Here is a 133,355-nt window from a genome sequence, read left to right on the forward strand (position 1 = left end):
ACATGCCAACAGCCGTGGTGGCAGCAGCACAGGGTGCACGTTCATCGGTTGTGGCAGGGTGCTAGCAAGTGCTGGGGTGCCTGCCTCTGTGCAGGTGTTCACCACAGTGGCAGAAGAAAGCACCTGTGGGGCAGGGCCCCCTGCTGGCAACAGCCATGCTGGTGGTGGTGTTGGGATGGAGGTGGAGCACCGGCAGGCCCAGGCCTGTGGCATTCTTTGTGCCCCACAGGCAGGGTGGTCCCTGTTCTGTGCCTAGTTTCACTCCCGCAACAGTGTTGGTGCAAGAGTGGGGTGCAAGGGAGGTGGGGCTGGCTGGCTCTGCATCTGCCAAGGCTCCAACTGCAATGGCAGTCAGCAGGGGGCGTGGGGCAAATGGTACTCCTGCCACAGCAATGGCAGGGCAGGGTGCAAACACACAGGTACACTGGCGGGCAAGGAAAGCAAAACCCACCTGCACAGACATGCACTGGCAAAAGCAAGATGGGGGGTGACAGTGGGCCCTGGAGAAGCTGCAGTGTGGGAGGCAGTGGGCAGGCTGGCACAGGGATGTGGGGGCTGCCCTGCTGGAGCTCTCCACCAATCAGGCATGGTCCACCAGTGCAGAAGCTATGCTGCAGGCCCCCAGGGCACCCAGAGCTGCCCTGCAAGCAGGCGTGGCCAGGCCGGGGCCCTGAGAGAGGCCAGCAGACCAAGGCATGCTCGGGTCAGACTGGCCCCATCTGATGGGCAAGACCGCCCTGCAAAGATCGCATACAACAGCTCCCCTAGGGCTAAAATCTCCTATGGGAGGAATTTGAGCCTGGGGGATGGCCCTCCACTACAGACGCTCCTGCACCAAACCCTCCGGGCTCTGCCTCAGCTGGCTGCTGCCCACACACCTTCTCTAGGCAGCTCTCTCTGCCACCTCGAGTGTCCATGGTGGTTAATCTCCTCCTGCCAGGATTCCAGAGGCCCGTAGTGACAGTGGGCTCCTCCTTGCCAGTTCAATTCACCCATTCTCCCTGAGTCTTGGGGACCAGTAACGAGTCCTAGTGCACAGTGGCCCCGTGCAGGGTTCCCAGCTTCCTCCCGCTTCAGCCTAGCTTCTGTGTCCTCCTGCAGTCCACTCCTGGTGCCTTCCCTCTGAAGATCTGTTGGAAACATGCCAGTTGTCTCTGCCCCTCAGTGGCAGCTGTTTCACCTGGCTACGTTGTCGGCTGTCTTCCAACTTTTAGCCTATTTTTCTTTAATTCAGTTAATTAGAGCTCTTTTTTTTTTTTTTTTTTTTTTTTTTTTTTTTTGAGATGGAGTTTCACTCTTGTTGCCCAGGCTGGAGTGCAATGGCACGATCTTGGCTCACCGCAACCTCAGCCTACCGGGGTTCAAGCGATTCCCCTGCCTCAGTCTCCTGAGTAGCTAGGATTACAGGCATGCACCACCACGCCCGGCTAATTTTGTATTTTTAGTAGAGACAGGGTTTCTCCATGTTGGTCAGGCTGGCCTTGAACTCCCGACCTCAGGTGATCCACCCACCTCAGCCTCCCAAAGTGCTGGGATTACAGGCATGAGCCACCGCACCCGGCAATTAGAGCTGTTTTATAGAAAGACCACAAGCGACACATTAAATACACAGACAGACAGAAATGAAGAATCAAGACAGAATTCCGTTGACTAAGAAGTGTTTAGAGGGAGAGCAGGGGCTTTAAAACAATATCTGCACAAATATAGCCCAAATGTCGGCTTTAATGAAGTCGATTTCTAACTATAGAGCTCTCAAAAGAAAAATCCTTTTAAAATCTGGCTGGGCATGGAGGCTCACGCCTGTAATCCTAGCACTTTGGGAGGCCGAGGTGGGTGGATCACCTGAGGTCAGGAGTTCGAGACCAACCTAGCCAACATGGTGAAACCCCATCTCTACTAAAAATATAAAATTAGCCAGGCATAGTGGCGGGCACCTGTAATCCCAGCTACTCGGGAGGCTGAGGCAGGAGAATTGCTTGAACCCAGGAGGCGGAGGTTGCAGTGAGGCAAGATCACACCATTGCACTCCAGCCTGGGCAACAGGAGTGAAACTCCATCTCAAAAATAAAAATAATAATAATAATAAATCTTTTATTACCAGATTTCAGCCAGGACAACGGGCCAATATTTCTGGCTTTTGAATTGTTTTACTAAAGGTAAATCAGTGAGCCTTAACGAAGAGGATGACTTAACCACAGATATTCAAAGTGTCTCCAAAGAGATAATAAGTGATTTTTACAATGTCTAAAATCTCCCCAAAGGTAGTTCAAGACAGAAAATCAGAAGCTGTCCACAGAGGGGAAAATAATCAATAAGTGGCAAAAGTCCAGCAAGTATTAGACCACGAAGGACTCACTCCCAAAGCCAGGAACTGAACCCAGGCCACTATTGCAAAGAACCACCAGAGCCTTAGCTAGCTGATCTCTAGCACAAGGTGGCTGCTGGTGTCTTTCCCAGGAGTCAGTTCCAACAGCAACTCAATCTAAAAAGCCCGCTAAAGTCCAGATGGCAATTTTCCAGGTTTTTACCATATTAGCAAAAGGTATTTCCAGAAAGGGAGTAAAGCAGGCATCTCCGTGATCCCCAAGAATTTACTCTCAGAAATGGGCTTAAGAAAGTGATAGGAGGCCAGGCGCGGTGGCTCACACCTGTAATCCCAGCACTTTGGGAGGCCGAGGCGGGCAGATCACGAGGTCAGGAGATCGAGACCATCCTGGCTAACACGGTGAAACCCTGTCTCTACTAAAAATACAAAAACAAAATCAGCTGGATGTGGTGGTGGGCACCTGTAGTCCCAGCTACTCGGGAGGCTGAGGCAGGAGAATGGCATGAACCCAGGAGGCAGAGCTTGCAGTGAGCCGAGATTGCGCCACTGCACTCCAGCCTGGGCGACAGAGTGAGACTCTGTCTCAAAAAAAGAAAAAGAAGAAGAAGAAGAAAGCGATAGACAGTAAAAGCCCTGTAGGGACGAGACCTTTTAAGACAAAACTCTTGAGAGGGCTCAACACACTCAGGGGAAGAGCAAGGCAACTCATTTCTGACTCCTGGTCCTCTTGGACCAGCCGCCTGACGTGAACTTGAAAATTCCTGCCCTCCGGATGGTGGAGACCAGGAGAGAATTCCTGCACATGGTCACAAAGTCACGCTTTCAAGGACATAAACCAAGACAAGAGGGAAACTTCCTCCAGTTTTTGCTCCAGGAACCCGCAGCAAAGTTTGTCACTGACCAGCCTGTCGGACCAGGTTGAGCCGTGGGCTTCCAGGGGTCCTGAGCTCATGTTTATCCTGTGGTGCCCCCTCTTTATGACAGAACAACAGAGAAAAACGAATTCATAGCACAAGGTACTCCAGATTTGCTACAGCCTCAGACTAGCCTCACAAATCCTTTTTCTCATTAATAAACAATGGTTTTTACCATTCACTCAAGCAGTATGCACAGAGAGAGAGGGCCCAGAAGCCTGGCTGGTAAGGCATTATTATTATTTTATTTATTTTTTTTTTTGAGGTGGAGTTTCACTCTTATTGCCCAGGCTGGAATGCAATGGTGCGATCTCAGCTCACTGCAACCTCCGTCTCCCGGGTTCCAGTGATTCTCCTGCCTCAATCTCCCACGTAGCTGGGATTACAGCCGCCCACCACCACACCTGGCTAATTTTTTTTTTTTTTTGTATTTTTAGTAGAGACGGGGTTTCACCATGTTGGCCAGGCTGGCCTCGAACTCCTGACCTCAGGTGATCCGCCCACTTTGGCTTCCCAAAGTGCTGGGATTACAGGCATGAGCCACTGCGCCCAGCCCGGTAAGACATTCTTACCCTGTTGCTGGCATGCCAGGTTTTTTGGGTCCCCTTTCCCTGGGCTGCCCTGGTGACCCTGCTCACAGCACCAACCACAGCTATGGGGGCGAAGCCACATCACAAAGGAAAATCACCTTTTTCCACTTCATGGAATCACAGGGGGAAAAAACCTCTCGATTTTGCAAGATGCTGCCCAGTAAAATTAACATTTTCCATCCCAGCTGTTGCAAAATACAAGGAAACAGACACAGGTCACCTCGCTCAGCAGCCAACATTGACCTCACAAGGCTCAGACTTGCCCCCTGTGGTCCCTGGTGTCTTTGATGCACTCAAGGTGGGGAGGGATGACCTCTGACCGGGAATTCAGTGGGTGGTCTTTGGGCCAGATGGGCGAGCAGACGGACACCCCCAATCAGGCCTGTTGAGCTTCCACTAACAACTCCTTCAGGGCTCACCAAATGGGACCACACAAATAAGGAGGCTTCTCTGAGTGAGGCTTGCTGGACTTCCGCCAGTGACTCCTTCGGAGATCCCCTCCACGTGTTCAAACACACATACGACACCACCACAAGTGTTTCCACTCAGAGGCACTCACCACGCAGAAGCCGGGTCCAGCTGTCATGGAGTCCAAAACCAAGCGGGGGTGACAGAAAGGAAAATAAGATCTTGGGTCCCCAGACTCACTATGCCAAAGGAAAAAGTTAAGCTTGGAAACTGAGTCATGCAAAAAACAAAAAAAAACCCTGCCTTTCCTTTTGTTCTTAAACGGACAGCTACAAGATAGAAGGCCACGTGTCTCCCCAGGTGGCCTCCCTCACCTGAAAATGTAAATGAACAACAAATCAGCCAGGCGCGGTGGCTCGTGGCTCACGCCTGTAATCCCAGCACTTTGGGAGGCCAAGGCCGGTGGATCACCTGAGGTCAGGAATTCGAGACCAGCCTGGCCAACATGGCAAAACTCCCATCTCTACAAAAATACAGAAATTAGCCAGGCGTGGTGGTAGTGCATGCCTGTAATCCCAGCTACTCAGGAGGCTGAGGCAGGAGAATCGCTTGAACCCGGGAGGCAGAGGTTGCAGTGAGTTGAGATCGCGCCACTGCACTCCAGCCTAGATAACAGAGTGGGGCTCCATCTCAAAACACACACACACACACACACACACACACACACAAATCAACTGTTCCTCTGGCCCCCGCTTTCACCTGCAACCTGGAGAGCAGTGGACACTGATCACAGCCTCACAAGAATATGACCCTCCCTTTTTTCCTTTCCTCCTTCCCCTGCGGCCACTTCTTTCTTTAAATATTGAAGCCCCAAAACCCTCTTTGGAAAAGGAGTGGGCTGCACACCCTACTGTGGCTTCTGCCTCTTTTTCCCGGGCATGGCTTCAACCTTGGCAAAGTAAACCTCTGAACTGGTTGAGACCGTCTCAGTCACTCTGTGGGAGGGGCCTCCCCTGAGGTTGGGGAAGATGTCCCAAGAGGAGAGGACAAGCAGCAACTCAGGGAGGCCTGGAGCCAACTTCGGTTTCAGGGTTGAGCCAGGGTCAAGGGCAGTGGAAGTTAGAGGAAGAGCCTAAGGCCCCAGTGGTGGGAGCAGATGCTGAAATCCCCGGGAGCACTTTGGACTGTGCCCTGGGAGAGGCGGGAACCAAGCCTGAGAGCAGAGTACTGGCAGCTGCACATTGGAATGTGAAGCCTGGACACAGGGAGGTCAGGCAGCGAGCTCACGGCAGCCCAGCCAGAGAGTCAGCCTGCTCTCCCCGCACTGAGCCAAGGCTGGGAGACAGCCTACCTCCCGCCAGAGCCAGCAGGCAGGTCCCAGCCCAGCCTGCCCCGTCCCGCCCCAGCCTGCCCTGTCCTGCCATCTGCACTCCCCGTCAGGCCTCCTGGCCAGCCCCACAGTCCCTGCCTTCCAAGAGACACAGGCAGCGGCAGCAGGGGCTGGATGGGGGAGGCCAAGAATCAGGGGCGCTCCCCCACAGGACCCCTGAATCGTGGCCAGAGAAAGGTCAGGGCAGGATGAGGCCCGTGGCCACGGGCAGATCTCAGGTGGCTGACCCGTCCTAGGAGCACACAGGGCAGGTGTGGCTCCTTCCCTCTTGAACCCAGAAAACAGGGCAGAGCTCATCGGTGGCCTCATCTGCCAGCCCCAGTAGTGAGGCCGCCAGCTCATTCTTCATGGGGCAGCAGCATCTGGCTTTCTGGCTCCAGACACCGCCTGCTGGGCCAGGCCTTCAACCAGGTCCCTCCTGACAGCAGGCACGCCTGAGTCCAGACCCGAGACAGAGCTGGGAGGCAGCCTGCAGCAAACGTGCCCCAAACTCCACATGCGCCTAACCCAGTCCTGCCAGGGGAAAGTGCTCCAGGCTCCGCCCTCTCGCTGGAGGCCCACTGCTCACTCTCACCCATGGGACTTCTCCCCACAGGCCCCAGCAGCCTCCTCCCGTCATCGGAGACACTACCAGGACAAAAGTCTTCCACAACTAGGGCCAAAGGCCTCTTAGGCATGGAAGTCTCTCTGAACCTATTCTGGTTCGGAGGTTGCTTGATTTAAAATTTTAAAAATTAAGAAAACAAAAGCCTCCGCATGAGAGCAGGCCCGTCCCAGTCTTATGATCTCTCTGCTCTGGTGTGTGAGGGGGAGGGAGTCCCGTGTGAGGAGGAGGGAGTGCCGAGTGAGGAGGAGGGAGTGCTGAGTGAGGAGGAGGAGGGAGTGCCGAGTGAGGAGGAGGGAGTGCCGTGTGAGGAAGAGGGAGTGCCGAGTGAGGAGGAGGAAGGAGTCCCGTGTGAGGAGGAGGGAGTCCCGTGTGAGGAGGAGGGAGTGCCGAGTGAGGAGGAGGGAGTGCCGAGTGAGGAGGAGGAGGGAGTGCCGAGTGAGGAGGAGGAGGGAGTGCCGAGTGAGGAGGAGGAGGGAGTGCCGAGTGAGGAGGAGGAGGGAGTGCCGAGTGAGGAGGAGGAGGGAGTGCCGAGTGAGGAGGAGGGAGTGCCGTGTGAGGGGGAGGGAGTCCTGTGTGAGGGGGAGGGAGTGCTGTGTGAGGGGGAGGGAGTCCTGTGTGAGGGGGAGGGAGTCCTGTGTGAGGGGGAGGGAGTGCTGTGTGAGGGAGGAGGGAGTGCTGTGTGAGGGGAGGAGGGAGTGCTGTGTGAGGAGGAGGAGGGAGTGCTGTGTGAGGAGGAGGGAGTGCTGTGTGAGGAGGAGGGAGTGCTGTGTGAGGGAGGAGGGAGTGCTGTGTGAGGAGGAGGAGGGAGTGCTGTGTGAGCGGAGGAGGGAGTGCTGTGTGAGGGGGAGGGAGTCCTGTGTGAGGGGGAGGGAGTCCTGTGTGAGGAGGAGGGAGTCCTGTATGAGGGGGGAGGGAGTCCTGTGTGAGGGGGGAGGGAGTGCTGTGTGAGGAGGAGGGAGTGCTGTGTGAGGAGGAGGGAGTGCTGTGTGAGGAGGAGGGAGTGCTGTGTGAGGAGGAGGGAGTGCTGTGTGAGGAGGAGGGAGTGCTGTGTGAGGGAGGAGGGAGTGCTGTGTGAGGGAGGAGGGAGTGCTGTGTGAGGGAGGAGGGAGTGCTGTGTGAGGAGGAGGAGGGAGTGCTGTGTGAGGGGAGGAGGGAGTGCTGTGTGAGGAGGAGGAGGGAGTGCTGTGTGAGGAGGAGGGAGTCCTGTGTGAGGAGGAGGGAGTCCTGTGTGAGGGGGGAGGGAGTCCTGTGTGAGGAGGAGGGAGTCCTGTATGAGGGGGGAGGGAGTCCTGTGTGAGGGGGGAGGGAGTGCTGTGTGAGGAGGAGGGAGTGCTGTGTGAGGGAGGAGGGAGTGCTGTGTGAGGAGGAGGAGGGAGTGCTGTGTGAGCGGAGGAGGGAGTGCTGTGTGAGGGGGAGGGAGTCCTGTGTGAGGGGGAGGGAGTCCTGTGTGAGGAGGAGGGAGTCCTGTGTGAGGGGGGAGGGAGTGCTGTGTGAGGAGGAGGGAGTGCTGTGTGAGGAGGAGGGAGTGCTGTGTGAGGAGGAGGGAGTGCTGTGTGAGGGAGGAGGGAGTGCTGTGTGAGGGAGGAGGGAGTGCTGTGTGAGGAGGAGGAGGGAGTGCTGTGTGAGGGGAGGAGGGAGTGCTGTGTGAGGGGGAGGGAGTCCTGTGTGAGGGGGAGGGAGTCCTGTGTGAGGAGGAGGGAGTCCTGTGTGAGGAGGAGGGAGTCCTGTGTGAGGGGGGAGGGAGTGCTGTGTGAGGAGGAGGGAGTCCTGTGTGAGGAGGAGGGAGTGCTGTGTGAGGGGGGAGGGAGTGCTGTGTGAGGAGGAGGGAGTCCTGTGTGAGGGGGGAGGGAGTGCTGTGTGAGGGGGGAGGGAGTGCTGTGTGAGGAGGAGGGAGTGCTGTGTGAGGAGGAGGGAGTGCTGTGTGAGGGAGGAGGGAGTGCTGTGTGAGGAGGAGGAGGGAGTGCTGTGTGAGGGGAGGAGGGAGTGCTGTGTGAGGGGGAGGGAGTCCTGTGTGAGAAGGAGGGAGTCCTGTGTGAGGAGGAGGGAGTCCTGTGTGAGGGGGGAGGGAGTGCTGTGTGAGGAGGAGGGAGTGCTGTGTGAGGAGGAGGGAGTCCTGTGTGAGGAGGAGGGAGTCCTGTGTGAGGGGGGAGGGAGTGCTGTGTGAGGAGGAGGGAGTGCTGTGTGAGGAGGAGGGAGTGCTGTGTGAGGAGGAGGGAGTGCTGTGTGAGGGAGGAGGGAGTGCTGTGTGAGGGAGGAGGGAGTGCTGTGTGAGGAGGAGGAGGGAGTGCTGTGTGAGGGGAGGAGGGAGTGCTGTGTGAGGGGGAGGGAGTCCTGTGTGAGGGGGAGGGAGTCCTGTGTGAGGAGGAGGGAGTCCTGTGTGAGGAGGAGGGAGTCCTGTGTGAGGGGGGAGGGAGTGCTGTGTGAGGAGGAGGGAGTCCTGTGTGAGGAGGAGGGAGTGCTGTGTGAGGGGGGAGGGAGTGCTGTGTGAGGAGGAGGGAGTCCTGTGTGAGGGGGGAGGGAGTGCTGTGTGAGGGGGGAGGGAGTGCTGTGTGAGGAGGAGGGAGTGCTGTGTGAGGAGGAGGGAGTGCTGTGTGAGGGAGGAGGGAGTGCTGTGTGAGGAGGAGGAGGGAGTGCTGTGTGAGGGGAGGAGGGAGTGCTGTGTGAGGAGGAGGAGGGAGTGCTGTGTGAGGAGGAGGGAGTCCTGTGTGAGGAGGAGGGAGTCCTGTGTGAGGGGGGAGGGAGTGCTGTGTGAGGAGGAGGGAGTGCTGTGTGAGGGAGGAGGGAGTGCTGTGTGAGGAGGAGGAGGGAGTGCTGTGTGAGCGGAGGAGGGAGTGCTGTGTGAGGGGGAGGGAGTCCTGTGTGAGAAGGAGGGAGTCCTGTGTGAGGAGGAGGGAGTCCTGTGTGAGGGGGGAGGGAGTGCTGTGTGAGGAGGAGGGAGTGCTGTGTGAGGAGGAGGGAGTCCTGTGTGAGGAGGAGGGAGTGCTGTGTGAGGGGGGAGGGAATGCTGTGTGAGGGGGGAGGGAGTGCTGTGTGAGAAGGAGTGCTGCTGTGTAAGAAGGAGGTAGATGTGTGGGGGGAGAGTTGGCATTCGGCCGGGTCAGGACTCCATGGCCCTTGTCACAGTTGTGGGTAGAAATGGAATCTCTGTGACATCTCCTACTCCCCTTTCACCTGCCCCAAGGCAGGTCTCCAGTTCTCCCCCTCCTTTCTCATCAGGGGCCCAAAGAGGCTCATTCAGAGAGGATCAGTCCCATGCCCTGGGGGCAGGAATGCTGAGCACATAGAGGTTTCCTGGAGGGGCCACGTGGGCAGCATGGACGCTCCCCACCCCTTCCCGGAGAACGGAGACGGCGCCCTGTGCCTCTCATGTGTATCCGTTTATAATTAACTGCAAATGTGTTTCCCTGAGTTCCCTGAGCCACTCTTGCAAATCAATTGAACGCAAAACGGGGAGGGGCTGCAGTATTGCTGGGAAAGGAGGTCCTGATGCAGACCCCAAGAGCGGGTTCTTGGATGTTGTGCAGGAAGTAATTTGGGGTGAGCCACAGAGCACAGTGAGAGAAGCAGGTTTATTTGAAATGGCTCCGTTCCAGAGTGGGGCGTGCTCAGAAAGCAGGAGGAGGAGGGCCTGTCCTCTGTTAGTGCCTCTGCTTACAAGAAACTGTAAGGAGCTACAGTTACACCTGGAATGGGCAGATGCACTCACTAAGGATAGGGGCTGTGGGGGCCATCAGTGACCGTTCATCCTCCAACCTCAGGCTGCTCATTGAAATTATCTGTGAGTAAAGTGGCCTGCACTCTTGGGTTATCTGGACAGTCTGCGGGCTTGCTGGGAGATGCCCCATAGGGCCACAAATATTCTGCAATTATAATTGGTGTCCAGCTTGAGACGTGGCTGTTTTTAGACCATAAGCATTAACCTTATGGGTGCCTTGTGAGTGCCTCCTACTCACTTCAAGATGGAGTCACTCTGGTCACGTTTCATTAAACCAGAGGCCTGGTGAGCAAGCGTTCCTCTAACAGTGGGAACCTCAACATCGGGCCAGTCGGTAAGAAGTTCCAGAGGCTGGCCCTCGCAGCTCATGTGTGTGCGTGCGTGTGTGTGTGTGCGTGTGTGTGTGTGTGTGTGTGTAGGTGTCTTGGGGCTAAGCGCTCACCCTGTGGGATCTGACGCTATCTGCAGGTACCGGAATGGTGTCGGAGGACACTCGGCTGGTGTCCGCTGCAGAACTGATGGCTTGCTCGGTGGCGGGGAGACGTCCACCTGCCACATTTGGCCCCAGCAGTCTTGGGAGTCTCCTGTGTTGATGTCTTCTGTGTTGAGTGAGAGACAGGATAAATGGTTTGAGAGTTTTTTCCAAACAGCCCTCCTCCTAATGCAGCTTGTTTTCTGAATCAGAGGGTCCTGTCTTGAAGCGGGCAAACCCACCCATGCTTTCGTCCCACAGTTCTTACTGAGCCCCTGTCATGGCAGGGATGGCCCCAGGTGCTGGCTGCAGAGACAGAACCCCCTGCCCTCACCGCCAACATTCTAGAGGGGAAGACGCCCTGCCTGTGCCCCATGTAAGACCCAGATGCAGGGACTCCCCCGGGCCACAGCCTGATGGAGCCTCCTGTCCCCAGAGACAGCTGGGCCATCGCCCCCAAAGCTGTGGAAGCCCCACCCACGATGCCATCATACCACGGCCAGGACATCTCGTGACACACAGAGCCCCAGCCTCAGCCTCCATACACACACACATGCACCACACACACTCATGCAAAACACACACACAGCCACATTGACTGCACCCCTAGATTTGAGACAGGGGTGTTACAGGTGTCTCTCAGCCCCAGCCCCCTCCTGACCACACGGCCACCTGCCCAGCCTCGCATTTCCCCACACCCTCCCCCTACTCCTGTGTGGGGTTCAGAAGACCCCTCCCTGGTGCTCGCCCTGTCACCCAGAAAGGAAACGCACTGTCAACTGGAGAACAGGCCGGTGGCAGAGCCCTAGCGCCCACAGCCCCTCGGAGCGGGCCTGGCGGGAGGAGAGGCACCCACCGATGGCAGAGCCTCAGTGCCCCAGCAGAAGCCAGCACCCACAACCTCCCACCTCCCAACCCTTGCCGGTCTCCCCACCCCCGCCTGAGGGATGGCCAAGGAACAGCCCAGCCTGGAGCGGGAAGCAGGGACAAGATGACCTCAGGAATCCCAGGCTGCGGGGGTGCCTGCGTCCTCCCCTCCCGAGCTCCACTCCGCAGGCGAGACCCCCAACACTGCTCCCCGACACTCTCCGAGGCACCCCTCCTCCGTGCTCACACCCAAACACGTCTGCTCACCCGTGGGCCTCCCACCCCGAACACAACGAGGACTGTCCAGGTGTCAGTGACGGTCACGCCGACCTGGTCCCCTGTCCGGCCTCGCCAGGTCAGCACCTGCCGCGCGCACAGCAGGGCCGGGTGGAAGGAGACCGGGCCTGGCCGTGGCTCAGGCGCCACCTCGCTGGGGAAACTGGGAGGTGGTCTCAGCCCCCTTCTGGGCCTCAGCCTCCCCATCTGTCCGAAGGAGCCGGGGTAGGCCTGGGCGGCGCGGGGACCCCCACCGCGGGCTCGCCGACTCCGCCCGCCGGAGGCCCCTCCCGCGTCCCGCCCCTGCCCCCGCCCCGGGGCCGCGCGGCTGCCTGGGAGGCTCCGGGCCAGCCGCGGTCCAGAGCGCGCGAGGTTCGGGGAGCTCGGCCAGGCTGCTGGTACCTGCGTCCGCCCGGCGGTGAGTCCGCGGGCCCCCGGCCGGGACGCCCCCGCCACCTGCGCGCACGCGCTCAGACCCGGCGGCCTCGGCTGCGGTGCACGCGGCCCCGGCTCAGCCACGCGCGGCGGAAGGCGCCCTGCGGGGGCCGGGGCGGGAGAGGGTGGGAGAGAGCAAGAGGGGCGCACGGGGAGGCGCAGGAGAGGGGCTGGGGTTGCCGGTGGGTTGGTCCCCAGAGAGCTGAGCTTCTCCTCCCATCCCCCGCAGGCCTCCCCGAATGTTTCCAAAGATCTGGGGCGGGAGCGGGCGGAGACTGCCGCCAGGAGCCTCCCGGCCGCCCCAGGGCTGCGCAGCCACTGGAGCCCATCACCCAACTCCGGACGCTCCTGGCTCCTCTACGTGGGCCGGGAGGGACAGCCTTGAGGACTAGGGGAGGGGGCACGGGACCTTGCAGAGCTCCTGGCCGGAAAGGGAGGATTGACCGCCCCCGGCATATCACCCCGGAGCACTGGAACCCGCCCCCGCTTCTTGTTTTGGCACTGGTGGTGCTTGCGGTGAGGTCCAAGGAGCCCAGCCTCCCTGAGTGGACCGCCGGGCCCCTCCCCATTCCGGGACACAGGAGAGGCTCCCGCCTCTTGCTGGCTGGGCAGCCCCTAGATACCTGGCTCCCAGGGGCCAGCTTCCCTGAGCCTGGGGATGAGCCATGAGCCTGCAGCCTGGGCCCCAGGGGCGCCCCCCACGGCCTGCCGGCTGGCTCCCTCTGGGCTCCATGGCCCACCCGGCCTTCCTAATTGCCTTCGGCTCCCACCGGTGCCTTAGCTCAGCCTGGTGGCCCAGCGGGTTGGGTGCCACCCAGTGAGCAGGTGGCGGCACCAGCTGGACCTGTTTGTGGCCCTGTATGCTAGGACTTCCTCAGAGACAGCTCAGGGACCCCCCACACCAGAACCTCACTTTAGGGGGGTGGGGGGAAAAGGAATTGGAGATCCTTCCTCCTCGGGCTACTCCCTGGAGGCGGGGACAGGCCCCAGCCGGACTTGGCACTGTTTTTGGCCATCTGGGGCTCCCACTCCCAACCCCAGGATGTCAGCCCAGGTCTCACGGTCCTGGCCTGCTGCTCTCCCCTTAGGGCCTCTGCGGGCCCCTCTCCAGATCTGTTCTCTGAGGCATCCTCCTTACCCCCAGTGCCCAGCACTAGCTCCCCAGGCCCGGGATGCACCTCCCACTCCTCTGCCCACGGCTGTCCCTGGCAGAAGGCAGCAGCCTCCCCCTCCAACACCATGCACTCACAAAACAGAGAATCACGACCCCAGCTGGGTGTGTTCCAGATTCTTTCTCCAGCAGTGCAGAGGGTCCTGTGCAGAGGCCGAGGAGCAGCACACCGACCCATCTGGCCCCTTCCTGCTGGTGGGACCAGTGGCACACAGCCTTGTCTCTCGGAGCCCATTTCCCAGCCACAGAATGGGGAGTAGCAGATACTGAGTGGGGTGCTTTCCTCGGAACTGAGTAACATCAGGAATGGGGAGTGCTTTCCCCCTCAGCCATGCCCCACCTGGCCCCAGGTCTCCATGTCAGGGGAGCTGCCTGGGCTCAAGACACTGAGCCATCCCAGGGAAAATTCTAGATACAGATTAGCTAATATACACTGACAGATACGCATATAGATGTGTATATAGATTTCTCTTTTTTTCGAGACAGGGTCTCACTCTGTTGCCCAGGCTGCAGTGCAGTGGCATGATCATAGTTCACTGCAGTCTTGAACTCCCTGGCTCAAGAGATCCTCCCACCTCAGCCTCCCAAGTAGCTGACCACAGGCACGTACCACGCCCAGCTAATTTTTGTATTTTTTGTAGAAACAGGAGGTCTCACTGTATTGCCCAGGGTGGTCTCAAACCCCTGGCCTCATGTGATCCTCCTGCCTTGGCCTCACATAGCATGGAGATTACAGGTGTGAGCCGCTGTACCCAGCCCCAGACTAGCTAATATTATGACTGATCACCATTCCCCATTCCGCCAACACAGGACCACTGGCAGAGGCCACTCACTCTGCCTTCTTTTCTGTGGTTCTGAGAAGGCTGCTGAGTTTCCTCGTCTTGCCAGTGCAGCCCCTTCCTGCCAGGTTTCAGGAGGCGGATAGCCTAGAGCATGTCTGCACTGAGTGAGGAGTGGGTCAGGAGAGAAGCAGGGAAGTCATTGTGTGCTGGCAGGTCCCTGCCCCTCTGCTGTGTCCTCATCTGCAAAGTGGGGGTGCATGGTCTTGGGGAGGAGTGAGGCACCACCCGGCCCCCTAACCAGTGTGTCTCTCCAGAGCAGGACGGGCTGCTTTGGTTTGTGACCTCCAGGCAGGACGGCCATCCTCTCCAGAATGAAGATCTTCTTGCCAGTGCTGCTGGCTGCCCTTCTGGGTGTGGAGCGAGGTGAGGTGCCCTCGGGGACCCCAGACCTTTGTCCAGCTGTGCCCTGCTCCACTCCCTCTCCACCCCTCTCCCCTGAGCAGACGCCCCAGCAGAGGGCTCACCCGGCCTGGCCACACTGTCTCACTGTGTGTTTGAGTGTTGCTTGAGCTGCTCGACGGCCAGGGTGGGGTGTCACTGTCTTTGCTCTGCCTTCAGCCCAGGGCCTGGTATACAGTAATTTCTCAGTAAATGTCCACTGGGGTCAGGCCTGGGAGGGACACTGGAGGCTTCCCTGAGACAGATGTGTCCTCCTTCCGCAGCCAGCTCGCTGATGTGCTTCTCCTGCTTGAACCAGAAGAGCAATCTGTACTGCCTGAAGCCGACCATCTGCTCCGACCAGGACAACTACTGCGTGACCGTGTCTGCTAGTGCCGGCATTGGTGAGTGCCAGGCCTCAGACCGTGCCTTCCTCCCCTGGCCATCTCCCTAGCCCGGGCCGGGGCTCAGCAGAGGCCATTGCTGTCTGTCTGCAGCTGTCTGTCTCTCCCCTGACAGCCTCATTTCCCATGCAGGGAATCTCGTGACATTTGGCCACAGCCTGAGCAAGACCTGTTCCCCGGCCTGCCCTATCCCAGAAGGCGTCAATGTTGGTGTGGCTTCCATGGGCATCAGCTGCTGCCAGAGCTTTCTGTGCAATTTCAGCGCGGCCGATGGTGGGCTGCGGGCAAGCGCCACCCTGCTGGGTGCTGGGCTGCTGCTGGGCCTGCTGCCGGCCCTGCTACGGTTTGGCCCCTGACCGCCCAGACTCTGTCCCCCAATCCCCCAGCTCGGGAAGGAAAGCCCAGCCCTTTCTGGATCCCACAGTGTATGGGAGCCCCTGACTCCTCACGCGCCTGATCTGTGCCCTTGGTCCCAGGTCAGGCCCACCCCCTGCACCTCCACCTGCCCCAGCCCCTGCCTCTGCCCCAAGTGGGGCCAGCTGCCCTCACTTCTGGGGTGGATGATGTGACCTTCCTTGGGGGACTGCGGAAGGGACGAGAGTTCCCTGGAGTCTTACGGTCCAACGTCAGGACCAAGTCCCATGGACATGCTGACAGGGTCCCCAGGGAGACTGTGTCAGTAGGGATGTGTGCCTGGCTGTGTACGTGGGTGTGCAGTGCACGTGAGAGCACGTGGCGGCTTCTGGGGGCCATGTTTGGGGAGGGAGGTGTGCCAGCAGCCTGGAGAGCCTCAGTCCCTGTAGCCCCCTGCCCTGGCACAGCTGCATGCACTTCAAGGGCAGCCTTTGGGGGTTGGGGTTTCTGCCACTTCCAGGTCTAGGCCCTGCCCCAAATCCAGCCAGTCCTGCCCCAGCCCACCCCCACATTGGAGCCCTCCTGCTGCTTTGGTGCCTCAAATAAATACAGATGTCCCCCAGCTTCCTGCTCTGAGTGTGGCTGCCCCTTTGGGGGAGAGGCAGAGCACCCCAGGTTTGGAGGGTCCTGGGGTCTTCTGTGGTATGGCCCAGGGGGGTGGTGGGGGAGGAGGAGTAGTCCCCTGAGCCACAGCCAGCTGCTTGCCTGACCTCAGAGGGAGCCCCTCCCCAGTGCTCTGCCCTTTCTTCTGCCCCAGGTTCAGCAGGTGAAGTGAGTTCCTCCTCCCACAGCGGAAGGAGGTGTTGGGGGGCATGGAGGAAAGAAAGCGGGTGCAGGAAGGAGCACGCTCAGGCTGGGGCAGCACCCAGGGCCGTAGGACTTGGGAATGGAGGGTGTCTGTCTGGACCCGCTGGTGCAGAGGGCACAAAAGCTGGGCTGGGGCAGGACAGATGGGCCGGAGTGTAGTGAGTGGCCTGTGGGAGGGGCAGGGGGCTCCCACGCAGAAGCTCTGGGCAGCAGCCCTGACCCATCCGTGCCTGGACTGCAGCGCTGCCTGCTTCCCCCTGGCAAACAGGTGGCGGCCTCCTGACAGAAGAAGCCGGCCCAGGCCGCCGTGTCTGCAGTTGGGTGCTGTGCGCTGCCCAGAGGGCTCTTTGGGCTGGAGAGAGAAAACAAGAACAGACACCCAGTGGAGGTGTGTTTGTTCATTTCTCCAGGACAGTAGGAGGGAGCCGGCCAGGGTCTCAGCCACTTAGCGCCTGACCCTGAATTTCCCCAGCTGGCCAGAAACTGTGGTGTGTGTGTGTCAGGATCCCAGGGGCACTGTCCAGCAGGAGGGGCCGGTGGTCAACGTGGAGGCCCGAGATTCCTACCCCCGGCAGCTGATGTGAATAGCTGGGTCCTCCCAGGTCCCTGAGGTCAAGGCAGGTCAAAGACCTGTGTCCTCCTCCTGGGTCCCTGAGGTAGTGATTCCTGTCTGAAACACATGAATCATTACTGCCACCCATGAGGGGCCTATCGTAACCGAGCGAGAGGGCCTGGAAGAGGTCAGCGGGAGGAGGGGCCTGCCACCGATCAGCTCTCCCTGTGCAAGGACCCGGAGCCCATCAGAGCAGCCTGCAGAGACTGAGCTTGAGATTCCGTGGGGAGTTTGGATTCGCTGAGTGGGTCGCTCTAGCATTGAGAAATGCAAGCAGAGAACAGAGGGTGGAAACCAGATGGTCCAGGAGCCTGGGCACTGTAGCCAGGAGGACAGAGATCCCGGTGTTCGGACCCCAGTGTGCAGTGCGTTCACTGCATTGTTCACTCGGAATCGCAGGTGGCTTTGCTGGAGGGACAGACAGTTGATCATAGTGGTGCTGGTGAGAGGAAGCTGCACCCAAAAGCCATGGCCGGGAACCTGGATCTGACTGCAGGGACACAGAAGCGTGGTGGGCGCTGGGCGATGATGGAATTTCTAACAAATGCTTTGTTTCTGCTAAAGCTAACTTGCGCTTCCATCTCTGGCATCTCCTCCACTTCCCAGCTGAGCTGACTGGTTACTGAGCCTCGCAACCACACTGAGACGGGGGCGCAGTCATCCCCTCGTTTCCCCAGGGGAGACATGCTCAGAATGGAAGCCGCTTGTCCTCCTAGGATCTGGGACTTGGGGCCCAGCTCTCCCTCTGCTCTGGGTTTAGGGCTGAGGTCAGAGGCAGCCCTAACCTCCTGCTGGTGGTGGGTAGGGTAGTCCCGCCGGGTTCCTGCTGCCCCGCCCTCGGGAGGCTGGAGGCCCCCCAAGGACAGGTGGTTTCCAGGAGCAGAGGGAGGGAGCACGGGAGCAGAGGGAGGGAGCCCGGGTTGTGTCCTGGGCCTGGAGCAGAGAGGGGAGGAGCCCAGCGCCTGAGTTTCAATTTCCTGAAGCCTGGGGGAGGGAGAAGAAGAGAGCCTCGTTTCAGGGCTCTGGACCTGAGCCTCCCGCCCAGGGCCCACCACACCCTGCTAGGACCTGGGATTTCCCAGTCTCCACACCGGCCCGGAACTGGGCCCCCTCCTCTCCGCAGCCCATCCAGCCCTGCTTCCCCGCTTCCCAGCATCTGCCCGCGGATGAGCCTCTGGAGGATGGGCGGCCCGTCCCGGCTGCCCCTCACCCGCCCCCCACCGCTCAACCCCTGTGGGGACTTCCTGCAGTGAGGCCCAGGCAGGACGCTGCGCTGCCTCCCCCATCCACAGCCTCTGCCCCCTTGACACCCCCGCCCTCTGCGGTGCCTTGCAGGAGTCGCCAGCCTGTGGGCCCGGGACCGTTTCACACGCTGTCCACGGTCGTGGAAACCCGGCAGCCACAGCAGGCCTGGGCCCACGGTGCCTCCACCCCTCCGTCAGGCCCCAGCAAGTCATCCTGGGGGGCCCCAGCCCTGAGTGCGAGACCCTCCAGGCTGCTTCTGGACCTTGGGGCTGGGGCTGAGCCCGATCCTGGCTGGAAATGAGTGCAGGGCCGGGCCGCCTGGGGGAAGGCCCTCCAGTCTCTGAGCCCCACCCTGGGGAATTTGCTGGGACCCCTTGAAGGCCGCAGGCCAGACCCCAGGGGTTAATAAGGGAACAAAGTCCTTGGGCGAACACGTGCATTTACTATCATCTGAGCCAGCAGGCAGCTAGGATGCTGGGTGAGGGGGTCTCTGGGCTGCTGGGCGGCCAGGCGGGGGCATCGGGGCAGGAGCTGAGGGCTGCACTGGGCAACCACCCTGAGCTCCTGTTTACCCACCAGGGGCAGTGCCAGGGCGGGCTGGGCTCACAGCAGAGCCCCAGAGGAAGGGACCCAGGCTGAGCAGGAGCTCCCCGACAGCCTGGCACCAGAGGCCACACCGCACTGTGGCCGCCTTGTTACGGAGGCTGTTTTCACAGCAGGTCATGTCCAGCTTCTCAGTCTTCAAGTCAATCAGTCTATCCTCAGTTTCTGTGGGGTAAGACCCTCCAGGGACCACAGGATGGGTGAGGTTCATAATCTGGGCACAGAGTGGGGCCACAGCCCTTGCTAGTGTAGCTGAACTTCTGCCCTGTGGGTGAGAGAGGAGGGTGTCTGGCACAGGAGGCCTCACCCGACCCCCTCAGACCCGTCCCAGGACCGCCCCCTTCAGGGAACCTTGAAGCCAGTGGGGACACGCAGACAAGCAGAAGAGAACGGGCGGCGGCCCCAGGCCCCACACCAAGTCTGCGGTCCATTAGATGGAGGTCCCTGAGCTCTGTCCCCAGATCTAAGCTTCCACCAGGCCAGGGGGCTCAAGGCAGAGCCCTGGGATGCTGCCAGAGAGTGCCCTGCCCACCCCTTACCTGCCTACAGACGCTGGGTCCCACTCAGGACTCACCATCGATAGTGCCAGTGACCACAGAGGAGGGGCAGCTTTGAGCCTGCATGGGATAGGAGACAGGGTGGCACAGGCTGGGGTCCAGGACACCGTAGCACTGGAAGCACTCAAGGCCCTGGCCTGGGATGGGGCAGGGAGGGTGCAGGTCAGGGTCGCAGGCTGAAGGGTGGGTTCCAGTCCCTCTCACCAGCACCGGCAGCAGGCCTGGGCAGCACACAGGTAGGCTCAGGTGCCCTTGGCTACTCAGAATTGTGGGCAGGGTCCTGCTGGCATCTGGAGCCCCCAGCATCAAGAGGGTCTTACTCCCACCTTCAGGCCTCCTTCCCATCCCCCACCCTCAGCCAGCAGCAGCATGGGGCCAGTGACCTTCGTGGTCTTGGGTATGGGTGCATTGAGGGCACGTGTGGCACAGAGGCTCTGAGCCTGGAAAGAGCTAGGGGAGGCCTTGCACCCCCGAGCCTGGGAACCTCTGCCCCACTTCTGGTTTGTGATGAGGAACCCGGATTGTTTGTGTAAAGTGCACACAGGTGATGGCCTCATCCCATCATCTCACAGAATGGGAACTGAGGGGTAGAAACCCTTCCTGACCTGGCTGCTCTGGAAGGCAGACATGACCTTGAGCAAGACCCCTCTCACCCCACCCCTTCTCTGCCTGGGGCCTCCCAGAGCTCAGGGTGTGAGCAGAACAAACCCGGAAGGAGGAGGGGCTGCAGTGAGGAGAGGAGGGAGGCAGAGGTTGTCCCCTGGGGTGGGAGGACGCCTTAGGAGAAGTTCTGACTCAATAGAGATCCTGGACTAGGGCCTTGAGTTTCAGTTTCAGTTTCCTGGTACATCACGGTGTTGGTGTCTGAAGCGGGAGAGAAAAGCAGCCGTGAGACCTCAGGCCACGCCCAGGACCAGGCCCTTCCCGCTCAGGATGAGGGTCTCTGGCTGAGCCCACCACTGGCAGGCCCCCGTGCAGACAGAGCCTGGGAGGGGCCAGCAGGGCAACAAGCTCTGACACTGAGACCCCAGGCCAGGCACCCCTTGTTTTTTGTGCAGGGAGCAGAGGCCCCTGTAACGGGGTGGGACGACATGGGGGCTCCCTCGGGGCGAGGGAGCGGGGGGTCCAGAACTCTGTCCTGGCCACAACCGGAACCACCCCTGTCCCTCCCCGTCAGTGCCTCCTGCCCACCCCCATCACACCCACACCCGAATTTGTTCTTCACGGAGAATCAGAAGACACAGGAAATGGGCCAGGGGTGACTGCAGACTCCGCCCCCCCCTCCCCAACTGGGTGCTGGGCAGAAGGAAGAGAGGGCTGCCTGGGCTGTGGGGACAGAGCCCTTGATGAAGACAGATAAAGGCAGCAGACCTGCATAAGGATGGGTCGCCTCTCCGGTGGGTGGTCCCTTCCGAAAAGCAGAATCCACTCTGTGCCCTCAGGGGTCTCTGCTTGGAGAGTCCATGGCATCTGAGAGGATGGGCCAGGTGAGGTGGGGGTGGCTCCTGAGAGCAGGGAGGACAAGGGCAGAGCTGGAGGCGTCAGGCCCAGAAGACCCCCCAGTGCCTCGGGGCAGCTGTGGGCAAGGCTTGGGCCCAAGAGGCCTGACCACCCCACCTGGCAGCACACCAGAGCACAGGTCAGACCTGAAGGGGCAGCGCCAGCAGGGCCCATGGTTCGCGGGTCACTCTGCTGGCCCTGCAGCCACACTGCTCAGGTCCCAGGGCCTGATGATGGCTGAGCCAGACATCATAACACCAAGCAATGGAGAAGTTAGAATATTGCTAGGGATACTGACTTGTATTTTTGAATCTTAAAATATATGTTTTAATCTGACATCTATAAGCAGTGTATGTTACATGCCAGTCAGAGCACGAGCATCCCCGAGAGGTGTGCACTCTGTGTATCTATGGATAATGAAAGCACGGCTTTCACACAGCAAGCTATCCTCACTTCATGTGATCAACTCTGATATCTTCTACTTTATTTGAAAGAGTATTGATTGTGTCGCACTCGACTGATTTTACACCCTCTATGTACATGGTCCCCAGTTTATTGGCAGGGGGGTTATTTTGTGTTTTATTTTGTTTTTGAGACGGAGTCTTGCTCTGTCGCCCAGTCTGGAGTGCAGTGGCGCGATCTCGGCTCACTGCAACCTCCGCCTCCCGGGTTCCAGTGATTCTCCTGCCTCAGCCTCCTGAGTAGCTGGGATTACAGGCACCCGCCACCATGCCCGGCTAATTTTTTTATTTTTAGTAGAGATGGGGTTTCACCATGTTAGGCTGGTCTCGAACTCCTGACTTCAAGTGATTTGCCTGCCTCAGCTTCCCAAAGTGCTGGGATTACAGGCATGAGCCACCACACCTGGCGTGTTTTGTGTTTTGAGATAGGGTCTCCTTCTGTCACCCAGGCTAGAGTGCAGTGGTACAATCACAGCACATTGCAGCCTCAACCTCCCTCCCAACCTCAACCTGCAGGGGAGGGGAGGGAGAGGAAGGGAGGCTCATCTCAGGGCTCTGAACCTGAGCCTCCCGCCAGGGATTTCCCAGTCTCCACACTGGCCCGGAACTGGGCGCCCTCCTCTCTGCAGCCCCATCCAGCCCCCACTTCCCAGCATCTGCCCACGGATGAGCCTCCAGTGTATGGGCAGCAGGTCCTGGCACTGCCCCTCACCCGCCCCCCACCACTCAGCCCCTGTGGGGACCTCAGGAGGTAAGGCCCAGGCAGGACCCTGTGCCGCCTCCCCCATCCACAGCCTCTGCCCCCTTGACGCCCTTGTTACAGAGGCTCTTTTCACAGCAGGTCATGTCCAGCTACTCAGTCTTCAAGTCTATCAGTCCAGCCTCAGTTTCTATGGGGTAAGACCCTCCAGGGACCACAGGATGGGTGAGGTTCATAATTTGGACACACAGGGAGGGCCACAGCCCTTGCTAGTGTAGCTGAACTTCTGCCCTGTGGGCGAAAGAGGAGGGTGTCAGGCACAGGAAGCCCCACCGGACCCCCTCGGACCCACCCCAGGACCGCCCCCTTCAGGGAACCTTGAAGCCAGTGGGGACACAGAGACAACCAGGAGACAAGCAGAAGAGAATGGGCCGCGCCGAGTCTGCAGTCCTTCCAGGCTCAAGCAATCCTCCTGCCTCATCTTCCAAGTAGCTGGGACCACAGGCACCCGCCACTACCCCCAGCTATTTTTTTAAAAAAATGTTATAGAGATGGGATCTCACTATGTTGCCCAGGCTGATCTTGAACTCTTGGGCTCAAGTGATCCCCTTGCCTCAGCCTCCCAAAATGCTGGAATTGTAAGCGTGGGCCTCTGCACCCGGCCTGGTCCGCAATTTAAAAACACACAGCCACCATTCCCTCTCCAGAAAGCACCCAGATCCCTTTGGGAGAACCAGCCTCCTCCATGGAGGAAAGCTTGGGATCTGCCCTCCCACCTGGGGAGGAGAGGGATCTGTGGAAAATCCTTCTGACGGACTTCCCCTCAGTGCCTGATCCATACTCAATAGCAGAAAAAGTAAGAAATATACAAAGATAGCAGGTACACGGAGACAGTTCCCCAAATAGCTGAGCGAATAGCACAGAAGCAATATTGAAGACCTAATAGCTGAGACATTTCCAGAACTGATAAAGTGCATCCAGCCACAGATCAAGCAGCCCAGAAAATTCCAGGCAGCATCAACAAATAAATAGCCCCGCATGCACCCGTGAAAATGCAGAAGACCAAAGAAAAAAGTCCTGTCAACAGCCAGAGAAAAAGATCAGCCACCAGGGGTCGGTAGTGAGAAGGACAACTGTGGAAGCCAGGAGAGATGACAGCCCTGAGTTCCACAGGCAATGGAAGAAAGACTGTCAGACAGAAGGGATGTCCCCAATATACTTGCACTAAAAGAAAATCTTTTATTTATTTATTTATTTATTTATTTTAGACAGGATCTCACTTTGGAGTGCAGTGGCGGGAACACAGCTTATTGTAGCCTTGACCCAGGCTCAAGCGATCCTCCCACCTCTGTCCCCGAAGTAGCTGGGATGACAGGTGTGCACCACCACGCCCAGCTAATTTTTGTATTTTCATAGAGGCGGGCTTTCGCCGTGTTGCCCCAGCTGGTCTTGAACTGCCTTGATCAAGGAATGCTGGGACTACAGGTGTGAGCCACAGCACCGGCCAAGAAGGTCTTTTAAAAAGTGATCTTTTCGGGCACGGTGGCTCATGCCTGTAATTCCAGCACTTTGGGAGGCCAAGGCGGGTGGATCACAAGGTCAGGAGTTCAAGACCAGCTTTGCCAAGACGGTGAAACCCCGTCTCTACTAAAATTAGCTGAGTGTGGTGGTGGGTACCTGTAATCCCAGCTACTCGGGAGGCTGAGGTAGGGAATTGCTTGAACCCGGAGGCAGAAGTTGCAGTGAGCCAAGATCACACCACTGCACTCCAGCCTGGTGACAGAGACAGACTCTGTCTCAAAAAAAAAAAAAAAAAAAAGAAAAGAAAAGAAAAGTGATCTTTAGGCTGGACATGGTGGCTCTCACCTGTAATCCCAGCACTTTGGGAGGCCTAGGCAGAAGGATCGCTTGAGCCCAGGAGTTCCAGACCAGCCTGACCAACATGGAGAAACCTGTCTCTACTAAAAATACAAAAAAATTAGCCGGGCCTGGTGGCGCATGCCGGTAGCCCCAGCTACTCAGGACGCTGAGGCAGGAGAATCGCTTGAACCCGGGAGGCAGAGGTTGTGGTGAGCTGAGATTGTGCCATTACACTCCAGCCTGGGCAACAAGAGCAAAACTCCATCTCAAAAAAAAAAAAAAAGTGATCTTTAGGCCGGGCACAGTGGCTTGTGCCTGTAATCCCAGCACTTTGGGAGGCTGAGGTGGGTGAATCACTTGAGGTCAGGAGTTGAAGACCAGCCTGGCCAACATGGTGAAACCCCATCTTTACCAAAAATACAAAAATTAGCCGGGCATGGTGGCGCACACCTGTGATCCCAGCTACTCGGGAGGCTGAGGCAGGAGAATCACTTGAACCCAGGAGGCAGAGGTTGCAGCGAGCCAAGATCTCGCCACTGCACGCCAGCCTGGGCAACAGAGCGAGACTCCATCTCAGAAAAAAAACAGTGATCTTTAGCCAGAAGGAAAATGGTCCCATTCAGAATCAGCGATACCTCAAGTAATGAAGCACAAATTCGTAAAAATGTGTGAATCTAAATGAACATAAATTCTATTAAAAAAGATAAAATAGTGGCCGGCGCGGTGGCTCACGCCTGTAATCCCAGCACTTTGGGAGGCCGAGGCGGGCGGATCACCTGAGGTCAGGAGTTCAAGACCAGCCTGACCAACATGGTGAAACTCCATCTCTACTAAAAATACAAAAAAATTAGCAAGGTGTGGTGGCACATGCCTGTAATCCCAGCTACTAGGGAGGCTGAGATGGGAGAATCACTTGAACCCAGAAGGCCTCTCACGGCATTGCATTCCAGCCTGGGCGACAGAGCAAGACTCCGTCTCAAAAAAAAAAAAAAAAAAAAAAGTTCTGTCTTGTGGGAGATTTCAGTTTTTGTGGTGAAATTAAAATTCATACCATAAATACAAACCTGGAAAGGAGTGAATACGATGAGGCGAACCCACTGGGCGGTTACACAGTGGCCCACGGCTGTAGTCCCCGCTACTCAGAAGGCTGAGGCAGGAGGATGGCTGGAGCCCAGGAGTTCAAGACCCACATGGGCAACATAGTGAGATGGAGCAGGGACCCCCTCCTAGGTGCCTGCCAGGCTCTCCCAAGCTTGGAAATCAAGGAACACTCTTCAATCCCTTCAAGGGAAATTCCAGTCACCTTGCCAGCCTTGAAAGGTAAGTGAGCAGCCTGCCAGGAAGGCGACGGGAGCACGGGTCTCCCAAGCAGGCCACAGCCACAGGTGGTTTGCTTCCCTATAGAAACTAAAGCATAGCATACATTCTCAAGTCTTTCAGAAACCCCCACCCGGTGGAAAATGCCGACTGCTATCACAGAGACCCAGATAAGGGGGAACTGAGGACTGAACTCTGGCCGTGTTCTCTGTCCTGAATTTCTTCTTGAGGGGCCTGGAGGGAGTCACACCTGTGAGCCACTAACGTGTGCCCCCATGCACACAGCACCCTTGGCATAACTAACTCCATCTTAGAAAGAGACTCCATTGTATATCTTACAGGGCACTTGGCCAACAAAGTTAAGATGTTTTGCTTAATAAACAAGTTAAAAATAAAGCCTGCATCCAAACAGATGAGGACGCAAGCAAGCGCACTCTTCCGATGTCACTTCTCACGGGAGGCCTCTGTGATTGCAGAAGGAAAGGCCCCGGCAGAACTCACCATCTGCTGCCTGAGGCTCCACCACCTCGAAGACATCCTTGCAAGATCCACAGACTGGCCCAGACCAGGAGGTTTCTGTCGTCTTCTTGTGTCTTCTTCACTCCCCTGGACTGGTTCGTGAACCCCTTCTCCTATCTCTGTTTCCTCTGGATGTTAAATGCTACTTTCTTTGTTGTAGGACGTTAACCTGTAACATGTATATACTGATTAAGTACACTCTTACGTTGTCGTGTGCAATATTGGCTGACGTGTGCAGTGGCTTGAGCCCATGTGACTGCGGCTCTCACTACCGAGGGAAAGGAGCACTAAGCAGCATGCCTCCTTGGCTCGTGGCTTTAGGGACTGAAATAGCCTCAATAAGATTCTGACATTGTGAAAGACACAGGCATGCTTGGATGTGATTCTGACATTGTGAAAGACACAGGCATGCTTGGATGTGATTACCTCTAACTCTGCACTGCTCATGACACCTCATGTATTGGTTAATGATTTTGCCTGCAACTTCTGCTTTCCGGAAATGTACCCATACCCCTAAAAACCCCAGCTTGTAAGCCACTGGGGAGTTTGGGTCTTAAGCGTGAGCTGTCCGTTCTCCTTGCTTGGTACCATGCAATTAATATCATTTTTCACCTGCTGCAAATTGCAACATCAGTGTTTGACTTTACTGCCCTGGGTGAGAAGAGCCCAGCTCGGTTCAGTAACTGTAGAAGACTGTAAGAGGAGTCCAAACTGGAGTGACCCCATCGTGAATAAAAGCTGAAAAGCTGAACAAAGCCACACCTGCTGGGTGACATTCCCAGGGGTTGGGCATTGTGGGCCACAAGATGCCTATGGTTGAGGGAGCGAGTTAATAATGCTAACTAATTAATCAGACGCAGAACTTAAGGAAACGTCCCAACATTTTAAGAACAAAAAGCATTCTAAGTTGGAGAATAAGATTTGCTTTAAAAATAATGGTATAGGAGTCAGGTATGGTGGCTCACACCTGTAATCCCAGCACTTTGGGAGGCCGAGGTGGACAGATAACTTGAGGTCAGGAGTTCGAGACCAGCCTGGCCAACATGGTCAAGATACCTCCAAATCTTTATTTATGTATTTATTTATTTTGGAGACAGGGTTTCATTCTCACTCTGTTGCCCAGGCTTTTTTTTTTTTTTTTTTGAGACGTAGTCTCACTCTGTCGCCCAGGCTGGAGTGCAGTGGCACAATCTCGGCTCACTGCAACCTCCGCCGCCCGGGTTCAAGCGATTCTCCTGCCTCAGCCTCCCGAGTAGCTGGGATTACAGGCACCTGCCACCGCACCTGGCTAATTTTTGTATTTTTAGTAGAGACGGCGTTTCACCATCTTGGCCAGGCTGGTCTTGAACTCTTGACCTCGGGTGATCCTCCTGCCTCGGCCTCCCAAAGTGCTGGGATTACATGTATGAGCCACCGTGCCTGGCCTTAACTCTTCTATAAATAGATTACCAACAGACAAAAGAAAATTTAAGGCATAAAGCATTAATAGCAGTTAAAAGGCTTAATTCAAAATGACAAAAAATACTGTTAACCCAAAGATGATAATTCTAAATTTTTTAACATCCATTAAATGGTCAGAAAATAAATAAAACTAAAGTGAGAGAACTAAAAAGAGAAAGAATCATACTCTGAGGCCCTGTAACACCCCTTGTAATAGCAGATGAAAAATCAACAAAGATAGAGAGTTAAAACAGGATAAATAGGCCAGTCACGGTGGCTCACGCCTGTAATCCCAGCACTTTGGGAGGCCGAGGCGGGCGGATCATGAGATCAGGAGTTTGAGACCAGTGTGGCCAACACAGTGAAAACCCGTCTCTACTAAAAATACAAAAAAGATTTAGCCAGGCATGGTGGTGTGCGCCTGTAGTCCCAGTTACTCAGGAGACTGAGGCAGGAGAATCGCTTGAACCCGGGAGGCAGAGGTTGTGGTGAGCCAAGGTCGCGCCACTGCACTCCAGCCTGGGCACCAGAGCAAGATACATCTCAAAAAAAAAAAAAAAACCAGGATGAACGAAAGAAATTCATGGAGGCTGATCACGTCAGCTCACACCTGCAATCCCAGCACTTTGGGAGGCAGAGGTAGGAGGGCTGCTTGAGCACAGGACAACATAGGAGGACCCTGTCTTTTTTTTTTTTTTTTCTTTTTTTTTGAGACAGAGTCTTGTTCTGTCACCAGGCTGGAGTGCAGTAGCACGATCTCGGCTCACCGCAATCTCCGCCTTGCAGGTTTAAGTGATTCTCCTACCTCAGCCTCCCGAGTAGCTGGGATTATAGGCACGTGCCACCATGCCAAGCTAATTTTTGCATTTTTAGTAGAGATGGGGGTTTCACCATATTGGCCAGGCTGGTCTCAATCTCTTGACCTCGTGATCCACCCACCTCGGCCTCCCAAAGTGCTGGGATTAAAGGCGTGAGCCACTGCGCCCAGCGACCCTGTCTCTTTAGAGCAAACTTTAAAGCCAGGCGCAGTGGCTCACGCCTGTAATCCCAGCACTTTGGGAGGCCAAGGTGGATGGATCACCTGAGATCAGGAGTTTGAGACCAGCCTGGCCAATATGGTGAAACCCCATCTCTACTAAAAATACAAAAATTAGCCAGGTGTGGTGGCACACCTCTGTAATCCCAGCTACTCAGGAGGCTGAGGTGGGAGAATTGCTTGAACCCGGGAGGCAGAGGCTGCAGTGAGCCGAGATCGCGCCACTGCACTCCAGCCTAGGCAACAGAGCAAGACCCCGTCTCAAAACCAAAAAAAAAAAAAAAATTTCAATTTAAAAATTTAAAAAAATAAAACAAATTTTAAAATTAAAAGAAGAAAGGTAACCGACATAGAAAACTGATCACAGCAATTCCAGAACACACATCCTTTTCAAGTACACACAAACATTTACAACTATGGATCACATAATGAGCCATGAAAAAGTTTCCACAAATTAATTGAAATCACACAGAGTGGCTTCTCTAATTACAGTTAAATTAGACTAGAAATTATTACCCAAAACAAGAAAATGCTCCTCTGTTTGGAAATGAACAAGTATAGTTATAAATAACGTATATGTCACAGAAGAAATCAAAATGAAAATAGGATTTCGCTCTGTTGCCGAATGCAACAGGAATGCAGTGGGTACAATCAAAGCTCACTGCAGCCCTGACCTCCTGGGCTCAAGTGATCCTCCCGCCTCAACCTCCTAAGTAGCTGAGACCACAGGCATGCACCACCACATCTTGCTAGTTTTTAATTTTTTTTTTTTTTTTGAGATGGAGTTTTGCTCTTGTTGTCCAGGCTAGAGTACAGTGGCACCATCTCGGCTCTGCAACCTCTACCTCCAGGTTCCAGCGATTCTCCTGTCTCAGCCTCCCAAGTAGCTGGGACAACAGGCATGCACTACCACACCTGGCTAATTTTTGTATATTTAGTAGAGACGGGGTTTCACCATGTTGGCCATGGTTGGTCTCAAACTCCTGACCTCAGGTGATCCGCCCTCCTCAGCCTCCCAAAGTGCTGGGATTGCAGGCATGAGCCACCACGCCCAGCCATAACTGCATGCTTTGAGAGAACTGTATCCACTGTTAGGTCTCAGAAACCAATACCCCAAAATATGGCACTTTGACATGCTGAAGAAACTTCAAGAACTTTCTGTCCTCCCCTACAACCCACAGACTCTCCCAAAGTTAGGATGGAGTTGTCTGAAGTTCCTTTGTCTGCCTAAAGTCTGGACTCACCAAGAACAATTGTGTTTTCTTCCCCCTACCCCCAGACAAAGAACGTCACCATACCTGAACAAACCCTTTCACAAGATAGTAATGTCTGTCCCTCAGGCCCATTCACATTCCAAAGAGAACTATCTACAAGTTAATCTCCACTCCCTGCTCCACTGCCCTCAGAATCCTCTTCTCCGCCCATGGCCTGTGTGGCCAGGATGGTCCCTAAGCGTCTGAACCCCGCTGCAGGGTGCGGGATATCGCTCTGTTTTCCCCTGTGGACACATTAATACACCTCTGCGCCTTTTCTCCAGTTACTCTGCCTTTTCTGAGTCGCGTTTTCATGGAAATGTCAGGGGTTAAAAGAGAAGATTTCCCACTGGCCCTTACCTTCATACATTAAAAACACATTCAGGCTAGGCACGGTGGCTCATGCCTGTAATGCCAGCACTTTGGGAGGCCAAGGCCAGAGGTCAGGAGTTGGAGACCAGCCTGGCCAACAGGGTGAAACCCTGTCTCTACTAAAAATACAAAAATTAGCTGGGCATAGTGGCACACACCTGTGATCCCGGCTACTTGGGAGGCTGAGACAGGAGAATCGCTGGAACCCGGGAGGGCAGCTGGAACCCAGGAGGTTGCAGTGAGCCGAGATCGCGCCATTGCACTCCAGCCTGGGTGACAAGAGTGAGACTCCATCTCAAAAAAAAAAAAAGATTCAACATTAATGAATGAAGCATTCATCACAAGAAATTACAGAAAGAACAGCAAATGGAATCCAAAAAAACGGAAGAAAGAAACGAATAAAAGTGACATCAGAAATTAATAATATAGAAATTATGTACATATTAGATAGGATACACAAGTTAGTTATTTCTTTGGATAAACTAAAAACTTTGATAACTCTTGCTTTTTTTTTTTTTTTTTTTTTTTTTTTTGAGACAGGGTCTCACTCTGTTGCCAGGGCTGGAGTGCAGTGGTGCAATCTCAGCTGACTGCAACCTCCGCCTCCCAGGTTCAAGCAATTCTTGTGTTTCAGCCTCCCAAGTAGCTGGGATTACAGGCTTGTGCACCATGCCCAGCTAATATTTGTTATTTTTTGTAGAGATGAGGTTTCACCATGTTGGCCAGGCTGGTCTCAAACTCCTGACCTAAAATTATCCACCTGCCTCAACCTCCCAAAGTGCTGGAATTACAGGTGTGAGCCACCGCACCCAGCCTTAAAAATGTGGATAATTCTTGTGGGAGACCAGTCAAGAAAAGAAGAGGAGAAAAACAGCCATAATAGCAATGGGGAAAAAATCAGGATCAACAGAGGCTTCAGCCAGGCGCAGTGGCTCACACCTGTAATCCCAACACTTTGGGAAGCCGAGGCAGGTGGATCCCTTGAGCCCAAGGGAGAAATAGCGAAGGGGGACGCGTCACACTTTCAAACCATCAGATCTCCTGAGAACTCACTCACTATCACCAGAACAGCAAGGGGGAGGTCTGACCCCATGATCCAATCACCTCCCACGCGGCCCCTCCGCCAATTCCACATGAGATCTGGGCGGGGACACAAACCCAAACCATCTCATCCTGTAACTTCTTTCTCCCTAAAGGGTATAAAATCGAGCTGTACCCCGGCCACCTTGGGCACATGTTCCCCGGACCTCCTGAGTCTCTGTCATGTGAGGTCATGGTCCTCACATTTGGCTCAGAATAAACCTCTTCAAATATTTTAGAGTTTGGCTTTCTTTCATCAACACATCCCATCCTGTAAAACACGGAGTAAGCCGGAGAGAATGGCTCACACCTGTAATCTCAACACTTTGGGAGACCAAGATGGGAGGATCATTTGAGGCCAGGAGTTCAAGAGACCAGCTTGGCCAAGAAAGCAAGACCTCATCTCTAAAAAAAAAAATAAGTAAATAAAAATAAATGCAAGTGACTTCACTCTTCTCTCCCAGAGCCTCCAGTTGTCACTTTTGTGAGTTTCTTCAGGGTCTCTTGAACTGTACTCAGGGTGTCAAGAGGTACAGTCGGGAAGGATGGGGGCCTCTAATGAGAGGGTTAAGAGCATCATTCTGGGGGAGACACGAGGGAGGCAGCAGAGGAGGGGCTGTGGTGTGGCCTTCGCACACTGCAACTCCTGGAGGTCGGGCAGGGGCAGGATGTCCAGACAGTGGACGCATGAGTGGAGAAGCCTTCAGCCACCCTGACTCCACCTAGGAGGTGCCCCAAGGCAGAACTAGCAGCTGAGCCTGGCCAGCCCCGGCAGCGATGAGAGACAGTAGGTTTTGGGGTGACCAACAGGGAGCTCCAGCAGGAGCCCAGCAGGAGAGAGAAGCTGGGTATTGATCCTGCTGGCCCCTCCTGCAGTCCGCAGGACTGTCCACAGCCCTCCCTCCTCTTAAGCAGCTCACCTGCCTTGGTGGCCCCTCCCCTCCTGGCCCCTCCTTTTGGGCCTGGGTTGGGGGTGGCAGGGGTCCTGTCCCTGCACCCGGAGTGGAGCGGGATATGGCACTGGAATGTTTCTAGGCAGCCCACCCCTGTAAGAGGGCCTGGGGCTGGGCGCAGTAGTTCACACCTGTAATCGCAGCACTTTGGGAGGCTGAGGCAGGAGGATCGCTTAAGCCCCGGAGTTCGAGAGCAGCCTGGGCAACATAGAGACCCCACTTCTACTTGAGAGACACAGAGAGAGAGAGAGAGGGAGGGAGGGAGGGAGGGAAAGAGAGAGGCTTTTGGTAAACGCTCCTGTTTTGTAAACTCTCTTCGTATTTTGTGATTAGGATGCTCCATCAGTTTCTGCCACCAGCTTGCTGGAGACGCTGCATGTCCCTGACTCCTCTCAAAGGGTGAAAAGCTCAGTCGCACCCCAGACCCACTCCTCAGGCAGAGGATGAACTGAGTCCCCGCCCCACCGCCCGTCTGGCCTCTGTGAAAGTGGAGTGCAGGCTGACCCTGGAAGCAGAGGGACATTCCAACGGGCCAGCGGCCTTCTCCCCGCTAGGCTGGGCTCCGGGGTGGGCGGAGAGTGGCCGCCACAGGCCATCAGCGTCTGGGGTTCTGGAAGCAGGGAGGGCAGAGGCTGGCCCAGCCTATGGGAGACCCTGCAGTGGCGTGGCCTCCAGGCTAATCCTACCCCAGCTGCCCCAGGGCGGGATTTCTTTTCTTTTTTCCTTTAATCTCCTTATCTACAGGCGCCGAGGCTTAATGAGCTCCAGATGTCTCAACATACCAGGAGGGGTTTAGGATTCCCTGCCAAATACCAGGGAGATAAGAACGCACCAGACTTGCACAAACCTGAGCTGGTGACCCCCAGTTCCCTTTAAATCAGCGACATGTCATTACAAGGCAGAAGTCCCGCCCGAGAGGACAGTCCCCAGGGCTTGCTAAGCATGCGTGGTATCAAGAGGCGCATTGAGGCGCTCCTGCAGCCTCCTCCCGGCACGGGACTCCTCACAACCCCCAGCCTCAGCTTCCCCGACAGGGCAGGGGCTCAGTCTTCCCCACTCCGGGCCAGGAACGCAGCCTGCTTGCCTTTTGTCCAATTGGGTGCTCTTTCTTTGCGACTGATACAAAGTGGGAACAAACTCCGCTTCCGGTGATGCCCGGGCCCCAGGAGGCTGGGGGAGAAGTGCACGCTGCCCAGCCTTCAACCTGAACTGCCCCAGCACTTCCCAGCCCCGACCCCTGCAGCTGTGAGGTGAGGTGGGGAGGGGGCTGCCTGCGGGGAGGGGGCGGCCTGCGGGGAGGGGGCTGCCTGCAGGGCGGGCCGCGTGGGTCCCCCGAGCGTGGGGGACCAGTGACGTCAGGCAACATTTCTCCAAAGGCTCCCTCACCTCGTCCTTTGGCATCTGGGGTGCTCAGAGGAAGGGGGAAGCCGGGAGGGTGTGGAGAGGGTCACTGGAGAGGGGCAAGGCCAGAGTGATCCCCTCGGGGACGAGGCAGAGGAGAAGCTGTGGAGACCTAAAGAGAAGAGGTGGGGTGCACCTGGGCCTCTCAAGTTTGTTTCCCAGAACCAGGGAAGGTTACAGTAGAAGGGAGGACCCTGTGGGGAAGAAGCTTCCAGAGACCTTCTGGAGAGGTGAGCCAAAGGCGAGCCATGGCCAGAAACCCCAGGCCTGCTGCAGCGGAGAGTCAGTGCTGCAGGAGGCTTCGGAATCAGGGCTGCCCTCCTTGGGCTGAACCCTCTGTCTAGGGGACGATGGCCCTGGGCAAAAGCACTGCTTTCTGGCCCCCCTGGAGGGTAGGGCATGACACTGTGGTGCTAGAGGCAGGGGGGACATGAGGAGGTAGACGAACGTCCTGAGTCACCAGGTACAACCACTGCACCCCATTGTGACTGCCCCTGTGTCCGACACAGATTTGGGGTGGTCTGGAATGTCCCTTGAGCTCCTTAGGCACTCAGGAGTTTCTAGTTGAGGAAATAAAATGTCCAAGATGCCCAGTTTGATCTGAATCTCAGATAAACAACAAATAGTCATTTTTACCAATGTTTGGGACATACTTATGCTAAAAATTGTTTATCTGAAATTCATATTTAATTGGGCATCTTACCCCATTGACCCTAATTAGCAAATCACATCCAGGAGTACAGGGCATGGCTGGGTGGTGGCTGTCACACTGTGCAGTCAGAGGGACCAGGACGTCTTGGATGCAGGCGTCTGGCCAGCGTGGAAGGCCAGGACCTGGTCACGAGATGTGGCTCCCGGCATGGCAGGGCAAAGACTACTGGTCGTCTGAGCCCAGCCCTGACTCCAGGCTGAGATGGCCATTCACCCAGACCTTGAGCCCTGCCCTGACCCCAGGCTGAGACGGCCGCCCACCCAGGCTGTTCTGAATCTAGCCCTGACTCCAGGCTGAGACGGCTGTCCACCCAGACCATTCTGAGCCCTGCCCTGACCCCAGGCTGAGATGGTCATCTATCGGGGGAAATTCACCCCCAATATTTCATGTAGGTTCTTTTCTATTTTCCCTAAGTGTCGGCCAGTCTGAGAAATAAAGGGACAGAGTACAAAAGAGAGAAATTTCAAAGCTGGGTGTCCGGGGGAGACATCACATGTCGGCAGGTTCCGTGATGCCCCCTGAGCCTTAAAACCAGCAAATTTTTATTAGTGATTTTCAAAAGGGGAGGGAGTGTACAAATAGGATGTGGGTCACAGAGATCACATGCTTCACAAGGTAATAAGATATCACAAGGCAAATGGAGGCAGGGCGAGATCACAGGACTGGGGTGAAATTAAAATTGCTAATGAAGTTTTGGGCACACATTGTCATTGATAACATCTTATCGGGAGACAGGGTTTGAGAGCAGACAACCGGTCTGACCAAAATTTATTAGGCAGGAATTTCCTCATCCTAATAAGCCTGGGAGCACTACGGGAGACTGGGGCTTATTTCATCCCTTATCTACAACTGTAAAAGGCAGCCGTCCCCAAAGCAGACATTTCAGAGGCCTCCCCTTAGGGATACATTCTCTTTCTCAGGGATGTTCCTTGCTGAGAAAAAGAATTCAGCGATATTTCTCCTATTTGCTTTTGAAAGAAGAGAAATATGGCTCTGTTTCACCTGGCTCACAGGCAACCAGAGTTTAAGGTTATCTCTCTTGTTCCCTGAACATCGCTGTTATCCTGTTCTTTTTTCAAGGTGCCCAGATTTCATATTGTTCAAACACACATGCTTGACAAACAATTTGTGCAGTTAACGCAATCATCACAGGGTCCTGAGGTGACATACATCCTCAGCGTACGAAGATGATGGGATTAAAAGATTAAAGACAGGCATTGGAAATCACAAGGGTATTGATTGGGGAAGTGATAAGTGTCCATGAAATCTTCACAATTTATGTTCAGAGATTGCAGTAAAGACAGACGTAAGAAATTATAAAAGTATTAATTTGGGGAACTAATAAATGTCCATGAAATCTTCACAATTTATGTTCTTCTTCCATGGCTTCAGCCGGTCCCTCTGTTTGGGGTCCCTGACAATAGCTGTCCACCCAGGGCGTTCTGAGCCCAGCCCTGACTCCAGGCTGAGAAGGCCGTCCACCCAGGGCATTCTGAGCCCAGCCCTGACTCCAGGCTGAGACGACCGTCCACCCAGGGCGTTCTGAGCCCAGCCCTGACTCCAGGCTGAGACGACCGTCCACCCAGGGCGTTCTGAGCCCAGCCCTGACTCCAGGCTGAGATGGCCGTCCACCCAGGGCGTTCTGAGCCCAGCCCTGACTCCAGGCTGAGATGGCCGTCCACCCAGACCGTTCTGAGCCCAGCCCTGACTCCAGGCTGGGACAGCCATCCACCCAGGGCTTTCTGAGGCCAGCAGAGCAGGGTGCCCCCACCACTGAGGTGGGTCTCTCCTGGGTTGACCCTCCCTGCCTCCAGCTGCACCTGGCCCACCTCCCCAGCACATGGGAGGGTACTCTCTGTCCAGAGTGCAGTCCTGAAGGAGCCCCTCTCTCCCACCACCAGGGGAGACCAGTCTAACCCCTGACATGGGGCACCATGGGAGGCCTAGCCAGGGCACAGAAATGACAGGCCTGGCCCACACCACAGGCTGGATGGTGGCTGCAGGAGCTCTGCCTCTTGGTGACCATCCAGAGGCTCTCTGACAACCCTACTCAGATGTCCCCTGGAGCCACATGGCAAGAGTTCCGCCAGAAGAGCCACGAGCCTGGCACTGTGTGGGCTCTGGTCCCTGGGGTGGCACCCGTGCCCCAGGAGCACCTCCCCAAGGCCATGGTGCCAGCAGGATGTTGCAGAGGCCTGAGGTCAGAGTGGCAGGTGGGTGGCCTCAGGAACGGTGAGGAAGAAGCCGAGTGCTGACGCTGAGTGGTCAGCAAAGGGCTGTTTATTGACCTTGAGAGGGATGCCCTCACCCTGTGTGGGAGGCCAGCAGGGCCCCCTGGGACCACGTTCCCTCCTTGCTTGGATTCAGGTAGCCCAGAGAGCTGAGGGGTTGGCCCTGGCTCCTTGGCAAGTTAGTGGCAAGCTGGATGGAGCCAGGGACTCCCGCCCTGGGCCACGGTTTCTCTATGACCCTGTGTCCCAAGCAGCCAGTGGTGGGGCCCAGTCTCTGAGGCCCAGCTCTGAAAAAAGTGGTGTTGTTGGGGGGCATGGGCTGGAGGGCCTGGGCCCAGAGGACAAGGAGTTTAAGCAGGGATATGTCCCCTGACAGGGAAGCCCCCGCCTCTGCCCTGGCCACATCCTTCCCCTGATCTCATGGCTGAAAAGCCACACCAGAATTCCTGCAATTCAGTGAAGCAGCTCTTCAAAACCAAGCAGCTGGTGACGCACAGGGACAGAGGGTAGGGCTGCGGGGGAGAGGGCGGGAAAGGCCCTCACAGCAGGGCCCAGAGGAAGACTGACCCCGGCTGAGCAGGAGCTGTACGCACAGGGCCCAGGGGCTGCCGGCTGCCAGGACCGCCACATTGCAGAGGTCTCCCTTGCAGCAGGAGATCTGGGAGTCCACGACGGCACTTGTAAGTTTCAGCAGGGGGAATCCGACGTCCTTCTGGCAGAAGAGGAGGGAGAGCTTGTTCTCACCTCTCACTTTACCTGCGAGAGAGCGGGGTGGGGGATGAGCAGGGCCCTGCCCCGGGGCCTCAGGGGCTTTCTGCAGGGAGGCTCCGCACCCCAACATATGCTGGCTGGGAGCCTGAACATCAAAGCCATCAGGACCAAGGCCATCGGAGCCCTTTCACTTAGGGAACGCTGAGGCCACCCAGGGAACCAGGGTTGCGGCAGAAAGGGCAGTAGGGTTTGAGTTCTTTCCCCAGGCAGCCCTCACCCTGCCCTGGCCTTGGGCCCCCCGAAGCGGGAGCTGGGTGGGCTGTGGAGGGGAGCTGGGTGCTGCTTTTGGGAAACAGCTGCGGGCTCCAGGCTGGCTTTTTTTTTTTTTTAAATATCTTTTTGAGATAGAGTTTTGCTCTTGTGGCCCAGGCTGGAGTGCAATGGGGCAATCTCTGCTCACCACAACCTCCACCTCCCGGGTTCAAGAGATTCTCCTGCCTCAGCCTCCCCAGTAGCTGGGATTACAGGCATGCCCCACCACGCCCGGCTAATTTTGTATTTTTAGTAGAGACAGGGTTTCTCCATGTTGGTCAGGCTGGTCTCCAACTCCCGACCTCAGGTGATCCCCCCGCCTTGGCCTCCCAAAGTGCTGGGACTACAGTCGTGAGCCACCACGGCCGGCCAGGGCAGGCCTTTTCCTGCCTCACTTCACTGAAGGGTGTGGCCTGGGGACAGATGCAGCTCCGAGAGCTGAGGGTGCTGAGGGTGCTGAGGGTGCTGACGGCCTGGGCAGGCTGCAGCCCCTCCCCAGTCCTCCCATGGCCTGGCTGATATCCCACCGTTCCAGAGTCATTCCTTTAGTTTGAAGCTAACTGTCTCCAGGTTCTTCCAGGCAGGTAACTCACTGAATGCTCACAGCCTGCCCCTCTCCTGCATGGAGCTGGTGAGACCCATGGCATGAAGTGGGGACAAGGGGCAGAGGTCACTGGGGTCCCCAGAGTAGCTACAGCAGCTGGCGATGGGAGGCTACTGGGAAGTTGGTGTGGGCCCTGCTGCTGGGCACTGGGAGGGGCTGGGATGGTTTCCACAGTAATGAGGGCCCTGTGGGCGCCCCCTGCTCTAGAACCCGGAACATCCCCTGTCCCTGCAGACCCACAACCCTTAGGCTCAGTTTGGTGGCCCAGGCTCCTCAGCCCTGCCGCTCTTCCACCCTTCCCTGCACAGGCCCTGCCCCCCATGCCCACCTCACCCCACCCCCCACCTCAGGAGCCACAGACCAGCCCCCAAAGTGCTGAGGGCTTGTAGGGGGACCTTGGTCCATCATGCAGCTATCTAAGAAGTGCCCCTCCCTCCCCAGAACCTGCCCTCTGCCCTGGCACCCCAGGGACTCACTGCCAAAGACGCTCACTTTCTGGGAGACACAGACCCCATCCAGGAAGGGGCACGAGACCACGCTGCAGGAGGCCCCTTCCAAGACCGCCAAGCATCTGTAGCAGCACAGACCCTGAGCTGGGAGAGAGGGCAAGGTAGGTGACCGCAGCACATGCCAGGACATACACCAATGCCCTGGTGAGAGTCCCATGCCCACAAGGGCACCCACTCTCACCACCACCCTTGTCCCAACCTGCCACCTGGACCCATGGCCTTTGCAATAGCCCCACACACCTGCCTGCAACGGGCAGCCTGCAACTGGCGGCCTGCAACCCTCCAACACGACCTGTTTGTCCAGAGGCACCAGCAGCCACTGCCCGATGCCAAAGGCATACACGTGCCCAGGACTCAGTGAGTCCTCAGAAGTGAGCACAGCCAGCATGTGCGGTAACAAGCACAGAGCAGGCACCAAACACACCAGTCACCTCTGCCACCGGAACACCGAAGCCCGCCACCCCCAGCAGGCACGCCTTCCGAGCACACCCACCCGCAACTAGTTCCAGCACACATGGGGCAGCAGGAGCACGCTGGAACAAAGTCCTCTAAAGGCCCCTCTGCTTCTCACCTCTCTCCATGCTCAGCAGGGCCACCAGCAGGACCAGGGACAAGGTCTTCATGGCCTGGAGACTGCTCATTCCAGGGTGCTAGTGCACAGATAAACTTCTGCGAATCGGAGCAGCCCTCGGCCACCTCACCCTCCTGGGGCTCGAATGAGTCCTGCACAGCAGCAAAGCCAGAACATCCAGCTCTCCATCTCCCACCCTGTCCTCAGCACAGTCACCCAAAGGAGAACTGTCTGCCTCACGCCCCCACCCCAGTCCCCATTCCTCCCTCCCATCCTTTCCTGCAATTCTCACCCAGAGCCCCATGGCTGTACTGCACCTCCTCTCCTTGGCGCCCCCACCCAGGACCCTCCCAGGCCTGGTCCACCCCTCCTCACTTTCTTCGCTCTGGCTGATTCTCAGCCACTTGCCCTGCAGGCTTGCCAGAGAGAGGAAGGTGGGGCAGGGAGAGGCCCTGCCCTCAGCGGCTCCTCCCCTCAGGCTCTTCCTGATTGGCCCAGAACAAGGGTGGGTTCCTGAATTTCCATTTCACAGGAACTTGCTACTGGAGCAATAGGTGACTCCAGGCCAATTTACTCTTTTTTTTTTTTTCTTTTGAGCTGGAGTCTCACTCTGTCACCCAAGCTGGAGTACAGTGGCACAGTCTTGGCTCACTGCAACCTCTGCTTCCCAGGTTCAAGCAATTCTCCTGCCTCAGCCTCCCGAGTAGCTGGGACTACAGGTGCCCACCACCTCGCCCAGCTAATTTTTGTATATTAGTAGAGATGGGGTTTCACCATGTTGGCCAGGCTGGTCTCAAACTCCTGACATAAAGTGATCCGCTCACCTTGGCCTCCCAAAGTGCTAGGATTACATGTGTGAGCCACCACGCCCAGCCCAATTTACTCTTTATACTAGAATTGGCAGTAGATGGGGCTGGTGGCTCACATCTGTAATCTCATCACTTTGGGAGGCCAAGGCAGGAGAATGGCGTGAACCCGGGAGGCAGAGCTTGCAGTGAGATGAGATTGCGCCACTACACTCCAGCTTGGGTGACAGAGTGAGACTCCAGCTCAAAAAAAAAAAAAAAAAAAATGAGAGGAATCTAACATAACTGACTCCATCTTGCTTTCTAATCTCACAAGCTAACCTGCCTTTGCTCAGGTGGCATAGGCCAAGCTAACTATGGGAGGAATTTAGTTCATAGTTTAGAGTAAGGATGGGCCAGGCATGGTGGCTCACACCTCTAATACCTTTGGGAGACCGAGGCTGGTGAATCACCTGAGGTCAGGAGTTCGAGATCAGCCTGGCCAACATGACGAAACCCTGTCTCTACTGAAAAAAAATAAAAATTAGCTGGCGTGGTGGTGGGCACCTGTCATCCCAGCTACTCAGGAGGCTGAGGCAGGAGAATCACTTGAACCCTAGTTGCGGAGGTTGCCGTGAGCCATTATTTTGCCATTGTACTCCAGCCTGGGTGACAAGAGCGAAACTCCATCTCAAAACAAAAATAAATGAATACAAATAAAAAATAAAGGAAGGATGATAATAGTCTCTTCCCAAAACTACTCCACTCCTTGAGACCAAAGCCGCCTTTGTAAAACTAATGAAAGACCACAAGGTTAGCATTATGGTAGGGGCTTGATATATTTTTTTTTTAAGATGGAGTCTTGCTGTTACCCAGGCTGGAGTGCAATGGTGCCATCTCAGCTCACTGCAACCAACCTCTGCCTCCCGGGTTCAAGTGATTCTCCTGCCTCAGCCTCCAGAGTGGCTGGGATTACAGGCGCCTGCCACCACGCCCGGCTTTTTGTTTTCTTTTGTATTTTTAGTAGAGACGGGGTTTTACCATGTTGGCCAGTCTCAAACTCCTGAGCTCAGGTGATCTGCCTGCCTCGGCCTCCCAAAGTGCTGGGATTACAGGCATGAGAGGCACGGCGCCTGGCACAGGGGCTTGACTTCTGCTCATGAGCCAGGATAGTCAAGGAAGTGACCATATCCTTGGGATGCAGCCATCGTGGCCACTGTACAGTCAACACAGTAAGCCTTTGCATTTGCGCTGTGGTCCAGCTCATCCAAGCAAAGCTAGCTCCAGGAGAGAAATCCCCCCTCCCAACTACAGAGCAGGCATATTTGATTTTCCCTGTCCTCAGACTGACCCTTTGCTCATTATAATAGAAAACACACCCCTGATGGAGATTTAAGATGCTAATGACACATGCGACGTATGAGCAAGCAGGTGCAGCTACTGCACGTGTGCACCCAGAGGACCCCCCAGAACATTCTTTCTAGCAACACCTCTGCCCACCCGCTGTGAGTAATCATGGAAGACTCCCATAGAGGAGCCTCCCTGGTGCCAGTCTCTGCTGTCTCACCCTTACAAGCAGCCGGCCCTGAATCCTCTCTCTCAGGGCGTCCTATCTCTTCTGCATCAAACTTTCAAAATATTCTTTCTCCTTTGCAATACATTGCTCTGTGCTGCATCTCCTTGGCTGTGTGTCTCTTGTTTAAATTCTTTTAAACTAAGAAGACAAGAATGGAGGCCTCACAGCAGCCGCCAACGTTTCTGGTGCCGTGACTCGGATGGAGGTTCGTCTGCGTCATTCACTCCAGTTTCCCTTCCCCGCAGCGGGTACCGTGGCAGTGCCAGGCTGCCTGGTTGGCTGCCGCTGGTTTGCCCAGGGCTGTTTCAGTCAAGCTCCGGGGAAGATTTCTAAGTTGCCTGGACCGTTTCTGTGGATATATGTGCTGCTCTTCTCTGGCTGCTGCCTCTGCACCACTCATCATTATCCAACCACATCGGTTGCTCTCAACATTCAGTATTTGGGCTGTTTCGCTGCTTAGTTTCATGCCTTTCTGGCCTCGTTTCAGACGCAGCTCGTTTGCTGTCCCTCTGGTAGCACTCGGCCGCCACCTCGTGGCCATTGTGATTTATTGTCTGATCGGGTTTTCTGTTTTACAAATTTTTTTTTTTTTTTTTTTTTTTTTTGAGACGGAGTCTCTTTTGCCCAGGCTGGAGTGCCATGACACCATCTCAGCTCACTGCAACCTCCGACTCCTGGTTCAAGCGATTCTCCCGCCTCAGCCTCCTGGGTTGCTGGGACTACAGGGGTCTGCCACCACGCCCGGCTAATTTTTTGTACTTTAGTAGAGATGGGGGTTTCACCATGTTGGCCAGGCTGGTCTCGAACTGCTGACCTCAAGTGATCCATCCACCTTGGCCTCCCAAAGTGTTGGGATTGCAGGTGTGAGCCACCGTGCCTGGCCGAAATCTGTTTGGAGGGACACATTAAGAGTGCGCTGTCCCTCCAGACCTTATGCATTTTCCAACTCCTTCAGATGGTCCTTCAACTGGCGTTCTTTGCTGAACAAAAGATGCTCAGTCATGTAGCTGCCAGGCTGTGGGGACTGCATCGGGCATTCCAGGCACTGTAATCGGGCATCACCAATGGCCAACCAGTGGGGCAGGGAAAGGCTCGCTGGCGAGACATTGGGCCCCCCAGCCAGCAGGGGGGGCCACCTCAGTCGGGCCTGGAGACTTCCAGCGCCCATGAGACCCAGGACGGTGCATGCCAAATGCCCGTGACCTCCTAGCGCCCTGGTTTCATGGGGGTTCAAGGGGATGTCCCAGACCCTGTCATGGTCCAGCTTGGCTCGGGGACACCTGTGACCTCCTGGACTTTGGTATCTGTTTTTGTCATTGCAGGATTCCCTCGGCACCACGGGAACCACCTTCCCTACTCTCACTGCACACCCCTGGGATGTATCTGTAAAAATTGGAACACCTTTCGGCCAGGTGAGCTAAAAAGGAAAAGACATCTTTTGTTACACTGTTTGGCCTGGGTACAAGTTAGCTGACAATGAAAAGTGGTCAGAGAGTGGAACTGTGAGCTTCATCGCCATCCTGCGGCTCCGTCTTTCCAGAGGAATCAGGGACAATGGTCAGAAGTACCCATGAGTAGGCATTTATGGCCTTACAACAGAACCCGGCTTTATGCAGCACCTGCAGGCTAAAATCCAGTAAGCCAGAAAGCCCCCCAGACCCATGCGAAGACCCTCTTTTATTAAAGGGAAGGGACTCCAGGCCCCATGGCCCAACTCCAAGTCCAGATAGGGGTTCTCAGGGCTCCACACCTCCTTCCGACTCCCCAGCATCCCCCGCACTATCAGTCTCCTGTGGAATCTAATCCCGTTTCACCCCCTCCTTATGCTCCTCCTCCTTTGCAGGTACAATAGGGACTCGCCCAGCTGGAGCTGCTTGCACTGGGACTTCACACCATCCAGGGCCAGAGAAACTGCTCCCCTTATGGGAGGTCCCAAATGGAGAGGGGACCATTATGGCACATGTCCCATAAATGATCTAATTTATAGACTCACATCAGTAAATGATCTAATCCAATGGAAGCAAAAAAAAAACAAAAACTCACCTTCTGTAGCAAAGAAATGGAGAGTAGCCCTAGGAGTCCTCCCGAAACTGGCAGAAACACCCTGTCTGGTTGTGGGAGAAACACCTCGTACAGTTGTGGGAGAAACGCCTGGTCCGGTTGTGGGAGAAACATCTCGTCTGGTTGGCTCCTTTCCAAAGCAGCTGGACTCTGCGCCCTGCAGGTGGCCTGGCTGCCTTAGGGCAGTCGCAGCCATCACCATTCTAGTAGAAGAAGCCCAAAACCTGACTTTTTTTTTTTTTTTTTTTTTTTTGAGACGGAGTCTTGCTCTGTCGCCAGGCTGGAGTGCAGTGGTGTGATCTCGACTCACTGCAACCTTTGCCTCCCGGGTTAAAGCGATTCTCCTGCCTCAGCCTCCCAAGTAGCTGGAATTACAGGCATGCACCATCACGTCTGGCTAATTTTTGTATTTTTGGTAGACGCGGGGTTTCACCATGCTGGCCAAGGTGGTCACAAACTCCTGACCTAAAGTGACCCACCCGTCTCAGCCTCCTAAAGTGCTGGGATTACAGGAGTGAGCCAGCTTGCCCGGCCCCAAAACCCGACTTTCAGACACACCTTCGAGGTCCTCACTCCCCACCAGGTGCAGGGAGTTTTAGAAATAAAAGGCCATGTTGGCTCTTGGGAGGAAGACTTGCCATGATCAGGCACCCTCCTGGACTCCCTCAAGGTTACTATAAAAACCTGTGGTACCCTTAATCCAGCTTCTCTCATGCCAGTCTGTTCCTGGGAGAACCTAACTCGTTCCAGGGTTGAAACATGGGCCAGGCCTTCCACAGTAGAATAGACCTCAGGGGTGCACCCTCTAGAATCCTGGTGCTGAATGGCTCATGGATGGAAGTAGTTGCATGGAAAATAAAAAAAGAGGGGCAGGACATGCTGTGGTTAGTCTACACCAAACAACAGATGCCCACACTGCCACCTAATACCTCAGCGCAAAAAGCAGAGTGAGTCCCCTGACCAGGGCCCGGCTCAGGGTCGGGGAAAGGCGCTTCACAGGGGTGCTGACTCCAAGGGCGCCTTCCTTGTCCCTCGTGCACACACAACTATTTGGAAAGAACAGGTCTTCTAAATGCAAGGAGATCCCCCATTACATATGCAAAAGAAATACTGCGGCTTTTAGAGGCTGTGCAGGAGCCTGAGCAAGTGGCAGCCCTTCACTGCCTGGGACATCAAAGAGGAAACTCCTCAGTGACATTGGGAAATGCAAGGGCTGACAGGAAAGCTAAGAGGGAACTCCGGGAGCAGTGGCCCAGCTGGCCTTGTTCCCCCGTGCCCATTCTCTTGATGTAAATCCATCATAACTACAAAAGAACTAGCAGCTGAGCGTGGTGGCTGTAATCCCAGCACTTTAGGAGGCCAAGGCGAGCGGATCACCTGAGGTCAGGAGTTTGAGACCAGCCTAGCCAACATGGTGAAACCCCGTCTCTACTAAAAATACAAAAATTAGCCGGCCGTGATAGCACGCACCTGTAATCCCAGCTATTCAAGAGGCTGAGGCAGGAGAGTCACTTGAACTGGGGAGGCAGAGGTTGCAGCGACCCAAGATCGCACCACTGCACTCCAGCCTGGGTGACGGAGCGAGACTCTGACTCAAAACTAATAATAATTAAAACATCAAAACAAGCATAAGCTAAAGAAAGTCAGGGGACTCTAACACCTGAAGGTTAGTGGCTCATAGGTCAAAAGCTCTTGCTTCCTCAGCCACACCAGTAGAAAATGGTTAAAAGTTTACATGATTCCCAGCTGGGCACAGTGGCTCACACCTGTAATCCCAGCACTTTGGGAGGCCGAAGCACGTGGATCACTTGAGGTCAGGAGTTCTAGACCACCCTGGCCTACATGGAGAAACCCCGTCTCTACTAAAAATACAAAAATTAGCCGGGCATGGTGGCACCCACCTATAATTCCAGCTACTCGGGAGGCTGAAGCAGGAGAATCACTTGAACCCGGGAGGCAGAGGTTGCAGTGAGCCGAGATCGTGCCACTGCACTCCAGCCTGGGTGACAGAGTGAGACTCTGTCTCAAAAAAAAAAAAAAAAAAAGAAAAGAAAAAAGCTGGGCGTGGTAGCTCAAGCCTGTAATCCCAGCACTTTGGGAGGCTGAGGCGGGCAGATCACGAGGTCAGGAGATGGAGACCATCCTGGCTAACACGGTGAAACCCCGTCTCTACTAAAAATACAAAAAATTAGCCAGGCGTGGTGGCGGGCATCTGTAGTCCCAGCTACTTGGGAGGCTGAGGCAGGAGAATGGCGTGAACCCGGGAGGCAGAGATTGCGGTGAGCCGAGATCGTGCCACTGCACTCCAGCCTGGGGGACACAGCGAGACTCCGTCTCAAAAAAAAAAAAAAAAAAAAAAAATTTACATAATTATCTCCATATGGGGCAGGACACCATGACCACCTGGGTGGACCATCTGTTTATGGGCAAGGGCCTGGCAACCACAATAGAGTCACTCGGGCCTGTGAACTTTGCTCCCAAAATAACTGTGGGGGCAAACAAAGACAAAGGCCTCTCACTAACCCCAGTCCAGCAGCGAGGAACCCAGGAACCCCTCCTGCTGAGGACTGGCAGGTTGACCGCACCCACACGCCCTCCTTTCGAGGCTTTAAATACCTTTAGGTTTTGTAGACACCTTTACCGTTTGGGTGGAAGCTCTCCCCCGAGAACAGAGAAAGCTACAGAAGTGGTCAAGGCATGTTTTGGCCTCCCCCGCTTCTTGCAGCTAGAACCCAGCAAGGAGCTCGAGCTTTGGGAATTAAGTATCGTCTCCACTCCTCATGGAGGTCGCAATCCTCCAGCAAGGTTGAAAGGACCAGTCACACTTTAAAGCAAACCCTGGCAAAATTATGCCAGGAAACTTCTGGGTCTTGGTATACTCTGTCATCTATCGCGTTCATGAGAATACAAACGGTCCCCGAAGGGAAAAGGAAACTTAGTCTTTTTGAAATGACTTATGGGAGACCCTCCCTCACCTTAGACCTGTTAATCAAACCTGAAACTCACTGTATTGTAAAATATATTCAAAATCTAGGCCAGGTACGGCTGGCTGTCCAGGAATATGGCAACACAGGGCTGCCCTCGCCTGGGCAAGTGAAACACAACCGCAAAATTCTGCCTGGAGACTGGGTCCTATTAAACACCCAGAAGGAAGGTTCCCCAGCACATCAACTTCTTCCTAAATGGAAGGGACCTTACCAAGTGCTACCAACCACCCCCGATGGCTGTAAAGCTGCAGGGAGTCACCAGCTGGGCCCACATGACCAGAATTAAACTTTGCAATTAACCTTTACAGAAACCAGAGGAAGCCGCTCATGACACCCGAGAGCTCACAGAGGCTCTGAAGTTTCTATTCAAGAAAACAACTCCAGATGGGGCTGATCTGGAAGACAGGTAACATCTTCCTTTTCTTGGTGCTCGCCTGCCGTGCTCTAGGCGCTTTTAGAGATGCTGGTCTGTGTGCTAGGGAAGCGATGAACCATACTGTTAGTCTATTAAGCATAACTCAACCTGGCTGGCTTTCCATGACTACCAAACGCTGGGAATATGCCAGACCTGTGCCTGTGGAAGAACCTGGCCTCCCAGCACACCTCCAGGATGCGGATAGCAGCCCCAACAGTCAATACAAAGGGATTTTACTGGGTGGGCTCATGGGTTCTTTAAGCTCCCCCTCTTAACGATCAACGGTAATTCAAATGTCCCAAAAGGAGAAATGCTTTCTTAGCATATCTTTTATCTGGAGTATTTCCCCTTCTGCCTTTACAGCAATCATGCCAGTTCTACCACTTTTGCAGGAAAGCTCCAAGAGAGTCAGTGTAGCTGAACCTTTGTCACTGGGTCACCTATCTAGCCCATATGTCTGCAGGAATTATACTGATAAATGGACAACTCGCCCATGCAATCAATCTCCCGCTCTATCCTGTTCCCTGACCGGCATGGTCTCTACTTCCTGTCAGCACAACTAGGATGTCTGGTTTCTGCTGGGCTGCCCTCTCATGGGAAGCCTTTAATCACTCCATCTCAATATATCCTCTGGGGACCATCAACGTTTCCTATTAAAGATAACTACACCTGGCCGGGCGCGGTGGCTCACGCCTGTAATCCCAGAACTTTGGGAAGCCAAGGCGGGTGGATCACGAAGTCGGGAGATCGAGACCATCCTGGCTAACACAGTGAAAGCCCGCCTCTACTAAAAATACAAAAAATTAGCCAGGCGTGGTGGTGGGTGCCTGTAATCCCAGCTACTTGGGAGGCTGAGGCAGGAGAATGGCGAACCTGGGAGGCGGAGTTTGCAGTGAGCTGAGATGGTGCCACTGCACTCCAGCCTGGGGGACAGAGCTAGACTCCGTCTCAAAAAAAAAAAAAAAAAAAAAAAAAGAACTACACTTGTGGTGGGACCCTAAGAGGGGAACCCTATTTAAAGAACTTGTTAACACTACCATCCAATGCTACCATCCCCTGATGGGCCCAGTGAGCACTGCCAACATAGCTGCACAAAACCTTTCACTTACAGGCCAGAAAATAGAAAACCGCCTTTTATAGAACCTCCACTGCTTTTACCACTATAATGAAAAATACTTTTGTAGCACAAATTTCACCACCACACGGAGTTGTGGGGGGTTGTGGATCTCCAGTGTATCTATGACTCCCTCCACTCTGGAAGGGACAGCGCTCCATCGCTTACAGCTCTCCCTATCTACCTCCACACGGGCTGCTACGTCTCCCCCTTTTCCCATGTACCAACATCGCACGAGCCGCCTCTGAGCAGGACCCCTTCTTCCCTTGGGTTTAGTATCCTCTCTATTGGGATTAGCAGGGACAGCTACGGGAGACAGAGCCTTGGGAATCCAGCATAAACTGTCTTGGGAGACTGAATGGCCCTCCAGCAAACGGCAGAGGGCCTCACGAGTCTTCAGCAGCAGCTGGACTCCCTGGCTGCCGTAGTCCTGCAAAACCGAGGGGCCTTAAATCTTCTCATGCTGGACAAGGAGGAACGTATCTATATCTAAAAGGGGAATGCCGTGTCTACGTCAATCAGCCCAGTTTGGTCGTAGAACGTATTAAAAACATTGTTACCCAGGCAGACAAAATGGAATCTTTAGGAACTTCCATAGGAACTTGGAAGCAATGGCTGTTGTCTGCCCTACTCCCTTTAATAGTGCTGATTATTACCACACTTTTAGCCTTAACTTTTAGTCCAACTTTGTTTTTTGTTGTTGTTGTTGTTGTTGCTTTTCTGTTTTAAGATAATTTATTAGAACACAGTCATTCAGAAGCCGTTGAGACATCAGGCAGCAGGAAGGAAGGTGGGGCGGAGCAGGCCCTGGGAAGGACCAAGGACAAAGTAATAGCCACAGTAATGACATTTCATTTTATTCTGATAAAGACTAATGTATGCCTGATACCCTAGTGAGAATCCATAAGTTTGGTAGTTCACAACATTTTTAGAAAGCACATACGATTAACATTCAAATAAGGCACTATAGAAAGTTTTGTAAAGAATGAAGTGTTTACTGTCATTCTTTTAAAAAACCTTGGCTTATCTTGAAAGATCAATGAATTTTTAAAATATCACAAGAAAAGAAAAATAAAAATTTCCCCCCAAAATACGTAAGAACCACTTACTGGCACTGGTATTTTAGGTACCTGGAGAAAAAAGGAGCAGATTTTTAAAGGCAAATTAATAACAGCCTGTACGCACGCTTGTTTCATTTGACTTGGCATCGAGTAAAGGAAGAGTAAATACGCCGTGGAAGACGCCATCAGGCTTTTCCTCCACTTCTCCCAGACCACACAGCACATCAGCAGCCACCCTTGCTGCCCACTCAGGAATCACTGTAGATTCCAATTTTTAAATGGCTGCTCAGATGAGGCCAATAGAGTTCTTTCTCCTTACAGTGAGGCGGCAGTGAATGCTAACAGGTATCGAGTTCTCTGATCAGGACCAAAGAACTCCTTCAGGAAACTCACTCACTTTCCTGGTCCTTGTTAACCTGTCACGTAAATTCTTTTTATTGGCACACCTGTTTACTAATTATGATTGATTGCTATTTATGCCAAGGGAGCGTTTCGCAGGCGTGCCTCATCTGTTTACTCACGACACAGTGAGCTTACTTTATTTACACAGTGCCGCGGGTTTCCTCTTTTTTCTTTTCTGTTTTTGGCGGCGGGGGTGGCACTATAACTTGTTATTTATCAGGGCGGATCATACATTTGGATCGAGAAGAGAAACCGGCAAGTAGATCCTAAAACACATTTCTCAACCTGAGTCACGTCGGAAAACATATAGACTTTAATTCCATTTTGTTGAAAATTCATTCAACTTTGGTGCTTGTCCAAGGACTTATGATGTCAATTTCTGACATAAATCATAACCCTGAGTATATATGTATTTTCAAAGGAAACAAGTCATCTTAAAGTAATATTTTTCTATATGCTAATTGATACATTTTTATAGCAAATTGAAAATTCTGAGCAAACTGAAAGTATGCTTAACAACAAAATAAATACAGCATATATGGTTAGCACATACATTTCTTACTGTAAAGGCAGAAGTGAATTTGTGTCTTACAATAAATCTGTAAATCCAGTTGTTTTCTTTCTGGAATTTATATAATGTCTCACCATGTTCCACAAAAAGGCTAGAAATGCCTTTTTTTGGAATCAATCTATGCAAAAATTTCTGATTACATATTTTCCCCAAATGACATGTAACTTTTTTTAACTTTTCCAGAAAAATATGGAAACTTTATCAACCACTTATTAACTGAACAAAAAGTGAGATTACTACCAAATGCTCGTTTAATTTTGCTCTAACAGATGTTTTAAAAGTTCAGGCATCGCTGATATTTTTGAGGATAACTGCATAAAACACACTAGATGATTTCAAAGGATGAATCTTAGTATCTGACTCATCTGGCACATCCTTAGTATCCAGAATAAAATCAGTAGAAATAAAAGTAATATAGTTTTCAAAGAATTCATACATACTGGAATCCTTAGGAAAAGCACTTCTAAATGCAGGGACTAGGAGGTTTGCCCATCTTCCTGTTAATAGTTACACACATTTCTCCTCATGGAGTAACTGAAGTTTTCTGGCTTGTTTGTGCAACTTTAGTTGGTAGGAAAGTGTATATAGAGGGCCAAATCTTGTTGGTTTCTATTCTGGAGAATGTTTCCAACACCCCCTTTTTTCTGGTAATATTCCGGGACTGGCTTTGTTTGGTTTCATAAGCCTTTAGTCTCTTTTTTACTATTATTATTATTTTTATTTATTTTTTTGAGGCGGAGTCTCGCTCTGTTGTGCAGGCTGGAGTGCAGTGGTGCCATCTCGGCTCACTGCAATCTCCACCTCCAGGGTTCAAGCAATTCTCCTGCCTCAGCCTCCTGAGTAGCTGGGACTACAGGCGCCTGCCACCACGCCCGGCTAAATTTTGTATTTTTAGTAGGAACAGGGTTTCACCATATTGGCCAGGCTGGTTTCGAACTCCTGACCTTGTGATCTGCCTGCCCCGGCCTCCCAAAGTGCTGGGATTACAGGTGTGAGCCACTGCGCCTGCCTGCCTTTAGTCTCTTGATAACCGTCTCTGGTTTATCATCCTCATGCTGAATGAGAGGGTCCCCAGTCAGGTCATCAATGCCCACAGTTTTGGGAGGGTTGAATTCAATGTTGAAGACTCAGCCGCTGGCAGGATGAATCCAGCAAGCAGTAAGGCGTTGTTTAATGACCTCAAAGGGCACATTCAGGTTAATCACTGTGTCGATCTGATCAGCTCTATCTAGGGCTTCTGCCTGTGGATGTGTTCTTGAAAAACCATCAACAGCTAGACTGGGTGAGACTTTCCGGCTCCTGCAGCCGGCCTGACTGGGGGCCTGTGTAGGGTGCCATATGAGAGATTTCAACGAGCCCATACGCAACCAGAGGGATGCAGCCCACGGTGCGGGGGATCTCAGCGTCGCCTCTGTCCAACCCTCCCTCCCTCTGCATCTCTCTCAAATCTTGGCAGCCCACAGACTGAGTCAAATTGAGAAGAAAGAAAGTGGAGGCAAGTTCATTAACGTTAGTGCAATTAATTTAACAGTATTCAATTACAAACAAATAGAGCATTTCAGAGAGTGATGAGGGTTCTGAGGATGCACAAACAAGGGGTGTAGGGTCCAGCCCCACAGGGTCGGTGGGTCTCTCCCCGTGTGCAGCGACGAGAGATTGTAGAAATAAAGACACAAGACAAAGAGATAAAAGAAAAGACAGCTGGGCCTGGGGGACCACTACCACCAAGTTGCAGAGATTGGTAGCGGCCCCGAATGTCTGACTGCGCTGTTATTTATTGGATACAAAGCAAAAGGGGCAGGGTAAGGAGTGTGAACCATCTCCAATGATAGGTAAGGTCACGTGGGTCATGTGTCCACTGGACAGGAGGCCCTTCCCTGCCTGGCAACCGAGGCAGAGAGGGAGAGGAGACAAAGAGAAAGATAGCTTACGCCATTATTTCTGCATATCAGAGACTTTTAGTACTTTCACTAATTGACTACTGCTATCTAGAAGGCAGAGCCAGGGGTACAGGATGGAACATGAAGGTGGACTAGGAGTGTGACCACTGAAACACAGTATCACAGGGAGACGGTTAGGCCTCCGGATAACTGCAGGCAGGCCTGACTAATGTCAGGCCCTCCACATGCAGTGGAGGAGTAGAGTCTTCTCTAAACTCCCCTGGGGAAAGGGAGACTCCCTTTCCCGATCTGCTAAGTAGCGGGTGTTTTTCCTTGACACTGAGGCTACCGCTAGACCTCGGTCCGCCTGGCAACGGGCATCTTCCCAGATGCTGGCGTTACCGCTAGACCAAGGAGCCCTCTGGTGGCCCTGTCCAGGCATAACAGAAGGCTCACACTCTTGTCTTCTGGTCACTCCTCACTATGTCCCCTCAGCTCCTATCTCTGTATGGCCTGGTTTTTCCTAGGCTATGATTATAGAGTGAGGATTATTATAATATTGGAATAAAGAGTAATTGCTACAAACTAATGATTAATGATATTCATATATAATCATATCTAAGATCTATCTCTGGTATAACTATTCTTGTTTTATATTTTATTATACTGGAACGGCTCGTGTCCTCGGTCTCTTGCCTCGGCGCCTGGGTGGCTTGCCACCCACATGCCTCAGCCTCCCAGAGTGCAGGGATTACAGTCATGAGCCACCGTGTGCGGCCACGTCTTCTTATGAAAAGAAATTCTCAATGTTAATGAGGTCAAATTCATGTATATTTACTCTGATAGTGCTTTTGTGGAGTAGACAAAGATTACTTAAAATATTCCCATGTGTTGACTTCTAAATGTTTTATGGTTTTAAGTCCTACATTCAGGGCTAGGATGGTTTTGGGTAGGCTGTGAGGTTTGGGGTCATGATTTACTGAAGGTTTTTTTTTTTTAGACAAACATTCCATTGATCCAGCAACATTCTTCAAGCTAAATTATAACAATCCCAAATGGGAGTATGGAACTCTAAGAAGGCAAGAGAAGCAGAATAATAGCTATTTGGATAAATATAAAATATCAGTGGTGTAAAGAATAACATCTTGTAGGTTTATAACATATATGCAAGTAAATATATATGGGACTATAGGCACGCACGACCACACTCAGCTAATTTTTAAAATTTTTTTGTAGAAATGGAATCATGATATGTTGCCTGGCTGGTCTTGAACTCCTGAGCTCAAGTGATCCTCCCACCTCAGCCTCTCAAAGTACTGGGATTACAGTCATGAGCCACTGTGTCTGGCACAAGCAAATATTAAAACAACGAAAGTACAATGGAATAGAGGTAGGTAAATGAAGTTATGCTGTGTAATGTTCTGAATTGGTCATGAGTGTGGGCGGCAAGCCACCCGGGTACCGAGGCAAGAGACCAAGGGCACAAGCTGTTCCAGTATAATAAAGAAAATATATAGACTAAGAATAGTTATACTAGAAATAAATTATAGATATGATTATATATGAATATTATCAATCATTAGTTTGTAGCATTACTCTTTTTTCAATATTATAATAATCTTTGTTCTACAATTATAACCTAGGAAAAACCAGGCCATACAGAGATAGGAGCTGAAGGGACATGGTGAGAAGTGACCAGAAGACAAGAGTGCGAGCCTTCTGTCATGCCCGGACAGGGCCACTACAGGGCTCCTTGGTCTAGCTGTAGTGCCAGTGCCTGGGAAGGAACCTGTTACTTAGCAAACCAGGAAAGGGAGTCTCCCTTTCCCTGAGGAAGTTAGAGAAGACTCTGCTCCAGCACCTCTTGTGGAGGGCCTGACATCAGTCAAGCCCGCCCGCAGCCATCTGGAGGCCTAAACGTCTCCCCGTGATGCTCTGCTTCAGTGGTCACGCTCCTGATCCACTTTCATGTTCCGCCCTGTACACCTGGCTCTGCCTTCTAGATAGCAGTAGCAGAATTAGTGAAAGTATTAAAGTCTTTGATCTCTCCAGAAATACATAGAAGAAATAATGATGTAAGCTGTCCCTTCTCTCTCTCCGCCTCGGCTACCAAATAGGGAAGGGCCCCCTGTCTGGTGGACACATGACTCGTGTGACCTTACCTATCATTGGAGAAGACTCACACTCCTTACCCTGCCCTCTTGCCTTATATACAATAAATAACGGCACAGCCAGGCATTCAGGGTCACTACCGGTCTCCATGCCTTGGTGGTAGTGGTCCCCAGGGCCCAGCTGTCTTTTCTTCTATCTCTTTGTCTTGTGTCTTTATTTCTATGATCTCTCATCTCCACACATGAGGAGAAAAACCCACAGGTCCTGTAGGGCTGGACCCTATAATGAGACAGTAACCAACTTAGGATGGACTATAGTAAGTCAAAGATGCATATTGTAATGTCTAAAATAACCACTGATGAATCACGTAAAATATATCTAAGAATATAACAAAAGAAAATACGAGAAATATTTAACAAATCCAAAAGAATACCGTAAAGGAAAAGAAAGATAAAAAACAGCTGGGAAAAATAAAAGCAAACAGTGAAATGGAAGGTTTTAACCCAATTATATTAGTTCTCACATTAAATGTAAATGAACTTGTTCTAATTTATAGACAAAAAGTTTTAGGCCAAATAAAGATAACAATAAACTGGTCACAGTGCTCATTTTAAAAGGAAGGACACAGGCCAGACATGGTGGCTCACGTCTGTAATCCCAGCACTTTGAGGGGCTGAGGTCGGAGGATCTCTTGAGCCCAAGAGTTCAAGACAAGCCTGGGCAACATAGCAAACCCCTGTCTCTTAAAAAAAAAAAAATCACTGAATGAAAAGAATGGGAAAAGATACATCATGCTGATAGTATTAGGCAGGAAATGCAGCTGAAATAAAAGGATATTTATAGTGATAAAAGGGTCAACACAACAGGACAATATTTTAATCCTACATTTGTACATATCTAATAACACAGCTTCAAAACATTTAACCACAATAGGACAAAGCTGAAAATCAAGGCAAATCCACAATCACACTTAGGTTTGTTTGTTTGGTTGGTTGGTTGGTTGGTTTGGTGTTTTTTATTTTGTTTGTTTGTTTTTGAGAGGGAGTTTTGCTCCTGTTGCCCAGACTAGAGTGCAATGGTGCGATCTTGGCTCACTGCAAACTCCACCTCCTGGGTTCAAGTAATTCTCCTGCCTCAGCCTCCCAAATAGCTGGGATCACAGGCATGTGCCACCATGCCCAGCTAATTTTGTATATTTAGTAGAGATGGGTTTTCTCCATGTTGGTCAAGGCTGGTCTTGAACTCCTGACCTCAGGTGATCTGCCCACCTCGGCCTCTCAAAGTGCTGGGATTACAGGCGTGAGTCACCACACCTGGCCAGGTATTTTAATACGAATCTTTAAGTAACTGATAGAACAAGCGGACAAAAATTAGAATACATGAATTTATACAAGATTATAAATATTCACATACTGAACATACATGGAATGCTGTACCAAACACCTGGAGAATCCACATTTCTTTAAGTGAATGTAGAACATTTATCAAATGTGTCCCATGCTCAGCCAGGCAATTAATCTATAACTAGAAATAAAACATATAAAGGTTGGAAAGAAATAAATGCAATATGGCAAGAAAAAGATATGATTAGAAAGGAAATGAAACTGTCATTATTTGCAAATGATATATTTGCATATGGGGAGAAACCAAAATAATTTGCAAACAAAATATACATAAATTTAACAGGGTTCTGAAGGTCAAGGTACAAAAATCAAATATATTCTATAGACTGACAAGGTAAAGTGAAATGTTAAAGACAGTATCATTTATATTATCATCAAAACCAATAGAATGTTCAAAATGAAACCTAACAAGAGATGCAGAAGACCCCTACCCCGAAAAACCAAGAAAATACACAAGAGGCCGGGCGTGGTGGCTCACGCCTGTAATCCCAGCACTCTGGGAGGACGAGGCGGGTGGATCATGAGGTCAGGAGTTCAAGACCAGCCTGGTCAGCATGGTGAAATCCTGTTGACCAGGAGTACTAAATACACAAAAAATTAGCTGGGAGTGATGGTGGGCACCTGTAATCCCAGCTACTCGGGAAGCTGAGGCAGGAAAATCATTGAACCCGGGAGGCGGATGTTGCAGTGAGCCAAGATCGCACCATTGCATTCCAGCCTGGGTGACAGAGTGAGACTCCATCTCAAAGAAATAAAAATAAAAATACACATGAGAAAAAAATGGAGATCTATATAAGGAAGGACATACAAAGGCATCTGTTGGAAGAGTTAATACTTTTAAATTGATGTACAGATTTGATGCAATCCTGATCAAAAGGGTATCAGGAATGATGATGATGATGATGATGATGTCAAAATTCACCTGCTGAGTCTGTAATTTATCTGGAAATACTAAAGTTTTAGAATAGCCAGGGCAACCTTGGAGAAGAACAAGGGCTTATGAATCACGTGTCAAGATTTTCTGAAACTTTCCATTGTTATGACAGCTTGGTATTGGCAAAGCGGACAGACAGCTGCTGAGTTGGGCCTGTCCCCTCCATTTTTTAGCAGCACTTGATCACCAGGCTGGAAAAACTGGACAAGTTCTGCCGAGTTCACAGGCTCCTGTTTGGAGCAAGCTTGTGCAAAACATGAAGGATTTGTCCCACTTGAGTATGTTTAATAGTTGGCTTTCTACTAAGAGGCACCCCAGTAACCTGAGACAGACTAGCAGCAAAGGGTCTCCCATATATAATTTCATAGGGACTTAACCTAATCCCACTTCTGGGGGTCACTCTTACCCGGAGCAGTGCAAGGCCAAAGTCCTAAATCCATTTCAGTTGAGTTTCCTGACACGGTTTGGCAAGAACTGTTTTAACGGTTTGATTTTTCCTTTCCATCAGTCCAGAGGATTGTGGTCTCCATGCTGAATGCAGCTCCCAATTTACTCCGAGTGCCCTGAGTACTTGGGACAACCGCAGGGCTCTCGTAAGGGCAATCAGTTCTGCCTCCTGTGCAGAGGTTCCTACTGGTAAAGTCCTCGCTTCTGTTACCTCAGAAACAGTTAGCAAGGCATATGCAGCATTTCTTTTTCTGTTGGTTACCAGGCTGCTCCCATCCACAAACAATGTCCAGTCTGCATGTGGCAGGGCTGTGTCCTTTAAATTAGGGCAACTGGAAAACACCTGGTCAATAATTTCTAAGTGATTGTGCATAGGTTCTTTAGGCTCTTCAGTAGCGGGAAGTACAGTTTCTGGGTTTAAGACTCCAGCAGTCTGCACTTTCACTGCAGGGTCATCTGGGAGTGTGGCCTGGCATTTGCTCAGCCTGCCCACTGTCAGCCAGTAGCCTCCCTTCTGTTCTAGTAACACCTGCACCTGGTGAGTCTCATGGATCATGATGCGCTGTCCCCAAACCAACTTTTCAGCTTCCTTTAACAGCAGGCAGTGGCAGCGACTGCCCTTACACAAGGAGCCAGCCTTTGGCCACAGCATCCAGTAAGCCACTGGCTGCAATATTCTTCCTAATTTCTGTGTAAGGACCCCTAGTGTTAGACCCAGTCTCTCAGGCACATACAGGGCTCATGAAAAGGCTTGTGAGAATTTGGGAGCCCCAGGGCTAGGGCAGAGGTTAACTTAGGTTTCAGTTATTCACATGCATGCTGATGTTTTGTTCACAGTCGAAGGGGCCATTGTTAGCTCCCTTCAACAGTTTGTCTAGTGGCTTTACCAGTAGTTCATAGTTAGGAATCCAGATTAACAAAACCCTGTTATGCCTAGAAATCCTTTTAGCTGCCTTCGGGTAGCAGTGGCTGAGATGGAAGCGGTTGCATTTCGCCCTTCCACTGTTAGAGCTCTGTTTCCCTTCTATGGAGAAAACCTAAATATTCCACAGTTTGTTGGCATATTTGAGCCTTTTTACTTGAAACCTTATATCCACAGGTTGCTAGATGGTTTAGGGTTTTAATGGTGTTATTCTGATAGTCCCATTCAGAGGGGCTAGATATTAGTAAATCATCCACATATTGTAAATATACCCAGTTTTTCGATTGTAAGCTCCTCAAATCTTGAGCCAAGGCTACTCCAAATATAGTTGGAGAGCTTTGAAATCCTGGTGGGAGCACAGGCCAATGATACTGAACTTGTGTGTGGCTTTAGGACCTGTCTATTCAAAGGTGAACAACAATTGGCTTTCTGTGTCTGTGGGTATGCAAAAGAAAACTTCTTTTAAATCCAGTACTGCAAACCATTTATGATCTCCAGGAAGAGAAGCAGACATAGTATACAGGTTAGCTACAGTGGGATGTATGTCCTCTACAACATCCCAGTTTGGGTCCGTGCAGGGAATTGCTCCAGTCGGGATCTGGAGTGTCGTCTGGATTTTCATCATGAAGGTGCTGTGCCTCTTCCTTTGCTTTATTTAAAACCAGCCGTAGCTCATCTGCAGTGAGCATAATGTCCCAGAGAGCCTGCTCGTCTGCCCAGGTGAGATGGTGTGCAGCAAATAGTGGTAAATAATTCAGCCATCTTTCAGGGATCCTCCCTGTCTGTAGGGAGGGTTAGAGTTCTTCCAATGTAACAAGTCCGAGGTGGAGCAGGGATTACAGGCCCAATCATTTTGGGCTGGAGCTGCTTGCTGATGGATGTTGTCATCGTGGGAACACTATGCAGTGCCCTGCTCTGGACTCTGTGACTCCTCAGCCAAAATTAGTACCTTGCCTAATCTGAGAGGAAGACAGAATCCCTGCTGCTTCCCTGTACTCTGGGGGTGACATTCCCTCTCTTTTCTGAGGTGGGGCAGGAGACACTATGGGGTTTAGGGTACTTACTGTCAGGTTTGGGAGGTTTTCTCTTCCTCCCCTGGGGAGCAGGACAGACCTTAGCAGTGCCTCACACCATGAGCTCATTTCCCTTTTCTTCAGCATCCTTGTTATGCAGCCACATACATGCCAGCATGCAAGGTGTCCTGCCCTCTTTGCCTGACCTCTGGCAGAACAGTTTTAATGGATAAATGTGTGAAATTTCGAAGATCCAAAAACTGGCCATCATTTCTCAGACCCTCAAACAAACATTGGCCAAGCTGTGTTGCAATAGAAGATTTTTTTTTTTTTTTTTTTGGTCATGGGTGGATAACCAAAGTGCTTCCAATCTGACAGAATTATCCTCCCTAGATGACTGTGTAGGGAGAGACGCAGTATTGCCTGTACTGGAGCCGAAAGACTTAATGACTCCCGTGCCGGGCGCAGGACTTGTGTGTGGCCGGTTGTCCCTTTCTTTCTCTTTCTTTCTTTCTCTTTCTTTCTTTCCTTCTTTCTTTCTTTCCTTCCTTCCTTCCTTCTTTCTTTCTTTCTTGTATGATATCTATTTTGTTTTTCTCCTGAGAATAGTCCGTCTTCAGGCTTTAAGGACTCAGTTCCTCACATGGGCTTTGGTGGCGGTCATGGGGCAGCACCCACAGGTCTAAATCGAGGCGGGGGTGTTCGGTCCTTGTGGGCTTCACGAGATCCATTCCTGACTACCTTGCTGTGCATTGCACACCCCACACAAGAAAGTAGCTTCACATACAGCTTGGGAAGCACATAGGCATTGAAGACACTCACTTCGGAAATGTCCCTGACTGCTGCGGCCTCCATGATGTTTCCAATGATGAATTTCTTTTCTTTTCTTTCGAGATGGGGTCTCACTCTATCACTCAGGCTGGAGTGCAGTGGCGCAATCTCAGCTCACTACAACCTCCACCTCCCAGGTTCAAGCAATTCTCATGCCTCCTGAGTAGCTGGGATTACAGGCACCTGCCATCACACCGGCTATTTTTTGTATTTTTAGTAGAGACAGGGTTTTGCCATGTTGGCCAGGCTGGTCTGGAACTCATGACCTCAGGTGATCCACCCACCTTGGTCTCCCAAAGTGCTGGGATTACAGGTGTGAGCCACTGCGCCCAGCCTCAAATGATGAATTTCTTAATGGCCTTGTCCTTGGCCACACATCAGGCACCATTCGTGCAGCGAATCGGCTGCACATGGCTGCGGCCCTTTTTGGCATGACCATTGTTCCTTCTTTTCTTTGTCATCTTGGAGGCATAGACCAGAAAGAGGACAGTTGTTCCTTTCTTTTGGCCAATTTCTCCCTTTTGGAATGGGAATGTTTACCCAATGCCTGCATCCCCATTGTATCTTGGAAATAAATAACTTGTCTTTGAGTTCAAAGGTTCATAGGTGGAAAGAACTCATTTCCAGATGAGACTTTGAACCTGGGACTGGAGGCTTTTGGTTGTGTTGATGCTGGGACGAGTTAAGACTTTGGGGAACTACTGAGAAGGGACGATCTTACTTTGCAATGTGAGAAGGACATGAGATTCGGGAAGCCCAGGGTGGAATGATATGGTTTAGATGTCTGTCTCTTCCAAATGTCATGGGGAAAAGGCCTCAAAGGCATTTCAGAAATCTCTGGAAGTGTAATCCCCAGTGGTGGAGGTGGGCCTGGTGGGTGGTGTTTGGATCGTTGGGGTGGGTCCCTCATGAACGTGTTGGTGACATCCTCATGACAGTGAGTGAGTTCTCGCTCTGAGTTCATGTGAGATGTAATTGTTTAAAAGAGTGAGGTGCCTCCTACCCCTTTCTCCACTCTTGTTATGTGAGATACCTGCTGTGGGGAAAAGAAAGAGAGCTCAGATTGTTACTGTGTCTACGTAGAAAAGGAAGACATAAGAAACTCCATTTTGATCTCTACTAAGAAAAATTGTTCTGCTTTGAGATGCTGTTAATCTGTAACTTTAGCCACACCCCTGTGCTCACAGAAACATGTGCTGTATTGAATCAAGGTTTAATGGATTTAGGGCTGTGCAGGTTATGCCTTGTTAACAACATGTTTGCAGGCAGTGTGCTTGGTAAAAGTCATCACCATTCTCCATTCTCTATTAACCAGGGACACAATGCACTGCAGAAAGCCACATGGACCCCTGCCCCTCCACACCTGTGAGTATTTCTCGTCAGGTGGAGATAAGAGACTGAGAAAAGAAATAAGACACAGAGACAAAGTATAGAGAAAGAACAGTGGGCCCAGGAGACCGGCGCTTAACATGCGAGGACCCGCGTCGGCGCTGGTCTCTGAGCTCCCTCAGGATTTATTGATCACTATTTTTACTATCTTGGCGAGGGGAGTGTGGCAGGGCAACAGGGCGATGGTGGGGAGAAGGTCAGCAGGGAAACATGTGAGCAAAGGAATCTGTATCATGAATAAGTTCAAGGGAAGGTACTGTGCCTGGATGTGCACGTAGGCTAGATTTATGTTTCACTTTACACAAACATCTCAGTGTAGCAAAGAGTAACAGAGCAGTATTGCTGCCAGCATATCTCGCCTCCAGCCACAGGGCAGTTTTCTCCTATCTCAGAATAGAACTAATGGTCAGCTTTACACTGAGGCATTCCATTCCCAGGGAGGAGCAGGAGACAGAAGCCTTCCTCTTATCTCAACTGCAAAGAGGCCTCCCTCTTTCACTACTCCTCCTCAGCACAGACCCTTCGCAGGTGTCCGGCTGGGGGATGTAAGGTCTTTCCTTTCCCACAAGGCCATATCTCAGGCTGTCTCAGTGGGGGGAAACCTTGGTCAATACCCAGGCTTTCTTGGGCAGAGGTCCCTGCGGCTTTCCACAGTGCATTGTGTCCCTGGTTAATAAAGAATGGAGAATGGCGATGACTTTTACCAAGCATACTGCCTGCAAACAAATTGTTAACAAGGCACATTCTGCACAGCCCTAAATCCCTTAAACCTTGATTCAATATAGCATATGTTTCTGTGAGCACAGAGTTGGGGCTAAAGTTACAGATTAACAGCACCTCAAAGCAGACAATTTTTCCTAGTACAGATCAAAATGGAGTTTCTTATGTCTTCCTTTTCTACGTAGACACAGTAACAATCTGATCTCTCTTTCTTTTCCCCATAACCTGCTTCGCCTTTGCCTTCTGCTATGATTGGAAACTTCCTGAGGCCTCCCGAGAAGCCAAGCAGATGCCAGCACCGTGCTTCCCGTACAGCCTGCAATACCAAGAGCCAATTAAACCTCTTCTTTGTAAATTGCCCAGTCTTAGGTATTTCTTTACAACAACAAAAGAACAGACTATCACAACAGGCAAGAGTCAAAATTTTCTTGTCTCAGTTTCCTTGGAGAACAGTAATTATATATTTATAGTGGTTGTTATGGTGATTTATGCCAACAAAAGGGCACTTGACTAATAATTTCTTTTTTTTTTCCTGAGAATATCTCGCTCTAGATTGACTAATAACTTCCTAGAAAACTACCATGCTTAAGATAAAATCCAAGCTCTTCTGCAGTGCCACTCCCAGAATTGTTTATCCTGTCACTGCAGGAGCAAGCTGGGCTGGGTCTGAGATCTTATGTCCCAGGGAGAAATGCTCCCCGCACCGCCCCAGGGGGACCCCAAGGGTCCGGGGAATTGGGAACGGAAGTTGACCCATGGTGGTTCTGAGCTCCTGCCTCTGAGTCAATAGGCAAAGCAAGGGGCTGTGCCATCCTAGCTGGGGCTGTTTTCAACTCACCAAGGAAGCGAGCTGGCCCCGCTCCCATGGGGTGGGGGGAATTGTCTCTGGGCTCAAGGCTCTCTCTCATCTCTTACGTCTCCCAGATCCAAGGGAAGAAGTTAATGGGAACCAGAGCCCCTAGAAAGAGACAAGGCTGCGGAAAGTCCAGACGCTTCCGCAGTGAGGGCTTAGTCACCCTGTAACCGAGTGGCTGGCCTCCAAAACGCATTTTTAAACTTGTTTCCTTTCTCTTGGGTTTCAAGCTATAACCTGGAAGCAAACTGCAGAAGCCTTTTCCCTTAGCCTTGAAATACACTCCTCATCCCTCCCTTTCTCACCGTACATACTCTCTCAAAGTTCTCTGTCCATTAGTATCTAATTATGTGCCTTCTTAGAAGTGCCGCAGGCTAATCTTGAGACAGACAGGCCAAGCCCGGGGACCCAGCTGCAAAATTCCAGAGATGACTTCAAAGCGGGTAATTAACAGCCCGGCCATAGTTGCGATGATGCCGGCCCGCGCTCCAGGTGAACTGGGACCCAAGACAGCCACCAGGACGGGACACACAGGCGCTGTGCTCAGCACGATTCCTGCATGCCTTCCATATCCAGCTTTCCATTTGTGAACCTCTGCCTTTCCCCCCACATTTGAAGTGGTTGCTCTGGGTCAGAATCCAGCTACTTCCTTTCACTAGTCTTGGCTAATGAAGTCTCTTGCTTTCTACCGGCCCCTGCTCTTGTTAATCAGACTCTGCAAGCAGAGAACACCTGAACCTGTGGCGTCTACAAGCCCACCAGTAAAGAGCCCTTTCCTGAGGACAAACTACACGTGAATGAACAGGGGACAGGGGATGTTACAGCAGCCGCACCCAGCGTCGTGGGAAGCCCCAGGCATTAGGGTCCGGCAGTGCACTAGTCAGCTCCTGCCGCCATAACGAACACCACAACTGGGGGCTTAAGCTACGGGAATGGATTCTGTCGCTGTCCTGGAGGCTGGAAATCAGAGATCAAGGTGCCAGCAGGGCTGGCTCCCCCCTGGGGCCCCTCTCCTTGGCATGCAGATGGCATCTGCTCCCTGCATTCTGTCACGGTTGCCCTTCTGTGTGTGTCTGTGTCCTCACCTCCTCTTATAAGGACACCAGGCATGCTGGACTAGGGCCCACCCTAATGACCGCATTCTACCGTAATCACCTCTTTAAGGACCCTATTTTCAAATGCTATCATATTCTGAGGTAGCGGGAGTGAGGGCTCAACATGTGAATTTGAGGGGGGCACAGTTCAGCCATAACAAGTGCCCATGGGCTTTCTCCAGCTGATATATATATAAATATATATATATTTATATATATTATATGTATTATATATAAATATATATTAATATATATTATATTATATATTATTTATATATTATAAATATTATATATAATATAAATATTTATATATAATATTTATATATAAATATTATATATATAAAATATATATATTTTGAGATGGAGTATATATATAAATATTTTTATATATATATATATATTTTTTTTTTTGAGATGGAGTCTCACCCTGTCGCCCAGGCTGGAGTGCAGTGGCATGATCTCTGCTCACTACAACCTCTGCCTCCTGGGTTCAAGTGATTCTCCTGCTCCAGCCTCCTGGGTAGCTGGGATTACAGGCGCGCCTCACCACACCCAGCTAATTATTTTATCTTTAGTAGAGATGGGGTTTCACCATGTTGGCCAGGCTGATCTCGAACTCCCGACCTCATGATCCACTCGCCTCGGCCTCCCAAAGTGCTGGGATTAGAGGCGTGAGCCACCGTGCCCGGCCGCAGTTGCCCTATGTTTTTATGTATTATTTCATTTCTTCTCTCACTCCTCCTCTACCCTATTATTTTATACAGGGACTGATGTTGTAAATTAACAGACTTAGTATTTATGTTACACAGTATTCTAACAGGACTGGCTGGCTTCCCAGAGCACACACTTTCACCCAGAAAGAGATCGTATTGATCAGAGTGTGGTGGGGAAAGGAAGGTCACTTGTTTTTACATGTGATGGAATAAAGGGTGGAATATAGACTCAGGAGGCGGCATGGCTGGCGGAAGACCCGGCATGGAATATAGACTCAGGAGGCGGCATGGAATATAGAGTCAGGAGGCGGCATGGAATACAGACTCAGGAGGCGGCATGGAATATACAGTCAGGAGGCGGCATGGCTGGCGGAAGACCCGGCATGGAATACAGACTCAGGAGGCGGCATGGCTGGCGGAAGACCCGGCATGGAATACAGACTCAGGAGGCGGCATGGCTGGCGGAAGACCCGGCATGGAAAATAGACTCAGGACGAGGCATGGCTGGCGGAAGACGCGCCATGGAATGTAGACTCAGGAGGCGGCATGGCTGGCGGAAGACCCGGCATGGAATATAGACTCAGGAGGCGGCATGGCTGGCAGAAGACCCGGCAGCATGGATGTTGGGGAAGCTGTCCCCACAGTGAGAAGACTTGATGGTGGACATGTCAGCTTAAAGCACCCAAGAAGAGGTCTCAAACGTTCTCCTGGCAGCGGTGGTCAGAGGGCTATGGGATAGAGGGGAGGGATGAGTGGGTGGAGCAAGGGGATTTTTAAGGCCCTGAAACGATTCTGCAACATTGTAATGGTGGACGCATGATGTTATGGATTTGTCAAAACCCGCAGAATATACAATACAAAGAGTGAGCCCTGGGGTAAGCTATAAACTTGTGTTAATAACCACGTATCAATATTGGTTTATCCATTGTTCCACATGAATGCAAAGTGTGAGTAAGAGGAGAAATGTGAGACAGGGCAGGATACACGGGAACCCTCTGTACTATCTTCTCGATTTTCTATAAAGCCAAAACTGCTCAAAGAAATAGAGTCTATTGATAAATAAATAAGTTTTCCTGGAAGCCGCTGCAATCCCCAAGGTCCCCAAACAGCTTCCACCCACTGTCACTCTCTACAGCAAAGAGCATCCCCACAAGCTCGCAGGAGGACCTCTGTGAGGCTCCCGTCTACGCACGCGCCCGGCTTCAGCGACCCCAGGAAAGGAGGGTCTCTGCTTAATCTTCCAAGTTCTACGTGAGTTTCCCTTGGAAAACTAATTCAGAGCCACACGGGAGGGAGTCTGGTGGTTCTTCAGAAGAGGGTGTGCTGGGTTCAAGGTTACAACAGAAAATCCAGCACCATCCACCCCAAAGTCAACACACCATCTAACACAACCTCCCTTCACATTTACCCTCTGAAAAGAATGTGGCACCCCCATGCTTCCTCCTGACATTGCAGTTGGCAGCAATTCCTCTCAGCTTTTATTTATCTGAAAAAAGGCCTTTATTTTGCCCTCATTTGTGAGGGAAATTTTAAATAGTATCAGAATCCAAGTTGGCAATTTGATTTCTTACCAGTGTCTGCTTCTGGCTTCCAAAGTTCCTGTTTGAGGAGACAGCTGTCATTCTGGGGGTCCCTGTTTGAGGAGACAGCCATCATCCTCAGGGCCCCTATTTGAGAAGACAGCCATTGTCCTCGTGTTCCCTGCTTGAGAAGACAGCCGTCGTCCCCGGGGTCCCTGTTTGAGAAGAAAGCCGTCGTCCTCTGGGTCCCTGTTTGAGAAGAAAGCCGTCATTCTTGGGGTTCCTGTTTGAGGAGACAGCCGTCATTCTTGGGGTCCCTGTTTGAGGAGACAGCCGTCATTCTTGGGGTCCCTGTTTGAGGAGACAGCCGTCGTCCCCGGGGTCCCTGTTTGAGAAGACAGCCGTCATTCTTGGGGTCCCTGTTTGAGGAGACAGCCGTCGTCCTCGGGGTCCCTGTTTGAGAAGACAGCCGTCATTCTTGGGGTCCCTGTTTGAGGAGACAGCCGTCGTCCCCGGGGTCCCTGTTTGAGAAGAAAGCCATCGTCCTCGGGGTCCCTGTTTGAGAAGAAAGCCATCATTCTTGGGGTCCCTGTTTGAGGAGACAGCCGTCGTCCTCGGGGTCCCTGTTTGAGGAGACAGCCGTCGTCCTCATGGTCCCTGTTTGAGGAGACAGCCGTCGTCCTCGGGGTCCCTGTTTGAGGAGACAGCCGTCGTCCTCATGGTCCCTGTTTGAGGAGACAGCCGTCGTCCTCATGGTCCCTGTTTGAGGAGACAGCCGTCGTCCTCGGGGTCCCTGTTTGAGGAGACAGCCGTCGTCCTCGGGGTCCCTGTTTGAGGAGACAGCCGTCGTCCTCGGGGTTCCTGTTTGAGAAGAAAGCCGTCATTCTTGGGGTCCCTGTTTGAGGAGACAGCCGTCGTCCTCGGGGTTCCTGTTTGAGAAGACAGCCGTCATTCTTGGGGTTCCTGTTTGAGGAGACAGCCGTCGTCCTCGGGGTCCCTGTTTGAGGAGACAGCCGTCATTCTTGGGGTCCCTGTTTGAGGAGACAGCCGTCGTCCTCGGGGTTCCTGTTTGAGGAGACAGCCGTCGTCCTCATGGTCCCTGTTTGAGGAGAAAGCCGTCATTCTTGGGGTCCCTGTTTGAGGAGACAGCCGTCATTCTTGGGGTCCCTGTTTGAGGAGACAGCCGTCGTCCTCGGGGTCCCTGTTTGAGGAGACAGCCGTCGTCCTCGGGGTCCCTGTTTGAGGAGACAGCTGTCGTCCTCGGGGTCCCTGTTTGAGAAGAAAGCCATCGTCCTCGGGGTCCCTGTTTGAGAAGAAAGCCATCATTCTTGGGGTCCCTGTTTGAGGAGACAGCCGTCGTCCTCGGGGTTCCTGTTTGAGAAGAAAGCCGTCATTCTTGGGGTTCCTGTTTGAGGAGACAGCCGTCATTCTTGGGGTCCCTGTTTGAGGAGACAGCCGTCATTCTTGGGGTCCCTGTTTGAGGAGACAGCCGTCGTCCTCGGGGTTCCTGTTTGAGGAGACAGCCGTCATTCTTGGGGTCCCTGTTTGAGGAGACAGCTGTCGTCCTCGGGGTCCCTGTTTGAGAAGACAGCCGTCATTCTTGGGGTCCCTGTTTGAGGAGACAGCCGTCGTCCCCGGGGTCCCTGTTTGAGAAGAAAGCCATCGTCCTCGGGGTCCCTGTTTGAGAAGAAAGCCATCATTCTTGGGGTCCCTGTTTGAGGAGACAGCCGTCGTCCTCGGGGTCCCTGTTTGAGGAGACAGCCGTCGTCCTCATGGTCCCTGTTTGAGGAGACAGCCGTCATTCTTGGGGTCCCTGTTTGAGGAGACAGCCGTCGTCCTCATGGTCCCTGTTTGAGGAGACAGCCGTCGTCCTCATGGTCCCTGTTTGAGGAGACAGCCGTCGTCCTCGGGGTCCCTGTTTGAGGAGACAGCCGTCGTCCTCGGGGTCCCTGTTTGAGGAGACAGCCGTCGTCCTCGGGGTCCCTGTTTGAGGAGACAGCCGTCGTCCTCGGGGTCCCTGTTTGAGGAGACAGCCGTCGTCCTCGGGGTTCCTGTTTGAGAAGAAAGCCGTCATTCTTGGGGTCCCTGTTTGAGGAGACAGCCGTCGTCCTCGGGGTTCCTGTTTGAGGAGACAGCCGTCGTCCTCATGGTCCCTGTTTGAGGAGACAGCCGTCATTCTTGGGGTCCCTGTTTGAGGAGACAGCCGTCGTCCTCATGGTCCCTGTTTGAGGAGACAGCCGTCGTCCTCGGGGTCCCTGTTTGAGGAGACAGCCGTCGTCCTCGGGGTCCCTGTTTGAGGAGACAGCCGTCGTCCTCGGGGTCCCTGTTTGAGGAGACAGCCGTCGTCCTCGGGGTCCCTGTTTGAGGAGACAGCCGTCGTCCTCGGGGTTCCTGTTTGAGAAGAAAGCCGTCATTCTTGGGGTCCCTGTTTGAGGAGACAGCCGTCGTCCTCGGGGTTCCTGTTTGAGGAGACAGCCGTCGTCCTCATGGTCCCTGTTTGAGGAGACAGCCGTCATTCTTGGGGTCCCTGTTTGAGGAGACAGCCGTCGTCCTCGGGGTTCCTGTTTGAGGAGACAGCCGTCGTCCTCATGGTCCCTGTTTGAGGAGACAGCCGTCATTCTTGGGGTCCCTGTTTGAGGAGACAGCCGTCGTCCTCATGGTCCCTGTTTGAGGAGACAGCCGTCGTCCTCATGGTCCCTGTTTGAGGAGACAGCCGTCGTCCTCGGGGTTCCTGTTTGAGGAGACAGCCGTCGTCCTCGGGGTCCCTGTTTGAGGAGACAGCCGTCGTCCTCGGGGTCCCTGTTTGAGGAGACAGCCGTCGTCCTCGGGGTTCCTGTTTGAGGAGACAGCCGTCATTCTTGGGGTCCCTGTTTGAGGAGACAGCTGTCGTCCCCGGGGTCCCTGTTTGAGAAGAAAGCCGTCATTCTTGGGGTCCCTGTTTGAGGAGACAGCTGTCGTCCCCGGGGTCCCTGTTTGAGAAGAAAGCCGTCATTCTTGGGGTCCCTGTTTGAGGAGACAGCCGTCGTCCCCGGGGTCCCTGTTTGAGAAGAAAGCCGTCATTCTTGGGGTCCCTGTTTGAGGAGACAGCCGTCGTCCCCGGGGTCCCTGTTTGAGAAGACAGCCGTCATTCTTGGGGTCCCTGTTTGAGGAGACAGCCGTCATCCTCGGGGTTCCCTAGTGCTAAGGTGTTTTTTTCTCCTGGCTGCAGCTAACATTTTTCTCTTTTCCTTTAGTTTCAGCAGTTTGATTATGATGTGACTAAATATGGTTTTCTCCAGTTTTATACTTCATGGAGTTTGATAAGCCTATTGAATCTTGGGTTAATGTCTCTTACCAATTTTGGAAAATTGGCTATTATCCATCAAAATAATATTGCTCCTATCCCATTCTCACCCTTCTCCTGGGATTCCAATATACATGTTAAGACAGTTGGATCAGTACCATATGGCCCTCTTCTGTCTCTGTCTCTCTCTGTGCATGTGTGTATGTGGGTGTGTGTGTTTGTGTACTTTTAATTCTATCTTTTCTCTGTGCTTTATTTTGGATAATTTCTATGGACCTGTCTGAAACTTCATCAATCCTTTTTGCTACTATATGTTTAGTCTGCTCTTAAGCCCATCCAATGAGTTCTTAATTTCAGGTATTATATTAATTGGTTAATATAATAATAAACACTTTTTATTATTTTATTTTTAATAACAAATAATAAGCACTTATTTTCATAGCTTCTATCTCTCTGTTGAAATTCTCCATCTTTTCATCCATTTTGTCCATCCTTTCCTCCATCTCATTTCATGTATTTACAAGAATATTGTAAAGCATTTAATTCTTTCATCTGGGTTATCTGTGCATCTGCTTCTATTGAATAGCTTATCTCTTGGTTGAAAATCACACTCTCCTGTAATTCTTATAATTTTTGCTAGTGTGCTGGAAATTATATGCAAAAGAACCAAGAAACATCAGTCTCTCCCCGCAGATAGAGCTCTGCCGATGACGAACCCGCCCTCAGCACCATTCAGCTCCACTGCAAGAAAGGGGCCCCCCCAGACTGGCAGTTCCTTCAGATTTGCACCCACCATTTTCCAATGCATTTGAAAGAAATGATAATTTTTGTACATAATTCCATTTTTTCTCATTGTTGAAATAGAAAGGATGGCTTCACACTCTTTCCTCATGCTAACCGGATGTGAAAATCTTGTCTTTTTGCATTACAAAATCTGGGAGTTACTTGTCATTGTGACCCATTTTTTTCATTTACATTATTCATCTGTGGATCTTTTTTCCTTATTCAGTCTTGCCAGATATTTGTCTAATTTTTGTTCCTTCAAACACGCAGCCATGGCCATGCTGATTTTTCTGTTTTGTTAATAGGCATTCTCAGTCCTGTCTCTTTTCTTCAGTTGAGTTTTGAAATGTGGAGGTTGGACCCTGAGCTTGCTAACTTCAGGCTTCCCACCAGTTTCCCTCTAATAACTCCAGCATTGATCACCTAAGAAAAAAGTCTCCCTCCTACTCACCAAATATCACTCTAATGGCTGAGAACATTATTAATTCAAAAATAAGGCCAGGCACGGTGGCTCACGCCTGTAATCCCAGCACTTTGGGAGGCCGAGGAGGGTGGATCATTTGAGGTCAGGGGTTCAAGACCAGCCTGGGCAACATGATGAAACCCCATCTCTACTAAAAATACAAAAAGTAGCCAGGCGTGGTGGTGCACAACTGTACTTCCAGCTACTTAGGAAGCTGAGACAGGAGAATCACTTGAGCCCGGGAGACAGAAGTTGCAGTGAGCCAAGATCACGTCACTGCACTCCAGCCTGGGCAACAGAACAAGACTCCATCTCAAAGAAAAAAAGAATTTAACCTTTCTTATTTCCCAATGCAAATATATAGGGTTAGATTTTTCTCAGGTAAAGCTTTTTACTGCAGCCCAATAGTTTTGATAGTAGTATCTTAGTTTTAATCATTTCTAGGTATTTTAATTTCCAATATGACTTCTTCTTTAACTGTGGTTTATTAGAATAGTGGTTTTCAATGTTTTAACGTGTAACTATGTCACTGATGCTTTTGTTATGAACGTCTGTGCTGGGTCAGAGAATACTGTCAGTGTGGTAAATGTGTCTGTTTGAAAATGATAACAAAATCCTTGCTCACTGTTGCCTTGAAAAAAAATCAAAATGATAACAATCTGTACCTTTAGAACAAAATGAAAGTACTGGACTCTCTGGTTCAAGAGCTCCTTGGTGCCTGTGTGTTTGACTGATTTTGTGATTTTGTGAACCAGAAGGATTGTGCACTGGGGAGACCATTCAGGCTTACTGATATCACTAAACCCAAAGTCAGAAACGGAACACAATTGCACACACCTGTCTGTCTAAGAAAGAGAGCACCTGATGAATTGCTCAGGCACAGGGAGTGAGGGGCCGGAGTGTGAGGCCCCCACTGCTGACCCAATTTTCTCAGCACTCCCACACCTCTCTGGGGTGCCACTGTTGTTCCTCCTGGGAGCCCTGTCAGCAGCAGAGAGGGGTCTCGCTGGGGACGCCCAGACACCTGTCCCCAGATTAAGACAGGGCAAGGAGAAGACCTGTTCCCAGGGAGAGCTGTGCATGGAGCCCCCAAGGCAGGGCCAGGAACTGGAGCGTGAAAGGAGCCAAGTCACCAAAACTATGTAGAGTCAAAAGGGCTAAAGCTCCACAGCCCTAAGAATCAGACACTCAAACCAGGGTTCCACATGGCAAGGGGAGGAGAAAGGCAACCGAGTTATGACCTGGGCAGAGCCAGGAGGGGCAAGCAAGAAACCCGCCAGGCCCTACACATGTGCCTGGCGCAAATGGTTACGATCTGAGCTTCCCAACAGCCAAGGTGAAAAGGAAAAAGGGTCAGAGGTATAAGTGTAGCGGGAGCACGATGATCTTCAGTGTCAACAATTCGGCCTGGCAGTCCATAGCAAGAGCACAGGGATGGAGACTGTAGGACTCATTCAGGACACCACTTGGGGAGGCCTCTGGACATCACACCAAGATCCCCTTCACTGGAAAAATTCCACGGTGTGTTTCCGTCCGTGCCTACGCCGGGATTGGCGCACATACCCACACAGCAGCTTGCTGGCACCCAGCTCTCTGACAGTGAATACAATAAGGGCAGGAAGGAAGGTCATCCACTTCATCTAAACAGGAAGCTTTCACATTTTCCTGATTGAGATCTACACTTTAAAAAGTTAAATAAATATATCCACACCCAAAACACTGACACATATAACATTTACATAACATATTCACATAGATTTATAACCGATAAACATATTTATAACATAAAACATAAATATAAAATATGAAATACCAAACATACTTATAACATATATATTTGTATATCTAAAACATTATATACACACATATACACAAGCAAAAATATAAGCATAAATAAAACATTTTTATTTAAATTACTTTCTTCATTAAAATATATGTGTCCTAATTGTGCATAATGTACTCTGATCTTTATTATTCAATTCAATTCTATTCTTTCATCTTCTAGAACATACAGACGTGGTTCCTATTCACCAGCTGGGTTTTATGACCCGGGCTCCTTGGACAGTGCTGCTCCCAGCACCGCTCAGAAGCAGTGCAGAGTGCAGGCCGAGGCTCCGTGTGGCTGAGCCAGGCTTGAATTCAGCCCTCTACCTATTACCTGGGCAATCCTGAATCAGGGCAACAACCATCCTGGTTTGCCCAGCACCGAGGGCTTCCCAGGTCGCAGGACTTTGGTGCTAAAATTGGGACATTGATCCCCCATCATGAAGCCAACTCCTCAGGTCTCTGTTCCATTTTATTATTTTTAGAATTGGACTCATTGTACCCACCTCCTAGGATTGAAATCAGGCCAGAAATGAAGAATGTTGATAGAATAAACACTTGACAAATGTCACTGGGGCCTGTGGGCTGTGCTCCTACAGGCCTCTCTGCTGCCAGATGTACACTGGCTCACACACCTGGACAGGTGTTGGAGTCTGGGGCCGGGGGGGTGGGGGCTCCTGACAGAGACCACCAGGAACAAGCAAGCCCTTAACAAGGAGGTGGCCTTGCCTCTCCTGGGCAACTGCAGGACCAAGTCAGGGAACCGTGGAGGCGAAGACCACAGAGCCGTGCCCCCACCCTCAGACCCAAATCTTTGCTCTGGGCTGTTTTGAAGCCTGTCCATGAACTGTACTCATTCCAGGGGTGCCTCCAGGAACAGCCACAGGCTGTTCCCGCCGGGGAGCTGGAGTGATACATGATGGGGATAACTGCATGACCCAGCAAAGTATCCTGGGAACACCAGGCCTGCACCCGCCCACCCTGCTGACCACAAGCTGACTGACCCTTTCCCGTCCCTGGTTAGTCCCCACCACCTCCAGGGGCTGCTGTGTCTGGGAGTTAATTCATGAAGGAGAGAAGAAATGAGGCCAGGAGCACAGCTGGATGCAGTACTGAGGAACTTGGTCAGCCCTGGGGAGGGCCAGTCCCTTCTCGTGAGCACTGAAAGCTGTATGGCTCCGAGCACGGCCCTCTCAGCTGTGGCTGCCCCACCACCCTGTCATCAGCCACAGGCTCAGATGAGTCTCTGCAGATCCCTCAGCCACTTCCTTTGAGAACTGTGTGTTCCTTCCAGCCTCTGAGCTCCAACTACCACCTGGACTCCTTTATTGCATGTGCCTCCAATGCCAATGTCCTTTTGATTTTTCTTTTTGATTTTTGACTTTGCAGATTTCACAGTGCCAAATTCATTCAAATCAATCACAGTGAGAATGGCAAATGAAAAAATGCACATGATAAACAAATCGCATATGGTCCCTCCCCTCCAAACAACTTCCATCCCGTGCCCTCTAAGCCCACCCCCAAATCAGCCCTGATCCACACACAGGCTGGGTGGCAGAAAGGGCTGGAGCATCAGAGGACAAAGGGAGCAGAGGACGCTGAGCCTGGACAGGCAGGGGTCCGAGGGCAGGGCCCGTCTGGGGCATCCCTAGAGCATGCACCAGGGGAAACAGAAACAGGACAGTCCTGCCGGGTGGGCCACTATGTGGATGCAGGGGAAATGGCCCCACCTGGCTGCACACTCACTCTCTGGCCGGCACTTTCTCTCCCGGCAGCCATTACTGGAAAGGCCACAGCAGGGGAGGGGCTTACTCGGCTGCAGTGCGGGAGAGGATGCGGAGGCCCTGGAGGTGGTGGGCAGCAGTCACGCTGGGGCCAGGGGCAGCCCTTCCCAACCACCTTATGGGTAGCAGTTACCCCTTTCTTCTTTCCGAGACTTACCTCCTGCAAGACCCCTGAGGGCAGGTGACTGGGCCGGTTCACTGCTGCAGACCCAGGGTCCAGCCCTGCTTGTCATCATACATGCTCAAAAGGATGTCTTTCAGGAAATGAAGGCAGGAAGCAGAAAAGAGCGAACCTGACACAGGGTGAAAGCTGTGTGACCACCTGGGCTGGAGGGAAGGGCTCCGAGGAGGAAAGTGGGTCGGTGGTCCTCCAGACTGAGGACAGCATTTCCTGACATCACCCGGGTTCGGCAGGGCCCTGTGCCCCCGGTGAGGCGGGAGAGGGTGTGACAGTACCTCTGGAGGGGAGAGCTGGGTGCCCACCAACCGGGATGTCCATGCTGTTGTGTTCCAGAGGCCCAGTGAGAACACGGGTCAACTCCCTTGGCTCCCGGGGAAAAAACAGAATAAAGAATAGGACCAAGGGAAGACTCAGTGTAGGAGGCAGATGAGTCTAGTGAGGAGGGCGCAGGTCTGTGCTGTGACGGAGGCGGCCTCACACTCTGCATCCAGGACCTACATGGGGCCGAGCAGATGCTGCAAAAGAAGTTGGAACCACAGCCTCCAACGGGCCCAGGGGCGCTTTAGCACTCGACAGACCCGGCTGGGCCCCAGCCTCACCTGTGGGAGAACGAAGTGTGGGAGGACAGAGCTGGGAGGCAGCCTGCACAGGAGCCGTTTTTCCAGGGCACCAGTCTTCAAAGGCCCGGACTCAGCCCCCTGCAGGTCCCAGAAATTTGGCAGGAGTCCTGGAGCTGCAGCCCCCAACCCCTGCGGCAGATCCAGGCTCCTGTAAGGTTATGGGAGCACGGCCTGCTTTCCTCTGGGCGACTGAGCCCGCCTGAGGGGCCCCTGGAGGCGCCTGCCCTTCTCCTCCCTTCTCCCCTCCTCCCAGGCCACCCCTGCCAGGGGAAAGCGCTCCAAGCACTCTAGAAAGAACGAAGATTCTGTGCCTGTGGCCTAACCATCCCCGCCAACCTCATTTGCCCTTAACTATGCTCCTTCCTGGATCTGCCTGGCCGGCTCCTGTTCCATCTCAGGTTGTCCAAACCTCACCTGCGCCCCAGGGTCCCTACTCCGCCTCCTCCCTCTTCCTCCTCCTCCGCTTTGAAGCCTCCTCCCTCCCCCGTCTGCTTCCAAATCCAGACCACTCCTGCCCCACCCCAGGGAAAGGGTCGTCCCGCCCTCCGCGCCCTTTGAGGTGCTCAGGGCCCTCTGGGTCTCCTTCAGCCTCCGTAGGTCCCTGAGTCAGGAACCAAATCTGGCCCCACGTTCCCCAAGGCGCGGAGGCTGGGATCTGTGATTGGGGTTGAGGCTGGCCTTGGGGGACCTGCAAGCGTCCCCCTCCTCCCCGGCCTCGGGCTATTTTCCGCAGGAGGCGGCTGCAGGCAGACGCTGAGGCCCTCGGGGACCCCGGAGCCGCCCCAGTACAAGAGCCCCGAGGAGGGGCTGGCCGGTCCCGCCCCCTCGGTCCCAGGGCTGACTCCTCCTCCAGGACGCAGATCCCTGCAGCCCGGCAGGAGAGAAGGTGCTGGGAGAGGGGTCCGGACTGTGGGCCGTGCGCTGGGATGAGGGTCGGGCGAGAACGGGCTCCGAGGGTTTGGAAAGAGAGATTGGAAGGGGGACCAAAGGCAGAGTGCCCAGGGAGAGGGGATGCGGGGAAGGGAGGAGAGCGAGCGTCGGGAGCAGGAGGCTGAGGGTGGGGGTTGCCCTCGGTGAAGCCCAGTCCAGGAGCGCAGGAGGCTGGAGGTGGGGGACGTCCTGGGTGAAGCCGCGTCCGGGAGCGCAGGAGGCTAGTGTGGGATGGGGGGTGCGCCCTGAGTAAAGCCCCGTCCGGGAGCAGGAAGCTGGGGAGGGGGCTCTCTGGGTGAAGCCTCCCGCAACACCCACCTCACCCCACTCAGGCCAAGCCCTCTGGCGTCATGGAGAGGCTCGTCCTAACCTTGTGCACCCTCCCGCTGGCTGCGGCGTCTGCTGGCTGCGCCACGACGCCAGGTAAGGCGCGGCCCGGGCTGGGCTGGGGGCGTCGGGGCTGGAGCTGCGGACGCTGGTCCACAGCGCCCCGCTTGCTGCCCACAGCTCGGAACCTGAGCTGCTACCAGTGCTTCAAGGTCAGCAGCTGGACGGAGTGCCCGCCCACCTGGTGCAGCCCGCTGGACCAAGTCTGCATCTCCAACGAGGTGGTCGTCTCTTTTAGTGAGTCCCCCCCCGGGCAGAGGGCAGGTGCCAGGTGCCGGGGAAGGGCCGGTACCCCCGCCTCTCAGCGACTTAGCTATGAGTCCTCGGCGCTCCAGGGCCTGGGGCCCTGTGGGTCCGACAGTGCCTCCTGCTGTCTCTCCCGCGCTGGGCTCGGGCGAGCATCCCAGAGTGTGAATTTTGACTTTTTTCTCCTCCATTTGAAATGTCACTAGGAACTGTCAGCAGGACAAAGGCTCTGATGTCACTGAATTTACAAAGACAGCAGGAACACACGGGTGGGGATCGGCAGCTGTTCGAGGCGATGGGTTATCTGCCCTTCCTACCACAGCACAGTACACCTGCCATACAACCCAGCATCGGGCAGGCTGCACTGGAATCAGTACAGTGTATGACAATGTCATATAGTATAACACAGCATAATGAATATAACGTGTATATTGCAGCTTAATACAATACGATGTAATATAATGCTACATAATACAACATAATATAATAAAATAGAATGCAACACAACACACCGTAACACTCTATGACACATAAGGGCGATTCCACCCAAGCTCTTTTCTCAACAGTTTGGGTTTTGATGCTGTGCATCCCTTCAGGGGTTCCGTGGTTGTTGACAGACACATGTCCTTCAGAAAGTCTCTGCCATGTCTTTAAGTGAGCAGTACAGAGAAACGAGCCCAGGGCTGGGCACCCAGCCCAGCAGGTTCTCCGTGATGGGCAGCCCCTTTCCACTGCTCTGAGTCACCCCATCTCCCAACGACGCACACGCCCCGGGCCGGCAGGGGTGGTCCACGCTGTGCCTGGCTTCAGGGGAAGGCCCCTTACAGCCAGTTGCCCTGGAGTCTGTATTTGCTGTGCCGCGGGCGGAGGTGGCCTGGGCAGCCAGGATCCCCAGCTCTGCAGCGCCTCACCCAGTAAAGGACAGGAGAAGGTGGTCTCTTGGCTCTCCTCGCAGGGCCAGGTTACGTGCTCTAGCTCTTTCTGGTCCCGGCTGCTCCTTCGGAAAGCATCCTTGCACTTTCCGGATAACTGTGGATACCTCCTTGCTGGGGCTCTGGGGCCACCTGCCTCTCCTCTTTTCTGCAGAATGGAGTGTACGCGTCCTGCTCAGCAAACGCTGTGCTCCCAGATGTCCCAACGACAACATGAAGTTCGAATGGTCGCCGGCCCCCATGGTGCAAGGCGTGATCACCAGGCGCTGCTGTTCCTGGGCTCTCTGCAACAGGGCGCTGACCCCACAGGAGGGGCGCTGGGCCCTGCGAGGGGGGCTCCTGCTTCAGGTGGGCCTCAGCCTCCTCAGGGCCCTGTTGTGAGGGCCCTCCCTTTACGCCCCCTCCTGGCCCTGCTGGCCCATCCCGTCTCCTGCCTCCAACTGCCATCCTGCCTCCGCCCCTTCCAGGACACTGGGGGGGGGACCCTCCCTCTCTGAGGTGGTGGGGAGGGTGCCATTGCCTCCACCCCGGATCTAGCCACCTCACTCCTCCCCAACGGGGGCCCCTTTGCTGGAGAACCCCAAGGATTCAGCAACTGCTCCTCCTGGGGAAGGACGGTGCCTCTGATGTGGGTGATGAGAAGGACGGTGCCTCTGGTGTGGGTGATGGGAAGGACGGTGCCTCCGGTGTGGGTGATGGGAAGGACGGTGCCTCTGGTGTGGGTGATGGGAAGGACGGTGCCTCTGGTGTGGGTGATGGGAAGGACGGTGCCTCTGATGGGTAATGGGGAAGGATGGTGCCTCCGGTGTTGGGTGATGGGGAAGGACGGTGCCTCTGGTGTTGGTGGCGGGAAAGACAGTGTCTCTGTTGGGCGATGGCCCCTTGCATGAGGCCCCTTGCCCTGAATGCTGTCCAGGACCCTTCGAGGGGCAGAAGAACCCAGGTGCGGCCACAGCTGGGGCTCCCACTCTGCCTTCCCATTTCCAGCCCCCTCTGCCCAAGGGAAACCCAGGAAGGATAACACTGTGGGTGCCCCCACCCGTGCATTGGGACCACGACCTTCATCCTCTTGGAGACAATAAACTCTCATGCCCCCATGGTGCTCATTACTTCCTTCTCCTCCCCGCCCACCCGCCCTGCCCAGCCCTCAACAAAGGGCTCTGTGGGTGGGTACCGGTGACCACTGGAGCAGCCAGATCTGCAAAAAACCTTCCAGCTGGGAGGTTGAGGATGAGGACTGTCCCTGCCGCCTGTCGGGCACCTGTAATCCCAGCTAGCTACTTGGGAGGCTGAGGCAGGAGAATCGCTTGAACCTGGGAGGCAGAAGTTGCAGTGGGCCAAGATCGCGCCACCTCACTGTAGCCTGGGTGACACAGTGAGACTCCATCTCATGTCTTCTCATGGCTTGTTACCTTATCTCTTTTTATCCCTGAAGAATATTCCACCATCTTCATGCAGCACTATTTGTTTAACCACTCACCTATCAAAAGACATCTTGTTGCTTCCAAGCATTGGCAATTATGAATGAAGCTACGGTAAACGTCCACGTTCAGGTTCTGGTGGTTCACGTTCAGGTGGACATCAGCCTTCAACCCCTCTGTTTAAATGCCACGGAACACAATTGCCGGAGCTGCCGAGAAGCCTCTGTGTAGCTGTGTAAGAAACTTCACACCTGTCTTCCACGGCAGCCGCACCATTTTGCACCCTCACCGGCAATGACGGGGAGTGCCCATCGCTCTGCATCCCAGCCAGAAACTGATATTGTCAGTGTTCTGGATTTCAGTCACTTAAAAAGTGGTGCTGGTGTCTCATAGGTGTCTTCATTTGCAATTCCCTGTTCCCAGAGCCTCGTTCTGTCTGCTTACTTGCCAGCAGCGGATCTTTGGTGAGGTGTCTGGTCAGATGCTTTCTTCATTTTTTATGTTCTTATTGAGTTTGTTTGTTTGTTTGTTTGTTTGTTTTTAAATACAGACAGGGTCTTCCTATGTTGCCCAGGCTCATCTCAAACCCTTGGACTCAAGGAATCTGCCTGCCTCAGGCTCCCAAAGTGCTGGGATTACACTTTGGGAGCCTGAGGTGGGCAGATCCTTTGAGCCCAAAAGAAACAGGTTGAGCCACCACGCCCAACCTGTTTGTCGATTTTTTTAATCAATTTTTTAATAATTTTAGGGATTATGTTTTCAGTTTTGTATCTAAAAACTCATCACCAAACCCAGGGTCACATCAATTTTCTCCTGCATTTTCTTCTAGGTTTATAGTTTTGCATTTTGCATTCAGGCCTATGGTCCTTTTTAGTTAGTTTTTGTGAAAGGTATAAGATTTGTGTCTGGATTCGTTTTTTGTTTGTTTGTTTGTTTTTGTTTGTTTGTTTGTTTTTTTGCATGTGGATTTTCAATTTTAACACATCCTTTTTTATATATAAATTTATTTTAAAAAATAACAATTGCAGCAACATTGATAATCAATCACCCATACTCCCCCTACTGATAGGGGAAAAAACCTTCTATACAGTTGAGTAACAAAGGAAAATCAAGACCTTTTATCAGACACCCTACAGCCAGAAATGGCGATGCTGTCCCCAGCGGGGCAGACCTGACACATTCGATGTCCCAGGGTAACACACCAGCCCAGTGGTGTAGACCTGACACATTCAATGTCTCAGGGTAACACACCAGCCCAGTGGTGCAGACCTGACACGCTGGATGTCCCAGGGTCACACACCAGCCCAGTGGTGCAGACCTGACACGCTCGACGTCCCAGGGTAACGCACCAGCCCATGGTGCAGACCTGACGTGTTCGACGTCCCAGGGTAACGCACCAGCCCATGGTGCAGACCTGACGTGTTCGACGTCCCAGGGTAACGCACCAGCCCATGGTGCAGACCTGACGTGTTCGACGTCCCAGGGTAACGCACCAGCCCATGGTGCAGACCTGACGTGTTCGACGTCCCAGGGTAACGCACCAGCCCATGGTGCAGACCTGACGTGTTCGACGTCCCAGGGTAACGCACCAGCCCATGGTGCAGACCTGATGTGTTCGATGTCCCAGGGTAACGCACCAGCCCATGGTGTAGACCTGACGTGTTCGACGTCCCAGGGTAACACACCAGCCCAGTGGTGTAGACCTGACACATTCAATGTCTCAGGGTAACACACCAGCCCATGGTGTAGACCTGACACATTCGACGTCCCAGGGTAACACACCAGCCCAGTGGTGCAGACCTGACACGCTCGACGTCCCAGGGTAACACACCAGCCCAGTGGTGCAGACCTGACACGCTCGACGTCCCAGGGTAACACACCAGCCCAGTGGTGCAGACCTGACACGCTCGACGTCCCAGGGTAACACACCAGCCCAGTGGTGCAGACCTGACACGCTCGACGTCCCAGGGTAACACACCAGCCCAGTGGTGCAGACCTGACACGCTCGACGTCCCAGGGTAACACACCAGCCCAGTGGTGCAGACCTGACACGCTCGACGTCCCAGGGTAACGCACCAGCCCATGGTGCAGACCTGACGTGTTCGACGTCCCAGGGTAACACACCAGCCCATGGTGCAGACCTGACGTGTTCGACGTCCCAGGGTAATGCACCAGCCCATGGTGCAGACCTGACGTGTTCGACGTCCCAGGGTAACGCACTTCCCACGCACCATGTTCTCTGACCATGTGCGTTTAAATTAAATGTTTATGATGAAGATAAACTTTAACATTTCAAATATGGGAAATGTAATTAACATTCCAGTTAGTTCGTCTGTTGAAGAAGAAACTATCATAGGCTTCTTAAAAATTCCTTGAGCTGCATGGTAACAAAAATCAGAACCAGCTTTTGTTTTAAATGAGAGCGGTGCTTTGAGGAAAACGTATAGACTTAAGGCCTGTGTTAGAAAGGAAGAGGGGCTGAAAATTAAGAAACCGTGTATTCAGGTCTAGAACCTTGAGAAGAACAACAAATTAAACCCAGGGAGGTCTGAAGGAAAATGTCCCCCCAAAAGGTGTTATTAAAGAAATCAGAAACCAAAATAAACTAAAACAGAGAAGATCCACAAAGTCAACAGATGCGCAAAATGGTGACATTGCTGGCAAGACTGAGAATGAGATGGAAGGGGAAACACAGATAAACGGCTTGAGTGGTTAAAGAGGCTGAACCGTTCCAGCCACCCGTTCATGCAAAATCCCAGGAAGTGGAAACTGAATTCAAGTGGTGGGAAGTGGATCAGTGGTTGCCTGCAGCCGGATGCGGATGGGGGGCCGTGTCACTCATGGTGGGCGCCTATTGGGGGAGGCAAGTGTGACGAGCATGGTGGTGGGTATGTGGTGTGTAAATTTACCAACATTCATTGAGCTGACCACTTAAAATGGGTGCTTTTTGTTGTGTGTAAACCACGCTTCGGTAAAATTGATCGAACTGTCACAAGAAGGCAGGTTGGGTGGTGCATGCCTGTAGTCCCAGCTACTGGGGAGGCTGAGGTGGGAGGATTGCTTGAGCCCAGGAGGTGAAGGCTGCAGTGAGCCGAGATCGCACCACTGCACTCCAGCCCAGACAGCAGAATGAGACCCTGTCTCAAAAAAATAAATAAAAATAAAGTAAATGATCACAACAGACATTTTGCATACCTGTATGGAATAAGTTTGAAAATTTAGATGAAATGAAGTGTTTCTAGTAAAAACATAATTTGCCAAATTGGACCCAAGAAGTAAAGTTTCCAAGTTCCTTTTACAAGGCAAGCATCACACTGATAGCTAAACATGATAAAGATGATACCAAAAAGGAAAATATAGCACTTTTATATATCAGTGCAATAATCTTAAATAAAATATTAGCAAGACAAATTCAGTAGCACATTGGACAATAACATGATTGTGTGTGTGCACACATGTGCATGCATGTGTGTGTGTGCATGTGTGTGTGTGTGAACCCTGAAGCCAGAAACTCACTGTATGGGAAAGGACTGGATGCGGTTCCACTAATGCACTAAGACCAGGACAGACACTGTCATTTTTTAAACATTGCAGTGGAGACAAAAGCAAAGAAAAATAGAGGAGAAAGCAATTGGAGGCAAAAGATTTGAGGAAAATACAATCTACTTGCTGCTGACCCATCTACCTCAAAAACTCTTTCTAAAGAAAGCCCTGGCTGGGCACGGTGGCTCACGCTTGTAATCCCAGCACTTTGGGAGGCTGAGGCAAGCGGATCACGAGGTCAAGAGATCAAGACCAGCCTGGCCAACATGGCGAAACCCTGTCTCTAATAAAAATACAAAAAATTAGCTGGGTGTGGTGGCGGGCACCTATAATCCCAGCTATGGGCGCCTATAATCCCAGCTACTCAGGAGGCTGAGGTGGGAGAATCGCTTGAACCCAGGAGGCGGAGGTTGCAGTGAGCCAAGATCATGCCACTGTATTCCAGCCTGGATGACAGAGTGAGACTCCGTTAAAAAAAAAAAAAAAAAAGGAAAAAAGCCCTAATGGAGCAATGCTAAGACTAGAAAATTCAATAAAATCATTCAATGAGGTAGTAGAATATGAAATTAAAGTGAAAACCAACAGCCTTTTTATATAGAAGCAAGAACTAACTACAAGATATAATGGAAGAGAAAACCTCATTTACAATTGGGGAGAAAATCCAATGCTTAAAAATGAATTGGATTTTAAAACGTGCAAAATCTAAGGGAGTAAAATTCAATGCACTCCTGCGAGATGCACCTGGAGCCTTGAGCCATTGTAAAGCTGTTCCTTGTTCTCTAACGGCACCAATGCCATTAGACATCAGTCCTCCCTAATTTATGAAATGTTTTCATTTAATGTGATTGCTATAAAAATCATGATTTCTTTTTATTGAACAAGACATGTTGAAAGATATGCAAACAAAAACATTCAAGATTGGTTAGGAAAATTCTGAAAAAAAGTTGAGTTATTAATGGGTTAGTACTACCAGAGATTAAAACACACCAAAAAAACCCTCAAAAATTAAAACAGTGTGGTGTCTTCATGCTAATGAATAATCAAGTGAAGTAGACTAGAAAGACCAGAAATATACCCAAGAATGCATGGAAACTCTGTGTACGATACAGGGAGAATCTCAAATCTCTGGATCAAAGATAAACTTGTTAAAATAATTGATGTGTGAACAAATGAATGGATTCTTGGAAGAAGTCAGATAGGATCTCTACCCATGCATCCACATAGCAGACATAAGAATTAATGTTTAACAACCAAAGTGTACAAATACCAAAAGAAGTGATACGTGAATATCTTTTTTTTTCAAGATGGAGTCTTGCACTGTCACCCAGGCTGGAGTGCAGTGGCACAATCTCGGCTCACTGCAACCTCCGCCTCCTGGGTTCAAGCGATTCTCCTGCCTCAGCCTCCCGCGTAGCTGGGATTGCAGGCACCCGCCACCACGCCCAGCTAATTTTTTGTATTTTTAGTAGAGACGGTGTTTCACCATGTTGGCCAGGCTGGTCTCGAACTCCTGACCTTGTGATTCACCCACCTCAGCCTCCCAAAGTGCTGGGATTACAGGCATGAGACACCGTGCCCGGCTGTGAATATCTTTACAACCTGAGTGTGGAGAAAGACTTCCTAAATTTAATTCAATCGAAATGCAAAAAAGAAAAGATTGACTAATTTGACTCTATAAAAATATAGATATTTTGTATGAGGTGCAAATGGGCGCACACACACACAAACAAACACATACCAGGGAGTTATAAAGAACTCTTAATTGGGGGAGGTAGGCAAACGCCAAAAGCTTAATGGAAAATATGAGCAACATACAAAAACATTAGCAACAATGATATAAAATACCACTTAAACATAAGGAAAAATGTTGCCCTTCACTTGTGGAAGAAATGCAAATGAAAACAGCCCTAGGGATGTTGATGTTGGGGTGGCACCTGCTGCAGAGGGTAACGTGCAGCATGTCGAGGGCAGCACTGCCAAGGCTGGTTCGAGCTCAAGGTCAGGTGGAGGAGGTAGTCTCTCCCATCTCTTCTGCTGAGTGCAGCTCTAAAACCTGCCTGAAACACGTGGAGAAGCTATCTGAGCTGCCTCCAGGACACATGCAAATGGACACTCTGATCATAAAATTATCAGGAAGATTGAGAAATAAGACAAAAATGTGAGGTGCCACCAAACCAGTGGAAAGTTTTCCCTTTTCATTCCTCTGGCATTCCCTGGCCTTGACTCAAGGCAGCCCACACTCTAGGAGCAGACACCAGGGCACAGGTGGGGAGCTCTGGGGGACCCCTCCAGGGCTTACTCAGTGAATGGGTTAGCAGCAGCCACAGGAGCCACCATGGAGCCTGCAGGGACCCACAACACTGAGGGCAGGGATCTTGCCTCTAATCAGAGAAGCTGTGATTCCGAGAGGGTGGGGTAAAGGCCACGGGTCTTTTTCTCTCCACATCTTCCCACGTCATGACCCCAGAGGGGGTCGAAGAGGGAGAAAATGTGAGCACCATGACATAATGAGCCACAGCCTTCTGACTAGATGCCCCAAAGAAGAATCCCAGGTGACCACACGGCATCAGAGAAACTGCAGGTAATGAGGAACTTTGGAAAGCAATCCATCGTGTTGTCAGTAAAACCTCTGGCTCACTCCCGAGCTGGGCATGCATGGATGTGACCCTCGATGGAATAGACTATGAGAACCAGGTGAGGGGATCTACCTCCACCGAGACGTGAGAGTGACCTGCATACCCTAACACCATGAGGCTTTAAAGACTGAGCTGATGTGGAAGCCACAGCCTCTGCAGGTTGCTCTGCACTTGCAACATAAGCCCAACCACATCAATTGCTGCTAAAACAAAACTAGCAGCATTCTCCATACCACTTAAATAAGACAGAGTCTCATAACATTCAAAACGTCCAGGACACAATCCAAAATTACTTCTACAAAAAATCAGGAAAATCTCAATGAGCAAGGAAAATGGCAATCAGTAGGTGCCAGTGCTGAGATGACATGAGGGTTGGAATCATCAACATCTTTAAAGTAATTATCATAAGTATTCTCTAGCAAGTAATGGCAAACACTCTTGAGATAAATGGAAAGATAAGAAGGCTCAGGGAGAAAGTGGAATGTACAAAGAATGACCAAGTGGGAATTGCACCACTGGAAACATAATCACCAGGATAAAGCAGTCTCTGGCTGGGCCAACAGGAGAATGGAAATGAAAAGGGAAAGAGTCGTTATGGCAGTTGTCCAATTTGAACAACACAAAAGACACTGATTTAAAAAAAATGAGGCAGGGCTCAGTGGCTCACATCTATAATCCCAATACTTTGGGAGGCCGAGGCAGATGTATCACCTGAGGTCAGGAGTTCAAGACTACACTGGCCAACATGGCAAAACCCCATCTCTACTGAAAATACAAGAATTAGCTGGGCGTGGTGGCAGGTGCCTGCAATCCCAGCTACTCAGGAGGCTGAGGCAGGAGAATCACTTGAACTCGGGAGGCAGAGGGTGCAGTGAGCCAAAATTGCACCTCTGCATTCCAGCCTGGGTGACAGAGGGAGACTCTGTCTCAAAACAAAACAAAACAAAAAATGAACAGCACCTCAGGAACAATACCAAAAAGTCCAACAGCTGTATAATTGGTGGCCCAGAAGGAGAGGAGGAAGAGTGGAGTACAGAAATGAGATCTGAAGAACTAATGACTGATAATGTTTCAATTTTGAAAAAGGACATAAACCTAAAGATTATAGATTCAAAAGCCCAGTGAATTCAAATAGGATAAATACAGATGCAGATATATTATCATTAAACTGTTGAAATAAATTGATTTTGTCACAAGCCAGCATTGTCACTGTGGGAGAAAAGAGATCAAAAGTACACAAGGAAGGAAGGAAATACAGAATATTATGGCCATGGGAAAGAGGTGTCAGTGTGAATACATAGAACAGCACACTTAAGCAACAATCCCAAATGATGGGGCTTTCTACAAAACAGTTGGCCTTTACTCTTCAAAAGTGTCGGGTCACGAAATAAATCCATGCTGAGGACCTGTTCCAGGTTAAAGCAGACTAAAGGGGCTGGACAACCAAGTGAAACGTGTGAGCTTGAATTAGATGCTGGACTAGAGAAGGCTGTGAGGGGGACAATGGCTGAAATGTGAATGAGGTCTATAGATTAGATTATAAGTTGTATCAGTGCTGATTCTGTGGTTTTGATTATTGTACTATAGTTATGAAAAATGTTAAGACTTGGAAAATCTATATAAAGCAGACAGCATAATTCTTGTACATTTTGCAACTTTTTAATAAACCTGAAACTATTTCAAAATGAAAAGTTAATCCAAGCTGTCTTGAGTAGAAGTTAAAACAACAACAAAAAAAGAAAATTGAAAAGTTAAAAATGAACCCCCAACAGAACGTTCCCCTTTATTCTTCTTTCATGTAAGGACACAGGATATGCATTTTGCTCAGCTACCACCCTTCACTGCATCCCATTTTGAGAAGTGGTATTTTCTTCATTCATCTGTTCTAGGTTTTTAAAAAAATATTTAAGATCTTCTCTTTTTAAAGAATCTGTTCATTTGGAATGTACTTTTTGCATTTTTACTTGTGAAAATATGTATTTATCCTTTTTGTTATGAATGTATGACTTCACTGTGTCAGAGAATATGGTCTTAAAAGATACAGAAAACTTTTGAGAATGATAAGATCTGGACATGCTGGATGAAATCAAAGCCCTGGATGTCCTTGTTCAAGCTTCCAGGGTTGAGTGCCTGAGTGCCGGGGGCATGTGGCGTCCGTCCATCATGCTCACAGGGTGAGAGCCGAGGAAGCAGTTTGTTTCACTGAACATTAACTTGAGAAAACAAACTGTCCTCCCCACATTTTCTCAGCCTTGGTCACTGTCCTTTCAGGAGCTCAGAGACTTCTGGGTCTGCTCCCAGTCTTCATGGTCCCTGGTGTCCCCACAGTGTGGAGCCCCTTGCCCTACTTTTGGGGACTGTTAGACAAAGAGGGGATGCATCAGAGCTGAGGCTGGGGCTGAGTCTGGCAGGGGGTGGACCTGAATCTCACCCCGGGCTGTGATGGCTGCATCCTCCTCCTTGGGCCTCCAAGGCTGCTGCGTAAGAACCCCAGGAATCCTCCCCAGTACCTCTGTCCTCTGTCAGGCCCAGCCCAGGTCTGAGGGAAGGGGCAGGAGGGGGATTCAGGCGAGGGTCCCTGGGATGCAGACCCCTGTGAGGATAGGGCTGGAGGGGCCAGGAGGACACATCCCAGTGGGCACAGAGGAGGCGTCCAGGGGCAGGACCAACGGTTGAGGGGAGAGAGCAGGGGTCGGGGCCCTGGCAAGGTGCTGCCTGCGTAATGGACAGGGTTCTCCTGATCGGGGCCCATGCTGGTGTATGCAGAGAAAGGTGAAGACACCAGGGCGGGGTGGAAGGAAAGGCCAGCTGTGTCTCTGTGGTGTAAGGCGCATGTTTCCTTGAGGACAATGCAGGCCTGCTGTGCTGAGTGCATTTTGCCCTGTGACACTGCAGCAGAGTGGGATGCTATGTGGCTTCACACCCATGGCTGTGAACACCGGCCCCAGGGTGGAGAATTTGTGCTCAGGGTTGAGGGTGTCACCTGAGGTGCTATGAGCTTGGGGTCATTGGGCATCTTCACATGGTAGTGGCTGGGCCCAGACCCAGGTGTGCTCGGAGCCCACGGCTCTGCCCTCACCCCTCCTCCTGCAAACCGAAGCCTGTCATGCTACCACTGCCTCCACACCAATGCCAGCGGGCCTACAAGCCAGTCTCCTGCAGTGCCCAGGAAGGCCTGGGTTTCTTCCAGCTTGCGGTGGTCCACACAGGGCAGGGCCAGCCTGGACAGTCCCTGAAGAGGGTGGGGGTGGGCTTCTGAGCTCAGTGGTTCCCTCCACGGGCTCCTGCCCAGCTGTGAGCAGGGCCTGAGGGTCCAGGGTGGGGGGATCTAGACTTCGAGTTCTGGCCTGGGCAGCCTCCCCTCCCTTCATCCTCCTCGTGGACTCAGCTGGGGACTCCATGTTGGGCCTCTGGATCCCTTAGGAAAAGCAGGCCGTGGGATGCCACGTACGCCTGGAGGGGAGGGGAGCAGCCAGGAGTCCAGAGAGCCAATGACACCCATCTCTTTTGGGGTGACCAGATAGAGAATTGATGTACATTCCAATTCCATGGGAGGGCCCTGGGTAACAGGAAGTCCTCTCCCTGCTCTGGTTCCAAAGGGCGTAAGCCACAGTGCAGTTCAACTCTCCACGCTACAGCAGGCACCAGCGGGCATCCCCGGGACACAGGCACCAGTGGGCATCCCCAGGACACGCCAGCCATGTGTCGCTGTCTTCTTTCGTTCTTATTTATTATTTTTATTTTGTAGACATGGGGTCTCACTATGTTGCTCTGGCTGGTCTCAAACTCCTGGGCTCAAGTAATCCTCTGCCTCAGCCTCCCAAACTGCTGGGATTACAGGCGTGAGCTGCCGCACCGTCACCCTCCTCTTTCTTTGTGATAATTTCTGAGTATTTTGGGGGCCAGCAGGTGCAGAGCTGGCTTGTTACTTTCAAAGGCTTCAAAGCCCCACCTGGCCAGGCCGCCACCCTGCTGTACGTGGTTTCGCATCCTCTGTCACCCGTCTAGATAAGAGAGGCACATTTTGAATTTTGGCTGCAAGCCACCTTCCCTCAAAAACTCCCTCGCTGATGTGCTGATGGGCATGCAGCCCTCGGCACGCCCGTGGCCCTCCCAGCACCATGTCCTCTTCTCCCAGTGGTTTGGGGTGATGGCTGGTGGTTTTCTATTTATTCATTTATCTTTGAGATAGGGTCTTGTTCTGTCACCCAGGATAGAGTGCAGTGGCACGATCATGGCTCACTGCAGCCTTGCCCTCTCAGACTCAAGTGATCCTCCCACCTCAGCCTCCCAAGTAGCTGGGACAATAGGCACGTGCCACCACACCCAACTTATTTATTTATTTATTTATTTATTTATTTATAAAATGGGGGTCTCACTATGTTGCCCAGGCTGATCTCCAACTCCTGGCCTCAGGGGATCCTCCCACCTTGGCCTCCCAGAGTGCCAGGATTACAGGCATGAGCCACTGCACCCAGCCAGCCAGCTGGGGCTTTGACAAGCATTGAACTCCAGCCCTCTTGGGCGGGCTGTTCCTGTCTGCCATCCGCTGTGGTCGCCTTCTCAGACAACCACCTTACCGCTCCTTCGGCATCTGCTCCTCCTTCCTCCTGTTTTGAAGGAAGTTTTGTATAAACGGAGACTGCAGCTTCCCTGGATGCAGCTCGTGCTGGTTTCTACCCCTCCCCTCTGTCCTTCTGGGTCCAGGTTTAGTGGCAGCAAAGCCCCCACCTGGGTGAGCCCTGGGCAGGTCGGGAGGGAGGTGGGCTGCAGGGGTGGCTCAGCCCTTGGGACTGACTAGGACTTTAAAGATCCTGTTTCTTCCCTATCCAGCTGTGCGGTGCTTCCTGCGGATGGGGACAGCAGATCCCCAGGCCTCCTTCAGCTGGAAAACGTTCTTCTTGAGTGTGGGATGTGATGTTGGCACCTCCTGTTGTGCCCGCAAGAGCCTTCCTTCTCTTTCAGGGCCGTTCCAGGTTTTCCTTTGTGCCTTGTCAGGAGGGTCCCCTATAAACAGACACAGTGGCAGAGGCCTCTCCAGACATCTCTGTCACATCTGTGCACGCAAGCAGGACCCAGCCAAGCCTGGGTCGGATGCCCGCAGGCACTGGGAGACCACCTGCTGCTCTGAATTCTGCCCCTAGGTCCAGGGAGGTGTGGGAATTCTGTCCTCCCTGGTCCTCACCTCCTCCGGGAAAGCCGGCTTCTGTGCTGTCCCTGGAGGCTCAGGGCTGTGAGCCCGGCCTTCTCTCTCCCCAGGTTCAGAACAAGTGACAGCGGTCACCAGGGGCTGCACCAACAACCGCATCGTCTCGGCCCCTCCCGGCTGGGAGGAGTTCACCTGGGACAGCATCCTCTGTGCCAGCGTCTTGTGCTGCTTCAAGACCCTGGGTAACCGGGAAGCCATGGCAGGCAGCGCTGCCCAGGCCCTGCAAGGGGGCTGCAGCTCACCCAGTGGTTAGCACCCTCCCTCCCTGATGCCCGCCCCCCTCATCTGCATGGTCCTTTGATGACCATCTCCACGTCTCATCCCCCATCTCTGTTTGGACTGGTCATGGGGCCTGCCCTCCCAGGTGAGGCTCCCTTGACTCGCTGCCTCCCCTAACAGTGGAGGGAGAAGCTTCCTCTTGAGCCTGTAAGTCTGGGCAGGTCCAGCCCCCGTCCCCTCCCCCAGGGCCAAGGGGTGGCCAGTGCCCCGGTGTGTGCTTTCTGTTCCAGCCCAGGAGGGCGTCCCCTGACAAAGCCGCCCCTCTGTGCTGTGAGGTGGGAGAAGCCTCTGCCTGTCTACCGGCCCCAGATTCCACGCCCATCGGGGAAGCCCGGCAAAGGCACCAGCACTGGGAATGTGCCCCAGCAAACAGTGAGCAACGAGGAGGGTGAGGAAAGTGAGGAAGGCAGCCAGGACTCAGTGGCAGTGTGGACGCCGATGGCTGGATCATGAGCACCCCAGTGCTGTTCTCATGACAGAGTTCTCACGAGATCTGGGCATTTAAAAGTGTGTAGCACCTTCCCCCTCTCCCTCCTCCCCCAACCCCTTGCCCCCAGCTTTCTCCTGCTCCGGCCTGTGACGCACCTGCTCCCGCATTGCCTTCCGCCATGGTTGCAAGCTTCCTGAGGCCTCTAAGCCTCTTTTCTTTATAAATTTCCCAATCTTAGGTTTTGTTTTGTTTTGTTTTGTTTTGTTTTGTTTTTTGAGACAGAGGCTTGCTCTGTCGCCCAGGCTGGAGTGCAGTGGCATGATCTCGGCTCACTGCAACCTCTGCCTCCTGGATTCAGGCGATTCTCCTGCCTCAGCCTCCCGGGTAGCTGGCATTACAGGCACCCACCACCATGCCCAACTAATTTTTATATTTTTAGTAGAGATGGGTTTTCACCATGTTGGCCAGGCTGATCTCAAACTCCTGACCTCAAATGATCCACCCACCTCAGCCTCCCAAAGTGCTGGGATTACAGATTACAGGTGTGAGCCACCGCACCCAGCCAGGTATTTTTTCTTCTTCTTCTTCTTCTTTCTTCTTTCTTCTTTCTTCTTCCTTCCTCCTTCCTCCTTCCTCCTTCCTCCTTCCTCCTTCCTCCTTCTCCTTCTTCTTCTTTTTGAGATGAAGTTTCACTCTTGTTGCCCAGGCTGGAGTGTGGTGGTGCAATCTTGGCTCACTGTAACCTCTGCCTCCTGGGTTAAAGCGATTCTCCTGTCTCAGCCTCCCAAGTAGCTGGAATTACAGGTGTCTGCCACCACACATGGCTAATTTTTTGTATTTTTAGTAGAGACAGGGTTTCACCATGTTGGCCAGGCTGGTCTCAAACTCGTGACCTCAGGTGATTCACCCATCTTGGCCTCCCAAAGTGCTGGGATTACAGATTATAGGTGCAAGCCACCACACCCAGCCAGGTATTTATAACGATGTGAGAACAGCCTAACACAGACATTATATAAAGAGAAAACTGCACACAATGTTCTTTATGAACACATAAAAATCCTTCACAAAATACTTGAAAATAGAATTCAGCAATATATAAAAATGATTAAAGACCATGACCCAGTGGAGCTTTATTCCAGGGATGGAAGTCTGGTTCAATATTCAAAAGTAATCAATGTAGTTCATCCTATTAATAGGCTAAAGGCACATGTATACATACGTAACAAACCTGCACATGGTGCACATGTACCCTAAAACTTAAAGTATAATAATAATAAAATAAAATAAAATAAATAGGCTAAAGAAGAAAAATCACATGACCATGTCAAAATGCAGAAAAAGCACCTGGCAAAATTCAACATCACTCATGACTTAAAAAAAAAAAAAAAAAAAAAAAACTCTCAGAAGAAGAGGAATCAAGGGGAACTTCATCAACTTCATGAAGATCATCTACAAAACACCCTCAGCTCACACGCTTGATAATGAAAGACTAAATGCTTTCCCCTAAGATCAGAAACAAATGAAGAGCATCAGCTCTCACCACTAGCGTTCAACACAACACAGTGCTGGAAGCTCTGGCCAGTGCACACAGCAAGACAAGGAAATCCTCGCGTTCAACACAACACAGTGCTGGAAGCTCTGGCCAGTGCACACAGAGAGACAAGGAAACCCTCGCGTTCAACACAACACAGTGCTGGAAGCTCTGGCCAGTGCACACAGCAAGACGAGGAAACCCTCGCGTTCAACACAACACAGTGCTGGAAGCTCTGGCCGGTGCACACAGAGAGACAAGGAAACCCTCGCATTCAACACAACACAGTGCTGGAAGCTCTGGCCGGTGCACACAGCAAGACGAGGAAACCCTCGCGTTCAACACAACACAGTGCTGGAAGCTCTGGCCGGTGCACACAGCAAGACGAGGAAACCCTCGCGTTCAACACAACACAGTGCTGGAAGCTCTGGCCGGTGCACACAGAGAGACAAGGAAACCCTCGCATTCAACACAACACAGTGCTGGAAGCTCTGGCCGGTGCACACAGAGAGACAAGGAAACCCTCGCGTTCAACACAACACAGGGCTGGAAGCTCTGGCCGGTGCACACAGCAAGACGAGGAAACCAAAGGCATACACATCAAAAAGGAAGACACGCCCTTGTCCCATAAGCAGATGACTTTGTAGCCCACTTAGAAAATCGTAAGGAATCTGAAATAAATAAGAGCGTCCTAGAACTAATCAGTGAGTTCAGCAAGGTCAGAAGAAAGAAGATAAACGTTTGAAAAATCAATTGTATTTCTGTGTAGTAGCAGTAAACACATGGGCATCACAATGAAAAATATACTTCTATTTTTAACCACTCAAAAAATGAAGTACTTAGGTGTAAGTCTAACAAATAATGTGCTGGACTTTGTATATGTGTTTTGTACACAGAATTCTGATGAAAGAAAGAAGACGAAGAAAGTAAGTGAAAAGGCGTGCCTTGCTCATAGAGTGGAAGACTCAACATCGTGAAGTGGTGAATTCTCTCCCCAGACTGACTTATGGGTTTAACACAATTCTTATTGTGTTTAACAAAATTCCAAAAAGATATGTCATGAATAAGTACAAGATTATTCCAAAGGATAGATGGAAAGTGATGGAGCTAGAATAGCTAAAATTGGGTAATTTTTAAAGGAAAGAGATTTAATGCCTGTAATTCCAGCCCTTCAGGAGGCCGAGGTGGGCGGATCACGAGGTCAGGAGATCGAGACCATCCTGGCTAACACAGTGAAACCCCGTCTCTACTAAAAATACAAAAAATTAGCCGGGCGTGGTGGCGGGCGCCTGTAGTCCCAGCTACTCGGGAGGCTGAGGCAGGAGAATGGCGTGAACCCAGGAGGCGGAGCTTGCAGTGAGCCGAGACCGCACCACTGTACTCCAGCCTGGGCGACAGAGCGAGACTCTGTCGAAAAAAAAAAAAAAAAAAAAAGAAGAGGTTTAATTTGGAAAAAGAGAAAAATGGGGCTAATCCATGTACCTGATTCCAAGACTTCTTATATATAGTAGCTATAGTGACCTAGAGAGTGTGGGGTTGGCAGAGGGACAGATACTCAGATTGATGTGGCACGACGAACTACCCAGAAATAGACCCACACAAATACGCCCTGGGGATTCCTACAAAGATGCAAGTGCGACTGAGTGGAAGACACATTGCTTTCAAAGTGCGGCGCCACAGCAATGGAAAAGCCGTAGGCAAAAAGCAACAACAGACAACAACAAAACTCAACCTAGACCTTGCACAAAAGTGACCTCAAAACAGATCACAAACATGAAATCAGAAAAAAAAAAATAGGGAAAACAAAACCACAGGAGAACATCTTTGAGATCTGGGACAAGACAAAAAGGTTTTCAGACTTGACACCAGAAGCATGATCCATAAAAAGAAAAACTGATAAACTTGACCTTTTCAAATTTAAGACTTTTGGACTGAAAAAAAAAAACTGTTAAGAGGATGTAAAGACAAGCTACAGTCTGGGAGAAAATATTTGCAAACCATTTATCCAGCAAAGAACTAGTGTCTAGACTGTATAAAGAACTCTCAAAATTCAACAGTTACAAATCAACCAATTAGAAAATGGGCAAAAGACATGAAAAGGCACTTCACTGAAGAGAATATTTATTCAAAGGAGGGCTTTCCTCATGAAAAACGAATATATAGATAACAAAATAAGTACATAAAAAGATGTTCGACAACTTTGTAAGTGAAAGAAATGAAAATTAAAATGCAACAAGATATTATACACACCTATTGGAAAGGCTAAAATAAAAAAAATGCTGCTGGTGAGGATGTGGAACACTGGATCCTTCACACATTATTGATGTGAACATACAGTAGTAAAAACCCCTGGAAAGCATTTCAGCTGTTTCTTAAAAAACTAAACATATGGCCAGGCACTGTGGCTCACACCTGTAATTCCAGCACTTTGGGAGGCTAAGGTAGGCAGAGCACGAGGTCAAGAGATTGAGGCCATCCTGGTCAACATGGTGAAACCTCATCTCTACTAAAAACACAAAAATTAGCCGTGTGTGGTGGTGCACCTCTATAGTCCCAGCTACTCAGGAGGCTGAGGCAGGAGAATCGCTTGAATCTGGGATGTGGAGGTTTCAGTGAGCCGAGATCGCACCACTGCATCCAGCCTGGGTGACAGAGCAAGACTCCATTGCGAAAAATAATAATAATAATAAATAAACATACAACTACCATACCACCCAATAATTGCACTCCCAGCCATTTACCTAGAGAAATGGAGACTTATGTTCACTCCCAAACCTGCTGTGTTAGTCCGTTTTCACACAGCTGATTAAGACATACCCGAAACTGGGCAATTTACAAAAGAAAGAGGCTTACTGGACTTACAGTTCCATGTGGCTGGGGAGGCCTCACAATCATGGCAGAAGGCAAGGAGAAGCAAGTCACGTTTTACGTGGATGGCGGCAGGTGAAGAGACAGCTTGTGCAGGGAGACTCCCGTTTTTCAAAACCATCAGATCTCATTAGACTTATTCACTATCATGAGAACAGCACAGGAAAGACCTGCCCCCTGCTTCAATTACCTCCCACCAAGTCCCTCCCACAACACATGGAAATTCAAGGTGAGATTTGGGTGGGGACACAGCCAAACCATATGACCTCAACATGAATGTTTAGCACAGCTTGATACCAAATACCCCAACACTAGAAGAAACCCAGGTGTCCCTCAGTGGGCAAATGGTTAAACAAAGTGTAACACATCCGTACCGTGAAACACTACTGAGCAATAAAAACGAATGAGCTCTTGACACACCCCAAAGATGGACGGATCTTAGGAGAGCTACGCTGAGGGGAAAACACCAGTCCCAAGAAGTGACATTCTTTTTTGAGATGGAGTCTGGCTCTGTCACCCAGGCTAGAATGCAGTGGTGCAATCTCAGCTCACTGCAACCTCCGCCTCCCAGGTTCAGACAATTCCCCTGCCTCAGACTTCTGAGTAGCTGGGATTACAGGTGTGTACCACCACACCCGGTTAATTTTTTTATTTTTAGTAGAGATGAGGTTTCACCATGTTGGCCAAGCTTGTCTTGAACTCCTGACCTCAAGTGATCTCCCCACCTCAGCCTCCCAAAGTGCTGGGATTACAGGCATGGGCCACCGTGCCCAGCCCCAAGAGGTTACATTCTGTAGGGCTCTATTTCTATTTCATGCTTGAAATGACACAATTATAGAAACGGAGAGGAGTGCTCCCCAAGAGTTAGTGGAGATTAGTATTTCCCAAGAATAGATTAGTGTTCCCCAAGAGTGAGGGAGGTCTTGGAAATAGGGGTAGGAGGCGGAGGGGGTGTGGCTATAAAGGACAACAGGGGGGACCCACGTGGTGCCAGAAACGTCTGTGCCTTGCCGCATCGATGCTCATGTCCTGGTTGTGCCGTTGTACTTTTCAGCTTTACAAGATGTTACTATTGAGGGAAACTGGGTGAAGGGCACACAGGACCTGTGTTATTCCTCACAACTACATGTGGATCTACAATGATCTCATAATTAAAAGTTGAATTTTTAAAAAGTATCCCAGACTTGGTCCCTAGGAGCCTGATCGAGTGGGGTTCTGTGTGCTTTTGAGATATTGCTGCCATCCTCTGAACTATCCCTTACTTTCCAACCATACGAGTCTTGGTGAAAAGGTGGAGTGACCAGACCATTCCTGCCCTGCTGGTGAACATGGAAAATGCTACAACCACCTTTGAAAATAGTTTGGCAGTTTCTTAAAAAGTTAAATATACGCCTGCATATGGTGCAGCCATTCCACTTGTGGGTATTTAGCAAAAAGCAATGAAAGCCCACATCCTTAAAAAGACCTGTATGCGAATGTTCGTAGCAGGCTTACTTGTAACGGACAGAAGCTGGAAAGACTCGAAACACCCACCAACATGCAAATGAGTAAACAAAGTGTGCTCCATCCAAGAATGGAAGACTGCCCAGCAACAGAAAGGAATTAACTGCTGATACACGCGGCCACGCAGATGAAGCTCAGAATAAGTAAGTCAGAGAAAAACACGTGTCTTAACTGAATGATTCCAGTTGGATAAAATTCCCGAAAATGCAAACTAGTCTACGGTTAAAGAAAGTGAGTCAGTGATTGCCTTGTGGGGTAGGGAGGGAAGGGAGGAGGAATTACAGAGGGGCAGGAGGAGGTTTTGAGAGTGGTAGATCCATTCCTTACCTCCATCAGTGTGCTGGTTCACCATGCAAGTGTCAACAATTATCAGGCTGTACACTCTAAACTTTACAGTTTATTGTATGTCAATTATATCTCAATAAAGCTGCTAAAAACAAAAACAAGAACAAGTCTGAGAAATATGCAGAGAAGGGTATGATGATAACTTGACTTCCCAACATCCCAGGTCAGAGAACAACAATGCAAGAGGCCTGATGCTGTGCTCTGAGCTCCTCACGGAGAAACAAGTCCTAGGGCTCTGGGCCCCGTTCTTTGGAGTCAGAGCCACCTGAGCTGGCTTCTGCTCCGCTCATCCCTTTGGGCCCAGGCACCACCAGGCTTGTGCCGGGAGTCGGTGGCGATGGCGGGAACAACATCCCGTGCCCCTGTCCAAGGTGCTGAGCAGACGACGCAGGCTCCTCTTGAGCCCCTGGACTTGGTGGCGACAGGCTTAGGACCCACAATGACTGCAATGCTCTAGGTGCTCACCCAGGACCCCCAGTGCCAGGCAGACCAGGACCAGGCAGGGCTCAGGCTGCGTCAGAACCTCCCCAGAGGCATAGCAAGTTTATGGAAGCAAGTGCTCATGTAGACAGGCACTAACGTTTTGTTTCTCTGTCTCCGTGGGACCGTGAGCTCCTCAAGGCAGATGGGGCCTGACAAGCACCTCCACTGCCTGAGGGGCCCCCTGGGGTGCCTGTGGGTCCTGTCCTGTCACCCTCTTTTGCCGACACACGTTAATCCTACAGTCCACTGTGTGAGGAGGTGATGACTCCGAATTGGGGTCTCTCTGACCATTTACAATCCCACTCATCAGCAGAAAGTGTCTGCTGGGGTGAGCTGGGGCTCAGTCTGGAGAGTGGTTTGCCTGTGGACCAAGCACATGCTGGAGGCGTGAGGCAGAGAGGTCCCAAAGGGGTGAAAGGCATTTCTCTTAGTGGTGTCAGCTCTGCCCTCTTGGGGTCCTGCTGTGAACACTCGAAGCTCCCTCATGTCCATCAGGGAACTCTGGAACCCAAAGACCACCCAGCTAGTCCAGGATCTCAATGGCCTGGGGCTGGACCCAAGGTGGTGAAGGTGTCATTCCCCTGGTTAGGGAGACTTGCCAGCCCAGAGAGGTGTGTGTGTGCAGCGGAGTTCCAGGTTCCTGTTCTGGGCAACCAGACTTGGGTCTGGCCCCGAGGAGCCCCTTGGGCTCTGCTGCAGCAGATGCCAGGGAAGAGCTAGACCTCACAGTGCAGCAGCCGTGTCAGCACAGGCGAGTGCACCACGATGTGGAGCCACACCCCCCCCCCCCCCCCCCACTCCGCTGCACCATCAGAGGCCGGGCCGCCTGCACCATCAGAGACCGGGATAGGCCACTCTGGGGGTACCTTGTGCACTTGACTGGCGGGAGAGGCCTCTGCTGGGGTTGCACTTACTAAGCATGTAGCTAGGACACAAATATCTCCACATTTGGGCTCATTTAGAGACGTCTACCCACTAGCTATTCCCTGAGACCTTCCAGCCCACAGAGTTCCCTCCCAGACCCTGGTTGCCCAGGCCAGCCCCTTTGGGTGCTGAATCAACATAGAGCTACAGCTCTGTCCCTTTCTCCTTCCAGGCAAAACCGTACCAGGTGAGTCCCACAGGTTCTGCTCATAAGGTGGACTTTCCCCTCTCCCCTCATAATCACCTGATCGAGGATAGTTTGATAGCTAGGGTTTTTCAAGGTTTTCTCCATATATCTCCAGGATAGTTTGGTGGGCAGGGGGACTAGGGGAATGGGTGCTGCTGATTGGTTGGGGATGCAATGATAGTCTGCCTCTGGGTGAGGACCACAGGACCAGTTGAGCCAAGAGTTGACGGTCCCGGTGGGGCCATCCGGTTGTCAGAAATGCAAAAGCCTGAAAAGACATCTCAAAAGGCCACCTTAGGTTCTACAATAGTGAAGTTATCTGCAGGAGGAATTGGGGAAGTTGCAAATCTTGTGGCCTCCAGAGCAATGGCTGGTAATTGTATAACTATGCCCACATCTTAGCAGTATTCAGGTCCCTCTCATCCTCCTAACCTGGCAGTCTTTCATTCGTTTTCCAAAGGTGATTTAGTCTGGGGAAAGGGTTAGTGCAAAAGTAATTGCATTACTTTTAATGGCAAAAAGCACAATGACATTTTCACCCACCCACCAACCTAATAATTTCAACTATAAACTAAATTTTTCCCAAAGTTAGCTTGGTCCAAGCCCAGGAATGACCAAGGGCAGTTTGGAGTTAAAGGCAAGATGAGATTGGTCCAGTCAGATCTCTTTCACCATCATAATTTTCTCACTGTTATCATTTTTGCAAAGACAGTTTCACCCTCTGCATCATTTAGGGCCACCCTTCAGAGGGGGAAGGGTGTGGCCATGTACTTTTGGGTAATGCCAGTATTTCATTAAAAAACATCCAGAAATGAAGCCGAAATATTTTCTTCTCTATAGGGCTGGTCAGAGGGAACAACCTGTGAGGACATCAGTGTGGGGAGAGAGACCAAGGAGTGCAACAGGGGTCAGCCGTATCAGCCGTGTGTGAGTCTGAGCCACATACCTCACCCCTCCTGGCTAGCGGGGTGCAACCATGTCAGCTGTGCGTGAGCCTGAGCCACATGCCTCACCCCTACTGGTTAGCAGGGTGCAGCTGTGTCAGCCGTGCACAAGCCTGAGCCACATGCCTCACCCCTCCTGGCTAGCAGGGCGCAGCCATGTACATCTGGGGCATGAGTGCTGGGTGACACTCACTCATGGCAAGAGGCCCAGGTCCCTTGACAACCTGTACTTTATGATATAGGTTGTCTGTTCTAAGCATGTGTTCTGAAATGGAACATTCATAGTGTTCACTGGCTTACTAGTTTCACCTCTAGTAAGTAGTGAACCTTCACTTGAGCCCAGTCGAAAGCCAGACTTTTTTTTTTCTTGAAAGGAGAACAGTTATCTGCTGAAGACTATTCTGCCTCCAAAATCCAGAATGCCCTGCCTGGCACTGTGCCCCTCTCTTAGTGATGGGAGGTACCAGGACAGCAATTCTCTTTCCCTTGGGGGGAAATTGGGAGATGCTCCCAGCCGCTGGACCCCGGAGATCCCACCAAGATGGAAGATGCCTGGATTTTGTGTGCCTTATTTTCCAAGCTTCTGGCAAACATTTCTCTGTTCTAAGCACGGATTCTGAAATGGAATATTCGCCACATGGTGGTTCCTGGGCTTACTATTAATAGTTCCACTATAAGCTGGAGCTGATCTCAAACGTTCTTTGCCATCTGACCTGCTTACCCTCACCCCTACCCTCCAGAATGAAGGCACAGTGTCATATTAAGTCTCCAGGAATTATCGGTGTCCAGTCATCCTGAAAATCCCGAAAAATATGGTCATTTCTCCTCCTCCAATACACAGTCATCCTGGCAAGAAGACGGCTAGGAAGATTTACACCCTGAATCTGTGCATGCAACAGTGTTCTCCTTCAGTGGAACCCTACCTATGCTTGACTTAGGGCGCTCTGGCTAAAATACGGGAATCAGGGGTGGACGGTGGGTTCTCATTTGAGTCTTTCACTTGTGACATAAGCTGCCCAGGCCAGGATCCAGGATTTTTTCTTTTTTTTTTTTTTTTGAGATGGAGTCTTGCTCTGTCGCCCAGGCTGGAGTGCAGTGGCTCAATCTCGGCTCACTGCAATCTCTGCCTCCTGGGTTCAAGTATTTCTCCTGCCTCAGCCTATGAAATAGCTGGGACTACAGGTTCCTGCCATGATACCTGGCTAATTTTTGTATTTTTTTGTACAGATGTGCTTCACCATGTTGGCCAGGCTGGTCTCGAACTCCTGACCTCAGGTGATCTGCCTGCCATGGCCTTCCAAAGTGCTGGGATTATAGACATGAGCCACCACGCCTGGCCAGGCCAGGATTTTGTTTTAATCATTGCTTATACAAATCAAGTTAGACTGTCTCCCACTGAATTCGGGAAGCCAAGGGAAGCAACATTTTTGCAGTTCTGGAATACTCTTCTGTTGCACTTTGTTTTTTGGTTTTTTTTTTGGAGACAGAGTCTCGCTCTGTTGCCCAGGCTGGAGTGCAGTGGCATGATCTTGGCTCACTGCAACATCTGTCTCCCAGGTTCAAGTGATTCTCCTGCCTCAGCCTCCTGAGTAGCTGGGACTATAGGTGCATGCCACCATGCCTGGCTAATTTTTGTATTTTCAGTAGAGACGGGATTTCCCCATGTTGGCCAGGCTGGTCTGGAACTCTTGACCTCAGGTGATCCACCTGCCTCGATCTACAGAAGTGCTGGGATTATAGGCATGAGCCACTGCGCCCGGCCGCACTTTTTATTTGTCAAAGTACAAAGGTACTGACACACAAAAAACATTTTTTCCTTTGGCATTTTTTTTTATTTTGGTAAAATGCACATAACACAGAAAACCAAACGTCAAATCTCTCACTCTTAAGTGGGAGTTGAACAGTGAGAACACAAGGACACAGGGAGGGGAACAACCCACACCAGGGCCTGTTGGAGGGTGGGGAGCAACAGGAGGGAACTTAGAGGATGGGTCAATAGGTGCAGCAAACCACCATGGCACATGTATACCTATGTAACCAACCAGCAAACCACCATGGCACACGCGTACCTATGTAACCAACCAGCAAACCACCATGGCACACGTGTACCTATGTAACAAACCAGTAAACCACCATGGCACGTGTGTACCTATGTAACCAACCAGCAAACCACCATGGCACACGCGTACCTATGTAACCAACCAGCAAACCACCATGGCAGACGTATACCTATGTAACCAACCAGCAAACCACCATGGCACACATATACCTATATAAGCAACCAGAAAACCACCATGGCACACATATACCTATGTAACCAACCAGCAAACCACCATGGCACACGTATACCTACGTAACCAACCAGCAAACCACCATGGCACACGCGTACCTACATAACCAACCAGCAAACCACCATGGCACACGCGCACCTACATAACCAACCAGCAAACCACCATGGCACACGCGTACCTACGTAACAAACCAGCAAACCACCATGGCACACGCATACCTACGTAACAAACCAGCAAACCACCATGGCACACGCGTACCTACGTAACAAACCAGCAAACCACCATGGCACACGCGTACCTACGTAACAAACCAGCAAACCACCATGGCACACGCGCACCTACGTAACCAACCAGCAAACCACCATGGCACACGCGTACCTACGTAACCAACCAGCAAACCACCATGGCACACGCGTACCTAAGTAACCAACCAGCAAACCACCATGGCACACGCGTACCTATGTAACCAACCAGCAAACCACCATGGTACACGCGTACCTATGTAACCAACCAGCAAACCACCATGGCACACGCGTACCTATGTAACCAACCAGCAAACCACCATGGCACACGTGTACCTATGTAACCAACCAGCAAACCACCATGGCACACGTGTACCTATGTAACCAACCAGCAAACCACCATGGCACACGTATACCTATGTAACAAACCAGCAAACCACTATGGCACACGTATACCTATGTAACCAACCAGCAAACCACCATGGCACATGTATACCTATGTAACAAACCAGCAAACCACCCGGCACACATGTACCTATGTAACAAACCAGCAAACTGCCATGGCACACACGTTCCTATGTAACCAACAGCAAACCACCATGGCATGCGTGTACCTATGTAACAAACCTGCACATTCTGCACATGTATCCCTGAACTTAAAGTAAAATTATTTTTAAAAATTTACCATTTTTATCATTTTAAAGTGTACAATTCAGTGGCATTAAGTACACTCATAATGTGTGACCATGACCACCATCTTGTTCCAGAACCTTCTCATCACTCCAGATGGAAACCCCATGCCCCACTAAGCAGTCACTCCCCATTTTTTCCTCCCCCAGCCCCTAAGCAACCACTTTCTGTCTCTTGGACTTGTCTGTTCCGGACATTTCATATGAATGGAACCATACAGCATGTGGCCTTTGGTGCCAGGCTTCCGAGGTGCATCCATGCGTGTCACATATCAGATGCATCCACATGTCTCACGTATCAGGTGCATCCGCACGTGTCACATATCAGGCGCATCTGCACGTGTCAGGTCCAACCACGTGTGTCACACGTATCAGGTGCATCTGCACGTATCATGTATCAGATGCTGTAAGTCCTAGTCATTAGGAAAATGAAAACCAAAACCACAATGGGATAGATACCTCTTCACACCCACTAGGATGGTCATCATCAAAACTACAGAAAATAACAAGTGTTGGTGAGAAGGTGAGGAGATTGGAACTCTCAGACCCTGCTGGTGGGAATGTAAAATGCCGCAGCCACTGGAGACAGTTTCTTATAAAAGTCAACGTGCAAGTCCTGTGCAACACAGCAAGGGCACTCCTAGGTATACACCCAACGGGACTGAAAACAGGCATTCAAACAAAAACGCGTCCATGAATGTTCATAGCAGCTGATATGGTTTGGATGTTTTTTCCTCCAAATATCATGTGGAAATGATCCCCAGTGTTGGAGGGGGTGGGAAGTGACTGGATCATGGGGGTGGACCCTTCACGGATGCCTTGGTGCCACCCCTTGGTGCCACCCCTTGGTAATGAGTGCTTTCTCACAGTGAGCTCCCAGGAGATGTGGCTGTTTAAAAGTGTGCGGCGTCTCCCCCCACCCTGTTCCTCCTGCTCCCATCATGTGACGCGCCATCTCTCACTTCCACCATCAATAAAAGCTCTCCGAGGCCTCCCGAGAAGCCTCCACAAGCCAATGCCAGTGCCATGCTTACTGTCCAGCCTGCAGAACTGCGAGACAAACACAATTCTTTTCTCATAAATTCCCCAGTCTCAGGTATTTCTTTACAGCAACAAAAGAACAGCCTAATATATGCAGCAATATTCACAAGTACCAAATGGTAGAAGCAACCCAAACATCCCTCAACAAATGATGGATAAACAGAATGTTTAAGCGTATACAACAGAACACTATTCAGCCACTGTCTCACAGTGAGCAAGTCCAAACACATCTACCCCAAAGTCCAAGGAAGCTGACAGGCCAAAGAAAGAAGCTGACAAATTCACTTCTTCCTTTTTTTTTTTTTTTTTTGAGATGGAGTCTTGCTCTGTCGCCTAGGCTGGAGTGCAGTGGCGCCATCTCGTTTCACTGCAAGCTCCGCTTCCCGGGTTCATGCCATTCTCCTGCCTCAGCCTCCCGAGTAGCTGGGACTACAGGCGCCCGCCACCTCGCTCGGGTAATTTTTTGTATTTTTAGTAGAGACAGGGTTTCACCGTGTTAGCCAGGATGGTCTCGATCTCCTGACCTCGTGAAATGCCCACCTCGGCCTCCCAAAGTGCTGGGATTACAGGCGTGAGCCACCGCGCCTGGCCCACAAATTCAGTTCTTAAAAAGAAACATTTAATAGAGACTTAGAAACAGAAGCCATGTCAGTCTCAGGCTACGGTGAGTCAAGATGGCGGCTCCCTGCGCCGTCACCACCCAGGCCCAGGGCTTCTATTGCCATAGGGCAGGGGCACATGCCTCAGAGCGGGTGGGCAGGTATTTCCCTAAGGCCAGGACTTGTGATAAGGATGTGCTCTTACACAAGGAACAATAGATGAGCGGGAACTCTCACAGGCATTCCCGGAACTGAGGTTAATCAGAAGCCAACACGACGAACTAGTATCCAAGATGGAGCCGCTTCGGCCTCCACGCTCCGCCCCCTCCGCCCCACTAATCCAGCTCTGACCGTCTCACCTGCCCTCCTCTTCCGCGATGGTCCCTGAGCCTTAGGGAGGGTGCTTGGGGTTGTCTGGCTTTAGCAGCAGTGCGTTGGCGTCGGAAAACAGGTCGGGCCCAGTGAGAGTCCCAGTGAGGGAGGGTCACCGGCTGTTGAATCATCTCTAGTCTTCAGGATACCACGACTTCTGTTTTCTCAGAGAAAATAAAACAAGAGATGCATAACATTAATAATTTGCACAAAAGGATGACAATCAAAAGGGAATTTGTATTTCAGAACAGTAACAAAAAAGAACCTATTTCATTAAGAAGCCGACTAAAAGCATCGTGAAGGAAACTAAAACCCGGTTTTTCTTTAGAGACTTGTAGCCAGTGAATGATTCAGGATTAGCCCAAATTGTAAGCAAATAATAACTCAAAAACAATGGTCAGAGCTAGAATCTAAATTTTTCTCTCTCCAGTTTCCCCATTTCTACCAAGGATAAATCACAGTAGGACCAGTTTATTTGCAAAATAAATTTTGGTCTCATTATACTTGGCCTATTTGCATGAAGTGTGGCAAGAATAGTTACCACCCCCAGAGGCTTTTTTTTTTTTCCCCCCTGTGACAGGGGCTTGCTCTGTCAGCCATGCTGGAGTACAATTGTGCAATCAGAGCTCACTGCAGCCTCAGCCTCTCAGGCTCAAACACTCCTCCTGCCTCAGCCTCCCGAGTAGCTGGGACCCTTGGCACACCCCACCACACCCAGCTCATTTTTTATGTTTTGTAGAGACAGGGTCTCAGCATGTTGTCTAAGCTGGTCAGCTCTTTTTAAGTTGGCTTTGCTGGAACTTTTTTAGGGAATTTTGGACCAACTTATTAAAAGCCTCAAGGGTAGGAAGCCAAGCGAAGGATTCACTGAATGAAATTGAAGTATTTTACCGCAAATTGTGTTTCTTTGCCATGTCTTGAAATAGCCTTGCAAAGCTTTCTCTTGTGGGGAAAAGCTGCATTCTGAAGAGAATCCTTTTCCTTTTTCAGGCCTTTTCCCTGATTCAGGAGAGAATCAACTCTGGTAAGAAACATTTACAATCTGTTCTCTCTGAAGCTACCTGGAGGCTTTCTCTGCGTAATGGGAACTTGGTCTCCACAATCCCTCACTTAACCCAGACATTCCTTCTTTTGATTCCAGGTCTTTAAATAGTAACTCCTTCAACCAATTGCCAATCAGTAAATCTTTGAATCTACCTATGACCTGGAAGTCCCTGTTTCAAGTTGTCCCACCTTTCCGGATCGAACAAATGTATGTCTTCCCTGTATTGATTGATGTCTCATGGCTCCCTAAAATTTATAAAACCAAGTTGTGGCCCAAACACCTTGGGCACTTGTTCTCACGGTCTCCTGAGGCCGTGTCATGGGCCACAGTCTCTCATATTTGGCTCAGAATAAATCTCTTCCAATATTTTACAGTTTGACTCTTTTCGTTGATTTTTTCATGCCTTTGCTTTTGCAGTAGTAGGTAGGGGTTTCCCCAGTCCACGTACAATATCCATTTTCCTTTTTTTTTTTTTTTCCTGAGTCTCTCTCTGTTGCCCAGGATGGAGTGCAATGGCACAATCTCGGCTCACTGCAGCCTCTGCCTCCTGGGTTCAAGCAATTCTCCTGCCTCAGCCTCCCCAGTAGCTGGGACTACAGGTGCATGCCACCATGCCCGGCTAATTTTTGTATCTTTAGTATAGATGGGGTTTCATCATGTTGGTCAGGGTGGTCTTGAACTCCTAACCCCAAGTGATCCACCCACCTTGGCCGCCCAAAGTGCTAGGATTACAGGTGTGAACCACTGTACCAGCTTCAATATCCATTTTCATAAAGCATTTAGATAAAGGATATGTAATACCTTACATAAAGCCTGTTTAAACATCTCTACTTTCATAATTCTATCACACAAGTCAACTTTCATAACTCGACGTTTTTCTGTTCTGCTCCCAGGAACTTCTTTTTCCCACCCCCAGACCATTTTACCCTCTCTTGTGAAAAAGGATGTGGGTGCCCCACAGGGGCTTGATCCAAGGGACCCTGGCCCTTTTGTCAATCTTATCTTGATTAACCCACCTCAACATTGGCCCCCGCAATTGTTGGTCAGTTTGCTCAGTGTAACTTTTGCCTTCCAATTTTTATAGTTACAGTGCCTTCTCCAATCTGGCAAAAACTGGTTTGGAGCTCTTTACTGTTGAGGGACCAGCGGGGGCTCCCTTTGTTCACCCAACTTTCGATAGTGTTGTATTAAGACCTTTGTGAATAACCCCCCATTACTCATTCCATTGCTTAACAACCATGTACAGATTCCACCCCGCTAGGATGCATCCCATGACTCTCTCCTTTCCTTTTTCCTCTTGGTTTCACCCCATCCACTTTTTACCTTTTTTTTGAGATGGAGTCTTACTCTGCCACCCAGGCTGGAGTGCAGTGGCAGTCTTGACTCACTGCAATTCTCCTCCCTCAGTCTCCCGAGTAGCTGGGATTACAGGTGCCCGCCACCACACCTGGTTAATTTTTGTATTTTTAGTAGAGATGAGGTTTCGCCATGTTGGCCAGGCCAGTCTCGAACTCCTGATCTCAGGTGGTCTGCCCACCTCTGCCCCTCAAAGTGCTGAGATTACAGGCATGAGCCACCAGGCCTGACCCATTTTTTACCTTATTTAAAACTAATCGTTTAAAAATTTTCCCCTTCCTAGGATGAGTCCTTGGACTCCCTTTTGCCTTTCCCGATAATTTTATTAATTAGCCTAATGTTTTTATAAGCATCTGGATGACCAATGAGGGGAAGTTGAGACCTAATGAGGTGCCCAGGCCAATGGGCCCCCTTAACCACAGCATTTACCATGATCTGGGCATACTCAGCCGTGAATATCCCGGTCATCATAAAGTCAGTCCCACATGGCTTGCTTACGAAGCACATCAGCTGCTTCATCGGGGGTGCTCCACTTGGTGTTTATGGGGAAAGTTGGGTGGTCCCCTTCTCTTACAGTGCCTTTTATCCAGCCCACCAGGCTGGCCGTTCCCTCAGGAATAATCTGTGCGTCTGGATCACACACACCCATCTGCCATTGTTCAGCAGTGAGCTGTGGGTCTCACATCAGCCCACACGTACTCTTCCACTCTGCTGCACTTGTGACCAGCAGAAGGGTGAGGCTGCTCACCACTTGTAGAAAGAAGCCAAAATAGTAATGAGGTGTGATAGAAAGAGAGTGAGACTTTATTATCCGTACCAGCAAAGGGATGAGCACAAAGCAATTCCACTCTTCCATTTGTGGAGGGAACGCAGGGGATTTTAAAGAGAGGGTTTGGAATGCAGAAGAGGCAGGGGATGAGGAGGTGTCGGGTGGCAGGACCCAGTCGCATGGCTCATCTCGAATTATCGTTCCACCTGGTGAAGGGGCCAGGGCCACTGTGGCTGGAAGTGTCTGGTCCATACCGGGATCCGGCCCCTGAAACTTCTAAGGAAATACATCACCAGAGAAGTGAGCATGGTGTGAGCTTAACAACCATCCAGGTAAATAAGTGTGTGTAAGGTGTGAGAGCATGGAATAGAAAAAGAAGGGGAGGGGAGGCCACAGCACATTCCCAGGCTATGTTTCAAGATGAAAGGAAACACGTATGCAGCTTGACTCAAAGTTATATCTTGAGATTGGGAAGAAAGGAGAAAAAACAAAGTTTTAAAACATGGTTTGAAGCCAAGCTGCTCAGTTACACATTTAAAACCAAAAACACTGTTCCGAAATTAGTCATTCTCATAATTTATTTTGGTAGACGTTCCTCAGGAAGCGAATCTACAAAACGAAGCAATTGCCCCACATCACGCCCTCTGGCTTCAGTGCTACTTGATTTTGCCCCTTACTACCATCTTGGTAACCACAGGTCTCAGGGTGCTTTCTTTCATCCCTGGCATCATTTCCCCTTTGTGGGTAGTTTTGAGGCTAATGGCCTGAGCTCAGACAGACCCACAACTGAGCACGGTCCAGGCCCAACCCAGCACTCTCTTACACTTTCATTTTAGCTACTGCAGATAACAGTAACCAAGGGATTGAATGTTTTGCTTTTTGCTTATTAGTCTGCATCTTCTTATGCATCCATTGAACCAACTCCCCAAGGGTTTGTGCATCTCTAATTCTACCGGTAGCTTTCCCCTTTAGCAGCTGAGGATGGCACAGCTGCAGCTCCAGACCAGGGATGACGTGTGGCCACTAAGGGATCAAAGGCTTCTTGTTGCCCAGCCCTTTATTCTTCCTCTTTCTATCCATTTACTCTCATCCATGTCATCTTTCCTTGATTCCGAAACAACCTGTAAATAGCTTCCAAACTAGACAAGAGTACTTTTCCTTTAAGCAGAAACCATATCTTTAGGATTTTTATAACCTTTGCCAAAAACACATCTTACATTATGGCCGGGCGCAGTGGCTCACGCCTACAATCCCAGCACTTTGGGAGGCGAGACGGGCACATAACTCAAGGTCAAGAGTTTGAGACCAGCCTGGCCAACGTGGTGAAACCCATCTCTACTAAAATATAAAAATTAGCCGGGTGTGGTGGCGGGCGACTGTAATCCCAGCTACTCGGGAGGCTGAGGCAGGAGAATCACTTGAACCCGGGAGACAGAGGTTGCAGTGAGCCAAGATCGTGCCATTGCACTCCAGCCTGGGGGAGAGAACGAGACTCAGTCTCAAAAAAAGAAAAAGAAAAAGAAAAAAGAAAAACCCACATCTTACTTTTCATACACTCTGTATGTAGAATAGTTTTGCCTATATCTAGCAGTTTTAATTACATATATAAACTATTACTGTAACTCTTAGTAACCCCTTATTTCTAGAAAATCCTAGGCTTACTTAATTTAGCATGACTTTTAGATTTTATAAAGAGAATTTTGAAACTAGTTTTACTTACCAAAGATTACCAAAGTCACATGAACTAAAAGGCATTTGAGCTAGCTTCTATTATCCTGATAAGATATTTAAGTGTTTAAATTTCCTTTAAGCCCATTAGAGTTCTTTCATACAATCTGGTAGTGACCGGTCACATACGCATGACCCATGTAAACATATATGAGATAGAACAGGAGCGGGACGTGGCTCCTCCTTCACGATCTCACCATGGCTTCTACCTAACCCTGTTCCCATTGAGAAAAAAGAAGGTGCCAGTGCTCATTTAATTTTACGTAAACACGCTCTTTGAGGGTGAAGCAAATCTGACTGCTTTTCAATGTGAAAATAGAATATAAAAACTGTTCTTGGAGTTATTTCTAAACAGAACTAACATCAGAGTCATCTGAAGCATCAGAATCATCTATTTCTGAAAAATCAGATTCATCAAGTGATCTTCAGCCAACAACTGTTCGAAAACGGTGTTCACGTCACAGAAACGCTACATTTTCTAAGATTTGACATTTTCAGTGGTTGCTAATTACTATATGTTGTAACTGGAAATGCCGCTACTGAAAACAGAATGTATAAATAGAATAATGTCTTTTGTTGCCAAAGTCAATCTACTAGAGCAATGCAAAAATAGTTATAAAAGTGAGATATTTCGTGGCAAAGTTTTCTCGGAGTAAATGCTGCAGCCACAAGTGCCACCGGCAAGTATTCTTGGGGCAAACAGGAAATGGGTTAAAGAACTTCAGGATCCGGCCTTAGGAAATCCAAATATCACACCAAGGTTGTGGTCTGATCTCATTTATTCAGCCTGAATAGATTTCTTTAGCATTTCTCATAGCGCGTATGTGCTGATAATAAATTCTTGTGGTTTTATTTAAAAATGTATTTACTGCCGGGCTCAGTGGCTCACACCTGTAATCCCAGCACTTTGGGAGGCCAAGGCAGGTGGATCACCTGAGGTCAGAAGTTCAAGACCAGCCTGGCCAACATGGTGAAACCTCGTCTCTACTAAAAATACAAAAATTAGCCGGGTGTGGTGGCGGGTGCCTGTGATCCCAGCTACTCTGGAGGCTGAGGCAGGAGAATCGCTAGAACCCAGGAGGCGGAGCTTGCAGGGAGCCGAGATCTCACCACTGCACTCCAGCCTGGGCGACAGAGTGAGACTCCGTCTCAAACAAACAAACAAACAAACAAACAATAGTATTTACTTCACCTTCCTTCTTGAATAATATTTTCACTGGATATAGAATACTGGGCTGATCCTTATTTTTCCTTCAGCACTTTAGAGACATTGTTCCACTGTCTTCTGGCCCCATTCATTTCTTTCTTTTTTTTCTTTTTTCTTTTTTTTTTTAGACAGAGTTTCACTCTTGTTGCCCAGGCTGGAGTGCAATGGCACAATCTCAGCTCACCGCAACCTCTGCCTCCCGGGTTCAAGCAATTCTCCTGCTTCAGCCTCCCGAGTAGCTGGGATTACAGGCATGCACCACCACGCCCAGCTAATTTTGTATTTTTGGTAGAGACAGGGTCTCTCCATGTTGGTCAGGCTGGTCTCAAACTCCCGACCTCAGGTGATCTGCCAGCCTCAGCCTCCCAAAGTGCTGGGATTACAGGCGTGAGCCACTGCGCCCAGGTGGCCCCCATCATTTCTGATGAGAAGTCAGCTCATGTTGGGGTTGATGTTCTAATACTTCGTGGGAATGTGTGTTTTCCTCCAACTGCTTTCAAAATGTGTCTTTGGCCGCCAGCAGTTTGACTATGGTGTGCCTAAATGTAGTGTTCTTTGTATTTATACTCTATGGGGTTTGTTGAGTTTCTTAAATCTGTAATTTTATGCCTTTCATGAAATATAGAGGTCTTTTGGCAATTGTTTCTTTAGATAATTTTTTCTGCACAATTTTTTCTCTCCTCTTCAGGAGCTCCTATTACATTTATCTTAGGCCTTTTAATATTGTGCCACAACACTCTGAAGCTCTGTACATATTTTCCTTTTCCTCTGTATTCTTCAAATTGGTTAATTTCTATTAATTTACCTTCAAGCTCCTCTTTCTTCTGTCACCCTCAATCTTCTTTTAAGTCCAACTGGCAAATTTTTACCTCAAATATTTTAACTTTTTGGTCTAGAATTTCCACTTGATTCTTCTTATAGTTTCTATTTCTCTGTTGAGATTTTCTATCTTTTCATTCATTAAAAGCTTATTTTCCTTTACATCCTTGAACATAGATATAATTCCTGCTTAAAGCCTTGATGTGATCATTACAATATCTGAGTTATCTCAGAGATTGTCTCCATTCATTATCTTTTCTCTCATGTATGGGTCATAGTTTACTGTTTCTTCTGTGTCAAGAAATTTTATTTTTTTGAAACAGAGTCTCGCCCTGTCGCCCAGGCTGGAGTGCAGTGGCAAGAGCTCAGCTCACTGCAACCTCTACCTCCCAGGTTCAAGTGACTCTCCTGCTTCAGCCTCCCAGGTAGCTGGTATTACAGGTGAACGCCACCACGCCTGGCTAATTTTTTTGTTTGTTTGTTTTGTTGTTGTTGTTTTTAGTAGAGATGGGGTTTCACCATGTTGGCCAGGCAGGTCTGGAAGTCCTGACCTCAGGTGATCCACCCGCCTCGGCCTCCCAAAGTGCTAGGATTACAGGTGTGAGCCACCGCGCCCGGCCAGGTAATTTTAAATCGCTTCTGGACATTGACCGTCATGTGCATGGAAACTCTGCACTCATTATGTTCCTCTGAAGGGCATTCTTTTTTTTTTTTTGAGACAGGGTTTTGCTCTTATTGCCCAGGCTGGAGTGCAGTGGAGCCATCTCAGCTCACTGCAACCTCCGCCTCCCGGGTTCAATCGATTCTCCTGCCTCAGCCTCCTGAGTAGCTGGGATTACAGGCATGTGCCACCACGCCCGGCTAATTTTTGGTATTTTTAGTAGAGACGGGGTTTCTCCATGTTGATCAGGCTGTCATCGAACTCTCAACCTCAGATCCGCCTGCCTTGGCCTCCCAAAGTGCTGGGATTACAGGGGTGAGCCACCACGCCCGGCTGGGCATTCCTTTTTTAATCAGGCTTTTCAACTTGGCTGAACTCAGCCTGTACACTCTGTCATCCAAGCGTGGATGGTAGCTGAAATTTCAGCTCAGTTCTACTTGGTTCAGTTCACCCTTAGCTGGGCTACTTGGAGTCCACCCTTGCTGAATATTATGCAGAGAGTAAGTGAAAAGCAGGTTCGTTGCTCACCGCATGCAGAGTCCAATTAACAAAAGCAAGTTCTGGCACCAGGGAAGCAAGCTTACGCTGAAGCTAGCTCAGGGGAAGGGGCACACAGCATCCTGCCTTTAAATGTGCCGCTTCCCCTTTGGAGCCAAATGTAGGCATTTTTATAAGGTAGGGAGGAAATGAGCAAGGGCAGGGGTGCCCCTGCTACTGGGAAGTTGGTATCTACCAGGCATTTGTTTTCTAGAGTCAGAGCCTTCCTGGGCAGAGTGGGTTATAAAAGTGGCCAAGTGGGCATGTTTTCGACATGCCCTCTTAGTGGGTGTGAGTTCCAGTTTCAAGGCAACCTCTGGAGGTGAGAGTTCCGTCTTGGAACACGCAGGTAGATGAACTTGCTCTGTAGGGAATATCTGGTTATGTTTGCCTTTCTAAAGGGCTAAGTAGGAAACAGGGAGCCAGGGAGGAGAAGAACAGGAAAAACAATTTTTAAAAGTTTAACTATCTCTTAGAAATATGGGGGTACTAGGTTCCAAGAGGTTAGCCAGAAATAGGAGGACACTGTGTGCATAGAATGTTGGCTCTCCTTCTCCCTCTCTGTCTCTGTCTTAGATTTTCTCCCTCACTTTCCAGCTCCGCTGTCGCCCTGAACTCTGTTGTCTGGTTCTTCAAGTCAATCAGGCTGTGGGTTTTCTACCTGAGTTTTAGCCTCTCCACATGGTGCAGACTGGAATCCATCCTCAGGCTAAAATCCATGACAACAGGAACCCGCCCCCCACCCCGGGGGTTCTCTGTCCCAGGTGTTGACTATCCCCCAGGCCTGGACGGCTTCTGTCACACTCCAGTGACTACCCTCAGATAGTTGTTAATCTTTTGTCTGGAATTTAGAGCTGTTATCTAAGGGAAGGTTGGTATAATAGGAGCTTTTCAGCCATTATCGGATGTAAGTTCCAGTAAATATAGCCCAAAGTTCTAAGATTCTAGAAGTACTAGAAATATGAAAAAAGTAATTGCATATACTTCCAATAAGTCAAATTTTATGCTGTAATTTCTAAGGCAACTAGTTAAAAGTAAAAGCCATGTGACTGAGTAACAGAAAAAGTGGAATAAAAATATTTGATTAACCTAAAAAATGAAAGATGAGAAAAGAAACATAAAACAGATGAAAAAAAATACCAAAAAAAAAAAAAAAAAACAAAGTTAGCTATTACCCTACTATCAGTAATTTTACTAAATCTAAACAAATTAAGTACTGGAAGCAGAGGAATAAGATTTTCAAAGCTGCTTATGAGAAAACGTAAGAACTCAAGAAAGAGCAAGAGTAAAATCACAGAGAAAAGCAAACCCTGTAAACCAAGAAAAAACTAGCGTGGCTCCACTCACACCACACACAGTACATTCTTATCACAAAGAGAACTGTTGCAATCTCTATTCTATTTTTTTCTAGCTAATAAATGTTCTCTAGTTATAATAAAGGATCCTTTAGGCCGGGTGCAGTGGCTCACGCCTGTAATCCCAGCACTTTGGGAGGCCGAGGCAAGCGGATCACGAGGTCATGAGATGCAGACCATCCTGGCTAACAGGGTGAAACCCCGTCTCTACTAAAAATACAAAAAATTAGCCGGGCGTGGTGGCAGGTGCCTATAATCCCAGCTACTCGGGAGGCTGAGGCAGGAGAATGGCATGAACCCAGGAGGCGGAGCTTGAAGTGAGCCGAGATCGCGCCCCTGCAGTCCGGCCTGGGCAAAAAAGCGAGACTCTGTCCCAAAAAAAAAAAAATTAATAATAATAATAATAATAATAATAATAGAGCCTTTAAAAATGTATACATATTTTAAAATATGTAATTATATGTGTGTGTATGTATGTGTATATATATATACATATATATACTTTTTTTTTTTTTTTTTTAGATGGAGTCTCACTCTGTTGCCCAGGCTGGAGTGCAATGGTGTGATCTTGGCTCACTGCAACCTCTGCTTCTCAGGTTCAAGCGATTCTCCTGGCTCAGCCTCCAGAGTAGCTGGGATTACAGACACCCGCCACCACACCTGGCTAATTTTTGTATTTTTTAGTAGAGATGGGGTTTCACCATGTTGGCCAGGCTGGTCTCAAACTCCTGACCTTAAGTGATCCACCCACCTCGGCCTCCCAAAGTGCTGGGATTACAGATGTGAGCCACCACACCCAGCCTAAAAATTATATATTTTAATGATTTTTCTCTAGTATTGTGAAATACAAATGACTTCTATAATTTACTCTTCTCTACTGTTATTTCTAATAATGTCTCTGTAGTTTTATCTTTTCAATATAGATGATCCCATAATCCAGGAGTTAGCAAACTTTTTCTGCAAAAGTTTTCCACTTTCCCAGCCATATGCTTGCTGTTGCAAGAACTCAGCTCTGTCCTGGTAACATGAGAGCAGCCAGAGACAAGATGGAAACAAATAGGTGTAGTCAGATTTCACCCGTGATGGGTCAGATTTTGCCTACAGCGGGCAGTTTGCCAACCCCTTCTATAACCGACAAACAATGACATTTTAATTTCCTCCTTTCCAATCTTCGTGCCTTTATTTTTCTTACTTTATTATACTGTCTTATTCTATTGTTGAATGGAAATGGTAAACATAAATATCTAATGTGTTGGGGTGGGGGGAGGGGGGAGGGATAGCATTAGGAAATATACCTAATGCTAAATGACGAGTTAATGGGTGCAGCACACCAACATGGCACATGTATACATGTGTAACAAATCTGCACATTGTACACATGTATCCTAAAACTTAAAGTATGATAAAATAAAATAAAATAAAAAAAGAAAGGCTGCACATGCCCTCAGCTTAAAAAAAAAAAAAAGTCTAATGTGTCATTCCTGTTGCAAGAGGGAATGCTTCCACTGTGTCCCTGTCTATAATCGGTGGTAAGTTTTTCACAGCTAGCCTTTATTAAGTTAAGGTAAAGTCCTTTCAGTCCTAATGTATATGAAGTTTTTCATAAATGTGTGTTAAGTTTTTTTTCAAAAGGGGTTTCATTGAATTGAACTGGTGACTTTTCTCATTTAATCTGCTTCCAAGGTGATATTCATTTATAGATTTCAAGCCTTCCTTGCATTCCTGGGTTAAGCCTGCTTTGGTCATCTTGTGTTATCTTTTTATACATTATTTATTTGGTTTGCTAAAATTTTGTTTGTAATCTTGCTGTTAAACATATTTTTGAGTGAACGGGCCAGTCATGTTTCCTGTGATGACTCTGCCTGCTGTTCACATCACTGTTGTACTGGCCTCTTGGAGGAGCTGGGGCATCCCCTCTTCCTATTCTTGGGAAAATGTGTGAGGTCAGAATGATACGAAAGGCTACTAAAACCCAACTGTACAATCGCCTGGGCCTGATATCTTCCTTTTAGGGAGACCTTTAACAACTGCCTCATTATATCTCATAGTCTTAAAGCTATTTATGTTATCTAATTAAGGCCATTTTTCAAGTTACTCTTTTCTATGAATTTTCCACTTCACCGAATTTTTCAGCTTGCTTGCCATAACGTATGCTTTATGTCCTGATACGTTCTTCTGTTACGTTACCTGTGAGTGCCTTGCCTCCATTTCTACTTTTACTTTATTATCTCTTTCCTTGCATTTAATCTCTTACTCAGGTTCTAAATTAAAGTTGGACATTTTTAGCTTCTCTTCTTTTCTACTGTAAGTAATTAGGCATAAAAATCACCATCCACGGGCCTCCCAGTGTTTTTGGTGCGTGTTTTCATTGTTGTTCAGTTAGAGAGAGTGTGACATTTCCACCGTTCCTTAGGCAGCTCAGGCTGCTGTGACAAAAAATACCGTGGACTGGGCGGCTTAAACAACAGACATTTATTTTTCACAGTTCTTAGGACTGGAAGTTCAAGATCACGGTGCAGGCAGATCCCGTGTCTGGTGAGGGTCCCCTTCCTGGTTTGCAAACGGCCACCTTGGCAGAGAACAGAAAGAGGAAGCAAATCTCTCAAGCCTCTTCTAATAAGGCGCCAATCTCACCAACGAGAGTTTCACACCCTCATGACCTCATCACCTCCCAAAGACCCAGCTCCGAACATCACCACATCAGGATTTCAACATGGGGAATTGGGAGGATACAGCACGCAGTGCCTAACTCACTGGGATTACGTTTTAATCCATAGTACCGCAGAAGTATATTTATAATTTACTAGTACAAATGCACGGTTACTTATCTGGTTTTTTTTTTTTTTGGTTTTTGTTTTGTTTTGTTTTGTTGTTTTTGTCTTGTTCTGTCGCCCAGGCTGGAGTGTAGTGGTACTATCTCAGCTCACTGCAACCCCTACCTCCCGGGTTCAAATGATTCTCCTACCTCAGCCTCCTGAGTAGCTGGGAATACAGGCATGTGCCACCACACTGGGCTAATTTTTGTGTTTTTAGTAGAGACGAGGTTTCACCGTGTTAGCCAGGATGGTCTTGATCTCCTGACCTCGTGATCTGCCCGCCTCAGCCTCCCAAAGTGCTGGGATTATAGGCATAAGCCACCGCGCCTGTCTTACCTGCTTTTCTTACTGTTTGACTGGGGGTGGTGATTACAGTGTGGTCATGTGATAAACGTGGCATTTCGGAGGAATCTGGGCCATTAGAATGAGATGAAAGTGTTGAACGCGCAACTCAAGCTTCTGCAGCAAGCACCTGCCTGTGCTTGGTGTGAGATGATTAATGTCGCAGATGGGTGGGGAGGGGGAGAAAAACCGCCTGAGAGGCAGCCCTGGAACCACTGGATCCTCTCCCTTTTGCCAGATGTGAAGTTGAAACACTAAGCTGTGTTCAAGAGCCAAGTGCAGCCACCCGAAAGTCCCAGAGCCCAGCAACCTGGCACAGGGCCTGGGGCATGGCTGCCGCGCTCAGGCAGCTGTACCCCGCCTTGCATCCGCCCAGGGTGCCTCGCACACCCCGAGACCCGGCTGCGTCTGACTCTCTTCCTGGCTGTGTCATCGCACAGCTGAAAGGAGTCTGGACCAGACAGCTCTGTCCGCAGTCAGCACTGAGGGTGAGCGCGGTCCTGTACACAAGTCAGCAAACCGGAGAGCCAGGGTGCCAGGCACTGACCCCATTCTACAGCCATAGAATCAAGGCTCACAGAGCCCAATCAACAAACGCTCCAAGAGTCCAGGAAAAGGGCGAGGAAAAGAAATAAAGGTGTGACCGGGAGAAGAGTCGGGAAGGAGCCGACCCAAGGCTGAGTCCCGCAGCCCCGTGAGGGCGGAGTGGGGGTTACGGGGCGGGAGCGGGACGGGAATCTGAGCTCCCAGCAGCCGAGCCCAGAGGAAACCCCTGCTCCTGCCCATGAGCCCAGCAGAGCACATGCCCTGGATGTGGAGACGCGGTCCACAGAGAGATGGGCTCCTGTGACTGTCCTCGGATAGGCCTCGGGACGCCACACCCTAGTGCAGCTCAGTGAAAGGAGCTCCATGGCGTTTTCTCACACGATTCTACTGCAGCTGACGGTAGTGAGGTCATGGCACGCACCTTGCTGATGACCGGGGTTCAGCCAGACGTAACTCTGGGAAAACAGACTGAGCTCAGCCCTTTCAGCCAGCGGCCATTCAACTTTTCTGACCATGGCCCATATCAACAAACACAATATGGTACGTGAGCGTATACATGTGCACAAACACGCACAAATGCACCGTCACACAGGTACACATGCACGCCCTCACACGTGTACACACACCCTCACACATGTACACACACCCTCACACAAATTCACACACCCACGTGCACACACCCACACATGGGCACACGCCCTCACACATGTACACACACCCTCATACATGTAACACCCACACACGAAAACACCCACACACACATGCACACACCCTCACACATGTAACACACCCACAAACGTATACACCCCACACACGTGCACACACCTGCATATATGTATACACACCTTCACACATGTAACACACCTTCACACACCCCACACATACACACCCCCACACATACCCTCACATGTAACACACCCTCACACATGTAACACACCCTCACACATGTAACACACCCTCACACACGTGCACACACCCACACATGTATGCACATCCACACACGTACACACACCCTCACACATGTAACATGCCCTCACATGTACCACACTCACATGCACACACCCACACACGTGCGCACACCCACACATGTATGCACATCCACACACGTACACACACCCTCACACATGTACACACGTGTGCACACCCACACACGTACACTCACACATGTACACAGTGCCCTCACACACGTATGCCCTTAAACGTACACACACCCTCACACATGTACACACCCTCACACCTCACACATGTACACAACCCTCACACATGTACATACCCTCACATGTACACAAACCCCCACACATGTACACACCACGCATGTACCCACACATGTACACATACACCCACATGTACACACACCCTCACACACCTTCACACATGTAACACCCTCACACGTAACACATCCTCACACACGTAACACACACCCTCACACACGAACACATCCAAACACGTACACACACCCCCACACACGTACACACACCCTCACACATGTAACATGCCCTCACATGTAACAGGCTCACACGTGCACACACCCACACATGTATGCACACCCACACACGTACACACACCCTCACATGTACACACGTGTGCGCACCCTCACACACGTACGCTCACACATGTACACACGTGCCCTCACACAGTACGCCCTTAAACGTACACACACCCACACATGTACACACCCTCACACCTCACACATGTACACACAACCCTCACACGTACATACCCTTACATGTACACAAACCCCCACACGTACACACCATGCATGTACCCACACATGTACACATACACCCACATGTACACACATCCTCATACCTTCACACATGTACATACACCTTCACACATGTACACACACCCTCACACGTGCATACCTGCACCCTCAAACGTACACACCCCACACAGGTGCACACAGCTTCACACATGTACACACACCCTCACACATGTACACACGTGTGCACACACCCTCACACGTACACACACGTGCCCTCACACACGTACAGATGCCTTCACACACGTACACCCCCACACATGTATACCCTTAAACGTACACCCTCACACATGTACACACTCACATGTACACACCTCACACATGTACACACAACCCTCACACATGTACACATCCTCACACATGTACACACACACCCTCACATGTACACAAACCCCCACACACGTACACACACCATAACACATGTAAACACACGTACATACACCCACACATATATACACCCTCACATGTACACACACGCACCTTCACACATGTACACACGCACCCATAAACGTACACACCCATGCACACACCCACATACATGTGCACACCCTCACACATGTACACAACCCTCACATATGTACACACACGTACACATACACCATGTACATACACTCACACATGTATACACACCCTTACACGCGTACATATGCACACCCTCACACGTGCGCACACCCCCAAACATGTATACATCCTCACATGTACATGCACACACACGCACACATGCATGCCCTCACGTGTACACGTGCGCACACACACCCTTGAACACATATACATCTTCACACATGTACACACACCCTCACATGTACACACATGCACCCTCAAACGTACAGATCCTCACACATGTACACACCCTCACACATGTACACACACCCTCACACATGTGCACACACCCTCATACATGTATACATATGCACACCCTAACAAGTACACACACACCCTCAAACGTACACACCCTCACAAATGTACATGCGCACACATGCATGCCCTCGCATGTACAGGCACACCCTAATACATCCTAACACATGTACGCACACAAACTCTCACACGTACACACCCCCTCACATGTACACACTCAAACGTACACACATCCTCACACATGTACACACACCCTCGCACATGTATACATATGCACACCCTCACACGTATGCACACCCCCTCAAACATGCACACATACACACGCATGCCCTCACATGTACATGCACACACACCATCAAACATGTACACATGCACACTCATGTACACACCCCCACACACGTACACACACCCACATATGTACACACCCTCACACACATGTACACACACCCTCACACATGTACACACCCTCACATGTACACACATGCACCCTCACATGTACAGCCTCACACGTGTACATGCACCCTCACACATGTAACACACCCTCACACATGTAACACATCACACATGTACACATGCATCCTCACATACACACACCCTCACACATGTGCACACCCTCACACATGTGCACACATGCACTCCCACATGCACCCCCCACCCCCCACATGTACACATACAGGTACACACCCCTCACACATGTATGCACACACCCACATGTACATTCACACACATGTACACACACCTTCACATGTACACACAGACCCTCACACATATACATATGCATACCCTCACACATATGCACAACTCCTCAAACACGTACACACACCCTCATATGTACATGCACACACATACGCATGCCCTCGCATGTACACACACCCTCAAATGTACACACATCCTCACACATGTATACACACCCACCCTCACATGTACACAGCCCTCACACATGTACACACACACCCTCAAACATGTACACACATCCTCACACACATACACATGCACACCCTCACAAATGTACATGCACACGCATGCCCTCATATATGCACATGAGGACACACCCTCAAACATGTACACACATACATCGGCACACATGCATACACATGCCCACACTCATGTACACACATACACACCCTGACACATGTACATACACCCTCACACACACCCTGATAAATGTATACACACGCCACACACCCTCACGTATGTATACACACACCCTCACACATGCACACACGTGTACACACATGGAAAGTGTTACCATTTGCAACCCATCCATCCTCCCCTGGGGATGCTCTTGGAGAAAAAAATCAGACAAAAGAAAAGAATGTTCTTGTAAACACACTAATGAGAGCTCCTGGAGGTGTCGACTGTGAGCACAGAAGAGCCTTCTGTTCAGGATTAAACACATCTGGGCTTATGGCACACGGCCCACTGGAAAATGTCAGTGCCTCTGGCAACTTCTAGAGTTTAAAGGGAAAAAGTTTCATAACGGAAAGAGCCCCCTTTGGGTAAGAGCTGCCCCTCCTGTACCACAGGGAGCTTCCTACCCTAAACCTTGATGCAGGGTGCCTCCGTGTGTCAGGGACGGGGGTGGGGGTCGGCGAGTGGGCAGTCCCTGTGGTCCCCTGGCTTCCCCTGGCTCCCAGGCAAACGAGACCATCCCGCTCTGTGTGCTGTCTCCGGTGGGCACCACGAGCAGCATGGCTGTTTATTATCTAAGCTGAGGTTCTCTGAGGCAAGATAAGGGGGCGCGGGAGAAGCTTGCTGAGGACTAGGCTCCAGGTGGCTGTCAACCTGTCCCTGATACAAAACGCTGACAGCCTTGAGGCTGGACACAGGGAGCACACCTTACCAAGGGGACGGAGAGGAGGCCGAGCTGGGGCGGGGAGCTGGCCAAAGACCGGCACAAGGGAGGCGAGAGAAACAGCTCTTCCGTAGCAGGTGCCACTGACACCCAGACAGAAACAAGGCCACTGGAAGAAGCAGCTGGGGCACAAGAAAGAAACCAGACCCGGTCCTCGGGTCAATGCAGTCTCCTCTCTCCAGTGGCCAATTAAACAGATGTGACATTCATCCGAAGAGTAACTCAGCTGAGAAACCTGACTGGCTGCAAACCCATGCTGCAGGTGGAAGGGCATGGCAGGTGGCCACGGAAACCCGAGGGTCCTCTGAGAGGAGCCAGGACATTCGGGGAGAGCGGCAGGCAAAGCCCGATGGCTCATGATGGGCACAGGTTCCTAAATTATCAGTGCGAGGGGCGGGCACACCACTGATTCTAGATACCACTGCATGGAAGTGATGGTCAGGGCCAAGAACCAGTCCCCAAGAGGCGGCAAGCTCTTGTGATCAAATGCTTCCAGGTGGGTCCATACGTCACTTGCTGCAGGTGGCAAAGGTGGGGGTTTTACCCTGAGAGAAGTGACTGCCCCCCACCAACCCACAAATGGCATCTTGCTTCCAAAGCTGTTGGGAAGTTACAAGTGCAGGTGACCCTAGGCTGGCTTTACGGTGAACAAGGGGACACCTAATTTAATGCCATTGACACCAATGTTGCCACTAAACAGAAGCCCCTAAGACTGAAACTGTATAGGTTTTTGCAAAATTACATTCCTCATCCAGAAATCTTGTGATTCTAGTCACAGTGTCACTGGGGGAAAGACCTCGATGTGAAAGGGCCCTGCCCAGAAACAAGCTGGGACATGGCCCAGGCAGCCCACGGGGCCACTCAGGTGCTACTGGGAGGGCCCAGGTCTTGGTCAGAAAAGATTGGCTTTTGGCAGAAATGCAAATCAGGCTTGGGGCCCAGGGGCTACCTGATGCATTTCTTTCATGTTGCCTGGGAGACCACCGTGAGCTGGCAGCCGTGCTGGGGAGATGCCCGTGCTGGGGAGATGCCCGTGCTGGGGAGATGATGCCCGTGCTGGGGCCCTCGCTGCACTACGAGCCACCACAACCCCACAGTGTGGGTCAGCGCCTGTTGACTGCCTGGCAGCTCCAGAGGGGTAGGAGTGCGAGGGCTCGGCTGGGCGGGGTCTCACAGACTGCAGTCGAGGTGCGACAGCTGGGCTGCTGGGTGGAGACCCAGGGCTGTTCGGATGGATGGCAGACTCTTTTCCCGGCTGTAGAGCTGCATTCTCCGTCTCCTTGCTGGCGGTCAGCAGGACCTGGTCCCCACCGTTCAGGCTGCCATCTCGCACGGCCCCACAGCACTCTTCCCTGGCCTCTGACTCTTCTTCTGCCTTTAAAGGGCTGGCGTGATTCGACCAGGCCCACCTGCATCCACACACCCTAAGGTCGGCTGACCTGGGACACACGGCACATCTGCAAGGCCCTTTCCCGGCAGCACCCACGGGTATTCGAGGAGTGGTAGGGGATGCGGGGAGGAAGCTTGGGGGGTGGGTCATTGGAACTCTTGTGCATGGAAGAGCGTTAGATGATCCCGACACCAGAAAAGTTGGCCACGTCCCAGGTGGCGTGAAGAAGCACTGGAGAAAAAGGGGCAACCCATGAAAGCCCCTTGGCGAGTGCAATGTCCAGCGGCAACAGTGAGGGGCCCAGCGGGGCATGGGCTGTACAGGGACCAGGTTACCAAGGGTCTGGGCGGGGAATGGCAGGGCATGGGAGGGGCATGGGAGGGACATAGGAGGGGCATGGCAGGGCATGGCAGGGCATGGCAGAGAATGGCGGGGAATGAGAGGGGAATGGTGGGGAATGGCGGAAAATGGCGGGGGAATGGGAGGGGCATGGAAGGGAATGCGGGGGCATGGGAGGGGCATGGCGGGGAATGGGAGGGAATGGGAGAGGCATGGCGGGGAATGGCGGGGCATGGGAGGGACATAGGAGGGGCATGGGGGGGAATGGGAGGGGAATGGCGGGGCATGGGAGGGACATAGGAGGGGCATGGGGGGGAATGGGAGGGGAATGGCGGGGCATGGGAGGGGCATAGGAGGGGCATGGCGGGGAATGGCGGGGAACGAGAGGGGAATGGCGGGGAACGAGAGGGGAATGGTGGGGAATGGCGGGAAATGGCGGGGGAATGGGAGGGGCATAGGAGGGGCATGGTGGGGAACGGCGGCGGAATGGGAGGGGCATGGCGGGGAATGGCAGGGCATGGGAGGGACATAGGAGGGGCATGGTGGGGAATGGCAGGGAATGGGCTGCACAGAGACCAGCTTGCTTTGCTGCCCAGAGGGCTGTAAAGCAGCCCCCGCGGACCTCCTGGCCTGGCCCCTGCATCCGGCGGTCCCCCAGCCGGCAGAGCAGGCTGCCTGGCCCGGACTCTTCCCATGCCGGGGGCCCTTCTGCTGTTTGTAAATCAGCTTCCCCACGCCACACAGGTGGAGGCAGGACAGGCAACCTCCCTAATGCGGGAGCTGAAAAGGAGTGAAAAAGGAGTCAGGCCCCTGCTCCGGGGGCGTTTAGGGATTTGCCAACTCGGGCTGGACAACGGCCCCGCAGGACGCCAGACAAATGCACCCCAGAGAACTGGACAATTGGAAAATCCCCAGGGTGCCCTCAGGAATGGGAATTCCTGCCAAAAACTCCTGTTGCCAGCTCAGAAGGGGTTGAATGGTAGCGCCTTGGGCAGATCCCAGAATGCGCCCAGCAGGTTAGGGAAGGAGCCAGCAGGAGGGAGCATGGGGTCCCCTTGTGCCCAGCGCAACAACTAGCATGAGAAGAAACCACATCCACCGCTGACCAGAAAGCGTTTGCAAATAGCTTTGGGTAGCACCCTCGAAGGACAAGGCCTGGCCACAGCAGGCAAGGGGGACCCTGGGTGCCTATGGCCTATCAGGAGGCCCGGAACCAAGGGAGCACTCAGGACACACCAAGCGATACAGGACACACCAAGGAGCTCTTCCCGTCCCAACACAGCCACAGGCACTCCTGCACCAGATGTGGGCGGGGCCGTGTTTCCTGCACACCAAGCAGTGCTGCAGGACACTGTCTGAGCATCCTACAGTTTAAGTCATTTCCCACCGCATCCGCCTGGAGGTGGCGTCAGATCCCACAGATCGAGGGCTCAGTCCCGTGCAAGGGGCCCCACTTCTGATGCCAGTCGCAAGCCCCGGGTGTGGCTTCTGACGGAACTGCCATGAATCAGGGTTCCCACAACCCCCTCCTCCGGTTTGATGAATTGCTGGAGTGGTTCACAGGACTCAGTGACACGCTGACCTACGTTTACCCATTTATGACACAGGCTGTGACGAAGGTGCGGAGGCACGGGGGGTGGAGGAGACAGGCATGTACATGTGCAGCTTCCAGACAGCCCCAGGCCTCCACCCAACATCCGCGCATTGGAGATGGGAAGTTCCTTGGGTTTTGCAAGGCACAGGGGAGAAGGGCAGAGCTCCTGTGCCCTCCTGGGCGCTGTCCTCCAGGCACGTGCGTGCGTCCAACTGTTGAAAGCTCCTTTTGGGTTTTTATGGAAGCTTCATTACATATACATGATTGATTGCATCGTTGGCTACTGATGATCAACCCAACCTTCATCACACTCGCTACAAAAGAGACTCTTGTCACTCCAGAGATTCCAGGAAGGAGCTAAGCTGTATCTCACACTCTCACGACACTCTATTCTGGACTTGGCTTATTTGTAACAGAAGCAACCTTGGGAACAGCATGAGGTGATTGGAACGGTGAGTCCTCTGTCAATTTCAGCCGACTTGGACCTACTTCTTCTGATCCAGGTACCCACTCTTGCTGGCACCAGGACACTGAGATGGTCCAGGTAACACGGCAAGCATACGTGTGCACCACACTGCTCGTCGCCGTCCAGCTGTGGCCATGCTGAAAATTGCAATGGGCCACTGGAAGACAGGTTATTCAGGCAGGTGTGAGAAACGTGACCAGTTGGTGGAGTCGCTTAACTGGGGTGTCTTCAGACTGAGCCTGAGGGGAAGGCAGGCAGGCCACTCACAGACTTCTGGGCTGGGGGAAGGAGGAGGGCGTGTGGGGGGTGCAACTGGACCCTCTGTACCTTGCCCACCTCCCAAATGTTTCTCTTCTTCTGCCTGAGCCAGTGGTCCCAGGACCCCATGCCCAAGCACTAAAGTGGGCGGCACAGGCTCCAGAAGGGACCTTAGACTGGTCATGACTGGACCCCATGGCGGGACTTCCTGCAAATGTGGCCAGCAGGAGGGCTGCCCCGTGGCTCCTCACCGGCGAGTCCTGTGGCAGCAGCAGGCCGAGAAGCAGCACCACAAGGCTGTGCCGGGTGCCTGCTCGAAGGCGGAGCTGCAGTGGGGGATCCAACAGGAACCGTGGAAATCGGGGGCTCCTGCAGGCAGGGGGATACCCACAGGGTCCCGTGATCCTGCAGGGGTGCAAGCAGCTCCTTCCATGATGGCCCTAGAGCAAGAGGGTAATACTCTTGCCACCTCTCCCAGACCTGGGGCCAAGTAAAGGCTGATGATAGAGAAGCCAGAGGTGCTTTTCCCAGAGATGGGAATCGCATTCCTGCTGACTTCACCTGAGTAATTCAGAGCACGAGGGAAGCTGCACCTCCAGGGGCGCTCCTGACAGGTAACCCACTGGAGCTGCTATTCCGCAGCAGAGGCACCAGCCAGAAAGATCCGAAAGAAACATTTTCAAAAGTGGACCAAGATGGCTGCAGTTTGGCCACATGGGTAGTAGGAGGCAGGCCTGGCCTATGAGGCTGGAATCTGCATTATCTCACTGACGTGTCCTGGTCACTGCCGTGCCTGTCAGATGAGGCAGGACAGAACAGTCGCCCCTGCAGACCCCGAGGCTCCAGTAGGTGCCAGCTTTCCACCCTGTGTGCCAGCCGCGTGTCCACTCCGCCTGTGTACAAGGCACCGAGGCCAGGCAGGACTGCGAGGTCCCCCCGAGCGCACTGCCCCTCTCAGGCTGCGGAACCACCCCTCCTGCCTCCTCAGCCGATGGAACCTGTGTTCCGGGTTGCCACTCACTCTTGGCTCAGAATAAAACGCACTTTGGCTTACCTAAGTCTGCAGTGCCCATGAGTTCGGCCTCCAGCCGTCGCTGCCGTCTGCCCCTCTCGGAGGACACATGAGAACAGTGCAGGGATCCCAGGGTGGGGAATGCCCAGGAGCCTGGCCTCCACTCTGGGGTGACCCCGGACCTGCCAGGCGCTGCCTGCATGTGGAGGGGGCATTGCTGCCTCCTCCCTGCCTCAGAGTTTGATTTGCGAGTCCGAACACGCCAAGTGTGAACCAGCCCCAGCCATCTCCAGGCAGAAACAGATGCACTGGTCTCATGAGGGTTGGCCCCACCCTGCTGAAGGTTTGGGGAGATTTTAGAATTTGGTCTTGGGGCCCTGAGTGCGGCAGAAACAGTGTCCCTGCACGCTCATCATGAAGAGCAGGAGGCTTGTTATCCTGAGTAGGGACAGCAGAGGGCGACCTCTTCCAGGATCCAGACACAGGCCCGGGAGGCCGTAAAGGCCACTCATACGGGAGTCGATGGAAATCGGACACCCGTCCACAGCCCTGGGCCAGTGTGCATCCTTCCTCACCCAGGAGGGGCTACTGGACACTCTCATCCCTGGCATCTGATGCCGTAGAGGTCAGAGGCCAGGTCGGGGCCGGGCAGTAGCCTGAGTCCTGAGGGAGCAATGCTGACAACGGCCCCTCAATCCATCGCTGTTCTCCCGCAGCCTGAGTGCCGCCAATGTCAAAGGACAGCTGTGTGGGCCGCATGTGCCCGGAATGAGGCCCCTGCTCCCTCAGCCGCGTTCTCATGGGCGAACAAAGACCATGATGGAACCCACCTGAGCCCCTGAGCCGGCTGGACTGCGTTATCCTCCCTATGCGTGGATAATCAGAGCCGGGATTATTCCCCTTAAATATTCCTCTTCCCACTGGCAGTTCTGATTCTCTCTGGACAACTGTTAGGAAACTGAGAAACCTAACAGTGCGTCCTCCTTTCCTGGCCAAGGAAGAAACCACTTTTTAGCTTCTTCATGCCCCAGCCAAAGAGCAGGCGATGGAGGCCCAGAAAACCAACCCCATGCTGTCTGCCACAGCTCTCAAGCCCCGGTCATCTAAGGCAGCTGTTTGCAAGGCTCTCCCGGGCTGCACCTGCCACCACTTCTCACAACCCACCTTAGCTCCAGTCTGCAGAACCCCTGCGAAGGCTGAGTTAGAGAACGCCGAGCCCCTGCTGCTAGCAGACACGCAGGGTTAGGGTCCCGCAAGCCTCTGGCTCCGTTTTCATCAGCCGATCAATATATCATCTCATTCTCTGTGTTTCTATTTAAAGATCCCTTACTGAATGCACGTGGTGGCTTCATTAACACTGCCATCGGTGCCAAGCACTGTAAGCCTGGACAAAGCTTCTCTGACCCAGGCATTCCTTGCCTAGGACGTGAGGCAGCATCTCGGGACAATGCTTGGGGACATTGCAAACAACAAAGTCACCCACAAAAAGAACAAAAATGCAAAAAAAACAAAATGGCACCAGATAGACCACGAAAAGGGCTCTTGATTGCAGCACAAGCTGGAGCAAGAAGGCCGCCCTGCCCAACCTCAGCCAAGAACGCACTCCGGTGGCTCAGAATTGTCGCCGCTCCGTGCAAGTAAGTGTTTGGGGATTACAGCTTCTTTTTTTTTTTTTTTTTTTTTTTTGAGACGGAGTCTAGCTCTGTCGCCCAGGCTGGAGTACAGCAGTGTGATCTTGGCTCACTGCAACCTCCACCTCCCATGTTCGAGCGATTCTCCTGCTTCAGCCTCCCAAGTAGCCACCACGCCCAGCTAATTTTGTATTTTTAAAGTCACGGGGTTGCACCATATTGGTCAGGCTGGTCTTGAACTCCTGACCTCGTGATCAGCCCACCTCGGCCTCCCAAAGTGCTGGATTTACAGGTGTGAGCCACCGCACCTGGCCTTACAGCTACATTTTAGCAAGTAGAAGAATCGCATACAGACTCCAGGAATGACAAGGATGGACTGTTAAGGAAATCTCAGTGGGGCACAGCACAGCGGAACCCTGGCACCTCCAAGAGTGCTTTTCAGGACACCAGCCAGTCCTTGCACACCAAGGTCACGAAGATAATTAACATTTGGAATAATTAATATCTAGAAAATGATTAGGAGCATTTACCAACATTAGTCTTAATATTTTTTACTCTTTAACCCATATCCCTTCTTTCCGGACACACTCAGCCACACCAGCTGTCCCTTGTTGAGACTTCTCCCGGATCAGACTGCCGGGCGTCTATCTCGTGTCCATTATAATTTTACAAAACGCACCTGTGCAGCCCTCCCCAGCCCCACCGTCGCCTGGCATCAGCACCCAGGGTCTCCAGCCCACTCCACTCTTCAGACTGGATCCGCAGTGACCTTTTTGAAATACAGATCAGGTCATGCCACTGATTAAAACCCTTCAATGGCTTCCCCAGTGCTTCAATTAGTCACCAAACAGTCCAGCCGCCCTGCAAAGCAGCCAGCACTGGGGACCCCTGTGGCTCTGTGCTCCAAACACCCTCTGCCTCCAGTCCAGCTGCAGCTGCAGAGCCATATCCTCCAGCGCTGCTCCTGCACTGACCCTTCCTCAGAGGGGAGGACGCTTTGGGCAGCCACCTCCCAATCCCGCACTATTGCTTTGCCTCCTACCTGCCCCTGCGGCAGTCACTGGCCTGGCCCTCAGGACACCCAGAGGAGCTTCCAGCCCGCAGTTTCAGTGGTGCCCAGCAAACAGCTCCTAGTGGCCTCTGAGGGCCTTGCCAGTGTGGACAGCTCCTTGCCAGTGGGACGGTTCCTTGCCAGTGTGGACGGCTCCTGCTGCAGCTCCCAAAGGGCGCTCTCCTGCCAGCCTTGGCTGAGGCGCTGCTGCTTCAGTAGGGTCTGAAGCTCAGCCTTGACGAGGGACCTCTCCCAAATGCGTTTGGCTCCACCCAGCCCTCAAGCTGTGGTTGCTTTTGGGCCCGCCCCTCCTGCCTCTTAGAGGTCTCTGTGCCCCTTCACAGCTGTTCCCAATATCCAGCCCCTACTACCTGTTAATAACCCCAGTAAACTTCCCCTGCCTGCTGGCTGTGTGATTTCTGTCTCCTGGTGACCCTGAGGGAGGCACAGCCCTGTGCGGTCTGGTCTCCATCCTCCCACACGTCCTGCCTGTCTGGGCTCCAGCCACACGGGCCCCTGTCCCGCTTGTGTGGGTAATATGGTAGAGTTCAGACCAAAATGTCAGTCACATTAACACAAATAAGTGGGCTTCACTCACCTGTTAAAAACATTTTTAGGGCCAGGTGCGGTGGCTCACGCCTGTAATCCCAGAACTTTGGGAGGCTGAGGCGGGCGGATCACGAGGTCAGGAGTTTGAGACCATCCTGGCTAACATGGTAAAACCTGGTCTTTACTAAAAATGCAAAAAATTAGCCGGGCGTGGTGGTGGGCGCCTGTTGTCCCAGCTACTCAGGAGGCTGAGGCAGGAGAATGGCATGAACCTGGGAGGCGGAGCTTGCAGTGAGCCGAGGTCGCACCACTGCACTCCAGCCTGGGCGACAGAGCGAGACTCCGTCTCAAAAAAAAAAAAAAAGAAAAACATTTTTAGTTTGAGTCATAAAACAAGACCAACTATATGCCAAATAAAAGATATACACCTAAAAAATGATTCTGACAGGCCAAAACTAAAAATGTGGGCAAATGGACAATAAGAAAGCCAGAGTCATGACAATATAAAACATTAAATGTGACAACAAATATTTTAATGCAAAAATCCGCAATTCATAATGTAAAAATAACAGTTATGACTATGCACCAGATAATAAAGCAGCCACTTTTATAAAGCAGAAACTCCGGAGACAGAAGGAGAAATAGATACAAAAACACTAGTCATGAGAGACTTTAACATAGCACTGTTAGCATTCTATCAGTGAGGCCAAGCGGACGAAGAGTAGCTGAGGGCTTAGAATACCTGCGTATCATACAGACATCAAAGATAAATGCAATCCTAGGCTGGGCGCGGTGGCTCACACCTGTAATCCCAACACTTTGGGAGGCCGAGGTGGGTGGATCACTTGAGGTCAGGAGTTCAAGACCAGCCTGGCAAACATGGTGAAACCCCATCTCTACTAAAATAAAAATACAAAAATTAGCCGGGCATGGTGGCACGCACCTGTAATCTCAGCTACTCGGGAGGCTGAGGCACGAGAATCGCTTGAACCTGGGAGGCAGAGATTGCAGTGAGCCGAGATCGTGCCACTGCACTCCAGCCTGGGTGATAGACAGAGACTCAGTCTCAAAAGAAAAAAATAGATAAATGCATCAAAAACACACTTTCTCACGTGCACAGAAAACACAGACTGTCACTGACGCAGGATAGGTGAGGTCAGGAGGCCACATTGACTTGTCCCTTGTGTGAAGCCTCTTGGGCTCTCCGTCCCTCACCCCTTGTGCTCAGCACCCAGCTCTCTTGCAAGGTCAAGAGCCCTGCCAGACACCAGCAGACGGCCAGATGCTTACAAGCTCCTGATACCTGATACGGCGGGAAAGAGAACAAAAGCCCCTTATTCCTGATGTAGCTTCACCAGTCTCCAGCCAATCAGCACCAAAAGCCCATGAAGCCATCAGCGACACATTCCTGCCTCAGGGGTCCTGCACGCACAGCTAGGCTCAAGGTGTACCTCGTGTTCGGTTGATGCAAAAGTAACTGTGGGTTTTGCCATTGAAAGTAATAGCCAAAACAGCAATTACTTTTGCACCAACCTCATAGTAACCCTTCTCTCGTTTTTGTAGTAAAAAGCACACCCTGGATGGAAATGTTAAATGCTAGTGATCCATGTGATGCGTTCACCAGCCGCAGGTCCACCTTTGCACACCTGACTCACCAGGATTGTATGTACAGCTCCCACAAAGGGAATTTCCGCCTCAAGACACCAGGGACTGCTCTCTCACCGAGCAGCCACTCTGTCTCTCAGGGTGGACTTTTGCTCTGCAATAAACTCTTGGCTGGGCGTGGTGGCTCATGCCTGTAATCCCAGCACTTTGGGAGGCCGAGGCTGGCGGATGACCTGAGGTCGGGAGTTCGAGACCAGCCTGACCAACATGGAGAAACCCCATCTCTATTAAAAATACAAAATTAGCCAGACGTGGTAGCGCATGCCTGTAATCCCAGCTACTCAGGAGGCTGAGGCAGGAGAATCACTTGAACCCAGGAGGCGGAGGTTGTGGTGAGCCAAGATCGTGCCATTGCATTCCAGCCTGGGCAACAAGAGCAAAGCTCCATCTCAAAAAAAAGAAAAAAAAAAAACCTCCTTTGCCTGCTGTTTCTGTGGACTCGATCTCAAATTCTTTTGTGCAGCGAAGTTGGGAACCTGACCCGGCCACCCACAGGCAGCATCGGCACAGAAGGTCACAAAGAAGACACCAGGAAACCCCGTAAGCGAGAAACTGGAAACCGCGCACTCTGGTCACGATGAAAAGATAATGAGAATTTATCAACAGTACTATTGTAAAGGTCCCTTCCACCCGGAAGTTTAAAAACAACTCTTGGGTGAAAGGAGAAGTCCAAACTGAAATTACAGAATGTCTTTTGAAAGTGTGATTGTAATAAAAACTTGTGGTTGCTGCCTGCTTTGCTGACGGTGGCTCATCCCCTGTGGCCAATCTGGGCTCACCCTGGTGGGTGTGCACGGGCCTGACGCCCCTGGCTCTGCACCGCCCACCAACCTGGGCCGGCCCTGGTGGGTGTGCACGGGCCTGACGCCCCCGGCTCTGCACCGCCCGCCAACCTGGGCCGGCCCTGGTGGGTGTGCACGGGCCTGATGCCCCCGGCTCTGCACCGCCTGCCCGGCCCCTGCACTGCTGCTTCCTGCCCTGCGGTTGCCTCTGACCCCGCAGCTCTGTTAGCCTTCGTCCATAAAGTCACACGGTACCCCTCAGAGAGGCTGTGGCTGACCACACCAGAGGGGTAGCCTCAGTCCTTACCATGAGGGATATTCTTTCTGTCCTTTTCTTTCTTCTTTTTTCTTTTTCTTTTTTCCTTTTTTTTTTTTTTTTTGAGATGGAGTTTCAATCTTGTTGCCCAGGCTGGAGTGTAGTGGTGTGATCTTAGCTCACTGCAACCTCCGCCTCCCAGGTTCAAGCAGTTCTTGCGCCTCAGCCTCCCAAGTAGCTGGGATTACAGGCACCCGCCACCACACCCGGCTAATTTTTTTATTATTATTTTTAGTAGCGATGGGGATTCACCATGTTTGCCAGGCTGATCTCAAACTCCTGACCTCAGGTGATCCACCT

General features: G+C 51.4%; 3 protein-coding genes, 2 long non-coding RNA genes and 2 pseudogenes across 11 annotated transcripts; 3 read left to right on the forward strand and 4 right to left on the reverse strand.

Moving 5' to 3' along the window:
* Positions 1-81: 81 nt before the first annotated feature.
* On the reverse strand, positions 82-11,697 carry LOC129524026 (uncharacterized). The gene is made up of 3 exons (XR_010135062.1): positions 11,557-11,697; positions 10,393-10,549; positions 82-1,130 (listed from the first exon to the last, which is right to left on the reverse strand). It is a non-coding gene; the product is annotated as an uncharacterized lncRNA (long non-coding RNA).
* On the forward strand, positions 11,266-15,771 carry LY6E (lymphocyte antigen 6 family member E). 5 transcript variants are annotated; one of them, XM_063709566.1, is made up of 5 exons: positions 11,893-11,983; positions 12,230-12,516; positions 14,273-14,376; positions 14,676-14,795; positions 14,928-15,771. In XM_063709566.1, the coding sequence occupies exons 3-5, from the start codon at positions 14,325-14,327 to the stop codon at positions 15,149-15,151; spliced, it is 396 nt and encodes a 131-aa protein (XP_063565636.1). In that variant the 5' UTR covers positions 11,893-11,983; positions 12,230-12,516; positions 14,273-14,324; the 3' UTR covers positions 15,152-15,771. The 5 variants fall into 5 exon arrangements, with proteins under 5 accessions (XP_063565635.1, XP_055205753.2, XP_055205754.2 ...); XM_055349780.2 differs by having other exon boundaries at positions 11,894-11,983; positions 14,268-14,376; XM_055349778.2 differs by lacking the exon at positions 12,230-12,516 and having other exon boundaries at positions 11,865-11,983; positions 14,268-14,376.
* Positions 15,772-32,465: 16,694 nt separating this feature from the next.
* Positions 32,466-61,877, forward strand: LOC101144863 (uncharacterized). 3 transcript variants are annotated; one of them, XR_010135063.1, is made up of 7 exons: positions 32,466-32,775; positions 36,246-38,106; positions 40,732-40,866; positions 42,260-42,349; positions 46,294-46,391; positions 52,665-52,818; positions 60,406-61,877. It is a non-coding gene; the product is annotated as an uncharacterized lncRNA (long non-coding RNA). The 3 variants fall into 3 exon arrangements; XR_004068930.3 differs by having other exon boundaries at positions 36,465-38,106; XR_008667732.2 differs by lacking the exons at positions 32,466-32,775; positions 60,406-61,877 and adding an exon at positions 53,072-54,738 and having other exon boundaries at positions 37,989-38,106.
* On the reverse strand, positions 36,409-41,455 carry LOC129524073 (lymphocyte antigen 6S). Its single transcript, XM_055348388.2, is given in 5 exon segments — positions 36,409-36,440; positions 36,443-36,625; positions 37,973-38,089; positions 38,577-38,728; positions 40,929-41,455. Coding segments are annotated over 4 exon segments (402 nt in total). The 5' UTR covers positions 38,647-38,728; positions 40,929-41,455.
* Positions 61,878-65,647: 3,770 nt separating the features above from the next.
* Positions 65,648-67,153, reverse strand: LOC134758975 (uncharacterized protein FLJ40521-like; annotated as a pseudogene).
* A 24-nt stretch (positions 67,154-67,177) lies between these two features.
* LOC134759046 (uncharacterized protein FLJ40521-like) lies at positions 67,178-68,541 on the reverse strand (annotated as a pseudogene).
* Positions 68,542-75,576: 7,035 nt separating this feature from the next.
* Positions 75,577-77,522, forward strand: LY6L (lymphocyte antigen 6 family member L). The gene is made up of 3 exons (XM_031006328.3): positions 75,577-75,670; positions 75,755-75,871; positions 76,967-77,522. Exons 1-3 carry the CDS (start codon positions 75,598-75,600, stop codon positions 77,191-77,193), a joined length of 417 nt encoding a protein of 138 aa, XP_030862188.3. The 5' UTR covers positions 75,577-75,597; the 3' UTR covers positions 77,194-77,522.
* The last annotated feature ends 55,833 nt before the right edge of the window (positions 77,523-133,355 follow it).

The sequence above is a fragment of the Gorilla gorilla genome, chromosome 7 (assembly GCF_029281585.2).
Source record: "Gorilla gorilla gorilla isolate KB3781 chromosome 7, NHGRI_mGorGor1-v2.1_pri, whole genome shotgun sequence".
In the NCBI taxonomy this organism is placed as follows: Eukaryota; Metazoa; Chordata; class Mammalia; order Primates; family Hominidae; genus Gorilla; species Gorilla gorilla.

Excerpts from the sequence above, each read along its gene's own strand:
- LY6L (XM_031006328.3), top strand. The coding sequence starts at position 75,598 with ATGGAGAGGCTCGTCCTAACCTTGTGCACCCTCCCGCTGGCTGCGGCG. Across the intron at positions 75,671-75,754 it reads TGGCTGCGCCACGACGCCAG|CTCGGAACCTGAGCTGCTAC; the intron begins GTAAGGCGCGGC and ends TGCTGCCCACAG. Across the intron at positions 75,872-76,966 it reads CGAGGTGGTCGTCTCTTTTA|AATGGAGTGTACGCGTCCTG; the intron begins GTGAGTCCCCCC and ends TCTTTTCTGCAG.
- LY6E (XM_063709565.1), top strand. The coding sequence starts at position 11,281 with ATGGCAGAGCCTCAGTGCCCCAGCAGAAGCCAGCACCCACAACCTCCC. Across the intron at positions 11,984-14,267 it reads GTACCTGCGTCCGCCCGGCG|AGCAGGACGGGCTGCTTTGG; the intron begins GTGAGTCCGCGG and ends GTGTCTCTCCAG. Across the intron at positions 14,377-14,675 it reads CCTTCTGGGTGTGGAGCGAG|CCAGCTCGCTGATGTGCTTC; the intron begins GTGAGGTGCCCT and ends CTCCTTCCGCAG.